This window comes from Cupressus sempervirens, chromosome 10 (assembly GCF_028749045.1).
Source record: "Cupressus sempervirens isolate cs-2001-9-10 chromosome 10, ASM2874904v1, whole genome shotgun sequence".
NCBI lineage: Eukaryota > Viridiplantae > Streptophyta > Pinopsida > Cupressales > Cupressaceae > Cupressus > Cupressus sempervirens.
The window spans coordinates 371,456,097-371,600,275 of record NC_143127.1 but is presented as its reverse complement, the minus strand read 5'-3'; the positions used below and the strand labels follow the sequence as shown (position 1 = coordinate 371,600,275).

At 33.7% G+C, this 144,179-nt stretch overlaps 1 pseudogene; it reads left to right on the top strand.

The window, feature by feature from the left end:
* Positions 1 to 61,303: 61,303 nt before the first annotated feature.
* Positions 61,304 to 112,326, top strand: LOC149534210 (glutamate--tRNA ligase, cytoplasmic-like; annotated as a pseudogene).
* The last annotated feature ends 31,853 nt before the right edge of the window (positions 112,327 to 144,179 follow it).

The following is a 144,179-nucleotide window of genomic DNA, read 5'->3' as shown; positions in this document are numbered from 1 at the left end:
ATACTCTGCATAACTATTCTGTAACTGCAAGCATGGGTAAAACTCATAACTCTTTACATCATCAGGAAAATTCTCTATTCTAGGAAGGCCCAGTATTAATTGTAGGGAAGCCAACATATATATCAAGAAATAAGACATATAAAATGAATTGTAGAACTTGGCTACACTTAGAGCTCTAGATAGATGCTCACTTACCTCATATGCCCAGTCAACATATTGTGTATCCAAGTAGATAATTTGCACTAAAAAGAAGTATTGTTGTACAAAATTGAGGGCTTCGACCTCACCTTTCAATCAATGCAAAAGAACTAGAATGTTCACAATCTCAAGCTTGAGATAAGTGTCAAAAAGGGTTTTAGGAACTTTACTTTTGGCTCCTCTTGGCTTTTGGAACCAAGAACTCATGATCTCCTTTCGCCACATCATCTTCTTCAGAGAGAATTTAGACATAGCTCCTCCAATTTTTAATTCAGAGAACTCCTCTCTTTCTAGAATTCACAGGCAATTGACTACTGCTTGCCTATCAATTGAGATTAACACCGTTTGATCAGGTAGCAAGATTTACTTCGTATCTGGGTTATAGTGATTAATACATTCAATAATCAACTTCAGGGCTTGCACTGCTACAAGAAATCTTGTTGCTTCTACCAGCCCACTTCTTTAGAGTTTCTTTGTTATGGGATGAACTGGTTTTTCCCTCAACCTTCTTTGGAAATCTTGCATGTCAAAGAAATAGAGTGAAGTGTCTATGATATTCTACCATGTGGACTTGATTCCACCCAATCCATCAAATCCAGCAAAGCTTGTTGCCATTTCAATTGAGGTAGAGATAATTGGAAATCTTAAAACTTGAAATGAGATAGAGAGTAGAACTTTGTAACTATGGGGATTTCAATAATCAATTTAACAGCATAATAATTCAAATGAGTAAGCAGTAGTTTGAAAATTCGTTATGTTCATCTCTATATAGAAACTCCAATCCACCCGTTAATCTTTAAAATTTGCACCACACAAATGACTTACATGATAAATCTATTACATTAGTAAATGTGGAGGTTACAACAAACTCTTTCTTATCTTTTCACTATTTTCATTGGCCCAACGGTTATTTTCCTTTATTACGGCTTACTTTCCCATTTTATACCAAGCTGCAGAGAAATAAGAATGGAGCACTCCATGAGTAAAATTCTGCTCAGTTAGAATTTGAACAAAATACTCCCTCAAAGTGATCAACATGCTTCCCTTACCTTTTTTAAGCTTCGTATAATCGATCATCAAATAACCATGCTTGCAAGAGTGATCTTCCACTGGATGCGAAAAACTGCCTTCAAGGGTAGAAACCACACAGAGGAGAAGTTGTTTATGAGTTTTTTGTCTATTCCCTTTGTTTTACCTTCTCTTCCCTAATCACTTTACTTTAATCCTTCAGAAAATATAAAACCAACTTCGCAAGTGAAAGGTGGGACCCACTAGCTCACTTTATTCTTTTACAAACACCTTTTCAAAAAATTGACTTCTTGTTTCAAAACCCGTTGAGGAGAAGTTATTTCTGAGTTTTTTGCCAATGGCCTTTTTAATCATCTTAGTGAGTTTTGAAAGGTTCCCATAGCAAAAACATGGCAACACTTGAATGATCCATCCATAAAATGATTTTCTTCTCTTCATTTAAGCTCAAGAATTGCATTTGGGAATCTCAGTGGAGTTTCACCTTCTAGGTGCGAAACATGCCAAGGAGAAGATGAAACTAGATTTTCCGCCAGTCCAACTTTCTATAAGTTTGGAACAAAATGACTTGTGAGTAAGTTCATCTAAAGTAAAATAATTTAAGAATATCTATTGAGCAATGTCCTAAACTACCCCAAAGACTCGTGATGATAAACAAAACCCACCCGGCCATACAATGTGAGAGAAGGGAAAGACGAAAACTCGATGGAGATACTTATTACTTGAGGAAGGAAAAGGGGCAACCAACTCGACTAAACTAAAAAAAATACAAGCTAATCTCTACTTTGAAAAATTGGTACATGGTGAAAAGTGAGGCAACAACTGGCTTTGATTAGGGACTTGGGTAGAGTATACCCAAGCAAGGGACTTAGGATCTCTAGTTTTGCAAAGGAGATAAGTCGAAAACACAACAAAAATAAGGTAGAAGAAATAAGGAGATGTAAGGGAAGGAAAACCTAACTAGGAAAACACACACAAGAACTAAACTTAACTATAATACAATACAGGGGTCACCTATTTTTAGTTTGCAATTTGATAGAGCTTGAGATCCTGACCATTATAAGTCAGGGGTAATACTTCATCATCTTCATATGTCAACTTGAAAGAATTATTTTCAAATGCCTGTTGAATTCTGAATGGACCCTTCCATAGAGCATCAAACTTTTTATGCATTCCTTTCGAGGCCTTTCTTTGCTACCCATGCATATGCATCTTTAAACATCCCAGGCCAGTAATAACACTACCTTAATATTTTAAATGTTGTGACTGAAGAAGAGAAATTTCCCCCACAAGCTTCATCATGGAATGTCCTCAACAACCTTACTTGTTGTTTTTAATCTACACATCTAAGGAAAGTACCATCAATAGCCCTTTTGTAAAATTCATCATCCCAAATGACATACTTAGCCACCTTTAGTTTTAGATCTCTTCTTTGCATTGCATTTAGGCCCTCTGGACATTCACCATACGTTAATAGGTAAGAGATGTTTTTAAACCATGGATCACAAAGACCTACAGCTAACACCAATTGTTTTTCACCCCATTTTTTCTAACCTTCTAGTAATTTTATTTTCTGCAATTGCCTTACATAAAGCATTCCCTCTTATCAACTTTGTAGGTTTAATCTCAATATCATATTCCTATATCTTTGCTACCCACGCTCCTCTGACATTGCAACCTACTTCCTATTGTGTTAGTATACTTTTTACTGCTACGTCTGGGACTAAGATGATAGATTGTGAATGTAAGATATAGAATCAGAAATTCTTAAGTGCTCTGACTACCGCATAAACATGCTTTTCAATTTGTGAATATTTTAGTTCATGATTTTTCAAAGGTATGCTCATAAAAGCTATAGGAGCCTATACCCCTTCATCGTTATCTTGCATTAATATTGCAAATAAATTATGCTCAAAAGCATAAAAATAAATAAAGAAATCTTGCTTATAATTTGGATGACTCAAAACTAGGGCATGGGCAATAGCGGTCTTTATATCTTGAAAAGCTTTCTTTCTCGCCTCATTCCATTTAAAATTTGAATTTCCTTTCATCATTTCTACTATATGTTTAGTAGTTTCTGCGAAATCAAGCACAAATCTTCTAAGAAAATTTACCTATCCAAAAAAGACTTAACCCCTATTTTCTTTGAAGGTAGACTTAATCTCTGAATAGCCTCTACTCTTTCAAGGTCAATTCTAATGCCTTCTTGGGACACTATATGACCCAAAAGTTTTCCTTCTATCACATAGAAAATTGACTTCTTTGGGTTAAGAGATATTCCATGCTCTTTGCACCTCTATAGTACTTTCCTTAAATCTTCCATATGATCTTTTCTTTTTCTCGAGAACACAGTGAGATCATCTAGATATATGACTATGATTCAGTCTTTCAAATCAGTGAATGTCTTACACATGCACCTTTGGAATGTAGCACCAACATTAATAAGCCCAAAAGGCATTATGTGATACACAAATGTACCCCAAGGGGTAGTGAATGCTATCTTATTTTGGTCCTTCTCCTCTACTTCAATCTGATTATAACCTGAGAAGCTGTCAAGCATAGACATCATTTCAGATCCTTCCATTGTTTGCAATAAATAGTCCATATTAGGAAGAGCAAAGTTGTCTTTCAGGGATGCCTGATTTAAGTTGTGGAAATCAACAAAGATTCTTATTTCTCCATTCTTTTTTCTAATGGGTACTATGTTGGCTATCCAGGTGGAATGATGAATGGGATAAATAATTCTTTCTTTTAGCATCTTATGTACTTCTCAGAAGATGGCATCAGCAACTTTAGGATTATAGTTCCTTTGTTTCTATCGGATAGGGGTTGTATCAGGCTTCAGTGGGATCTCATGTTTTACCTTCCCATTTTTATAACTTTTCAAATCTTCATAGCTCCAAGCGAAAAAATCTATGTATTCCATAAAGAGATTCTTTGTGGCCTCTTTCTCTTTAGGTGAACAACACTTCCCAATGTTAATCAACTTGGGATTATGAATGTTTCCAATGTTAACTCCTTCATATTCACCCATTGTTGGTCCCTTTTTTGCTCTCTTCTACTTTATGTAAGCATCATGTCTATTAAAATTTTTTCTAAAGCTACAAAATATGGAGGAATGCTATTACCTTTCAACTAAACTTCTCCATTTTGACCCTGTTTCTCAATTACATCAGAGTTTTCATGATCACCTCCACTAGACTCATGTTCAAAACTAGACTTGTCATTCTCTAAAAACATCTACAAACTCTTGTCATCACTAAAGACTTGCCAAGATTCTGTGTTATTTGGGATGGCAGATCGATATACAATTTTGATCTGGTACTTTTTGTGTTGGAAATCTGGATGAGGGAGCAATAAAGAGGCAAAAACTGCTAAGGAGTTAGCTTTGGTATTCATCTCCCTTGGAATTGCTTCAATAGAAAAAGCATCCAGACCTTCGATCTCATCCCAGACTCTATTCCTATAGTTTTTAAGCTTATGGTTTTTAATAGAATATTGCCCTTTTATTTTCTTTATAATAAGCTCGGAATCACCTTGACCTTTTAAAATCTTGATCCCTCTTTCCTTTGCTAACATTATTCCCAGTAATAAGGCCTCATATTATGTAGTATTATTAGTATTCCCAAATTCCAATTTGAAAGCCAAAAGTTCAGGTTCTCCTTCTAGGGATATCAATACTACACCTACTCTAGATCCTGAAGAGGCACAAGTTTTGTCAAATTCAAGCATCCATATACCTGGTACATCTTTTTTTTCATTTGGATTTTTAACACCTAGATTTTCATCTATTTGTTCATTCATACCTTCTTTAGTAAACAACATATAGTTGTCAAATTCCAGTTCTTGATATAGGATTTGAGCTTTAGGATCATCTAATTTCAAAATTGTGAACTTTTCTTTTTCTTTAGGTTCTAATTTGACCTTCTTATTCCCAATAGGTATCATTGCTTGAGACCAATCCATTTTTATTTCTCTTCCCAAGTCTCAACAAAAACTTCTACTTAATAGAAGTCCATAGCTTGCTGGAATATCAGCTACTAGGATAGTTGATAGGAGTTTCTTTTTTGAATGTGAAGCTAAGGCTACTTGAGCGTCTTTGACCTGTCCAAGTAGAGAGACTTGTTTGGCATCCATAGAATAACATCTCCCATGCACTTTAGTAAGATTTAGTCCCAAGGCTTTAGCTACAGAATATGGCATAACATTATCCAATGCACTTGAATCTATTATGCAATTACTAAGTTTACATCCATTGATGTACAATGAAATATAAAAAGGTTCAGGTTTTTGTCCAGGGAAGGTTGCTAAAATAGTAGAATCTTCCTGATTAAACAAGCTAGATGTTAAGGTTTCATCTTCAATTTCAATAGTCACGTTATGATTCAAGTCTGAGATACCTCCTTTACATCTATCCACTAATCTCTTTAACTCAGAAGGATGTGACTTTAAATAATCAATAGTGGAAATTTGAACTTTTGACTCTTCATAAAATTAAATGAAATCAAAAGATGTCTTGTCCTTACCCATCTGTGAAGTGGATGTTTCTTGATCAGTATGTACCTTACTCATAGAAGGACTGGAGTTGTCTCTATGAGTATGAATAGAGGCTTGATTCTTCATCCTTTGTCCATGGGTAAGTACTATGTATGAAGTTCCATCAATGGTTGCATAACACTCACCTTTTGATTCAGAATCTGATTCATATTCCAAAAATAAATTTCTAGAGTTGCCATTTGAACAAGAATCAGGTTCTAAAAATGGAGTTGCAATATTTAATTCATTAGTAGATAACAACTATATCATACGAACAATCTCTAGAAAATTCTCACTGTCATGATCTTGGTCAAATGAAAGACACACATATTTCCTTTTTTTGGTGCTACTTCAATTTGCAACCTAGGTTGTGAACTTGTAAGCTACAGAAATCTACTTTCATTGCTTCTTCCTGGTGAGTTTTGGTAATTTCATTGATAAGAGCTATTGAATCTAGGTAGTTTCTTTTTCATCGCTACTAGTTCATTAGATAACTTCTAAATCATCTCTTATGATGATGTGGTATTACTAGAACTCCCTTTAGTTTGAAGTTCTCATTTCCATTTTCCCACAAAAATTAAGTGATCCTCACATTCAATAGCTTTCTTCTATGCGTCAGCTAGATCAGTGGGGCGTACTCTTCTCAAATCATAATTGATATATGGAGGCATAGAACTAATAAAGAAAGTTTTTAGATTGAGAGGTTTGGGTCTATCAGAAGTAGGAATTTTTCTATTAATCTTATTGAAACTAACAACGAAATCCCTCATGCTCATAGTTGGTTGCTACTTAATTGAAGTCAACTGTGTTAGCAAGGCGTGTTCATCTTCTGCAATTTTGAATTTGGCTTCAAATTCAGTTCTCATCATGTCCCAATTAGTTATTGAACCATCAACTAAATGATAAAACCAGTCTGCTACAATATCTGTAAGGGTCTCTATGAACAATCTTATAGCAACATCTTCATGTCCCACCCCTAATATATGGGTAGCTACAAAGAAGGCTTTAATGTGTTCATCTGTAGTGACTTTCCCATCACCTGATAATTTAGGGAAATTCTTCTTTGAACTAGTTGGGAGTGGATGATAAGTATTTAGTGCTAATGGCCCTATTACCATAGCCCATGGAGCAGCCATGATTGTTCTAGCAGTATATGGCAGAAATTAACAACTGGAGGTGCAGTAACTCTGTGAAGTGCTAACACCTGAAAAGTGGAATGTGAAGTGTTGGCATCTTGATTTCTAACAAGGGAAGGGGTTCTACTCCAACTTTTACCTTAAACTTTTCACTTGGGAACTTCTCAAATATGAAAACCAAGCTCTGTTAGTTTATCAAAGGTGGAATCTTGCCCACCCTGTTCCTTGGTACTTTTGAGGAACCTAAATTGTTCCAAGATGCTAGGTGTAGTTTAACTCTAAGCTTACTATCTTAATTGTCTTTCTGCTCTCCAAATATCTCTCCTTTGAACAACTCTTTCAAAGGCTTCAGCTCTTCTTTCTTCTTCTTCTAATACCTGGATAGCATTTTGATAATGTTCAATGTTCCTTCTGTGCCTCCAAACAAATGTGTTAAGAGATGAAATTATGTCCTCTTGGTCATTTTGAAAACCAAGGTTAGGTTGGAGCACTGGGATTATGTTTTCATGAGGTAGTATTATTTTTCCTCATGACATAGGCTTTTTGGTCAAGCAACTATTCGTATTCCCCAGCAGAGTTGCCAAAAATCTATTGGTAAACAGATTTGTCCTTTCTTGTTTCTTGTGAAGATATGACTCGTAATGCCTGAATGATGAATAATATCTATTTACAACAGTTGAAAAGCCATTCTCTATTTATTGGCTTCTCTCTGAATTAGTAGGTATAGCTCCTTGTGTGAATGATGTTCAAGGAATTATGTTTTATTCCTAAAACTAATGTGGGGTATGCTCTTAACTCGAGAGCAGAAGAGGCAAACAAAATTAAGCCTAACTAGAACTTAATTTGGGCAAGAAAGACTTCTCAATACTGAAACAAATTCAAGTATCCACACATCTTATGAATTTGTAAATCTATTCGCATAAGACTAGAATAAGTTGAAATTCAAATCTAAACTATAACTAATAAACGAGGAATGTTAACAAAATCTTTAGCCAAATGAATCATAACACTACTTAGCACATTCATTAATGATCTTTAAAATAGGGGAAAGAAGCTATGTTCCTCCTTAATTCTCTGTAAAATAAAAAAGAAACATAGACTGAACACAATACCTACTAGAATAGAAAATGATTGACATAAAATACCATTTAATTGACTCTAAAACAAAAAGTACTTCACATCAAAAAAAAATTGACCTTTCATTAATCATTCAACTTCATACATATAGAGTTGAGAGATGACTGTTACAATAGGAATTTTAATCGGTTCATCTTCTGAGGATGACAAATGGAAAGATATCAGTTTGTTGTATTAAAAAATTTACAAAATTTGCAAAATTTACATCAGAGAACAAAAAGGGAGTGTCAAATGAATTACTTAGACTTCTTTCCCTTTTCATTTTTTGCCCTATATGTATTGGCAGCCACTATAATTGGGATCATTTCTTCGTGACTAGGCACATGTACATTAGTGAATCTTAAGAGCCACTTTGAATGTTCTCGAGCCAACTCCTTTACTACATTTAGCTAACTTGTCAATTCTCCAACCTCCACATGTATGTATCCACCAAGCGTCTGCAACTCTACCACTCTATTTTGACTGCTTGAAGTCATTCCAGATAGATTACTCAAGTATGTGGAGAATTTATTTTTCATTACTTCTACCCCAATGAGAGTTTTTCCTTGCCCACTATTTTGTGGGTCAGTATGTAATCCTCACATGAGTTCAAATGCTCTAGCTTGGATCTTCTTCACCTTTTCTGCGGCCAAAGTGGTGTAATTAGAAATGATATTATCCTTCTCAATTTCTAATCAAAGGATAACATTTCCAATTTGATCAATCAAAACAGCTCCATCTGCATTGAGTTTCTCAATCCATTCTTTTCTGAGCTAGCCAAAATGTCTATCCTTTTGAAGCTATGAGATGAAGGCTTTCACTTCTTTTGCAGTAGTGTTCTCAGTAGCAGGCACACTAGTAATGGTTTCCAATGGAACAACTAATTGCCTAATAATTTTTTTCAATTCTTCAATCTTGGCCTTCATTCTGATTTTTGACAATCTGAGGTTCTCCAATTGTTCTTCTATCACCTCATTACTTGATCTCCATAGGCCCACCTTTGTATCATGCCTAGCCTCCCCAAGATCAATCGAATGCAGAGTGAAATAATCAAGTTTCATGTCCTCAATTCTCCCTGCTTTATTTGGCTTTGCTACCTCCATTGTTAAGTGTCTTGTTTCTGGATCTTGCCCAAGTATTGATAAATTCTTCTACTTCTTAGCTTTCCCTACTGTAGATCTAGAATAGACTTCTTGAGACACAGTATCCTTTGTAGGGATACTCTCCTCTTTCTTCTTTCTCTTCCTTTACAGAGTATCTTCTAGCCATGATTCTGTACTGATTACTTTAGAAGCAGCCCCAAGTGATTCTATACTGAACATCTTCTTACTCACTGAAGTCACTAGCGCTGAAGTAGCAAAAAAATGATTCTTAGGATCTTGAAATAGAAGCCTAGAAGAACTCAGGACTTTCTCTTGCTCTTGATATTTTTTTGCAGCTTCATCAAATTTAGTGGATTCACTTCTCCTACTCTGTTCATCCCCGATCTCTACTATCTGAATGGGGGAACCTGTTGGCTTCAAAAGGGGAGCACTTGTAGATGGATTAAGGCTATGACAAGAAGATGGAGTAGCAACCACATGAGGAGGTGAAACTGGAGCAGCCACATGAGGAGGTGACATTGGAGTAGCCACATGAGGAGATGACACTGGAGAAGTAACACCATCTTTCGACTCTTCAGTCCTCTTTTTTTTGGTGTTGGCTTGGACTCCAATAACTAGTAGAGGACCACCTTGGCAAGTTGGAGCTATTGAAATTTTCTTCTCTTGGGGTTGGTCACCTCCTCCTGCAAATTGAGTAGGTCCTTGAGCAGCTAAAGTTGTAGCATTAGGTGTGGCACTTTGAGAAGAAGTGGGAGTAGCAGCAGCTGGTGAAGCTTGAGTAGTCTTGCTCCTACTCTGGCCCTTTTTTTCTGTCCAATCAACCCATTTCCTAGTTCTTTTGATAATCTAGGCCATCATAACATCAAGGTCTTCCTCCACATTGACATATGGCTCAAAACTGATTGGAGTACTTCTCAATTTGGTCAAATATGTATTACTATACATATTTTACCCATCATCCTCTAGCCCTTCCACCTCTAACTTAATGCCATATCTCTTTATTTGTTCTATGGTGAGTCTAGCAAAGGCAAAGTCTCAGCTCTCTAGCTCATCTCTGCAATCAGCCTAGTAATCTTCTATAGTAGTTACATGTTTAATGACGCTTCCAATTTGAAGCACATCTCTAGCATACCCATTTGGATCAAACATGGGCCTTATCACTTCATACTCCTCCAGTTTGTATTTTTTCTCGAATGCTTTGAGTATGTTCTCCACATCTGATCGAGACTCACAATTATATGCTCCAACTTTTATGGGAAATTCATATCCCTTTTTCTTCAAACTAGCACTCAGCACATTCACTTGGATTTCTTGTCTCATGATCTCAATGAACATGATCATGTCCTCTAGATATCTGGGCAGCTTCAGGGGAAATCCATCGAAAGCTACAAGATGCAAATATGAAAAAGATGAGAATTGGATGAAATAACTACCCAACTAACTAATGGTCGCCATCACTTTTGGGCTGAATCTCCTCTTCGGGCAGCCTTGGAGTTCCCTACAAAGCCTCATTGTAAATGCATCATTAACGCTGATATACTTTGCATAACTATTCTATAACTGCAAGCATGGGTAAAACTCATAACTCTTTACATCATCTAGAAAATTCTCTATTCTAGGAAGGCTTGGCCATAATTGTAGGGAAGCCAACATATATATCAAGAAAGAAGACATATAAAATGAATTGTAGAACTTGGCTACACTTAGAGCTCTAGACAGATGCTCACTTACCTCATACGCCCAGTCAACATATTGTGTATCCGATCAGATAATTTGCACTAAAAAGAAGTATTGTTCTACAAAATTAAGGGCTTCAACCTCACCTTTCAATTGATGCAAAAGAACTAGAATGTCCATGATCTCAGGCTTGAGATCAGTGCCAAAAAGGGTTTTAGGAACTTTATTTCTGGCTCCTCTTGGCTTTTGGAACCAAGAACTCATGATCTCCTTTCGCCACAACATCTTCTTTAGAGAGAATTCAAACATAGCTCCTCCAATTGTTAATTCAAAGAACTCCTCTCTTTTTGGAATTCATAAGCAATTGACTAGTGCTTACCTATCAATTAAGATTAACATCGTTTGATCAGGTAGCAAGATTTGCTTCGTATCTGGGTTATAGTGATTGATACATTCAATAATCAGCTTCGGGGCTTGCACTACTACGAGAAATCCTGTTGCTTCTTCCAGACCACTTCTTTAAAGTTTCTCCATTATGGGATGAACTAGTTCTACCCTCAACCTTCTTTTGAAATCTTGTATGTCAAATAAATGGAGTGAAGTGTTTGTGAAATTCTGTCATGTGGACTTGATTTCGCCCAATCCATCAAATCCAGCAAATCTTGTTGCCATTTCAATTGAGGTAGAGATAATTGGAAATCTTAAAACTCAAAATAAGAAAGCTAGTAGAAATTTGTAACTGTGGGGATTTCAATAATCAATTTAATAGCATAACAGTTCAAATGAGTAAGCAGTATTTTGAAAATCTGTTATGTTCATCTCTATATAGAAACTCCAATCCACCTGTTAATCTTTAAAATCTATGCCACACAAATGACTTACATGATAAATCTATTAGATTAGTAAATGTGGAGTTTACAACAGACTCTTTCTTGTCTTTTCACTATTTCCATTGGCCCAATGGTTATTTTCCTTTATTACAGCTTACTTTCTCATTTTACACCAAGCTGCAGAGAAATAAGAACGGAGTACTTCGTGAGTAAAATTCTACTCAGTCAAAATTTGAACATAATACCTCCCTCAAAGTGATCAATGTGCTTCCCTTACCTTTTTTAAGCTTCCTGTAATTGATTCATCAAATAACCATGCTTGCAAGAGTGATCTTCCACTGGATGCGAAAAACTGCCTTCAAGGGTAGAAACCCCGCAAAGGAGAATCTATTTCTAATTTGTCTATCAATGCCCTTTATTTTACCTTCTTTTCCCTAATCACTTTACTTTAAACCTTCAGAAAATATAAAACTGAGTTTGCAAATGAAAGGTGGGATCCACTGGCTCACTTTATTCTTTTACAAACACCTTTTCAAAAAATTGAGGAGAAGTTGTTTTTGAGTTTTTTTGTCAATGGCATTTTTAATCATCTTAGTGAGTTTTGAAAGGTTCTTGTAGCAAAAACATGGCAACACTTGAATGATCCATCCATAACATGATTTTCTTCTCTTCATTTAAGCTCGAGAATCCCATTCGGGAATCTCAGCGGAGTTTCACCTTCTGGGTGCAAAATCCACCAAGGAGAAGATGAAACTGGATTTTATGCTAGTCCAACTTTCTATAAGTTCAGAGCAAAATGACTTGTGAGTAAGTTCATCTAAAGTAAAATAATTTAAGAATCTCCATCAAGAAAGGTCCTAAACTACCCCAAAGACTCATGATGATAAACAAAATCCACCCGGCCATACAATGAGATAGAAGGGAAAGATGAAAACCTGATGGAGATACTTATTACTTGAGGAAGGAAAAGGGGTAACCAACTCGACTAAACTAAAAATAATAAAAGCTAATCTCCACTTTACGAAATTGGTACATGTTGAAAAGCAAGACAACAGATATTTAGCTGGGAAACCTAATGGAAAGACAGAATTAAACCCCTTACTAATTTGTGCTAATTTGCATTGTATATGTTTGAAGGTTGTTATGTAGTCTTAAAATTCTCCTAGCTTTTGATTGGTTTGTATTAAGTCTTTAAGGCCAAAAAATATTAAATTTAAGTACCCTAGGGGTAAGGGTATGGGTTGGGAGTAGTTTCCATGCCCCTAGCCTCTTTGGTTGACTATTAGGGTCACTCAAAAACCCTACTTTTGGTTGATTGCGAAAATTGATTTGTCTCCTTCATGAGTTGTTGACTCAAACTCCACCTTGGGGTTACCTAAAGTCTAGTTGAGTTAGGATCATATTTAGATGCATTTTGGAGAATTTTTGGGGTTGTTACCCAATCTCTAATTTTAGAAAGAAGTTTCAAGATTGAAGGAAAGTAAGGAAAAGCTCTTCTCAACTTGTCATTTTACCATAACTTTTTGTAAAGGTAGGGTTCTTCACTCTTTTGATCATGTTCTTCATATTGTTCATGCTTTGATTCATGCATAAGACATTGTGTTTTTCTTTGTATTTCTTGTATGTGTGTTGAGGTTGTTTGGGAGGGATCTTAACTTGTTCTTCAATGTCATTCTTATGCTTTTTTTTGAAATTTTGAGGGGATTTCATGGGGATTGTTTTGGCATTACTCACCCTTGGATAGGGAAGAAGTGGCCATGTATAGGGGAAGGGCCTTAGTTGGACCTCAATAGTGTAGAGTCTCCTCTCATGGTGAGAAGAGGGAAAGAGGGTAGGGTGTTATGGGCCCCTACTTGTCATCACATACCATGTTTGAAAATTTGAATTCTTGAAGAAGGGAAGGAATGAAAATCCTTGTTGTATTGGCCTAGAAAGTGCATTTGTAGAAGAATAGTAGTTCTTGAGTTTTAGCCCTAAAAGGGCTATGTTATGGTATGGTGATTGACATCTCCTATTGAGAAAATCCACCTCCCCCCTAGTCTGGTTCAATGTTGAACCTATTGTGCAAAACTGGGTTGGGGATGCATGCTTGAATTGTTCATCATATTATATTGTTTTACCTCCAGGTCAGTTCTCTTCTTTCCCATGATTCCCTTGATGCATTGAAGATATTGGAAAGGATCTCTTGTGAAAACCTAGAAGAGAATTCATTTGAATTGTAACATTATGCAAAATGTATTTAAATTTTGATGTATTGGCAAGGATGTTGGGTTTTCTTAATAATTCTTTCCCAATGGAGCCTTGAACCAGGTTAATTAATAGAGAGAAAAGATTGAGAAAACCTCCTTGCATTGTATCTAATGTTGTTCAATTTATGCATATGAGTGTGGGAAAATGGATTTAACAATGATGTTTTTGAATTATGCAATCTTCAGTTTGCAAATATGTTAAGGAAAGTAATTGGATATGTTGAAGTTTTTTTTCAATTCAATGTCATATGTATTAGGAGAAAGTAAATAATCCTACATTGAGGATAACAAAGTTATCACCTTCCTTGTTAAACTATGTTCAGGCTAATCAAATTAGACACAAAAGAAGTATACATCTCATTGTATTCAAAAGAATGATGCAAAAAAAAAGTTTATATATATATAATATCCTTGCATTATAATGCATGCATAGCAAAACAAGTCTTAAAACAAATAGAGTTTATGCAAGTTTAAAGGAAGTCAATCAAACATAATACCAACACTTAGAAAATGTAGGCCTTAAAATAAAAAATGTTCACCCCCAAGAGCAATTTTCTCTTTGGAGTTTGTATGGGGATACAAAATAAATTCCCATTGACAACAGAGCATATTCCCCTCATGATTCTCCTTTTAAAAATCTTTATTCAAACTCTTCGTATATAAAAATAAATAAATTTGGTTTTAAAGATAATATTTATACTTGAGAAATAGTTTCCTAAAAAATCCTTAAACTCACCTAAATAACTTTATACACTTATTACCCACCCTCTATCCTAAGTCCTTAACCCACACCCCCACTCATCAATTCCATGGCGTCGGTTTTCGACAGAGGGGCAGACCTGAGCTCATAAACCAAAGTCAATGAAATAAATGTTGACATGGCCTTATACCCCCCTAAGTTTTCACATAGACCACATGGGTGGATAGGGAAAGTGGTTGAGATGGACATTTAATTCCGTGCAAACACATACATTTTAAAGAAAAACTTTTAACTCCACGTTTTTAACACACGCCCCAACTCCTCCATCCCAAGCACTCACAATATGGAGGCTTAGCATGCACATTATGGGGGACAAGATCTACGCCAATGCAGACTTGGGGGCAGTGCCAGGGGTCTTGGGGTCCACCCAAGCACTTTGGGATAGGGTGGCAGAGGGGCCAAGTGGCCAAGTGGGTGGGTAGGTAGGTGGGTAGTTAGGTATAGGTAGTTCGTAGGTAGTGGTAAGATTGTTTTATAAATGTTATTTATTTTAAATTAAAGATTCTTTTTGTATAGATTAATTTAATTATTAGTTAATTTCAAAATTGCCTTTGTAATTAAGTTAATATGTCTTTTAAGATATTAGCATATGTTAGATTTTAGTGTTTCTTTTTGTGTATGTATTATCTTGTTTAAGTTAGTTAATATATGTTCTATGTTTTTTTTTTTAGTTGTAGTTTTTTTTTAATATAAATTAGTTTTAATTTATTGGTAGAATAATTAAATTTTAGATATTAGATTTTTGTCAATAATTATGTTTTGTTAGTAATGGTATTCATATTTAATCTAGTGTTATTATGGTAGTAGCATAAAGGTCAAGGTTATTTTGGTTTGTCTTTTGTATAATTGCATTAATTTGAACTGATATTTCTAGCACTACTAGAATTATATTTTCATTCCAATTAAATTTTAGTTTCAAAAAATAAATTTGAAAATGGAAATAAAGTTTAAACATGGATGTTATGCTATATTAATTTGAAGATCTTTTAATTCAATGTGCTCGAATATAATTAGTTAATACCATTTAAATGGGCACTCAAATCAAATTGTTATATTATAAACTTGATAATTGCTTAAGGGGTATTTTATTCATTAATGCTAACTTGGATTGTTTAGATAATTAAATCGATTAATCAATAAAAGTTTAAACTATCGTGTTAAGAGCAATTAAAGATTATCAAGAGCTAGACCATATAATTTATGGAATATAGTCATTTTAGTTAAATGATTTATCCATGAATGTTTAAGTCTATCGATATCAACCTACAAGATGTTTTCTTTTAAACTAAGTTGTATGCCTTAAGGTGTTGATAGGTAATTTTGTTTCCATCTTACAATGTACTTTCATCTTAACTGATCTTAACCTTTTTACCTTAACCTTATCATCTTAGTGAATTTAAGTTTAATTATTATTTTATTTATTTTAAAGTGTGTGTTTTGCCCCTAGATTTTGGGCATGATAGTGTCTTAATTATTCCTATCCTCAATTGGACTTGGTTGAGAGTATAAACAAAACTGATAATTGCTTCTCTCCATAATATATGAGAAACCTCCTTTTCAATCATTAATTTTCTTGCACAATCTATAATTGATCTATTACTCCTTTCAACAATCTCATTTTTTTGTGGTGTCGTTAGTGTAGACAATTATCTTTTAATACCATTCTTATCACAAAAGTTAGTGAATTCAATTGACATAAACTCACCACCTCTATCAAATCTTAAACATTTCAAATATTTTCTAGTTTCTCTCTCAACTCTAGCTTTGTACCATTTGAACATATAAAAATCATGTGATTTCACCTTCATGGACATGATAGTTGTCATTCTTGAATAGTTATCAATAAACAATATGAAATACTTGTCACCATAATAAATATCAACACTAATTGGACCACATAGATCATTATGAACCAATTCCAAAATACCATTTGAAGTGTGTGTCTTGCTAGAAAAGCTAGACTTTTTCATCTTACTGAGTTGGCAACTATCAACACTAATTGGACCACATAGATCATTATGAACCAATTCCAAAATACCATTTGAAGTGTGTGCCTTGCTAGAAAAGATAGACTTTTTCATCTTACTGAGTTGCCATTCTTTACACATATCATTCTCTGTGTAAGTATGCTTTCAACACCTGCATTTTAAACTTCCAAATCAACCCTATAAAATAAATGCTTAGTTGGTTTATTTTTACTAATGAGGATTTTGTAGACTATGACTTGCAAGAAGAAAATGTTTTTGTAATGTCCCCACTAATAGGGTTAGTTAGCAACAAGTAATACCTGCAAAATAAATGTTAGAATCACAATAATAATAAAACTAACTATATTATTCTACCCTCTAAGTTAACCACAATCTTAAGGACATTTCCAGATCAAGCTTCTTAGCTCATAGCTACCACGCTATCATCCTGGGAGTGCACCCCTTAAGATTCTTCTTGGACGAGCATCCTCTATCCAAGGCCAATGACATATGGATATGTTTGGCAACATCAAAATATTTTGGCACATTGATTATTGACCATGGTGGACAATGGAGATCTTAATATCCATGCTCCATGCTTCGATATTGATTCTCAGCCATGGGGGATAATGTAGATCTTAATATCTCACATGCTCCATGCTTCGAGTTCACATTGATTCTCAACCATGGTAGACAATGGAGATCTTAATCTCTCCATGCTCCATGCTTCGAGTCTCATTAATATCCATGGTTAACCCCATGAGCTAACACAATACTATCCACAAGTATGATTCATAAATATAAATAAATACATAAACATAATTAAACAAATATAATCCATAAACATACCTTTCTTACCTTCTTCTTTTTCAAGAGTCAAATACTTTCATAATAAAAATCCTTTGGAAAGTCAAAACAATTCATAGTTATAAACCTTTCGAAAAGTCACAACACTTCATAACTAAAATCCTTTGGAAAAATGCCAATACTTTATAATCACAATATTTTTGAAGAGTCACAACTATTCATAAGTATAACCCTTTCAAAGGTTCACATCCTTTCAATATTATTCATACCTTTTCAAAAAGTCACTTCCTTATTTTCTTCATGATATCGCTTCCTCTTCCATTTTTTCTTTTTGAACTCCTCTCTTCTCCTCTTCCTTTTTCCCCCTCTCTAAAATAAACTCTCCTCCCTTTTATATTTCAATTTTAAGGAGTCATGTCTATTTGTTAAATCTCTCTTGAATTTTTATTAGATTTAGTTAATTTATATTATTCTATGTTATATCATTTATTTACTTACTTATTTGTGTTTATTATTATTTATTATGAAATTTTGTTTAGAAAGTTAACATACTTTCTACAATATTGTCTCTTGTATTTAATTTTATTTCTTTATTTACTTTTTGAAAAAAAAAAAAATTTAAAATATCATACTAATTATTGTTTCATTAATAATATAGATTAAATAATTATTATTTCCTAGTTTTATAAATATAACTTTATTATCCTTCATTTAATGACATCATATTATCTAATTATGATTAAAATTCTATCTTAAAATGGGGATATTATAATTTTGAGGATATATTGAACCTAAACTTTGAACCTCAAAATTCAAAGTTCAATGTTTAGATACTCATGGTTCAACGTTCAAAGCTTAAAATGTAGTTCATATATGTAAGGCTCTTGTTGAGACTTCAAGGCTAGATTCAAGATTTGTCAGTTCAAATTGAGTTCAGGTTTAAAATAAAGTAAAGTTCAGATTCAAGATTCAGTTTCACAAGTTGATGAAGGGTGCTTCCCTTAATACCATAAGCCATAACAGAACCAAAGAAACAACAACAAATGTGAGAAAAAAATATACACTTCTTATTTCTGCCACAAATGCAAAATTGCAGAATTCACAAGTACAATATGTTAACACACATGGGTGGCTTCATTATAGTAATCTACAAGACAAGCTATGAACTATCACCTAGAGCTATCCTACACAATGTTCAGACCTTTCTTAAATAAGAAATTTTATGCTGCCCCAAAAGGTTCTAGATGCTCAAACTTAACACCTAGGGCCAATAGACCCTAACAATACATATAGTCTTGGCTAAATACATCTTTGACAAATTATTATTAAAAATTTAGAAGCCCAAGTTTGGAAGGCCATAACTCATGAACCGTTGCTCCAATTGTCTATTATAACCACTTTTTCAGAAATGCCACCTCCTAATCTATAGGCTTGAAATGGTGCAAGTGCCCTTTTGATGAGTTTTTGGACCTCATCTAGGCACTTTAAGGCCTCCAACAGTGAGCCTGAAAATTTTTCTACAAATTTTTCCACCAAAAATCTGCAATAACTTCTTTGATCTATAAGCTTGAAATTGTGGAAGCAAACTTTTGATGAGTTTTTGGACCTCATCTAGGCACTCTAAGGCCTCCAACAATAAGCTTGAAGATTTTTCTGCAATTTTTTCACTAAAAATCCGCAATAACTTCTTTGATCTACAGGCTCAAAATGGCGCAAGCACCCTTTTGATGAGTTTTTGGACCTCATCCAAACACTCTAAGACCTCCAATAGTAAGCCTGAAGATTTTTTTACAAAATTTTCCACCAAAAATCTGCAATAACTTCTCTAATCTATAGGCTTGAAATGGTGCAAGTGCCCTTCCAACAAGTTTTTGTACCTCATCTAGGCACTCTAAGGCCTCCAATGGTGAGCCTGAAGATTTTTTTGCAATTTTTTCCACTAAAAAACTTGATACCTAGGGCCAACAGACCCTAACAATACATATAGAGTCGGCTAAATACATCTTTGACAAATTATTTTAGAAATTTTGATAGCCCAACTTCAAAAGGCTATAACTCACAAACTGTTGCTCTGATTAGCTATAATAACCACTTTTCAAAAATGCTAGCTCTTGAACTATAAGCTCAAAATGGTGCAAGCACCCTTTCGACAAGTTTTTGGACCTCATCTAGGCACTCTAAGGCCTCCTATGATGAGCCTAAAAAAAAATTTGTAAATTTTTCCACCAAAAAACTTGATACCTAAGGCTGACAGACCCTAACAATACATATAGAGTAGGCTAAATACATCTTTGACAAATTATTTTAGAAATTTTGGTAGCCCTATTAGAATTCTTTAGAATAACTAAGAGGAGGGGTGAATCAGTTATCCAAGGTCCAATGATGTCCAATACAACTTTTTCTTCTAATCCTTGATGGTACATAACTAAAATTATTATGCATGCAATTGAACATTAAACAATCATGAAAAGTAAACATGCATCACACCATAACACTAAGGATTTTGATAACCCAAAAACCCTCTAGGAATAAGAAGGTAAAACTGGGGTTGGGATGATGCCCACTGAATAACTACGCAATTGATTTCAACCACTTTTGATGGTTTGCCCTATTAAAGGCTTGCCCTGTTAAAAGCTACAACACATTGTTAAATGTGACCTTTTTAAAGGATTTAAGAATATTAAACTTGGAATGTCACCCTGTTAAAGGATTTACATAGAGCTGTTAGGCTCACCCAAGTCCATGGGATTTACAGTCACCTTCTCAAAAGAATCTTTCATCCCTCTTTAAGGATCTCCTATCCTCCTCTTAAGGATCTCTTATCCTTCTCCTAAGGATCTCTTTATCCTTCTCCTGGGGATCTCTTTATCCTTTTCCTGAGGCTTATCCACCTAGCTGTTAAGCTAACCTAGCAATGTAGGGTTTCAATAAATAATACAATGGTAAGAAAGTATTAGAAGGGTTTTAACCTGATATAGATTACAAGCCTAATTGTGTAGATTTCATATCACTGTTCAGTTATCTTCTCTTTGCTTGGCTCTTCCTCCTTTGCAGTGCTGACAGCTTGTTCACCCTTCAAGATCTATCTCCTTGAGTTCTTTCACTCATTATGCCAATGCATTCTATGGTCACTTGATCAACTCAGAGTCTTGATGCTCTGTACTTTTCTCCTCTTGGCTTCTTCACATGATCACACCTTATGACCAATCCCCTCTTAGTTATTCTAAAGAATTCTAACAATCCCAACTTCGAAAGGCCATAATTCACAAACCGTTGCTTTGATTGGCTATTATAACCACTTTTTAGAAATGCTAGCTCCTGATCTAGAGGCTCAAAATGGTACCTGCGTCCTTCTGATGAATTTTTGGGCCTCATCTAGGCAATCTAAGGCCTCTAAAAATAAGCCTAAATATTTTTCTACAACTTTTTTCATTAAAAATCTACAATAACTTCTTTGATACTTAAGCTGGAGCAATGAGATTTTTATGGTAGGCTTATAACTCTAAAATGAACCTTCATGTAGAAAATGAGAACATTTCAAGCTCATATGAGAAACTTACTAAAAATAACAAGTTCTCATAAATAGTAACCACCCTATCTACTAGTCCTTATTAAAATAGAAAATACTAAAATGAGAATACTTTTTGGGTGATGCAAGATTGCTCTTACACCCAGGATGTTCCTGCATCAAAAACCCAAGGTAATTTAAGAAGTGACTTCATCACGTCTCAGGTGTTCAGAGGAAAACCAAGATGGTTAACCTCCTCCCTTGCTAAATATGATGAATCCTATACTGGCCTCCCTTTCTATTTGACCATGTATTCCTCATAAGTTATGTTCCTCGTACTTTTACCAACACGACTATCCAATATCTCCTCAATCTTTTTTGTAGCCAAACTAGCTATCAAAATACTCCACTGCACTTCTACAACTTCATCTCCATCACCTCCTTTATAATACTCTATCAAATCTAAAATATTAAATACTGGTGAAATACTCAATTCAATAGGTAACTCCACTTCATAGGCATTTCTAGAATCATGCCTTTTCACTATCTTGCATAGTCCAAACTTCCTCATCTTCAGCTTATTATATGTACCCACTAGAAAATGCTCCTTTCTCAAATGAAGCATGGCTTCTTCTCTAATTTGAAATTCCTTATACCTCTATTTCACATCTGCCTTAGCCTTATACTGTGTATTCATCTTTATAATGTGCTTTCTCACCTCCTTATGGATGTCCTTTAAATGTTCAACAAAATTTTCTACCTCGGCACTAATTATCTCTCCTTTGTTCAATTGCCTCAATTTAGAAGCATTTCTGGGACTAACCCCATATATAATCTGGAATATTGATTTACCAATACTCCTATTGATAGAATTATTATATGCAAATTTTTCTTGTGGTAAAATCATATCCCATCCTTTTGGTTTGTCTCCAACCAAGCATCTCAAGAAATTTTCTAAACTATGATTCACAACTTTTGTCTGTCCATTAGTCTATGGATGATGTGATGAACTAAACTTCAAATCTATCTTCAACTTCTTCTACTATGTACACCAAAAATACCCAACAAATTTTTTATCTCGATCTAAAACTATACTTTTTGGTAAACCATGTAGTCTCACCACTTCTCTAAAAAATAACACTGCCACATGAACAACATCACTAGTCTTCTTGCAAGGAATAAAATGTGCCATCTTTGAAAACCTATAAACCACCACAAAAATAGAATCATGCCCACACTGAGTCCTCGGTAATCCAAGAATAAAATCCATGTTGACCTCCTCCCACGGTTTCTCTAGTATAGGTAATGGTTGATACAACCCTGTATTCTTCTTTACCCCTTTCATCATCTAACATACTCTACAACTCTATAAAAAATTCTTCACATCTTGCGACAATTGTGGCTAGTAATAATTCTCAAAAATGAAAGCTACGGTTTTATCTCTGCCAAGATGTCCAATTAACCCTCCACTATGCCTCTCCTTGATGAGATTCCCTCTCATTGAATTTATGGGAATGCACAACTGGCTTTCTTTAAACAACATACTATCTTGGATCATGAAATCCAACCACTTTTTCCTATCAAGTGTAATAGGTTTTGAACAAGCCTTCCATAGTTCACTAAAATCAAGATCATCTGGATACAAAGTACTAAGTTCCTTGAACCCAACCACCTATATCTGCATTTTTGCCAATAAAATTTGTATTCTATTAAGAGCATCTACAAATTTGTTAGACTTCCCACTCTTGTGTTTCAAACAAATGTATAACTTTGCAAAAACTCGACCAACTTCAAATGCCTTTGGTTCAATTTTCCTTGACTATTCAAATATTGCAAAGCTTGATGATCAGTATACAAAACAAACTCCTTAGAAAGAAGATGGTGTCTCCACTTCTTCAATGCTTGAACTATAGCTTAAAATTCCTAATCATAAACAAAATATTTTCTTTTTGCATCATTCAACTTCTCACTAAAATAAGTAATAGGTCTACCTTCTTGGTTCATAACAGCTCCTATTGCAGTACCACTAGCATCACAGTCTACTTGAAACACCTTGTTAAATTTAGGAAGTGGTAAAACAAGCTACTCAATAACTTTCTCTATTGCAATCCTTGGAGTAGGCCATTAAATGATAGCCTTCACTTTCTCTAGGTCCATTTTTAGACCTTTTTCTCAGACTACAAATCCTAGGTACACCAACTCCTTCTTTACATAACTACACTTCTTCAATTTTATCAGCAACTTTTCTTCCCTCAACTTATCAAACACCTTACAAATATGGATCAAGTGCTCCTCCAATGTCTTACTAAAGATCAAAATATCATCTAGGTAAACAATCACAAACTTACCTAGAAACTCCTTTAGTACCTTATTCATGAGCCTCATGAAAGTGCTGGTACATTAGTTAGCCCAAAAGGCATGAATAACCACTTGTACAATCTTTCTTTTTTCGTGAAATTAGTCTTCCACTCATCACTTCTCTGATATGAATCTGATGGTATCCACTCTTCAGATATATCTTTGTGGAATACCCATCTCCACTTGAATAGTCCATAATATCATCCATCCTTGGCAATGGAAATTTGTACTTGATTGTGATATTGGTGATAGTGTGAGAATCTATGCACATCCTCCATTATCCATTCTTCTTTGGTTCTAATATGGTTGGTACAACACATGGAGTCAGACTCTCTCAAATCAACCCCTTTTACAATAACTCATGAACTTGTATGTTCAACTCTTCACTTTCTACTAGTGTCATTCTGTGCACTGCCTTGTTTGGAGAACTGGCTCCTAGAACCATATCCATCTGGTGACTGATCTTCCTCATTGGGGGCTATCCATCAAGTACATTATCTGATACAATATTAGAAAACTCTCCCAAGATATTTATAACTTCTACAAGTACCTCCTCTACTTCATCTTTACTATCTTTAGGAATTATGGAAAAACACATATGCTCATACTTCATACCTTTGAGAAACTCTTTTCCATCAACAAAACATATTATGGTAGCACTACATACCTTTTCTTCTTTCTTCTTCAATGGTTTCAACTTATTTTTTCACTCCATCCTTGGTCAAAGTGTAGGTATTTTCTCACCCATCATGTACAACATGCTTGTCAAACTACCATAGCCTACCCAAGAACATATGACACATATCCATAGGTATTATATCACATAATACCTCATCATAGTAGCCTCCAATCTTGAACTTCACTAAGCACTGCTCACTAACCATGACCTTGTGGTCATCTTGCACCCAAGCAATATGGTATGGACATGGGTGTTTCTATCTCTTTAGCTTCAACTTGTTGACAATCATTTATGACACTGAATTGTCAATACTTCCACCATCGATTATCACATCACAACACTTATCTTCACATCTTTACCTTGTGTGAAACAAACTCCTTCTTTGATCAGGTTCATTCTCACCACTCAGTACGACTCTTATGTTAACTAGGACTTCTCCTCTTTCAACATCTTCAGAATGTGAGGATCTAGCATCTTCATCAATATGTGTAACCCTGCCTTGGCCTTTTTTTCTTTGATCTATCCTTCCTTGGCATTGGGTAAATTCAAATTCTCAATGCCCTTCTTTTTCACAGTGAAAATATTTCCCACAGAAGCCTCCTCTTCCAGATCCTTCTCCTCTACCTCTTCCTCTCTAATTTTAATTATTCTAATCATGGAAATGATTAGAATTGTTTCTCCTCTAGTTGTAATTGCTACTCCCAACCTCATCCTTATTTTTCTAATCATCATTATGGCTACCATAATATTGTCCACAAAATCTTCCACCATGACCTCTTCCATTATTCTTGTTGTTAGCTCTTGCTTAGTTTTTCCTCAACTCTTAGGGAAAATTAGTATGCCTCCTCAATACTATTCATTCGAACCAAACTCAACTCATCTTGAATACTTGGCCTTAACCCATTAAGATAAGAGGTCACTTTCTCCTTATCAGCTTCTGCATGGCTAGTTCTAGTGAGAACTCCATAGAACTCTTCGATATACTCTTGAATAGATTTTCTTGATTGCTTTAATATTTTCATCTTCTTCAACAAATCAAGCTCATAATCCATGGGAATGAATTATCACTTCATCCACTCCCATCTCATGATTTTTTCCTTTCCCTTTCTATTTCGCTCTAAATAAACCTCCTACCACTAGATCTTAGCATGTCCCTTTAGTTTTTCCTTTGCAAACTTGACCTTATCAGGATCCTCAATATCTTCATACTCAAACTACTCCTCTAGTTCATTGATCCAATCAATTAGCTCCTCTAGGTTAAGATTTCCCAAAAATGTGGGATCTTCAAACTTAGGTCTTTTTCCAATCTTGGAGATGGCCTTAAAAAACCTTTCTTCCTCTAGGTTTAGAACTACCTCTGCTTCATCATTTTCTTCTACTTCGTCCTCATCCTCACTTTCATCTCTTACATGAAGATTTATTCCTCTATGCATTTATTCTTCCAATACTTACATTTTTCTTTGGAGGGCTCAGAAACACTCAAATGTAACACTTATAGCTCTTTCACCATGCTCTCTTCGTGGAGGCATTTTTGTGCTTCCACAGAAACCCCAGTGTAAAAAACCTCACAATCAGTGATCTATCTACACGCTCAACCCAAAACATGGTCTTGGTGTAAATTGCCTCACAATCAGTGATCTGTCCACACACTCAAGAACTCTAGCTCTAATACCACTTGATGAAGGGTGCTCCCCTTAATACCATAAACCATAACAGAAACAAAGAAACAATAGCAAATACAAGAATAAAATATGGACTTCTTATTTGCACCACAAATGTGGAATTATAGAATTCACAAGTAAAATATGCTAACCCACATGGGTACCTTCATTATAGTAATCTGCAAGACAAGCAGTGAACTATCACCCAGAGTTGTCCTAGACAATGTTTAGGCCTTTCTTAAATAGGCAATTTTATGCTACTCAGGAAGGTTCTAGAAGCTCAAACTTAATACCTAGGCCAACCAACACTAACAATACATATAGAGTTGGCTAAATACATCTTTGATAAATTATTTGGTAGCCCAACTTCAAAAGGCCATAACTCGTGAACCTTTGCTCCAATTGGCTATTATAACTACTTTTCAAAAATGTTGACTCCTAATCTATAGGCTCAGAATGGTGCAAGCACCCTTCTATCTAGTTTTTAGACCTCATCTAGGCACTCTAAGGCATCCAACAATGAGCCTGAAGATTTTTTTGCAAATTTTTCCACCAAAAATCCATAATAGCTTCTCTGTTACTTAAGCTGGAGCAATGAGATTTTTATGGTAGTCTTATAACTCTAAAATGAACCTTAATGTAGAAAATAAGAACATTCTGAGCTTGTCTAACAAACTTACTAAAAATAACAAGTTCCCATAAATAATAACCACCCTATCTACTAGTCCTTATTAAAATAGAAAAGATTGAACTGAAAATATTTTTTGGGTGATGAAAGATTGCTACCAAGGATGCTCTTGCATCACAAGTACAAGTTCAAAGTTGTCATCTCCTTGGTTCTAGTTCAATATTCAAAGTGTAGATTTTCAATTTGTAGATCCATAGTTCAAAATAAAGATAATTAAGGGTATTATGTTTAGAAGTCTAGGTTCAAGATACATGGTTCAAGTTCAAGAACACAATTATCAATGCAATTTCTTTGTCTAAATTCTGTTAGTTCAAGGGTATGGGTTCAAAATCAGAAATGTATTGTCTAGATTTGTGAAATATGCCTCAATGTGAAAAAAACCCATGCCAATACAATGGATTGTGAATATTTGATGTCCATAAGCTTTGTTATATGAATCCTCATCCCAAGTCTATATCTCTTCCAACATGTTTAGATTTCCAATTTATATAAGACTAGTTGCAATTATGAAAAGAGATTTATTTTGATAAATAAGGGGATTGTAATGTATTTAACAAAATACTTGTCTGGTCATAGCTTATTGCACAATATGGAAATAGAACAAAGTTGTGATTCATCATCATCAAAAAAGGAGCAAACTTGATTATTTTGAATCAAATCTTTTCACTTTATGAATTTATCATAAATCAAAGAAGGAGTCATCACTATCATGACCTATCATTGAGTCATGATTGTGAAGTTGAATAGGTAGAATGTGAATTTCCTAGGGAAAATGTTTACACAATCAAGCCACTTGGCCCCACATGTGAGAAGATATCATGTTTGCAGTTTCCAAGAGCCTAGAGCTTGTTTGAGAGCACAGACACAACTAAGAAATGTAAACACATGGAAATTTAATTGGGACATAACTCAAAAATCCCTCTCCCATATGTTGGAAACCTGACTAGTTATGAGATTGTGATAGCCATAAAACATGATAAGACACCTTGTTTCCTTCAATGAGTCCACATACTTTAGTGGGAGGATTAGTATTGTGCTATCACCAGATTTCATCTACACTCCATTGCCTAGATTGTGCAAAATGAATACATGGAAAGATTACTTTAGTTGTACATGAATCATTTGAAAAAATGTCAAATCCAATATACAATTTGACATGAGGAAGCTCATATAAAAGTAGCAAATTTTCTATTGAAGTACAAGTGAGGAACATGAATTATTGGATAGGATACCTTAGAGCTAAAGCATAGGTGCCTACACAAAATTTCAAAGTGATTACAATCCATCATCGAGCATATAAGATATTTGAACTTGGTGTTTGTATAAAGCTAAGTTGTTGAAGTACCACAAGTGTTTGATGAAATTATTGCCTCGTATACTGATGAACTTGAGGATTCAAGCCTATACAAAAGTATTTGATAGAATACCACAAGCACCTAATTTAAAGCATGGACAGATTGAGAAAGAATTTTTTTGCTCATGAAGGAGTTCAGTCAATTTTATAAGGAAAGTGTGTGGTCACTTGATAAGGCACTATCAAAAGGTTCCATCACAATCATTGTAATTAAAACTACTTCAAGATCCCATATTCCATGACCACAGAATGATTGTTGGACATTTCTTGCAGTATGATCCCTCTCAATTCTTGGACTTAGCATTTAATGGAGCTAGTATAATCTGAGATGACACCAAGTTCAAAGGATGTTACATGAAAATGTTTAAAATAGGGAGGTGGTTGTCTGACCATCTAAACATAGGTATCAACCATAGCATATGCCAGGGTGAACACTCCTCTTATCATGTTATAGAAACTCATTGACTTTGTGGGGTGAATATTATGTGACAAATATTTGGTGAAAGTTCACTCATTGTGAGGAAATAATATGTTGTCAATTGAATCAAACACATGGAAGTACAAATAGAGCATGGATGAAATTTTATGGTGAAAGGAAAAGGAAAGTGGATAGATGTGGATAAAAGAAAGAGAGATGTCAATTGGCCCTCACTACATACAATAATTTGGGGATAGGAGTGAGACAAGGCACATGTACCCCAAGTATAAACAACTATGATAGGTGTTGTCAATAGGAGGCATTGTTATATGCCAAGCATCTATGTGTGATTTCTATTAAAAGGTTATTTAATAATTCCCATAAGGAGAGTGTTATGAAGTTATCCTATAAAACTTTGAAAGGTATCAAGAACTAGTTAATATAACTAAAAATGATCATAGAAAAATTGGGGAGTTCAAATATGAAAAAAAACATCATGGCATTGGTTCTTCTTTTTCAATAGTCACATGACTATAGAGAAGGGAAATAGAGAAATTTGTGTTAATGTAATAGAGATTATGTGAAAATTGTGATGCTTCAATTGCTTTTCTTTGAGTATCTTGGTAGTGATGTAGAAGCATTATAATCATATGGTTATTACATTTTTGTATTTGGAATAATGAATAATAGATATCTATTCGATCCTAAGGTCTAGATATACTTTACTTGGGTTGTATTTGATCTTGTCATAATTTCTCTTCTATTTCAAGTGCTTTCTACATATGTTTACCATTTATATAAATCTATAGGTTTATGTACTTAGATTTTATAGATTGAAGCTCCCAAGTTTGTTCGATCTCTATATTATAAAGAGGAAGTGGTGAATGATCCTATGTTTTTTTCTAGCTCCCCCTTCATCATTCATATTCACTAATACATTCATTTTATATTGATGAAATGAATGTGAGCAACCCTCCATATCTTTAGGTTAAAGATGTGTTTAATTTATCACATTCATTGAATACCTATTATGAGTGAGTTGTACCTCTTAATTCATAGGAGTGTTATCAATCAATGATAACTCATATAACTGTTAGTACACTTTGTTCTTCTTTCTAGGCATATTGAGTCATTGTTTACATTTCTTTCCAAAGGACAAGTCTATTCACTAGCAGATTTTTGGCAACTTTGTTTGGGAGAGAAAGCAAAGTTATAGTGCTTTCCTTTCCTTGGATATCTGAAGGTGCCTCCCCAAGGATGGAGGTTGGTGACTCAGATCTTTTTGGTAAAATAATTCTAGTATAAACATGGCCTTGTCTGTGAATCAGTCATGGCAACCTCATTTTAGTCCTTTTGGTTTGCCTCATTTCAAAATCATGACCATTAAATCAAAAAGACACTTTCATGACTATGCTGAAGGAGATGATCAAGATCCTAATAGCCACATTCAAGCATTCAATATAGCTTGTGTAATTCTTGGTATTTTAGAGGAAGATGTGTATGTTCACCTATTTGTTAGATCCCTTGTTGGTGATGCTACTATTTTGTTTCCACTTTTGGAAGATGGGTGCATCACTGGTTGGAGTGTGCTGGAAAATAAATTCCTTGTGGGATTTAACCAGTAGTTGATATGGGCTACCTATTATGCCAACTCTTCAAGATTTAGAAATGAGAAAATGAAGAGATAAGAAAATTTGTGGATAGATTCAAGCAAACTTTGACAAAGATTCCACAAGACCAACCTAGCTAAGCTAACTTGTTGTCAATCTTTATTGCAACATTACATTCAGAGGTCAAATTTCATCTCAAAAGGAGTAAGGTATGTGAATTTGGAATTGCTAAGAAAGAAGCTATTAGAATTGAGGATGATTTTTTATTATCTAGTTGGTTTCAAAAAAATGATATCACAAAAGTTTCAAGTTTGGATTTGAAATCAAAAGATAATTTGATAGGTGATAACTTTAAGTCCTTAATGGATGGTTGTTATGAGATAGGAGGAGAGAGATTTTATAGCAAAGAACCTTATGTTCATGGTACACTGTTGGATGATGATATGATCATTAGTAGAGTAAAATGTGATAAACTTTTGCAGAAAGGAATTTTTTTCTATGAACAACAGTATCATCCAAAGGTAAAACATAAACTGAAAAGGCATGTCCTCAAAACAATGAAATCAGCATTCCCTATCCCTATTTGTCAAATTATGTTAGTTTTTAGTATAGAGGATTTACTAATCCCTCCTATGATTGAAGACAATACTCATGATGCGATTGGAGCATATCACCTATATGTTGAGTATGATGATGAGGGTTCTCAAAATGTCACACCTAAAGAAAATAACTCTTTTGATATGATAGGGTGTTGTTGTTCACACATTGAGAATAATAAGGAACATATTTCCTAATTAGATGATCTAATGAATTTTCCAAGTATGCCTCCTATAGAGGAAGATCTTGATGAAAATAGGTTGAATACAAGCTTACCAATGAATGCCTCTTAGCCAAAATTTGATCCTTTTTCTTTGAAAGCTCCTAATGCAGTTCCAATCATTGATGTTGATCAGAAAAGTATGGTTGATTAGCTTGCCAAAGGAAAGATTCATGGGGAAGAAATCAAAGGCATTCTTCAAGTTGACAAAGAAGTAGAATACGAAACCTTTTTATTTCATTACCCACCATCTCTAGAGAAATGATCACAACCTAAAATACTAGAGGAATAAGAGGACTTCTACACCCCTATGAGGTGCTTGAGAGGCTCAAATGCTGATTTTCAACCTAAAACTAGATCCTAGCTGGACAATCTTCTGAAATAAGAGGCAATCACACTCATTCATGACAAGAAGGATTTTTATAGGGAGAACCTCTCACATGCTCAAGTAAAGGAGACGTTCTCAAACCAAATTGATAGATTGGTGAGTGAAAGAGAAACAAAATTTGAAGGGTTGAAGGATAAGGTGACTCAGAGTGAGCTCATTCTATCATATCTACCAATAGTGTTTCATAAAGATGTCACTATTAGAGAAATCCCTCTTTTCCAAACACAAGAATCACCTTCAGGTTGGAAGGATTATTTATTCCTTATTGGAATAGAGAATGTTGAAACAAGTATACAATAGGAAGAGCTCCAAGTCTCCAAAGTAATACAATCTCAAGGATCATTGAAGGTTTCAGCAAAGATGTTGCCTCATGATGAAGAAGTTATATCCCACTTTCTCTCAACCAACAAAGAAGGAATTTCTCTTATGGAAACTCTAGGTATAAGCCCTTCACTCTATTTTAGAAAAAGAATTTTCAAACTTATTAGCAACAAAGGATGATGAATTTATGCTAGCCAAGATTAACTCTATTCTTGAAGAAGCTCACTCTATTTTGAGGGTGTTTTGAATTTTGCAAAACTTCTTACTTGTGTTAATCCCATGAGTATATATATTGAAAATGATATAATTCTCAGTTTGGAAATTTTTGAACAATTTTTGTTTCAGTGGGTTATTGGGAAGAGGCTTGAAAATTCTCAATAGAAGGCCTAGGAAAACTCAAAATTTCATGATGACATGTGGCTCTTTGGGTGTTAAGATTGGTTGATAAGATTCATGTGCATGATTAGTTTGAATTACCAAGATGGAGAGTTTTCCAAATGAAGGTGTTGTTAGGTTATGCCATACCGATGCAATTCATTTCTCTGAAAAGGATCTTTCTTCTTATAGCTAGTGAATGGCTTCGTGTAAGTTTTCTTCAACTCTAATTATGTGATGATTTCTTCTCACCTGTATATATTTGTAAATTTTGCTTCTCTTTGAGCTTTTAGTGGTGCTTAGTTTAGCTATTTGTTCTTCCTTGATAGTAGTTTAGGTATTTTTGGTTGTTCCCCTACTCTACCCCTCTTTGGAAGTGGTCCCTTTGATCTTTGTTGTATGTCAACTCTATTTCCCAATGGCTAGACACTGGTCTTTTACTAGAGATTGTTGGATTCTTCATGTCCCTTATGACCCACATCCCTAGTCAGAGCCAACTATAAGCATGCTTTCAACACCCCATTTTAAACTTCCAAATCAACCCCATAAAATGAATGTTTGGTTGGTTTGCTTTTGTTAATGAGGATTCTATAGACTATGACTTGGGAGAAGACAACATTTTGAGGATATACTAAACCTAAACTTTAAACCTCGAATTTCAGAGGTTCAAGTTCAAAGTTCAAATTTTAGATACTCATGGTTCAATTTTAAAATCTTGAAATGTAGTTTAGATATGTAAGGCTCATGTTTAAAGTTCAACACCAAATTCAAGATTTGTCAGTTCAAACTGAGTTTAGGTTTAAAATGCAAAGTAAATTTCAAATTTAAGATTTATTTTCACAAGTACAAGTTCAAATTTGTCATCTCCTTGGTTCCAGTTCAATATTCAAAGTGTAGCTTATGAGTTTGTAGATCCATAGTTCAAAATGCAGATAATTGAGCGTATTATGTTTCAAAGTCCAAGTTCAATATACATGGTTCAAGTTCAAGAGCATGATTATCAATGTAGTTTCATTGTTTAAATTATGTCAGATCAAGGGTATGGGTTCAAAATTAGAAATGTAATGTCTATATTTGTGAAATAGGTCTCAGTGTGAAAAACCCCATGTCAATACAAAGGACTGTGAATATTTGATGTCCATAAACTCTGTTATATGAATCCTCAACCTGAGTTTATCTCTCTACCAACATGTTTAGATTTCCAATTTATATAAGACTAGTCACAAGTATCAAAAGAGATGTATTTCAACAAATAAGGGGATTGTAATGTGTCTAACAAAATACTTATCTAGTCATAGCTTATTGCACAATATGGAAACAAACCAAAGTTGTGATTCATCATCACCAAAAAAGGAGCAAGCTCGAGTGTTTTATATCAGTCCTTTTCACTTTGTGAACTCATCATAAATTGAAGTAGTAGTCACCATTATCATGACTTCTCACCAAATGATGACTATAAAGTCAAATAGGTAACATCTAAATTTTCTAGAGAAAATGTTTTCACAATCAAGCCAGTTGGCCCCACATGTGAGAAGATATCATGTATACATTTTCCAAGAGCCAAGAGCTTGTTTGAGAGCACATACATAGCTAAGAAATTTGAATGCATGGAAATTTTATTACTACATAGCTCAAAAATCCCTCTCCCATATGTTGGAAATTTGACTAGTTATGAGGTTGTGATGGCCATAAAACATGATAAGACACCTTGTTTCCTTCAATGAGTTCATATATTTTAATGAGATGATTAGTATCATGTTGTCAACAAGCTTTCATCTACACTTCATTGCCTAGATTGTGAAAAATGAATACATGGGAAGGTTACTTCAATTACATGTGAATCATTTGAGAAAATGTCAAAGCCAATATTGAAGCACGGTTTGACATGAGGAATCTCGTATAAAAGTAGCAGACTTGTTGTTGAAGCACAAGTGAGGAATGTGAAATATTGGATATGATACCTTAGAGCTAAAGTGTAGGTTCCTACACAGAAGTTCAAAGTTATTACAAATCATCATCGGGCATATAAGATATTTGAACTTGGTGTTTGTATAAAGCTAAGTTGTAGAAGTACCGTGAGTGTTTGATGAAATGCTTGCCTTGTATATTGATGAACTTGAGGATTCAAGCCTGCACAAAATTATTTAACAGAATACCATAGGCACCCAATGCATAGCATAGATAGATTGAGAAATAAATCATTTACTTGTGAAGAAGTTTGGTCAATTTAATAATGAAAACATGTGGTCACTCAATAAGGTACTATCAAAAAGGTCCATCACCATAATTTTAATTAAAACTCCTTTGAGATCCATGTTGTTTAACAGTTTGTCCCTCTTTCTAACTTGGCTTTACCTTGACTCTAGATGCCTAGAATGTAAGGAAACAAAAGGATGTCACCAACAAATGGGTCAGTGTATGTGTTATATCACTACCCTCTAAGTTATAAGGTACAGCTCCCTTATATGAAAAATATACTTGGAATGATGTTTTTATGTGATCAAAAGGGTGACTATGGGTATGCTCTTAACCCAAGAGAAGAAAAGGCTAACCAAAATACTCATAGACATAATAAACCTAGGTGGGGTTTTAGGTCTAACATTAACTCTACTCCTAAATGCATCTAATACTATGGGATGTAAGGAGATGTGATGGAAGAAGAACATCCATGGCCCTAAGTGGCTCTCTCACCAATCAAGGTTACCTAGTGGTAAACTCCCAACACACTTTAATCATAACTTCACATCACAAATGCAGGATGTTATGCAACTATGGAAAAGAGAAAAATTACCTACGAAAGATAGCACTCTAATTACACATACTATTAACATTGTACTAACACTCTGATTAGCCCAAATACTAACAGATTCACAAGTACTTTTCCTATAGTTTCAAAAAGGCTAATCTACATGCATGTCAGGTCAACTGAAGGAGATAGTGAAAGACACCTAGGCATGCTAGTTCTAAGTGGAATTATAAAATCACATTACCTAGTTATAGACATCAATCCAGTCCTTCATTCTATACACCTCTTGATTCTCACTCAATAGTCTTTGCTACAGGGGAAGAAAATATGTGAAACTTGCTAATCTTTTATATTATCTTCTAAAATTACATATATAGGCCCATTTTTAGGGTTCATGGCCAATTATAGATTCATCAGTTACATGAACAAAGTGCTTGGATCACTCAGAAATCTAACACTCATCTGTTACAATTCCATACATTAGAGAAAGAAAAGAAGAAATAATTAGAAACTCTCAATATGGTTTATATTACTCTCTGATCTGTAATAGTCACCTTGGTGCCAAATCCATGTAATTCATATCTCAATGGTCACTGCAAGTTTGAATTCTCATTGTCGATCTTGAATCAATGATCATGATTAAAACATAACAATGCTCTTTTATTTTTTTCTCATGGCTGCTTATTATTCATACGATATCTTCTTCTGATGCAATGATGTAATTGATTGATTTACATTGTTTCACATTGTTAACTCAAGGTTTCATTTAAACCCTTGCAAATATGAAAATGCTTATTGTCACTCCTTCATATCTTTCACCCTAGGTTATGATTAACCCATTGCAATGATGTGATCATTATCTTGTTTTATTGTTCGTAACTTTGCCACTTAAACTCAAAATTAACTTTAACCCATTGTTGACCATGTGATAACTATCTTGGTTTACTATTCACAGCTTCACCACTTAAACTCAAAATTAACTTTAACTTGTTGCAACCATGCAATAACTATTTGGCTTAACTATTATGGTTTTGTTAGGTCACAACTTAAAATCGCAGGTTAATTTTAACCCTGCGACAATGCAGATACACACTTTCACTCTATCACTACCTAACTTAGGGTTACTTCCAACCACCTACAACCATGTGACTATTCAATATTTGAATGCCCTAGGTTACTTTTCATAGTTTCATAGCCTAAAACCTTTAACTACCTAACTACCTATGACAATGTGACTATTTGTTTTAAGGTTTAACTATTAACACTTTTGTCGAGTTGCAACTTAAAATGTATTGAATGCTTCTTATGACCTTGTGAAAACTATTCACCTTAACCACTACCATTTCTTGCACTTTTGCAACCTTAACTTTAGGTTACCCTTAACTTCTTGCGACCATGCAATCAATAATTTTTGCTACTTCACCACATTAACCTCAAGTCTTCTTTAACCACCCATGACCATGCAATTATTGGCTTTTTCTACTTTGTCATGCTAACTCTAGGTTTCATTTAACTCCCTGTGACCATGCGACGATTATTGATTAGAAGAATTTAACTCTTTGTTTTTCTCTATAGTATGGGTTCACCTATTCCATATTTCATGTTATTCTCTTTGTTGCACCTTCACAACTTGACTTTCTTTTGACTAGAACTTAGTCAAGATCATGTGATCATTAGTTTTGACTATAATTTCATGCTATTTGTACTATCACACCTTAGAATTCCTCAAGCCAGAAACAAGCCACAATTGAGTGATGATCATTAGACTGACTATCTCACACCTTTTCTATGGTCTAAGAGGTAACATTTCTTTCATCTATGATGTTGTGATATCCTTACACTTGACTGTCTAGCTCACCTTTGCAGCTTCACAACATTAAAATTAACTTCTCATTCAACTATGTGACATTGTGATGACTATTTTGATTGACTATTTATTTATTTTGCAGCTTCCCATTTAATGTCTTCAACTTTTACTGAAACCCTATAATCATGTAAAAACTATTTAAATCTTTGACTATGCATACTTGATTTTTCTCTTTCACAATGCTAACCTTAGGTTATGGCTAAATACTTACAACATTGTGAAAACACTCAAGTTTCTCTTCATCCAATGGCCAAGGATCCATTTTCTAAGAGAAATTGACTTTTCAACTCATGACATGGAGATTTAGATGCATTTTGTGCTATTGATTTGATTTCAATGCTGGTCTTCGCCACCTTTAACTGTGCTCTTCACAATTTATGCACCTTTCAATGTTCACTCTACATCAAATTCAACTAATCTTTCTTCTAGCTTGTTCTCATGATCTTCATATTATATTTAACCTAGGTCCTCATATTTCTTTGGTGCCATTTTCTCTAAATATGTATATGATCTCCTTCTTAAATACATCATGTCTTCACCATGAACACTTGATCAAATTATTAGGATTTCAAAACAACTTCCCTCTCATCTAGGAAATGCATAGACTTAGCCTCCCTTGCCTAATCACCTAATATGAATGAATGCATTAGATTTCTTTTGAATGCCCACCTAGGTGTACAAAAAGGAATATGTAAGAAGAGAAGTTCTTTAAAGGTAATCTACACACAAACATGACATTTCATTGAATCAATCCTAATCCTAGAAGTTTGAAAAATATAGGGGACTGAAATCATGGAAACAACTAGCTCTAAGTGGGGAACTAGGTATGTTAGTGCCTAGGCAAGAACCTAGCAATCTTTGGTTTCACAAAAAGTTGAACAAAAACACACAACAACAAGCTACCTACTTCCTTTATTATAGAAAACACCAAAAAGAAAAGATTAGTGCCTTAGTCCATTGGGTTGTAGAGTTGAAAGTAGCATAGGGAGATGCTATGCATTTGGGTGGTGGTGAATTAGGGTAGCCAACATGAAGAGAAAGCAAATATACAAAAAGAAAAAAAGAAAAGAAAGAACACTAAACTAAACATACACCTAACTAACATATTTACAAAGGTGAGATAAATTTCACTTTAGAAACCAGCAACACAAGATACTCAAGTGAATCCACTTATTGATTGACTGAAGTAGGATCCCTTCCTCCACAATTGATTTTTCTCTCTAAGTAGGATTCCTACTTGTAGAAGCAACAAAATCATGGTAACTCCAACTCTCCAAGTAGTATGCAGGATTTGATTGGAAACCCACTCAGATCCAAAAAAAACCACGCTTCATTATATATTACCTCATCCTCCTTAGGTCCTTTGATAGTCTCTTTCTAATAATCTTCTAGGAGAGGAAGATGGTCATGCATCTCCTTATTAGGAGAAAAGTGATTGGCACCAAGGACTTCAATTACCCTCTCACATAACTAGGCTTCATCAACCAAGGTAGAGAAAATTTTCTCCTGCACAAGTTCTATTATTGGATGGGTACTATTTCATTGCATTCAAGAACCAAATATCCCTCATCTATGTAGTGATCTCCATTCTCCCTATCCTCCATTGCATCTTCGTTATCTTCATGAATGAAATTAGTAGGAATAAACATAGGAGAAGGAGGAGAAAACTAAACCATTAATGACCTCTCTTCAATTTGATTTCATTTTTCACTTGAGCCATCACGTGATTGTTCTTTCCTTACATCTTCTAGTGTGTTAATAGTTTTCTCCATAACATGTTGACACTTTGGATTAACAATTTCTAGTTCATAAAGATGAGAAAGAACAACAAATAACTCATCTTCAAAAGCTAAATTTTCCATACCTGAGTTGTTGTGAGAGATTTCCATTATCCACTTCATTGCATCTTTAGAGAAGTTATGAATATTCAAAAAGCTCTCAAATAATACATCCACCCTTAAGCCTTCTTCAACAAGTCCTTTTTCATCACGGGAGCATTTATCAATAGGTGATGACCAAAATGGAATAATTTCTCTTTCTATGCCTTCTACTTTCTTTTTGTCATCTAGGACTTGTTCTTCATCATCAAAGGTAAGGTCATGGTGATCAAAGATTAAATTTACAAGGAAAGTGGTCTCATAAAAAGGCTCTTCCTCATCATTGCTAATTGGTATTCTATAAAGGATAGGGGTTGATTGAGGCATGAGGTAACTGAGGTTTTCTTCTTTAATCATTAGGCTTCCTATGCTATCTTTATAGGTATAATGAGAATATTTAACAACTTGAGGATTGGAATTCTTGATATCCTTTTGAGGGTGTTCAACAAAAGAATCTATAATTTCAATAGGATGAGATAGGCTTTAACACATTTCAAACTAAGACTCAACAGTTAAAACATCCCCATCATCAGTTTTCTTAGCATCTTCTATTCCTTTCATCAATCCTAATAAATTTAAGCTCTTTTCAATCCTAATAACTTCTTTTTTGGCGGTTTTGATATCACATACCTCAATCTCTTGTAGTTGATATCTTATCTCCAAAGGCATGGCTATGATGAATAATACAACTTGGTTGTATGAGCTGGGCATGTTGTCTTCAAGGATCTTGGGAAGTATTTGATCAAACTAGTCCATGAAATCTTAAATCCATTCATCATCATTCCTCTTGATCTTCAAAAGGTTGAGCATCAATGAAGTCACATCTTCTTCTTCTTTTGTAGGAAGTGCATGAATTTTTTCTTCTTCATACTAATAGGGATCTTTGCTCTCAGCATTTATTTCTTCAAATATTAGTTTCCTTCTAACTTGTTTCCTTGGTTAAACCTCTTGTTCATTCAAGACTAAAAAAATTATAAGAAAGAAATTCATGTGGAACTTCTAAAACTTCATCATCATTCACCTTCAATTCTTCACTTAAATGTAATACCCTTCTTTTGCAATGCTCCAACCACTTCATTTCACTTCTAGCTCTTTCATCTTATGATACCTAGCACAAACACTTCTCCATAATAGAGCTAGTGCTTGGTCTTCTTCAATGCTCAAATTTATTTTTATTCGTCAAATGACACTTTCTCTAAAAGCATCAAACATATCACACAATACCAAATCATGAGTTTGATGCAGTTCTATAAAGGAAGGATCAAACCTCTTTCATTTCACAATTTTAAAAGGCATGGTCCTTTTAATCAGAGTCACCAATCCTGAACATACATGATACTTTAAAACATGAGAGAATATTGATCTTTGAGATACCAAAAATTCTCCTCAGCAAAATTGTATGACCAAAAATTCATTTAGGTCTCCCTAGTAGAGTAGCCAAAAACTATTGGTTAATAGTTTGTCCCTCTTTCTAACTTGGCTTTACCTTGACTCTAGATGCCCAGAATCTGAGGAAACAAAAGGATGTCACCAACAAATGGGTTAGTGTATGTGTTATATCACTACCCTTTGAATTATAAGGTACAGCTCCCTTATATGCAAGATATACTTGGAATGATGTTTTAATGTGATCAAAAGGGTGACTATGGGTATGTTCTTAACCTAGGAGTAGAAGAGGCTAACCAAATTACTCATAGACATAAGAAACCTAGGCGAGGTTTTAGCTCTAACACTAACTCTACTCCTAAATGCATCTAAGACTATAGGATGCAAGGAGATGTAATGGAAGAAGAACATACATGACCCTAAGAGGCTCTCTCACTAGTCAAGGTTACCCAGTAGTAAACTCCAAGCACACTTCAATCCTAACTTGACATCACAATTGTAGGATGTTATGCAACTCTAGAAAAGAGTATAAACACCTATGAAAGATAGCACTCTGACTACCCATGCTATTAACATTGTACTAACACTCTGATTAGCCCAAATACTAATAGCTTCACAAGTACTTGTCCTATAGTTCCAAAAAGACTAGTCTACATACATGTTAGCTTAGCTAAAGGAGAAAATGAAAGACACCTAGGCATGCTAGTTCTAAGTGGAATTATAACATAACATTACATAGTTAAATACATCAATCTAATCCTTCATTCCATACACCTCTCATTTCTCACTCAATAGTCTCTTCTATAGGGGGAGAAAATGCATGAAACTTTCCAATATTTTCTATCAACTTCTAAAATCACATTCTTGGCCAGTTATAGATTCATAAGTTACATCAACGAAGTACTTGGATCACTTAGAAATCCAATAGTCATCAGTTATAATTCCATACATTAGAAAAATAAAATAAGAAATGATTAGAAACTCTCAATATGGTTTATATTCCTCTCTGATCTATAATAGTCATCTTGGCACCAAATCCATGTAATTTGTATCTCAATGGTCACTATAGGTTTGAATTCTCATCGTTGATCTTGAATCAATGATTATGATTAAAATATAACAATGCTCTTTTATTTTTTCCTCATGGCTTCTTGTTATTCATATGATATCTTCTTTAGATGTGACAATGCAATTGATTGATTTTCATTGTTTCACTGTGTTAACTCAAGGTTTCATTTAACCCCTTGTGAGTATGTGAATGCTTATTGTTGCTCCTTCACAAATTTCACCCTAGGTTATGATTAACTCATTGCAACTATGTAATCAATATCTTGGTTTACTATTAGTAGCTTTGCCACTTAAACTCAAAATTAACTTTAATTCCTTGTGACCATGTGATAACTATCTTGGTTTATTACTTGCAACTTTGCCACTTAAACTCAAAATTAACTTTAACTCCTCGCGACCATGTGATATCTGTTAGGCTTAACTATTATGGCTTCACTAGGTCACTACTTAAAATCTCAGGTCAATTTTAACCCTATGATGATCTGGATACACCCTTTCACTCTATCATTGCCATAACTCGAGATTACTTCTAACCACCTATGACAATGTGATTGTTCAATATTTGAATGCCCTAGGTTAATTTTCATAGTTTCATAGCCTAAAACCTTTAACTACCTAATTACTTGTGACAATATGACTATTTTTTTAAGGTTTAACTATTAACACTTTCATTGGGTCACAACTTAAAATGTATTGAATGCTTCTTAGCTAGCGACCTAGTGAAAACTATTCACCTTAACTACTACTATTTATTGCACTGTCACAACCTTAACTTTAGGTTACCCTTAACTTCCTATGACCATGTGGTCAATGATTTTTGCTGCTTTACCACATTAACCTCAGGTCATCTTTAACCACTTATGACCATGCAATCATTGGCTTTCACTTCTTTGCCCTACTAACTCTAGGTTTCAATTAACCCCTTGCAACCATGTGATGATGATTGATCTTTTAAATTGGATAGTTGAGAATAGAAGACTTTAACTCTTTGTTTTTCTCTATAGTGTGGGTTCACCCTTCACAACTTCACAACAATAAAATGAACTTCTTGTTCAACTATACAATATTGTGATGAATATTTTGATTGAAAACTTCTTTATTTTGTAGCTTTGCAGCTAAGGTCTTCAACTTTGACTAAAACTCTATAATCATGTGAAAATTGTTTTAAACTTTGACTATTTCCTTTCATCACAACTTTGCAGTTTAAACCCTTAATGCATTTCATAACCCTCTGAAGCTATGCATACTTTATTTCTCTCTTTTACAATGCTAACTTTAGTTTATGACTAACTACTTGCGACATTGCAAAAACACTTGATCTGCTCTTCATCCAATGGCTAAGGATCCATTTTCTAAGAGCAATTGACTTTTCAACTTGTGACATGGAGATTTAGATGCATTTTGCACCATTGATTTGATTTCAACTTTGGTCTTTTCCATCTTTGATTTTTCTCTTCACCATTTCTACATCATTCAATGTTCACTCTACATTGAATTCAACTAATCTTTCTTCTAGCTTGTTCTCACAATTTGCATATTATCTTTAACCTCGGTCCTCATATTTCATCGCTGCCATTTTCTTTGAATATGTATGTGATCTCCTTCTTAAATGCATTGTCTTTACCATAAACACTTGATCAAATTATTAGGATTTCAAAACAACTTCCCTCTCATCTAGGAAATGCATAGACTTACCCTCCCTTTCCTAATCACCTAATATCAATGAATGCATTAGATTGCTTTTGAATGCCCACCTAGGCATACAAAAAGGAATAGATGAGAAGATAAATTCCTTAAAGGAAATCTAGACATAGACATGACATCACATTGACTCAATCCTAATCCTAGAAGTTTGAAAAATATAGGGGACTAAAATCATGGCAATAATCCCATATTTCATGACCACGGTATGATAGTTGGATATTTCTTGCAGTCTAATCCATCTCAATGCTCATAGGTAGCATTTAATGGAGATAATATAATATGAGATGACAGTATAATATGAGATGACACCTAGGTCAAAGGATGTTACATGAAAACATTTGAACAGGGAACTCATCGTCTAACCATTTGAACATATGTATCAACCATAGTATATGCTAGGGTGAACACTCCTCTTATTAGGTCTTATTAGGTTATAGAAACTCATTGATTTTGTGGGGTGAATATTATGTGACAAATATTTTTTGAAAGTTCACTCATCATGATGAAATAATATGTTTTCAACTAAATCTAACATGTGGAAGCATAGACAAAGCTTGGATGAAATTTGATAGTGAAAGGAAAAGGAAAGTGGAAAAATGTGGATAAAAACAAGATAGATGTCAATTGGCCCTCACTACATACAATAATTTGGGTGTAGGAGTGAGACAAGGCACATGTGCCCCAAGTATAACCAACTATGATGGGTATTGTCAATAGGAGGCATTGTTAGATGTGAAGCATCTATATGTGCTTTCTATTAAAAGGTCATTTAATAAGTCCCATAAGGAAAGTGTTATGAAGTTATCCTATAAAATTTTGTAAGGTATCAAGAATCAGTTAATATAACTAAAAATGATCATTAGGAAATTGGGGAGTTCAAATATGCAAACAAACATCATGTTAGGGGCTCTTCTTTTTCAGTAGTCATATGGCTACAGATAGGGGAAACGGAGAAATATGTGAAATAAAGAAATCTATGTTAATGTAATAGAGAGTCTATAAAAATTGTGATGCTTCAACTACTTTTCTTTGAGTATCTTGGTAGTGATGCAAAAGCATTATAATCATATTGTTGTTATGTTTTTCTATTTGGAATAATGAATAATAGATATCTATTTGATCCTAAGGTCTAGATATAATTTACTTGGGTTGTAATTGATTTTGATCATTTCTCTTCTATTTCAAGTACTTTTTGCATATGTTTACTATTTATATAAATTTATAGGTTTAAGTACTCAAATTTTATAGATTGAAGCTCCCAAGTTTGTTCGATCTCTCTGTTATAAAGAGGAAGTGGTGAATGATCATGTGGTTATTTTTTGGCTCCCCTTCATCATTTATATTCACTAACACATTCATTTTATATTGATGAAATGAATGGCAGAAACCCTTCATGTATTCAACTTAAAGATATAATCAGTTTATCACGTTCATTGAATATCTTTTATGAGGGAGTTGTATCTCTTAATTTAGAGGAGAGTTATCAATCAATGATAACTCATCCAACTATTGGTAAAATTTGTCCTTCTTTTTGGGCATATTGAGTCATTGTTTACATTTTGTTTCAAAGGACAAGTATGTTCACTAATAGTGTAATTTTTTCAAATTTGATAATCCTCTTACTCTTTTCTGTGTACTAACTTTAACCATGTTCTTATAGTTCACATGACACAACATTGTATGCCATAACCACGCATCCTCAACTTCTAAAAATGAGATTATCTCAATAGTAATATCAAGATAGAATAAGTTACCTTTTGTTTGCATTCTTATTCCAATTAGATCACCTTCATCATCAACGATCTTGACTTTTCTACAATTGTTTCTTGTGAGTTGAGTTGTTCAACTAAGAAACACTCAAAATATTGTACTTTAATCCTTGAACCCAATATGCATCATCCCATCTAATATTATCATTCAACATTAGTGATCCTTTACCTTTTACTGGACATAGAACATCATTGCCTATCTTAATAGTTCCACCATCATCAATTTCTTCAAATTTATCAAACTTACTTAGATCGCCAGTCATGTGATGTGAGAAACCACTATCAATAATCCATGAGTCATTGTTGATAATGTGAAATAAGGGAAGTTTCACTTTCATACCTTTCTTCATTTAGATCTTCTTTGATTGTAACATATACCATCTCTACCATTTCCTTTTCTTCATCATAACTGGACTCGGTGTGCTCTTCTTGGGCAATGTAACATGATTTCTTCCCTTTGTCTTTGTAATTTCTATTCTTCCTGTATTGGAAATATTTCTTTTCATTTTTGTCATTCGTACTTTTGTTAGGACATTTTGTAGCAAAGTGACTAACTTCATTACATTTGAAATAAATCAAGGGTAGTTTAACTTTATATTTACCTTTACCTCTTGACAACCTTCTTGCAAGCAACACTTCAAGATCATCCAGATCATCCTTATATTTTGACTCACTTTATTCTTTACATTTATTCTCTTTCTTCTGATTCCCAATTGTTAGTGAAGATTTAAATGAATATCCAGTTGTAACCACACTATTTTCATAATTTCTCAATTCAAATGTACTCAATCCACCAACTAAACTATCAAGTGTGAATACATTACCAAGCATAGCTCTCACTTCTTGAATAGTAGAAACTTTGATAGCATAAATAGGTATAAGAGTGTTGAGAAATTTACTTGCAATTTTAGAGTCATTGATAACTCCTCCAGTAGCTTTAATTACACTCACAACTTCTTTAATTTGGTTTACAGACTAGGCATCATTCTCACCTTCTTTCATTCTCATGTCATCATATTTTCCTCTAAGACTTTCAGCTTTGGTTCTCCTCACCTTATCATCTCCTCCATGTACAAGTGTCAACTTATCCCACATCTATTTGGAAGTAGTGCAATTATTGATATCATCAAACTCGATATTATTGAGTGCAGATGCAATCTCAATCAATAGGATATTATTATTTCTCTTTTCATTCATTTTCTCCATAATTAGAGGACCAACATGGGTGGTATATTCATGTTCCAACCAATGTGTGACTTTATCTCCAATTCTAGATAGATGTAGCTTCATTCTATCTTTCCATGATGAGAAGTTCTTTTTAATCATTTTGGGAACCTCTCATACATCTTTGATCTTTAGCTCAAGTTCCTTTAAACTTATTTCTCCAAGCACATTCTCTGATACTAATTGTGAGATAACTAAGAGGGGGGGGAGAGGGGGGTGTAAATAGTTACCCATGGCCCCTTTTAACAATTTCAATACTAAGAAAACTTCAAAAACATCATTAGTAATCACTCATTGTATTCATTCATCATAATAGTTAACATATTAAATCACTTTATGTCAAACTTTCCATTCATTGTTCTATAACAACCGAATGATAGTAATATCACTTAGTTATAATCAACCATATACTTAGTTGTTATCGAGTTTTAGTAAAATAAAAATAACATAAAAAATAACTTGCAACATAACAAAATCAATATATTTGACACCAATATTTTAATGTGGAAATCTTATGAAGGGAAAAACCACCTAGCACTGATAACCTAAAAAAGTTCACTATTCTAAAGTGAGCTCTATTAGGAGCCAACCTTGTTAAAGGCTACAACACATTGTTAATTTGAGAGTGTTAGAGGATTTAATCAAAAGAGTATCTAGACCTTATCACTCCTTGATCTTGTCTAAAGGGTGGCCTACTCCAAATGACTTACATACACCACTAATTGATGTTACCATATAGGATTTCAAAAACTTGTTAAGTCCACTTGATCTATGAGATTTTTTGCTACAATAATTAGAAAGTAATAGTGTAAAAATGACCTATTTAGGTATAACACTACCTTTCTTTTCCACATCTTATTTTTTCTTGTCTCTATTTTCTCTATGTCTTCTAATATTCTTTCTTTGTTCACTTCACTAGTTGAATTACACCTCTTTCTCCTTCCTCTACTCTTCTTGGTTCTCCTAGTTTGACCCTCTTCTTTCTTATTCTTCAATAGTTTACATTCATAGAAACATAATGAGTAACATCAATTTCCAACCAAAAACCAAAAACTATCTTGAAGATCTTGTTAAATAGTCATTTTGATACTTCCAAATTCTTCCATCTATTGCCACTTAATTGCCATTGTCAATCTCAGATTTAGTGTACTTAACCTCATAGAAAATAGACATTTTCATAGAACTTTGTGTGCTTCCTTATCTCTCTTTGTGTGGTTTGTGTGCTTCCTTATTTTCATAGAACTTTGTATGCTTCCTTATCTACATCATCACATCCCTATTGAATTTTCCCAGTCATTGATCTTGTAACAAAATTTTACTTGTGCCTTTAAACATCTCAAACATTCTAAATTTCTATTAAAAAAAGAAGTCTTGGATTCCATTTCTTTGAACTTGTTCTTCCATCTATTACTCGTTGAACATAACATTTCACTTAGGTAAAATAGTACTCAGTTAATACTAAAATTTCTTAGGCAATATGAATTTCCCATTGGCTTTGTCATTTTCTCAGTGAACACTATAGTCTCTCAACAAAAACATTCTTCCTTAACCTTGTCACTCAGTTAAGCTTGCATAGATCAATATATTATAATATTGCATGATTGTAAACTAATTAAACAAACATTAAATTATCAAATTCCAACTTGTTCAAAGTGCTCATTGAATACCACAATTATCAAATTTATTTTCAACATACTTTCTTCAAATCCTCTTCATTAATCATAGTAATATATCTCTCTACTAAGTTAGCATGATATGTAGCCAACTAAGACTTTGACATTAATGAAAATAGAACAACTTATATGAGTTTTTTTTACATACATTCATAACATTAGAGCTATTAGATTTCCACAATCTATCAATGTTGTGCATTTGATTTTTGGATTTGATTGTGTGAATAGATTTTTTACATCAATGTTTCGGATCACACTCTGTGATCCATCATCAGGATGCATGCAAGAGAAGAGAAAGAGAAGAGAGATAGATAGTAGACATACTCCAAATAAAAGGAATGGAGGGGAGGGGAGAGGAGAAAGATAGCACATAGAATGAGGAAAACCACCCACCAAGGAGACACCTAAAAACAAAAATAGACAAAACATAAAAGACCAAGACTACAAAAGGAGAACCAAATCTGTTCACACAATCAAATCTAGAAATCAAATGCACAACATTCATAACATTACCAATTATATTATCAATTGTAGCTAATAGTATTTATGATTCATTTTAGGGAGGAGTAGCAAAGACTTGGGAAGGAATTCGAGGTAGATAATTTGTGAGCATAGCTAGTAGTTTTGGTTTAGGGAATAAGGAGATTACTTGGTGGCTTGCAAGTACAATTTTAGATCTTTCTTGAGGTTCTACTAGATTTTTGTTATGTTATAGAGCTTGACTAGATAGGCTTTTGGTTGGATCTTAAGGGATCTTTCATAACTATTAATTGATTTGTATTTGGTCATAATCAAGAAGGCCTTACAACCCAACACGTTGCATGTGATCAGTTATTTTATGAATAAAGAGTTGTATTTTGGTATCATGTCTTATTTCTTGTGTTGAATTTCTATTGTGTGGTTATTGTTGGTGCCTTGGACATCACCTTTGGGGTTTCTTTGGGCCTTGTACTACACTATTTACACAACTTTACAGTCTCAATTGAAAAACAAATTCACAAAAATATAAAACCCTAGCACAAAACAACTAAACCCTTATTTACCTAGCAACTTCAAATTAGGATACAGTACTTGAAATTATGCATAATGGACTTCACAATTTTGCCAATTCCATAATATTACTTTTGGAGAGTTCTAAGATGATGAATCAAATGTCATTATGATTTAAAACATAAATAAATCACTTTAAATCATCCTATGAAAACCTCATAAAAATGTGACGTATGTGAATTAATTTCAAAAGGTAAATTAAACAACTTATTAACTTTAAAACATCAACATAGTTTCCATATACCACATAATCAACTATTAGAATGCACTTTGACTATCATTGTGAGCACACTTAGCAACATGGTCCACTAAATTGATCATTCAAAAGTGGGAATAAAGCCTTTCAAAATTCAATGTAGATAGGGACAAGCATGTATACATGTCTCAATCTTACATAATCACAATGCATATCCTCTAAGCTCATTTCATTGCAAGTAAATAACAATAATCAATCTTTTTCATGGCTTATCCCTAGGCTCTCCTTCATGGCTTTTAAAACTTGATTACCTTTTCCTCTAGATTATAAGTTCACTCTTGAAATAATCACATGTAGAAATATGGTGTATTAAGTATCTTGGAACTTAACCTTCTATTTTTCTTTCCTCCTTATTAGACATGAAGACATGTGGTTGCATCTTACATGATTGCATAGTTAACATACCTTCAACTTTTCATTGAAAATATGTGATATCGATATAGGAATTCTTATATGTTAAAAGACAACCCAGTTTTGAGGCAAACATATGTGAACCATCAAATATTTAACCCACTATTAACATCTTTACTTAGAAATAATGCAAACACTTGGACACATGGCATAATCTTGTGGCCTTGCAAGCTTTAAAAATTGATAAAATTTCATTGAAATTAAGCAATGGCCATTAGATCTTGTAGGTCATTTATCAATGAATGAAGCACCATGGGCCCAAAGGATGAACAAGGGGAAACCTTTTTCTAAATTTCATGAGATGCATGCAACAAGAAAAACAATGCACGGATGCACCTAAATGATGTGTGGCTTATCAAATATGGACCCACTGAACAAATGATTAAACAAATATAAGTGTGGGGCCAAAAGATAAGTTTAATTAATTAAAAAGAAGACCAACAGGAATAAAAAATTTAGCCCTGTGCAAATAACATATGGCCCCACATGAGGAACACACAACCCATTGTTAAGTGATTGAAAAAAGTGACAAAAGATTATAAGGTCTAAAAGAGTTTAAAAGGGTTTGCAAAGGATTTTAATCACTTAGTCAATTTTCAAACCTTGAACACAATATTAAAACCCTAGGTCATGAAATTCAAGGATATTCAAATAGATTTTTCAAAAATTTGACTTAACCAATTTCAACACTACCAAAAGTGACACTTCAATGCCACGTGTTCAATTTGTGGAAATTATGAATATTTGGATATGCATTGAAGGATGAGAAAACAAAGAGGAAATTATGGACCCTAGAAGTCAACCAATATGACATGTTTCCATTTCCATAAGATTAGTCATCTTTCTAGAAACAATAGGCTAGAAAATCATCCATTCATCTCGTCAAATGATAAGAATGGTAATAAGATTGTTAATGTTGAGGAGGTTTTAAATGAAATTAAGAATATGTGGATGAAGAAAGAAGTCACTTAATAAGATGAAAAGTCATTAGAACAAAACATCATTATTTGGTATGGTGGATACATCATCAAGATAAGTCAATATTTGACTTAGGGGGGAAGACTTAAAGGAAAACCCCTCATCCATCCCATAAAGGTATGAGAGATCATAAAAATTTGCATATTAAGATGTAATTTGATGTTTTGAATAAAGTGAGTTGAATTTTCAAATATGTAATTTTTAGATGACAATAATAAAATCTTATGTTGTTGATCAAGAAAAAAGCATAACAATTAAATAGTGTTAATTGATAGAAAGGTATTATTTTACCATTGATTGGTGTAACACATACTTTAGATGGATAAATATAGGTGCAGTAAGTTCATTTATCACTTTATATTCTTATGATCCCTTGGGAACTCTGAATTTTTTTTTTAAAGAAACCAACTTGATAGCAATAGTGATTTGAGAGGGGAAATTGTGGAAAGTGCTTAAGAACACTAACTAAGTAAGAAAGAGGTATTATCTGTGATTGTGGTTGGATTTTTATAGAGTTTTGGTATTGAATCATGACACAAAAGATAGATAATCTAGTGTTGATCAATGTCATTGATGAGCCTTGACCCATCTTCAAGCTACATCGAGTGAAGGCAATTGTAAATGACAAGTTTGATTCCCTATTCTCCATTGTTCCAAAAAAAAATTTGATTGAATATGTCCAATCATACAATCATTTCAAACTTGAGAAACTGAAAGTGTAATTCATTAACTAGGTGTATGAAGAGCTATTGTATGAAGAAAACATTTTGAAGTGAGATCATGAACACTTGATGGAAAAAGGTCTAGCCTATGTTGTTGATATTCCAACAGTATTTCATATAGAGTAGATTCAGTATTTTCTTAGAAGACTTCACAATCAATTTTAATGGATGAATAGACCACATACTATTATGAAGGAAATTATCCATCATGTGATAGGGTTTTGTGTGACTAGTGAATTGCCAATTGTAAGGAAAATACATACTAATTTGGTTTCTCAATTAACCAAGTTAAAGAAATATTCTAGAGAAATGAACATCAATGACATAGTATACCTAGAGGTTCAATTTTTCACTATGGTCATTAAGTATAGAGTTTACCAATCTAGCAAAATTAGCAGTACTTAGTGGAATCATCCATGCAACATAATAAATAGTGAAGGAAGATGATACTTACAACCTTGTGAGATGTTGAGAAGCTAGTTCATGGTGAATATGGACAAGATAAAGAAGAACAAGAAACAAATATTTAAGTATAGATAATTTTTGGTATGCATGTTCTTTTATGTGCAAAATTTATTTCTTGGTAGAGGAGCGATTCAATGAGATAATGAAAAACCCCTACTAACACAAATAAGTGAATTTATTAATAAAAATAGGTGATAATTTCAATAATGTAATGTGGGGATACTTCAAATATTTCTAATCTATGATAAATAAGAGAGAAAGGATCTTTAAAAACATCATGAAACAACATAAGAATGATATATGTTTTCTTGTTGATATTGACACTTGTAAATTGGAAGTTGTGCAAACAAGGGTCTTTTAGCTACCTTATATGGGTTATGAATTGGATGAAAAAATTATCAAAATGTAAGAAAGTGTATTATTGGCTAAACCTATAGATGTGACCACACCTAGGTTTGGAACTTGTGAAGAAGCACATTCAAAGATCTAGATGGAGCTAAAGAAACTAGTAATCTAGAGAATGACTAGAAGGATAATCCAATCATTTATAGAAAAGTATAAAAGTGAAGAATCAAGCACATCCACACTAGTCCTAGAAGAACTTGAGAAAGAGACAGAAGAGATTCTTGTAGTCAAGAATATCTAAAATAAGAAATGAAAACCCCAAGAAAAGGGTAAGGTGAAGAAATTAGCTAAAAAAGAACCACCCAAGGAGAAGAGGGAAGTGAAAAGTAGAGGAAAGAAGAAAGGAAAAATAAAGCAAAAGGATGTCCAGGAAGATGAAAAAGAAAGAGCAAAATATGATAAGGAAGTCAAATAATTAAAGGATAGTGGTAAGAAGACAATACCTACAATAGATTTCAATGCTAAGGATATAATAGAGAGTGGTATAATGGGAACTACAACTAGAAGGTATGCATGATGAGGATGAGAAGAAACTAAAAGATGTAATTATATACATTATACACAAGTTTTTCAAAAAACCAAGTGAATTGTAAAACATCCTACTAAAGGAACTTTATCAATTAGGTTATGCAATATGAAGAGTTTCACTTATAATGAACAAATAAATCATAGAAATATCCCTTATAAAGATTATGGTGGAAGCTTATACAAAATACCTCAAAATCATAGGTAGACCATCAAGGGTATTTGTAGGTGATGCATAAAAAGTGCATGATGAAAGAATAGAGATGTGGAAGAAGATCATGCAAATCCAATAGGAAATAAAGAAAGAATCCATTGAACAATAGAGGAAAGGTGAACAAGTTTTTGTGTAGACAACTAACCCATTTGAGACAATTAGGAAAGGGCTAACTAAATTACCTAACTAGGTTCATGATATTAAACAACAAGATGTTGGTCAAACTTGTGTAGAAATAGTGATTGTAGAATATATACCTTATGAAGTGGTGGACCACATGCCTAAGGTTCAAGAAGAACAATTGGTACATGAGAAGAAGGAAGAAGAGGAAAAAATAGTAAAGGAACCTATAATAGTCAAGAGAAATCTGATTTTGGGACAAGTTGAATAAAGAGGAGAAAGTTCATTATTGAAGCTATCCTTATAGAAGAAGGAGGAAATGAATAAGAGGCTCCCAAAAGGACTACATAAATTGTAGTGATGAACCTTTAAGGATCTATTTATGCTATCATAAATATTGAAGATAAAGGAAGAAAAGGATAATATGAGTGAAAAAAAGAATAAATGAAGAGTGTTGAAGACTATAAGGGACATACTTGATGTGGTTTATAACCCTAGGGAAAACATCATTAACCAAGTAGATGTAATTATTAAGGAAATAAAATGACAAGTACCTAAGCTAGAGACTACAACTATATAGTGGCCTAAACATAATTATGAGAAGAAAAGAGCTACAAAGCTAATTGAGGCCACTACTAGAGACAAAAAGATACTTGGTGAATTAGAGGAGAAAATAAAGGAAACTTTGAAGGAAGTAGATCAACTATTGAAAAAAGTGTAAAAGGTTTCAAATTTTGTTGATGATTTGGTGAAGAAGGTTGAAGAAGAACAAATTAAATTAGATTCATTGGTTGAACAATTCAATCCCATTACCAGTTTTCAATAAGCTATAATGCCAAAGTGAAGATGATTACACTTAAAGTAAGGTAGTTCTAAGTTAAGTAGGAGAAGAGGGTAATTAAAGTACTAGATCTACAATCATATTTGACCCCTACAATTGAGGTGATGTAGTAGAATATTAAGAACATAAATGTCCTAATTGGACTATTAGACATGAGTACATAAGATTCCATAAAAATATTGATAGAAGATCTTTGTGGGAAAATTATTGTCATGAATCATCTAAAGAGATCATGGTAAATGTCTTTGGATTTATCCAAGACAAATTTCAAGGAAGTATTTGACATGATGCAAGAGTAAGAAAAGGGGGAGTATAACTAGACACCTTTATCCTTGTTGAAAAAAGGAGGAAAATAAGTTTGATGTACAAATTAAGGTGTAGTAGAGCATAAAAAAGGAAATCAAGTTAATTTGAATGGTGTACAATGTTAGGGAGTTTATATTCCTAATATATGGAGAATGGTGTTCATAGGTACCTTGCCTATTTTCACATGTCAAAATTTTCCATAAATGCCAAAGGGGGGTATTTTTGGCATTATGATGAATGATGATTATATTAGTGAAGTAGTTAGATTTAGTGGTGTTTTGGTTGTGATTAATGGATACTTAGTCATAGAAAGTGAATGAAGAAACCAATAAGCCATGCATATGATGAGTAAGGAGTGAACTTGATCGACAAAAGGGAAAGTAGAGAAGTCTAGTGACTAGTGGACACACATACTTAGATTACAAGGCTATTGTGGTAGTGATTGGTGTGTAGTAAGAATCCAATGGTGCAACAAAGGAAACACCATCTATGTGAATCAAAGGAACTGTGGTTAGTATCACAAATCAAAATAATGAAAATTAAGTAGTTCGATGAGATCAGATGATATTGTGACATGTTAAAATGGATGAGTGTATGTTGAGATGGTAGCTAGAAATTTAAATGTATATGTGAAGAAGATTCTACAAGAAGTTTGAAATTGTTCAAAAACATTTTGATTGTTCTTCAAGAAATTACATGTAAACCCTATTACATATCAAAGCAATCAAAGAAAATGTATTATGGTATCAAGATATGTAAAATGAGTGTGGTGAATGAATGAAAAGGATGAAGTTTGGATGAATGGTATCGATTAGGAGGAAGAAGTGGTGATACTATAAAGAAATTATCTAAATATTGTTGAAGGTAAGAAGTTAGACAATTTTTGGATGGATCCAATCAAGATATTGTGGTGTACTAGGGTTGAGATTAGAGTAGAGTGCAAAGAATAAAGAAAGAAAAAATTTATAGTGCATAGAATAGATTGAATCTAATAGGAAATGAGTGCTACATATAGATCACTTAACTTGTTGTTTCTTAATAGTTGTAGTAAGGGAAATCCCTTAAGTTAGTGGATCTTAACCAATCTATTTTTATAAACCCTTTTAGAATGGTGGAAAATCAAAAGGTTTTTTAAATCCTCTAACAAGGTAGACCTAAAAATTATAATTATACTCCTAGTAGTATAGAAGATCAATCCTAACAAGGTGAATCCTCAAAAAGGGTATTTGTAGCTCCTAACAGGGAAATCTTATTACATGTAGAAAAGGGTTTGTTGGTGTTATCCCCACCATGGTTTAATCCCTCTAGATGATGTTTCTATGTAGAAAAATCATTATGTTACATGTGATGATTTTGTGGATATTTGATGTTATTTACTTTTATTGCATTGCATTAATTATTTGTTTTATGTTTGGAAGTTATTGTTAAAGTTTATTGGATTTGTGGTTGAATTAGTAGGCTACTTGTTAGTACTAAGTCACCTCTCCTCTCAGTACTCCTAACTACCAACATCATATACCTCTTTTATAAGGGGGACATAATGCATGAGGTTCCATAGTATCAAGTTCAAGGTTTATTCTAAGTTTGTGGGCCTGTAAATGATACATTGAAGGCACACTATTTCTTAGATAAATTTCTTGAATTTATATATGTGCTATACCTATGGAAATGGTTCAATAAAATACACTAAAGGTTTTAGAAATCTAGGAAAAATAAGGTGTTTTTTGTATTTTCATGGTCTTACAAGTCAAATAAACTCATCCATTTATCAATAAAACACTAAAAAAATAATAAAAACTTCACAAATTTTCAATGATTAGGAAATGTATCATATTTGAAGAGACTTTAATCATAGTTGATTAGTTTTTTGTCATATATTACCAATTACCCATCACATTTGAGAAATATAGTATCATCGTTAACCAATTAGACATCACATTTTTAAAATATAGGGTCATGTATAAGTATTATTTCATTGCATTTTAACGCTCTGACTAAATTACTGAACTATTATCTACATTTATTCCATCGCATTTATAGTATCACTTTTAAAATTATGGGCATCTTCATACCATTTAAGAAAAGTTCAAAATTTGTTTTGGATACTCTCTTTTCAGTTGATTCATTGTTAATCAAAATAAACTTTTAATTCCATCAATAGCTAACCTATCAAACAAGTTGATCATTTCCCTTTGTTTTTCCCAAATAAAATCAATTTGCAATGTCATCAAACAACATTGATCTTCAATTTTGGAAGGTTCACTATTAATGATTTTAAGTCCTTGACCTAGAACCCAAGGAATAAAAGCCAATCTTGAGCCTTTATCATAGGAATAAATATTTTTCTATTATAATCCATCATTTTGGATAGACTTCTTATTGATCAATCACTGTTGGAACCCTCATCTATAGCTTGTTTGTAACTCACAATCATAATTCTAGACCTAATCGCTCCTTTCAAAGAGAATATTGACTTAAGAGTTAGTCTTGGAAATTTAGTTTCATGCCTATAAGGAGATAAAATTATCATTTTAAAATACCTTAATAATCTTAAAAGAAGGAAGTGATACAACAAGAAAAAGTCACCCTTTCAAAAGAAGAAACAACCTTGACAATAAGTTGATCAATTACAACCAACCATGGATGATAACAAAAAGACCATGTGTCATGCCCAAACTATGAGGGCAAAAACACACAAAAAAATTTTTTTGAGATAAATTAATAATTATTATAATACTCACGTTTGATAAGTTTTGCGATCACAGTTTAAGTATAGGTTCTCTACGTTACATCTTAAGTTCAAAATTCTGAGGAATAAAATATAAAATTTGCTAAGCATTTAAAATTTTTAATAATTACTAACTAAAATTAAGGAAAGACATATAAACTTATTTACTCAACCAAACTCTTAACTATAATAAAAAAAAAAACTTAACTAAATACACTTAATCAAATAAATAAACACTAACTAAATCTAACTTTACTTACCAACTAAATACATTCAAAATTTTAAAATCAAATCTAAATTAACAATTACATCCATAACATCTAAAATTGAATGAATCGAAATCAAACTAACTTTTATTATTTAAACTTTACTAACCTGAACTAAATCTACTAATTACATTTCAAAATTGGAAACCTTCCAAAACGAATATCAATTTAACTAGCATTAATCCTAAATTACATACTATCAACAATTTTAGTAATACCAACTTACCTCTATACTTTTTAAATTAAGACTAATAAAATTCTTATTGTAACCATTAACTTAACTAACACTATATTTACTACTAAACAAAATTAACTAACTAATTCATAAAACTATCTAACTACCCTTTAGATTTAAACTAAATAATATTAAAAGAAAACTAAAATAACATAATATAAAAACTACTACACTTATAATTTCAAAACTATATTAAATTAACAACTAACTAAAACTATTAATAAACACAATTAAAAATAACATAAATCAATCCTAACACTAATACTAACCAACTAATATAATTAAACAACTAACTACAATTAACTTAATTTAAACATTTAATAATCACAAATTAAAAATTAAAAAACAAAAACATACTAACTAAACTTACATTCTAACATAATACTAAACTAAAACTTAACTGAAATTTAAAACTAATAAATAAAACATACACAATCTACGCTAAGACCAAAGCTAACGTACTTACTAACCACACCCTATACTCACTCACACTTACAACCCTCAAAAACTAGCGCCTACTCATCTTGACCAAAGGGGGAATGATATGGTTTAATTTAACAAGACACCACATCCTACATTCCCCACTTGGCCACTTGCCAAGCTGACCTCACATCCCCCTTGGGTGCTCCCCAAGGCTAGGCGCTCTATTCAAGGAAACTGAGCGCTTTCCAAGCAAGGAGCCAAGACAAGGCTTTTGATAAGGAGGATCCCTAGTAAAGTTGCGTCAGCTCCAAGGGTCCCTTCAAACAGGTTTTGTCCCCCAAAAGCATTTGCCTCCAAGAAATATTAAAGTGAGCGCTCAATGAAAAAGAAGAGGGGGGAAAAGATAGTGGGGACAGGTGACGTCACCCCCAATGACTTTGCACATGAACTATAAAAAAAAACCCTTTAAAATCATAGCATTTGAGATGTGACGCCCAAGGTAAGATGGGTAAGCATTTAAGAGATAAAGGTTTTTTTGGTGAGAATAGATATTAGGATAGTTTAAAATGTTAAAAGTTTATTTTTATTTTTTTTTAATGGTTATATTATTATTGTTTTTAATTTTAAATGTAAATTTCAATAAAGCAAAAGGGATCATGAGGGAATCTTTTAGATTCTCTGTTACCAAAATGGTAACAATTCTTATCCCATACAAAAGACAGAGAGTTTTGACTTTCTTGAACACATTTTTTTTTTTGAAAATTTTTCTAAGTATAGAATTACAAGGCAATGCAAATATTTTGTTTTTTTTGGTCTAAATTTTCTAAGTATAAAATTTTTAGTTGATTAATAATCAAGGGGGAATTATTTTTTTCTTTTTAAAGAAAATCTATAAGGACTTGTTACAACTTAATATACCAAGAATATGAATTATCTGTTTTAAATCAATAATGCAAGAATTGTTTGATTCAAATAATCATGCAAACTGAATCTACATCCCTGATCATAATTTTCATTTTCAACATAAAAGAAAACCTGAAATTTTACCAAATTGAACATCATCAATTTCATCCTATTTTGATGTGCAACCATCTAAATTCAAATCACGATTAAATCACATGATAACCAATTATACTCAAACACCAATTTTATTAGCAAACCTGATTCAAAGGCTCAGCCGAGAAAGAACTAGGAAGAAAACCCAGCTTCGTTGCCATTACAAAAAAGTTTGAAATACAAATTACATACGATTTCAATCCTGAATTACAACAATTTAATTTAATTTTCCTTCATGACCCTCATTGGTGCAGAGCACCAAGGGCATACAAAGAAGATGACAAGGAGGCAAGGTCTCAATGAAACCTAGACACCATGGGTCATGGACCTATAAATGCTAATTGATCTTGTTTCCTTGTATAAATGGAAAGTAGATAGGTTGATTAGTCTTGGAATAATGTGCCCATATTGTAAAGGCACTTAGTACAATATGGTGTTCTATAAACCATGTGCCAAGTAGCCTAAAGGGCTAAATAGTACTTTAGAGGGCTAGATTAGGAAATAAGTTATGTTTTGTATCCACTTAGTGGAAAATGTCATTTCTCATGTTTTTTGAGTCATTTGAATAGTTTTGGGAAAGTTTCATAAGGTTTGAAGATCAAACAAACTAAATTGCAAAAAAGTTGCAAATGTTGTCAAGCAACTTTGAAAAAGTTGCTGAGCAGTTTTGAAGAAGTTGCTCGGACTGGTGTGGAACTGATTCCAACCATCCTCTGAGCATTTGATTGGTCTTATGGGCCTATTTAAACACTAAGTCATCTTCCCCTTCAGAACAGATGACATTGTATTCATTTTGCTTGAGAAATAATAAAGATCCAGTTGTTTTCTTGTCAATTTCTCTGTTGTTTGGGATCCACACGTACGGTACGGACACCAGATGAAGGCATAGTAACATTTTTGTAATCCTTGGTGACTTACCTCTCTTTTGCACTTGGTTTGGAGGCAAAAGGAGATCGGTGCTGAAAGTTGTCCTCATTTCTTCCTAAACAGCCTGCAAACCCTCACAAACCAGGGTTTGATCAAAGATGGATGTGTAGGTCGCGACTGCACCATTCAAATTGGATCAAACCCAATGAATCTGCTAGAAAACATAATTTCCTTTACCATTTTAGGAGTAGGAGTCATAGTTTCAACAAGGTGGATCAGAACATTCAAGCCCTAGGCCAAATCTAACCATTGATTTGGACCCGGAATTATAGGATTTGCAGATTTTGAGTGTATGGGATTATTAGGATCCTAGAAATTGGTGGAATTGTTGTTGTTTTATCAAGACAAGTCATCCTAAGACCAGATTTGGGGGGTGAGAACCCATCCCTAGCAAGTTTACCTTGAAATCCAAGCCTAAGGTGCACATTAGGCCTGTTGAACTTTGTGAATTTGCCATATGCTGGATTAACTCTAGAATCTAAGTCTTTGGGATTTGTTAGAACATCCAAAAGGGTATCTAAAAGTGGGATTTATTTGCAGATTTATTTAGAAGAATACAAAGTTATTGCTCTAAAACAGGTTTGGGAGACCTACAAGGATTTCTAGGTCCAAACCCACATTTGTCATTGTAGTGTTTTGGGAACCAAGCTAATAGGTTGGATTGTGTCATTTGGACATATTAAGGTGTTTTGAATACATTTTTGCAGTTGGATAAGTCATTATACCCTAGATTCCTATTTTGCCAAAATTCAAGGATTGTGTCCTTAAAGAAGGAAGTTGTCTTGAATTGATTTGTGTCTTGTGGTCATTTGATTGACTAGGAAATCATCATAACTCATTTGGGAAGGAGTTCATATAGTTGCTGAACCAAAACCAAGGTTGGTTTGTGAATTTGCCTTGATAGGAGTGCCTAGAGTGATTGGGCATCTTGTGAAGCGTTTCCACTGCCACCTCTGCATCAGGTGGTATCAGAGCAGGAAAGGCCTGGTGATTGGTGGTTGTAGACATGTCAGAGGGAGAAGGTGAGCAAGAGAGGACCATACCTCTTAGGATCACCAATGTGGAGCTTGCCAAGTTGGTGCAAGAACAAATGGCAGAGAGTAGAGCTGCTAGGGAGGAGAACCGTGCCATGAAGAGGGAATTGGAGAAACTGAAAGGAAAATTTAAGAAAGGAGATGGTTATGAGTCAGAGGCTGAAGAGGTGGAGAGATAAGACTATGAAGCCATAGTCCCACCAGACAAAAGATCCCTTTTGCAAGCATTGGAGAGGATGGGGGTTAAAGGAGGAGAAATCCCTACCTTCTATGGGAAGTTGAACCCAGATGAATGCATTGATTGGCTTGAAGCCTTAGATAATCACTTTGAATGTGATCATATCCCTCCTAGCCAAAAAGTGAAGATGGCAAAGGCCAAATTGAAAGGGCCTGCACTTAGTTGGTGGAACTTTGTGCAAAATGAAAGAGTTGAAGATGGAAAGGAGCCTATCACCACTTGGAGTAGGATGAAGGCTGAGATAAGGAGGCAATTTGTGCCAGAGGATTATGAGATCCTTGTGAATTAGAAGTTGCACAATCTAATAAAAAGGGATGCTGATGTAAGCACCTATACACAAGAATTTCACAACTTGACCCTTAGGGCCAAAGTTAATGAGACCAACAAGCAAAAATTGGCAAGGTATGTTAGTGGCCTGAAGTTTAGCATACAAGATGAGTTGGCATTGATCAATTTGGAATCAGTCCATCAATGCTTCAACCTTGCTTTGAAGATTGAGGAGAAACATAAAAGGAGAGGAGAGTCAAATAAAGGGAGAGGCAGCAACTTCAGAGGTAGAGGAGGAAGGTTCCAAGGAAGGAACTCTTTCTTCAAGGATGAAAACAAAAATCAGAGTGCAGAGTTAGAATCCAATCAGAGGGGAGCCTTTAGAGGAAGGGGAACCAATGGCAATAGAGGAAGAGGTGCTGGCAGAGGCAGAGGAGGCCAGGTCTTCACTGGCAGATTCTTTACTTGTAACCAGACAGGGCATCAATCCTTTAGATGTCCCCAAAAAGGAGGAGACAGCAGTAGATCCGGAGATAGAAGGGTCAATCTGTTACAAGAAGAAGAAGATGGTCAGAACACCACTACATACCAAACTGCCACTTCAAGACCTGCAGATGCAGAACAAGGTGAGTTCCTCATGATGCAAAGGACCCTACTCGAAGTGCCATCCCCTGCAGAACCACCTCAAAGAAAAGCCTTGTTTAGGACACATTGCAAAGTGAAGGGAAAGGTATGTAAGCTAATTGTAGATTCAGGATCAACTGATAATATAGCATCTAAAGAAATGGTGGACAAATTAAAGTTACCTAGGATACCACACCCATACCCTTATAAAGCTTCTTGGTTAACAAAAGACAAACAAACTCTGGTCAATGAACAAGTATGGGTAGATTTTACCTTAGGGGAATATTCTGACAGAGTTTTATGTGATGTAACCGAAATGGATGCATGCCACCTCTTATTAGGGAGGCCATGGCAGTTTGATGTCAAGTCTAAACATGATGGGGAAACAAACCTCTACACCATAACCAAGGGGGGTATTAACTACACCATGAAACCTTTACCGGATGATGACAAGTCTGATCATGTGGTTAGTAGTGTTGCATTGGTAGGGGAGAAAGAATTCTTGAAAACCTTGAAGGAGAAGGATACACCATGTTTTGCCATTGTTTTTAGACCCAAACAAGAGTCTAGAAACCTGATCAAAGGCAAGCCAAAGGCAGACCAAAGGAGAGAAGATATAGGGCCAAAAGAAGTCAGGGATTTGTTGCACAAGTACCATGGGATTGTGGCAGGTAGTGTCCCATCTACATTTCCACCTAAGAGGGAAGTAAGCCATTGCATTGACCTTATACCAGGGGCTACATTGCCAAACAAAGCTGCCTACAAGTTGACACCAGAGCAGAATGAAGAGATAGCAAAACAAATAGGTGAGTTGTTGTCTAAAGGCCTCATAAGGAAAAGTGTGAGCCCATGTGCAGTACCTACTGTACTTGCACCCAAAAAGGAAGGAACTTGGAGGCTTTGTACTAATTCAAGGGCCATAAACAAAATTACAATCTGGTATAGATTCCCCATGCCTAGAATGGAAGATCTGCTTGATTGCCTAGGGGGAGCCAAGGTGTATTCTAAAGTGGACCTAAAGAGTGGATATCACCAAATAAGGATCAAAGAGGGTGATGAGTGGAAGACAGCATTCAAAACCACTGAGGGTCTCTATGAATGGCTTGTGATGCACCTATCCTTAGGTTCCCTAATTTTAACAAAGTGTTTACAGTTGAGTGTGATGCAAGTATCAAAGCAATTGGGGGAGTGCCAAGTCAGGAGGGCAGACCAGTAGCATTTTTTAGTGAGAAACTCAATGATGCCAAGCAAAAATATTCAGTATATGACTTGGAACTATATGCCATGGTTCAATCCTTGAAAAGGTGGAGGCATTACTTGTTACCTAAGGAATTTATAGTGTTCACTAATAACCAAGCCTTGAGTTTCCTTAATAGACAAGACAAACTAAGTTAGAAACACATAAAATGGATGGAATTCATGCAAGCATACACATTTTCAATTAAGCACAAGAAAGGCATTGCAAATAAGGTTGCAGATGCATTGAGTAGGAGGAACTTAATGATACAAAAAATTGATCTTGAGAGTGTTGGAATAGATTCCATGAAGGACATGTATCCTCATGATGATGATTTCAAAGAAATATATAATGTTTGCCTTGAAATGAATGACAGGTATCATACTGATTATGCAGATTTTCTGATTCAGGAAGGATTGCTCTTCAAGGGTGGACAGTTATGTGTGCCTAAGGGTTCTTGTAGAGAGAACATAATCAAGGAAAAGCACTGTGGCAGCATGTCAGGTCATTTTGGACTGGATAAAACATTGGAACAAGTGAAGAGGTTCTATTATTGGCCAAAATTATAGGCAGATGTCAGAAGTTTTGTGGAGAGTTGTTGGATATGCCAAAAGGCCAAGGGCCATACATCTAATGCTGGGTTATATACTCCCTTTCCTATTCCTTGCAGACCATGGGATTCCATTAGTATGGACTTTGTGTTAGGCCTACCTAAGACAAAAATAGGTCATGATAGTGTGTTTGTAATCGTGGACAGATTTTCTAAAATGGCCCACATCATTCCTTGTAGGTCTACACACGATGCATCTCACATTGCAGGACTCTTCTTTAGGGAAGTAGTAAGACTCCATGGATTGCCTAGATCAATCATTTCTGATAGGGATCCCAAATTCCTTGGTCATTTTTGGAGGACACTATGGAAAAGGTTAGGTACAAACTTGAATTTCTCATCAGCATGCCATCCCCAATCTGATGGCCAAACTGAAGTCACAAATAGGTCATTAGGTAACTTACTAAGATGCCTATCACAACAACATGGAGGGTCATGGGATACCATACTATCTCAGGCAAAATATGCCTATAATGATTCAGTTAATAGGAGTACAGGCCTCACTCCATTTCAAATAGTTTATGGGGATCATCCTAGAGGTATTCTTGAACTGAGAGATGTCAATACAATTGAGAGGAAGAGTGCACAAGCAGAAGATTTTGCTAATGTGATGAAGGATGTACAGCAACAAGTGAAGGACAGGTTACAAAAGGCAGCAGATAAGTACAAAAACCATGCAGATAAAAAGAGGAGAGACTTGCAATTCAAAGTAGGTGACCTTGTGATGGTGCACCTTAAGAAGGAGAGATTGCCTAAAGGGCAATACACCAAGCTTATGATGAAGAAGGCAGGACCCTTCAAGATTCTGCAAAGATGTGGCAACAATGCATATAAGATTGAACTCCCACCAGAGATTGGTCTATCACCTATTTTTAATGTCTCTGATCTTTATGCTTATAAGGAATCTAACACATGTGATGCAGGGATAGATATACAAGACAAGGTGACAGAGACTCCATTGCCAAAGGTCATTCCACCAAAGATTGAATGCATTCTAGACAAGAAAGTCACTAGACAAACAAGGAAGCATACCTATTATACCTATTTGGTCAAGTGGGTTGGATGTCCTCATGAAGATGAAACTTGGATGACAAAGAAGGAAATTGAGAAGGCAGGTTTTGATTTTGACTCAATCCCAACTCAAGGGACTTGAGTTCTTTGAAGGTGGGTAGTATGGTGCAGAGCACCAAGGGCATACAAAGAAGATGACAAGGAGGCAAGGTCTCAATGAAACCTAGACACCATGGGTCATGGACCTATAAATGCTAATTGATCTTGTTTCCTTGTATAAATGGAAATTAGATAGGTTGATTAGTCTTGGAATAATGTGCCCATATTGTAAAGGCACTTGGTACAATATGGTGTTCTATAAACCATGTGCCAAGTAGCCTAAAGGGCTAAATAGTACTTTAGAGGGCTAGATTAGGAAATAAGTTATGTTTTGTATCCACTTAGTGGAAAATGTCATTTCTCATGTTTTTTGAGTCATTTGAATAGGTTTGGGCAAGTTTCATAAGGTTTGAAGATCAAACAAACTAAATTGCAAAAAAGTTGCAAATGTTGTCAAGCAACTTTGAAAAAGTTGCTGAGCAGTTTTGAAGAAGTTGCTCGGACTGGTGTGGAACTAATTCCAACCATCCTCTGAGCATTTGATCGATCTTATGGGCCTATTTAAACACTAAGTCATCTTCCCCTTCAGAACAGATGACATTGTATTCATTTTGCTTGAGAAATAATAAAGATCCAGTTGTTTTCTTGTCAATTTCTCTGCTGTTTGGGATCCACACATACGGTACGGACACCAGATGAAGGCATAGTAACATTTTTGTAATCCTTGGTGACTTACCTCTCTGTTGCACTTGGTTTGGAGGCAAAAGGAGATCGGTGCTGAAAGTTGTCCTCATTTCTTCCTAAACAACCTGCAAACCCTCACAAACCAGGGTTTGATCAAAGATGGATGTGTAGGTCGCGACTGCACCATTCAAATTGGATCAAACCCAATGAATCTGCTAGCAAACATAATTTCCTTTACCATTTTAGGAGTAGGAGTCATAGTTTCAACAAGGTGGATCAGAACATTCAAGCCCTAGGCCAAATCTAACCATTGATTTGGACCCGGAATTATAGGATTTGCAGATTTTGAGTGTATGGGATTATTAGGATCCTAGAAATTGGTGGAATTGTTGTTGTTTGATCAAGACAAGTCATCCTAAGACCAGATTTGGGGGGTGAGAACCCATCCCTAGCAAGTTTACCTTGAAATCCAAGCCTAAGGTGCACATTAGGCCTGTTGAACTTTGTGAATTTGCCATATGCTAGATTAACTCTAGAATCTGAGTCTTTGGGATTTGTTAGAACATCCAAAAGGGTATCTGAAAGTGGGATTTATTTGCAGAGTTATTCAGAAGAATACAAAGTTATTTCTCTAAAACAGGTTTGGGAGACCTACAAGGATTTCTAGGTCCAAACCCACATTTGTCATTGTAGTGTTTTGGGAACCAAGCTAATAGGTTGGATTGTGTCATTTGGACATATTAAGGTGTTTTGAATACATTTTTGCAGTTGGATAAGTCATTATACCCTAAATTCCTATTTTGCCAAAATTCAGGGATTGTGTCCTTAAAGAAGGAAGTTGTCTTGAATTGATTTGTGTCTTGTGGTCATTTGATTGACTAGGAAATCATCATAACTCATTTGGGAAGGAGTTCATATAGTTGTTGAACCAAAACCAAGGTTGGTTTGTGAATTTGCCTTGATAGGAGTGCCTAGAGTGATTGGGCATCTTGTGAAGCGTTTCCACTGCCACCTCTACATCACTCATCAAGGGTTCCATACCAAATTCTGCAACACATTTCTACGAACCATGGAGGAAAAATAATATGATCAGGTGACCACAAGCATGACCAAGAAACAATTCAAACATGCGTATTCATACAAGGTTTTCACAATAGGATTCACAATGAATCAAAACTAGGGAAAGGTGGATTTTTCCAGCAAGAGATGTCAGACACAACACCAAACTAGGTGCCCAATCGGGGCTATAAATCAAGAACTTCCATTCTTCCATTCTTACATGCCAAAACTCATACGTGGTTTGTGCTAACAAGTAGGGGCCCATAACACCCTACCCTCTCTACCTCTTCTCATCCTGAAAAGAGACTCTACAATGTTGGAGTCCAACTAAAATGCCCTTTCCTGAAATTGGCCACTTCTGCCCTCTCCAAGGGTGAGTAATGCCAAAACACCCATGCAAGAACATCTCAAAACTTCATACAAAAACATGAAAGGAAATCATTCAAAATAACATGGTTTTCAAAGCTTCCCAACATACCCACAAACATACAAACATTCAAACAACAACAAGGTAGCATAAGCATGAAACAAACATGAAAATATGAACAAGGGAGATAAGAATTCCTACCTGCACAAAGAGGTAATGGAAAATGAACAAGTTTGAGTAGAGCTTTTCCCTTCCTTGCTTCAATCTTCCAAAACTCCTCTCTAAATGTAGAGATTGGGTAACAACCTCTACTAGACCAAGAAGGGCCTCTAAATAAGCCTCAAACTCAACCACCAAAAGGATCAATAACTTCTCCCACCCACTTACAATTTTAGAAACTCCTAACTCAACCCACGCTATGGTTAAACACTAAGTGGGGGTGGGGTAATGAAACTCATGGTAGCCATAGTCAATTTTCGCACAAAAGCAAAAAGAGACTTTTTGAGTGGCCTCAAAAGTCAATAAAAGGGGCTTAGATGTTGGAAAAGACCCCCAACTTATACCCATACCCCTTGGGTATAAATATTCCATGTTTTAAAGCCTTAGGAATAGGTTTAGAGCCAAACAAAAGCTAGGAATTAAATAGGACCATCTAAGAACTCTAACAATATAGATTAAGCACTAATCCGAATTAGGGGTGACTAAACTTGATTAAGAACCAAATTAGCAAACTGACACTGACTAAATCCAACCTAGGTCCAAAGGTTACACAGGTAACCCTAATCAGCACACTAAAGAGCACAAACAATTCACGAGTGTCAAGCGACACTAAAAGAGCATAGTTACGAACATTAACAATTACTGATCACATAAGGATACATACATACATCTCAATTTAAAATACTTGAACTACGAACAACAAGGTTTCCAAAATTAGCACATAGAGATCAGTTATATTCCTCCATTGGTTTTCTCGGCTAAAATATCTACACACTCATTGCACACATCAGTAGTCCCAAAAATCACATGTACATATGTATGTATACGTATCATAAATTCACATAAATTGAAACATACATCAATCAGGGTTTCTTGCATCCTACTTATATCCTTAACCATAAATATTCCAAAATCAATGTGTTAATCCTACATTTTACTTAATTCATCAACATACATATACCTAAAACCTTAAATGACGAACATCAAATATCTGAAAATAACATCACACAACATGAAATAATATGATATGTTCAAGTATCTGATAATGTCTCGACATCTCGAGTCGTGAGTATCAAAATGATAAAGTAACAACTAAGGCTACGAAGGGTCGGGGCAAGGCCTCACACCATGTCTAAGTATAACAATAATAATAGTCATGATGATGAATATATTATGGAAGGAAATGTGAGAGAGGCTCAACAAGACCTTTATTTCAAAAACTTGTGGCAAGGGTTCTTAAATTGGAAAAAGAAAGGTATTTTATGACCCTAACACAACTAGGAGTCAAGTTACCTCATGACTTTGATATTTCAAATTTTAAACAAGATGAAGTTGACGTTAATCTTATAGACTTCTTGAATAAATAAATCAAGCCTTTACAATAAAAAAATCACAATATTCAAATGAGTGTTAATGAAAAGATATGTTTTGGAAGATATTTGTCTTTTCTCCTTTAAATAAAATTTGAACATGGTACCCTTCTCACAAAAAGTAGATATTCCTAAGTATGAAAAGTACATGGGTACCTTAGATCCCCAAGAATACAATAGAAAATACTTCACTCTAAGTATGGAGTTTATACATGAGAAAATATACCTTGTGAGGTTATTTCCAAGGAGTTTGGGAGGGAAAACCATGGAGTGGTTTTCAAATTTATCACTAACATAAACACATCCCAAAAATTACTTAAAAATTTACCAACAAATAATCCTATAACACATAACACAAGATTACTATGTTAAACCTTTATAAAATCATGTAATGAAATGGAGAATCATTTTTGAAATTTTTAAAAAGATGGACAAGAATATTTGTAAAATATGTAGAAGTGTATAGAAACAAGAGAAAATGGATGTTTTTATCAATAATTTGACTAGTGATATGAACATTTGTCTCCAACTACAATGTCCTCCTTCATTCTAGAAGATTATAGAGGATGCCCTAGTAAGGAAGGTGAATTAAAGTTATATAAGGACACTAAGGGATTTTCAAAAAACAACTCTAATTAAAATAATTGTAACAACAATAATTCTCTAACCATTAACAAAAACAATAACAATAACAAACCCCAATTTTGTTTGAGTGAAAATAAATACATAGTGAATGATGGAATGATGAATGATGGAATGATGAATGCTAATAATCTCAAACCTAAACTATTATTTCTCTCTAATAATCAATAAAAATACCAACTAATCAAATAACATCCAATCTAATAATAGTCAAGATACCAACCAACCTAGAAATTAACAATATCCACCAAAAGAAGTTTACACACTTGGTGGAACCTCTTGAATTTTATTTGAAGACACTATTGGAAAATGAGATAATTATGTTACCTGAATTAAGAGAGAATGAAACCAAAGCACAAACCTCTTTGCAGAACAGCTCATAATATTAATTTCTATAAGAATAAGGGTAAAATACCCAATGATTGTATGAGGTTAAAGTATATTGTTCAAGATTTTATTTTCAATGGAAAAATGGTTGTAAACATGAATAGTGATGATCACACAGTATCTAAAACTCCTTCATCAAGTGATGAAAAAGGATAATCATCAAATAAAACATAAACCAAAAAGAATGGAGATAAGGTGAGATTTCCTCATACCTAGATAACACTATCAATACCTTATCAGCTCTTGACAATGTTATTATTGTTATTATTATCAAGGATAAACAAGAGAAGAAACCTATATATGTCATCACAAGAAACTAATCCAAAATGACATTATAGGAGAAAAATAGGAAGCCATATTCAAATGACATTCCATCCACTTCAATAAAATATAATTTGGTAAATCAACTTCAAAAGATACCCACCCAAATCTCAATGTGAGAGATTTTGAAGATTTCACTACCTCATAAAGATATATTGGAAAATATCCCTTGTTGATATAATGGTTCCCAATTATTTGGATGTGGATCAATTCCAAATAATGGAGTGTAATCTTGTTTTACTCATTTTCTTATCATTCTATGAAGAAAATAACATTTCATTAAATCATCCCAAAAATTATACCATTACATATCAAAGTTCTCATTCATTAAATATTGATTTATGAAGGAGTAAACTAGATACTAAGAGGGGGGATGAATCAAAATCTATAACAATTTATACCTTTTCACAGATTCATCCACATCCAATAATAACTTATGGATACAAATCTATAAATGTAAACTTGTTTTAACAAGGACATCAATTCAATTACATGCATGAAAGTAATAACACATAACACAATATTTGTTACCCAAAAACCCTCCAAGATGAAGGTAAAACTGGGGTGCAGATGACACCCACAAATATTCATTATTGTGCTAATAAAGTTAACAAGTTAAGGTTACAATGTTTGACCATAACATATAATCTACTCCGTGAGGAGTCTGTCATATTAAAGACTTAAGAAATTGTTAGGTTTCACCTTGTTAGAGGATTTGACACTTACAACTAAGTAAGGACTCTATTAGGATATTTACAAAGATCTATTAACACCACTCTATTAAGATATTTACCTTGATTCAAGTATGTTAAAATTTACTCAATACTTGATTCTTAGTTTTCTCTGCAAGCTTATTTTGAGTCTTCTCCTTTATAATTGATCCTCTCCTCTGATCTAATACTCTTGTCTTTCCCTTCCACTTTCACTGCTTATGAATAGGTCACTTTTTCTGTTAGATGATAACAAAACCCTTGAATGACTTCTAAACTTCTCCTCTTTGATCTTCACACACATGCACACAATCACTTCTACACTTGATCTAGGTTAAGATCATCACTATATAAAGATTCTGTGAAGAGTTTCTAAATGGTTCAATGCTTTGCCTCTTCATCCTAATCATTGAATATAAACATGGGGATATGTGATCCATGCCATGTAAATTTTTTGTAATAACCTTTTCAAAACTTAAATCATTCTTCCAAGTTGGCTTGATAATCATTTTACCTAAAACTCTGTTCTATTCCTAACTTTTATGTAGACTCTTCATTTCTTGGCATTAGTGTTTCTCAAACTTGATTAATCTTCTTATGCTTGGCATATATTGTGCTCAGCATATACTATGCTCGACACATACTATATCACTCGATACTTGTATACTTTGAATTTTACTCGATCATTGATGACTTGCATGGTCGCTAAATGAGCTCAATCCATATAGAAAATTTATCTATGACCATACTTTCTTGGATTCTATAGAATTACTTGATACATATTATCTTATGTATATGCCTTCAGCCTATGTAGAGTATCTTGGTCACAATGATGACTGCCTGACTCTGCCTTGTATATGACTAAGTGATTTAACACTAATAGACAATAGTGATTAGAGATACCAACAATATCACCCTTTGACATTAGTGAAAAAAACACTTTGTCATATCAATACAAAAATGAGCTCTCCCCCTAAGTCTTATGACATGTGAAAAATGAATACAAAAATTCATTACAACCTTTATTCATTACTTGTACATGATATACCTATAAACATGTTGCCAAGTTTTAGTCCTACCCTTGTAAAACTTAAAATCATTCATATTTAAGTGAGTTTTTGTTCAAGTGTGATTTCTAAGTATCATTTATGTTACTTACTTCTCATCTTTCTTGAGTACCTAGCTTTCTATATTATCCAAGTACCCTTGCATTACCTTTACCCATCATTCTATGTGAGTTTTCTATTTTTTTGATGTGCATGGGGTAGGTGATCTAGGTATGGTTGGGATGTGTTTGGGAATTTTCCCAATGAGAAATAGTTTTTCCATGATTAACTATATGTTATCTTGCCTCAACATCCTTTTCCTATGGATTCTAAGAAATTAGGCTAATTTTCCCCTACATTGAACTTAATCAAGTGTGTATCAAAAGAATGAAGCTATGGTAGTGATTAGCAAGTTGTGCTTATGATTATGTCATTATAAAAAGACCCACAAAGCTACATATTGAAGTTAGGAAGAAGCCCATTCATGTTGTAGAGGTAAACTCTACTTTCATAAGAAAAAGAAGGTCTATGAGTTTTTTGCTACACAATAATGGAAGTGAAGGTGTTTTGTTCTTCTTCCAAAGCTACAATGATTTATATGAAATCCAAGCCTTTACATACAAGAAGTAAAACTATGATATTGATGAACTATTTTGAGCTCTTAATTAGTGAGGCATGCTCGAGATTTAGTGTTAAGAGCATCAGACTGAGATAAAGGTAGAAGTGTTTTTAGCTTTACTTTGTTTTGGAAAATGTTACTCATAGAAGGCTTTTCCATTCCTAGGTAATGAAAAAGGCCACTTGTCTGAAAGCTTTGAAATTAGAAAGTGCAAATGTTGTTCGGAGATGCTCAAAAGACACTTTCAAAAAAGTTAGTGGTGAGAATGTGACCCCGATATAAAGGAAAGGAAGTGTTAAATGCTTAAGATAGAAAGTGAAAGAATGAAATGCAGAAGCAAAAAAAGGATCACTTCCCACACTATGATTCCAAATAGAAGGAAACTAGGTTTGCAAAAAAGCTAAGTTTCTCTCTCTCCCTCGCATATGTTGATATTATCAAGTATTTCTACATTCCAAATTTTGAAGTGAAATAAGGCAATCCCCACAGAACTTAAGCACTTGTTTTGTTAAGTTTATTTTTGTAATATCACTTTACTCTAAGTAAAGTAATATAGCTTCTAGAGATAACATTTTTTATGTGCAAGTGAATGAAAAGTTTAAATAGTTGGATACTCACCACTTGTGGCCCCTCCTTCCTAGCATCTAGAATTATGACAAGTGCACATAGGTATATGAGTTCTACCCATATCTGTAGCTACAAAGAAATTTTGAGGAGTATCTAGTGGTAAATGATGCCTTCACAATGAGGCTATGTCAGGAATTGCAAGGATGCCCTAAAATGAGATTCTCATAATAAGAAATCTTGGATATTATCTAATTTGGATTCTCATTCATCCAATATTTGAGCTTCTCATATCTACGGATAGGTGTCTTTGATGGTTTTCCCAAGAGGTTTTCCAAGTACCCAAAGGACAAGGTGGTTCTAGTCGAGTTATGTCAACAAATTCTTGAAGTAAACACCTTATTTTCAAATGTGAAAAAAATAGTTGGGAATCCCTTCCCCATAATAGCTAGAGCCTATTCATATGCTTTTAGATTTGATGCTTAGAATTTGGTGAAGAGCTTTGAGAACAAAATCAAGTTGGTGGACTATGAGGTATTCAAGGCTCAATATGATCCAGTTAATTTTGTAAAGGAACACTTAAAGTTGGGATATGCCTTCAGGCATGTTCTAGCTATTAAAGATTAGTAGGCAAGGTGTCTCAAAGAATACTAGACCTAGTAAAAAAAATTGGTCATGGCTAACAATTGATGAGATTAAGTTATATAATGATTATATTGATGTTTGTGACCTTGCAAATGATGGAGCCTACATACACCTTACATTATATGAGAAGATAAAAGGCACCCCGATTTTTTCTACCCCACCTATAGGTCCTCATACATCAAATAATTAAAAGAACAAATAAGTGGGTAGAGTGGACCCGAGCATGGAAGAAGAGGAATAGGCTACTTATTCAACAATGGAATACCTTCTGGAGTTTCCCAGTCAACTGAAATAGCCACCACCATAGCTACTACTTCAACATCTACAAGCTCATCATAGTCTATTGGTCAAGGTGGAGACTAGCCTCTAGATAAGAATCTACCAATCACTCTTACTTGTAGAGGTGGCTCTCTTTCAGACACTAGAAAATTTGGGGAGAAGGCAGGAGAAAAGGACAAGGAGAAAGAATAAGAGAAATTAGTGGCCAAGCCTACCTCCCTTAAACCAATCATCAGTTTGGATGGTGACACCAAACCCATGGATGGCTAAGAAAAAGATGCATCTTAGCAAGGGAATACCTTGGCCCTCTCAATGACTAAGGCCATTACATTCCCTATTGCTTCCTAGAGCAAGAAAACTCCCTTGATACTAAGGAAGCTATTCAATCCTACTCCCTTCCATTCAGCTATCAATGTGCTCTTTACTAAGTCATGGCTCAAAGAGACCATTTATAGGAAGAAGTGGAGATATGAAGAAGTGGCTCCATCAAAAGACTTTCTCACACAAGCCACCTCATCTCAGTCATCCAAGAAAACAAAAAAGTAGAAAAAAAATGCTACATTGGCCACTGATTCAACTACTAGCCACATACTGGTAGAGGTTGTCGAGCCACAAAAGGAAGGTAAATTCCATGAGATTTCCAAAGATGACTTCTAGATCAGAATGATGGACCTTGGTATCCCTGTTTATGATTCCATGGTGAACATATGGAAGTCCACCAATGAGAAGATTAAAGATAAGTTGGAAGAGAATAGAGTAGAAAATAAGGTCTTGAAGGTCTCAAGTAGACAATTGATGGGAGCACTTCATCAAGACAATTTGACCCGAATACAAATGAGAACAAAAATCTACTCCTAAAGATGCAACAAGAGAGGCAATTTGGAAAGTTGGCCAAACATGGGTAGACCAGATGAAGGCTAAGGGTCCCCCATTAATTGAAAATTTGGGAAGTCTAGTGTTAGATTCTCACAAGCTAAGGGAAGTAGCTTCCAATCATCAGATCACTGTACAAAAGGTAACAAACAAACTAATAGAGCATTTGGCCCTATTGCAAGAAGTTATTGACATGAAGACCAATGTTATCATTACCAATGGGATCTCCAAGATAGGAAATGAGTCATTGTTTCACTAGAAATAATCCTTTGATTTTATTATAGAGAGCTCTATGAGATTTTCAAATGAGATCAAGGATGTACATGACCTAGTGCAGAAGGTTGTTGAGAATTGTTTGAATATCTGAAGATATTGCACACAAAGTCCTATGTGTCTACAAATGGTAAGCTTGTGGATGTTGAGAGAATGAAATCAAAATTCTTGGCATTTTTTGATGAAGCTATTGATCCACTCAACTTCCAAATGTCAAAGATCCAAGAACTCTTAGTAGAAGACTCAATCATGCGAAGAGAATTAGAGAAGTTCCAATCAAGGGTCACCAAAATTGAATAATTTACTGAGATGCACGACTATTGGATGATTCAAGCTAACAAATAACCATTCCAAATGTTGAGGAACTAGACAAAGTAACTAATCCTATGAAATCTTACAAAGCTAAAGTAGTTACTCCTAAGAAGGCATGATGTTTTGATGCTTTTCTAGACATTTCTTTCTCTTTCTTCTTTCTTTTTGTATCCATTCATGGCATTTTTTCATTCTTTTTAATGGAAAATGATTCAAGCTTGTCTTATTTTTAGCTTATTCTTTTTAGAGATGCTCTATAATGCAATCATCTATTATAATTGGCCATTTTGAGAAGGCTTATATATGTAACTTTTTGAGAAGTTAATAAGATTGGAAAAATTACTTTTGGGCTAACCCTTGTAGCTGGGACTACTATGTGTGACTCTAAGTCCAATTTTAATTATGTTGTTCATTTAGATATAGTGTAGTATTTGGAATGAACTGGCTTTTGTTGAAAATTGAATGAATGTTAATGAACTAGGTTTTATTTCCTCCATTCAATAGATTGTATGCCTTACTTTCTTTAGCATAAGCTTCCCTTTGTTCTTTTTTCTATACACCATAGTTCATGTATTTAGTGTAACTCATTGCATAAGGAGGTCAAAAATTGGTTGATGGAGTGGCTAAGAGATAGAAAATCTAGGTATTTTCATAATATCATTTAACTTTGTAATCTGGGAATTACCCATTTTGTCATCTTTTCTTTTTCTCCTACTATTGTAGTTGGTTATGCATGTTACATTTCTTGCATTAAAGTCAGAATAGATTGCATGTTGTGAGTTAGTCCCCATTTTCACTTACCTAAGTTGTTTAAAGTGTTGAGAAATTTGGTATTTTCATCTTCTTCTCTCTAGTTAAGAGTTACCTCAAAACTCAAAAAACAAAATTCACTGCAAATATTTCATTTAAAAGGGAGTTGTACCTTTCAATTTAGGGGTCTTTGATAGATTACTACACTAACCCATTTTGTTGTTAACTTCTTTATCCTCCATAAGCCATTCGGTAGTTTAAGGATCAAGGTATAAACCAAAAAGATAAGGGAGACAAACTATTAACCAACAATTTTTGGCAACTCTACTAGGGAGAGAACTCATATATCCTAAGCTTTCTGAGTAAGTCTCTTTGTGGCTTTACTAAGTAACTTAGGGTGTATCTTTGTGGCACTCAATTCATTGATCCATGCATAACAACTCATAAGGAGAAATGGTGTTGCCTCATGAGGGACAATTCCTAGTAGTGCAACCTAGTCTTTGCTTCCAAGATGAGCAAGAGGACATAATAAATCAGTTGCATACCCTCACCTAGAAAAGATAGAATTCCCTTGACCAACATAGAAGGGTAGGCTTTTTCCTCAAAAGAGAAGAGGCTAATGTTGAATATTGGGTGGGAGTTTTATGGGAAAGAATACTAAGAGAAGTGTGCCCATTGTGAACTAAGATAGTTCACCCTAGATCCTAAATATACCCACAGCATTCATGGTAAAGAGAAATTCAATCCTATGTTTGAAGAATTGTAGAAAATTGATTTCCCTCTATTAGAAGATCCTCTAAGAAGAGGGAGAGGCCACTCATGAGATATAGTGTTTTAGGGTATCTATTGAGCTCATTTTCTACCACTACATCCTATTTCTTGAATACATAGTCATTCCTCTTCTCCTCCTATTTTTCACACTCAGCTTGCATCATTGTGTAACACCCTCACTACTGTCACTTTGTAGACCATACCAGTAATCCTTCATGCCTCAATGGTTGTTCCTTTGGGTAATTCTATTGGCCCTCTGTGGCTTGCTGCCAATAATGACCTACCTAGAGCTTCTCAAAAAAAAATTGCCAAATTCAATGGTGATGGGAAGGTCTTTGCTGACGAGCACATGGAAGCTTTCCTTGTCACATTCAATATTGTTTGTCCTTAGTATGAAGATGTAGAAGTGAGGATGTTTCTGGAAACTCTAGTTGAGAATGTAGTTGATTGGTTTTAACATCTCTTGGTGGGATGCATTATGACCTGGGATGACATGTAGAATCAATTTGAAGCATGCTACAAGAGTATAGAAGACGAACACACTTTATTGACTCAACTTACCCAGATAAAGAAGGAACCCAGTGTTCCTATGAGAGACTTCATTGTAAAGTTTAATAAGTTGGTCACTAGGATCCCTACTACAAGTAGACCTACTGCAAACAACTAGAAAATGTTTTTCATTAGCTCCACACTCCTTGACATAAGTGTTCAAATCAAATGTAAAGATGTAGCTAATCTCTAGGATGCTCAGACCCCAGCAATAGAGTTGGAGGACAATCTCATAGCAACTGGGAAATGGAAAAGAGAGATTCAAAGTGGATACCCAACAAGATCTTCCACTAGTAAAACTCATAACATTGAGGTGATGCTCCAGAAGTTATCTAACAAAATTATTTCCATGAAAAGACAAATGAGGAAGCTTATTTCCTTATTCTAGCAACCATTCAAGACATTCCCCAAAGGCCACATGAAGACAAACCACTACAATTACCATCTTCTTAGCAAAAGATTTCCATTGAGGCACCTCCCAAGAAGCCAAATATTTGTATATTTCACCTAAGAGAAGATCATGATGGTGATTCCTACTCATAAATGAACAAATATAAGTAACTCACTACTAGTAATGAGCTAGCCATTGAGTACCTTGAAAGTGAAGATGATTCTACTACCCATAGTGACTCTAGAATATTCTTTTTAGAGTATGAATCATATTTGGAAGTAGGGGGAAACTACTTCATCACCTGGGATGGAATACAGATGATCAAGGTGACAAGAAGCCAGAGAGAAAAGAATCAGGTGAACTTTGTTCCCTCCTAGAATATAATGACTAGCTCTTCCCCAGCTATAGTTGGAGCATCCACTTCCTCATCCTAGAGGAAAGAGCATTCAAAATTTGAGCCAAATGGTAAGTCTCACTCCTCATTTAACATAATACACTATTATAAAGATGCTCCTATCCAAGTGTCTCCCCTTGATTATCTAAAAACCCATCCTATTGAATTACAAAAGTTAGTAGATTATTCTAAAGGTGGTGCTAATGCTAAAACTCAATCTAATGTCAATTTTACTGTTAGAAATGGTCAATATCAATTGGATAGTGGCCCACTAGCTAATGAAGGTCTTTCTTGCCTTCGCTCTTCAAAGAGGAAGAAGCATCAGTCTTGGCTACCTCCCCTAGTCAGAAACCAAATCCATTTTATGTGTCCTTATACATAAATGGAGGAAATCAAAATGATTGGTCTCATGCCATAATCCATGTGGGTAATAAGAAGATCAAGTTGGAACCTGAGGAAAAGGAAAAATTCATGGTCTTTATGTTTGATGATCCTAAGGCATAGATCTTATATCAAGAGATGGAGTTTGGGAACTACATGATGTTCTCTGACTTTAGTCATTCAGAAGAACAATCAAAACCTTCTATTAACCTGGAGATTTGGACCCTAGATTTTGATGGTAGTTGTGCTACTACTAGGTCTGGAGCTGGTGTGGTGCTTGTATCCTCAAATGGAGATGTAACTCAACTTACATAGAAGCTATAATTCAAAAACACCAACAACCCAATAGAGTATGAGGCTTCATTGTCAGGTATTACTGGTGTAAAATAGAGAGGAGTGAAAGTCTTAAGAGCTTAAGGAGATGCAAAGCTTATAGTAAAACAAGTTCAAGCTTAGTATACTATAAAGAATACAAGGCTCAAGAATTACAAAAATAGGATCTAGGATGAGATTGAAGACATGGACGCCTTCTTGATACAAGTTGTTCCAAGGAAATAGAATGCAAGGATAGATTTATTAGCTTGCTTATCCTCACTTTTACTTCTGCACCTAGATTTTACAAATAATCAGTATAAAGTTGAAGTCTTATTTAGGCCCAATGTTCTTGACAATGTTGAGACATGGAAGGTCTTCAATGATGACAAATAGATCCAATCTTTCCTAGAAGGCTCTGAACCTTTCAGTGATCAATACTTTGAAGGAAGTGAAAATACCTGCAAAGATTTCTCCCCTAACACAAGGAAAGAGCTAGATCTTGGAGTTGAGCAACTCAAAGGTAATAAGATTCATAGCCATATAATTTTCCTTGAAAAATTATCTGATAGGAATGATGCATTTATCCCCTCAAATCTGAAGTTACTCCCTTTAGATAGAAGTAGTGTAATTACGACCCTATGGTCTTAGACACCATCTTTAGAGAAGTTCATAAGATGTTGGAAGCAAGAATCATCTTCCCTATACACCATTCAACATGGATAGCCAATATTGTCCCTATTTGGAAGAAGAATGGGGAGATTAAAATTTTTGTAGATTTCAAAAATTTGAATCAAGCATCTCTAAAGGACAACTACACCTTGTCCAACATGGATCATTTACTGCAAATAATGGTTGGCTCCAAAATAATGTCCATGTTAGATAGATTTTTAAGTTTCAACCAATTGAGGTAGATCCTGAAGATTAGTTTAAGACAACATTCACCACCCCTTGGGGAATGTTTGCATATACTAAGATGCCCTTTGGGCTCATCAATATTGGAGCAACCTTTCAAAGGGCCATGAACTCCTCCTTTGTTGATCTCAAGGACAAAATCATCATCATATACCTAGACAATCTAACAACCTTCTCCAAGAAAAGAGAAAATCACCTAAGGGACCTAGAGAAAGTACTAAGAAGATGCAGGGAGCATGGGATTTCACTCAATCCAAAGAATTCAATCTTTTGTTTTACCAAAGGAAAATTTTTAGGTCATATAGTCTCCCAAGAAGGCATCAAGATTGATTAGAATGGGTTAGAGCTATCCAGTAGCTAAATTCACTAGGAATAAAATCTAGAGTCAAATCTTTCTTTGGACAGGTGAACTTTCTAAGACACTTCATCCTTGATTTTTCTGAAATCACTAAATGCATAGTTGATATGATGAAGGGAAGTCAAAGCTTCAAATGTAATGATTCTAGAAGAAGGTGTTTCAATCAAATCAAAGATGCCATAGCCAAAGCACCTGTTCTAGTCCACCCAGACTACACTAAGGAGTTCATACTATAGTGTTATTCCTCAAGACACATGTTATCTACAAAACTCATGCAGGAAAATAAGGAAGGTATCCAAGAGCCAATCACTTTCATGAGTGCTCCTCTTAAAGAGCATGAGTTAAGATACTCTCAAATGGAAAAGCACACCTTTTCACTAGTAAGAGTGCTCAAGAACTTTAGATTCTATGTATTACACTTACATATTGTGGTTTATTTACTTGACTCAGTTGTTAAAATCATATTAACCTAGCAAGAGATAGGTTATAATACTAGGGGCAAGTGGATAGAAAAAGTACAAGAATATGAAATTGAGCTGAAACTAACAAAGTTGGTGCACAGGAATGGCTTTTGCAAGATAATTGCAAAAAATTGGGATTCAAGTCTAGATGATGAATCTTTAAGAGCACTAATGGTCAGTCTCCAAGACCTTTGGTTCTCAAACATTTTCTATTTTATCACTTATGGGGATTGCATGGATGGACTAAAATATAAATATAAAGGAGACCTCAAGATTAAATCAACTAAGTATGTCATATACAATAACCAACTCTACAAGAGAGAAATAGATGGAACCTTCTTGAGATGTGTGGACAAGACCCAACAAGAAAGATTACTTCAAAATTTTCACAATGAGGCCTATGGTGGGCATTTCTCATCTATAGTCATAGTATATTTTGAGGCAATGTTACTATTATCCTGGCATGTTCAAAGATGCATATGAATGGGTGGCCAAATGTGACAAATGTAGGATATTCTCCGACAAACCTAAATTAGTTTCTCTGCCTCTAAAACTAGTTGTAATAGAAGGACCCTTTTAGTAGTGGGGAATTAACTTTATTGGACCAATCAATTCTCCCTCTTCTACTGGTCATTTGTATATCATCATTGCTACAAACTACTTCACCAAATGGGTAGAAGCCAAGCCTATGAATAAAACTACTTCTGAAGTCATCTGTGAGTTCATCAAATACAATATTTTGGTAAGGTTTGGGGTGCCATTGAAGCTTGTAATGGAAAATTCTACTTAATTTTCTTCTATGGAGATCATTGAGTTCTACTATGACAATAGTGTATACCTCAATCATTTATCAAATTACTTCCCTCAAGGGAATGGTCAAGTATAGTCCAGTTATAAGAACTTGATCAATATCATGAAAAAGTTGGTTTTTGAGAACCAGAAGGATTGGCACAAGAGATTGCATTAAGCTCTCTAGGTAGATAGAGTGACACCCAAGAAGGCAATCAAGATTTCTCCATTCAAGATGGTATACAAAGTTGAAGCTAATCTTCCACTCCCATTAGAGCTATCCATATGTAAACTACAGTAAGTGATCGAGGATCTAGTTTTCCAAAATGGTTTGGAGAAGCACATTATGTACCTAACTAAGCTAGAGGAGGAGCACAAAAAGTTGGTTGATCATATTATGGAGCATCAAAAGCATGTGAAGATATTCTTTGACAAGAAGGCCAAACAAAGGAAATTCATGGAGGGTGATTTGGTCATGTTGTGGGATAAGAGGCACAAACCCAAAGGTATGCATCACAAATTTGACTCCCTTTGGAAGGGCCCTTTCAAGATTATACAAGTAAACTAGAATAATTCTTTCATTCTAGAAAATCCCTCTGGAGAGATTCTGCCATTTTCCTATAATGTTCAAGATCTAAAGTTGTATCAAGCTCATAATTGACAGCAGGTAGCACCTGTTGTTAGTACTAATCTAGGTAGGTTTACTTTTTGTCTTTCCTTTATTTATTTTCCTACTTTCCTAGGTTAGTTTTTATTTCTATTGTGTATGTAGTTTAGTTTCCCACTATAGTTTTCCATTCTAGCTATGCAAAACTAGAGATTTCTGGGGACCTTCTCAAGAATTTGCAATGCTTAAGTCTCCAGTCAAAGCCATTTATTGCCAAGTTTTAGTCCTACCATTGTAGAATTTAAAGTCATTGGTATTTACGTGAGTTTGTGTTGAAGTGTGATTTCTAAGTATCCTTTGGGTTACTTACTTCTCATCTTTCCTAATTAACTCACTTTCTATATTATCCAAGTATCCTTGCATTATCTTTACCCATCATTCTATGTGGGTTTTTTTTTAACGATGTGCATGGTGTCTAGGTGATCAAGGTATGGTTGGGATGTGTTTAGGCATTTTCTTGATGAGAAGTAGGTTTTTTATGTTTAACTATCTTCTCTCTTTCCTAAGCATCCTATTCCTATGGATTCTAAGCAATCGAGCTAATTTTCCCCTTCGACAAACTTAATGAAGTGTCTATCTAAAGAATGATGTTATGGTAGTGATTAGCAAGTCATTCTTATGATTATGTCATGATAGAAAGGCTCATGAAGCTGTAGATTGAAGTTAGGAAGAAGCCCATTCATGTTCTAGAGGTAAACTCTTCTTTCACAAGAAAAAGCTAATCTATGAGTTTTTTGTTGTGCAATAATCGAAGTAAAGTTATTTTTTTATGTTTCCAAAGCTACAATGATTTATGTGAAATGAAAGCCTTTACATATAAGTAGTAAAAGCATGATGTTGAATGAACTATTTTGAGCTCTTAATTAGTGAGGTATGCTTGAGATCTAGCCTTAAGACTATCAGATTGAGATAAAGGGAGAAGTACTATTAGTTTTACTTCATTCTGAAAAATGTTGCTCAGAGAGGAGGTTTCTATCCCCGGGTAATGAAAAAGGTCACTTCTCCAAAAGTTTTGAAAATAGAAAGACAAGCCACCTTAAAGTGTGAATATTCTTTGGAGATGCTCAAAAGATACTTTTAGAAAAGTCAATAGTGAGAATGTGACCCTGATATAAAGGAAAGGAAGTGTTAAATGATTAAGGTAGAAAGTGAAAGAATGAAATGCACAAGCATAAAAAGGATCACTCCTCACACTGTGATTTTGAATAGAAGGAAACTTGGTTTGTGGAAAAGCTATGTTTCTCTCTCTCCCTCGCATATGTTGATATTATCAAGTATTTCTACATCTCTAATTCTGAAGTGAAACAAGGCACTCCCCACAAAATTTAAGCACTTGTTTTGTTAAGTAATTTTTAGTAATATCACTTTACTCTAAGTAAAGTAATAAAGCTTCTAGAAATAAGATTTTTTATGTGCAAGTGACCGAAAAGTTTAAATAGTTGTTGATCATGGAATTAAATGAAAATCCTATTGCTATAATCATTAGCTGAACTTAATTTCATGTGTGTGGTACCAACATTCAAATTCCTATACCTATTTCATAATAAATTCTTGAAATTGATTTCTTCAAGTATTTTAAAATGGCTATTTATTGAGAATTACATCATGTGCAATCATAGCAAATAGAAAACATAGTTTTTGGTTATGATAATTTAATAGGCCTAGAGAGTGAGTTGAAGGAGTTAATAGATACATCATTTTAACTTTATGATTTAAGTGATCTCCATAGGAGACTCAATTCTCAACCTATTCACCCAAGCACTCAAAATTTTAACACTACTACATTTGAGCCTGAATTGTGATGACACATCATCATAATTACAACGGTAACCTATTGCCCAACTGACATTAGTCAAAATTGGCTTCTGTCGAATGGGTGTTGAAATTTTTCTATCACAATTTGCGATGGCAAGGGTTACCGTTGCAATTGTGATGGCCACAGGTGTCGTAAATTGAGCTATCATTCTAGCAAACTGCTCATTTTCACTGTAACAATTGCGATGGAAATTTGTCAAAGACACCGTCATAATTGTGACATCTATTTGATAGAAATGTTATGGGCCCCACAAAAAGCCATCACAATGCCCATCACAATTGGGATGAGCATGTAGTAGGAATATTGAGGGATCAACAACCAGCCATCATAATTGTGATGAAGTGCTATATTAATAAAATTAAAAATTGGCAGCAAACATTGAATAGCTATGATGAAATCATAGGTTAATATTGAGCTTCACTTGGTTAATAGTTTAATATTCTATACTAATCAAGGTCAACCATGTGAAGGTGGAAGCTCGTTTGGCCCCAACCACCCCCCCCCCCCCCCCCCCACCAACATCTAAATTCCTCGTTAACATCTAAAATCTTTAAGAAATGATCAATGTTTAAAGTACAAAAAAAGGTTCCAAACCTACAAAAGTGACATCATTTTCCCATCTTCTATTGCATGTCATTTTTCTATCACATCCAAAATAAGATTTTTCCACTCTAAATTGAGAATGCATGTACAGTTACATTATGTATGCATGGACAATAGGAGCTGAAAAAATCTAGCATGTTTACATTTATTTAATAGGTCTATGCAAACCTCTAACAAAAATGCAAACTTGTTGGGTTTTTTAGCTCCACCTAATGTTGTATGCATATGAATTGAGATTGCATATTGAACTATGGCATCCTTCTACATTGCTTGAAACCAATAGATTTACACAAATAGTTGTCATATAATCATAGGTTAATGTTGAAATTCACTTAGTTTTGAGAATAGTTTAATATTCTCTACTAAGAAGGGCCAAGCACGTGAAGGTGGAAGCTCATTTGGCCCCAACCCCACCCCTCCCCCCCCCCCCCGCCAACATCTAAATTCCCCATTAACATCTAAAATATTGAAGAAAGGATCAATCTTTAAAGTACAAAAAAAGGTTCCAAACCTACAAAAGTGACATCATTTTCCCATCTTTTGGTGCATATCATTTTTCCACTACATCCAAAATAATATTTGCCACTCTGAATTGAGAATGCATGTGCAGCTGCATTCAAATGCATGGATAGTAGGTGGAGCTGATAAAACATAACATGATTACATTTATTTAATAGGTCTATTAAGTTTTTAAAATTATAGACCATCATCATGAACAATTTTCATGATGGTCTATAACTTAAAATAACTAATTAAAGACCTCTAACAAAAATGCAAACTTCTTGTGGTTTTCAGCTTCCCTTGATGTCGTATGCATATGAGTTGGCATTGCATATTGAACTATGGTGTCCTTCTATATTACCTAAAACTAAGAGATTCACACAATTAGTTATCATACAATTATAGGTTTTTTTTTAGCTTCACTTGGTTTCGAGAATAGTTTAATATTCTCTACTAATTACGGTCAACCACATGAACGTGAAACTTCATTCCCCCCCCCACATCTAAATTCCCCATTAACATCTAAAATCTTTAAGAAAGGATCAATATTTAAAGTACCTAGAATGTCCTCACAGCCTCTTTCTACTCTTAGGGGGAGTCCATCTTCATTTCTCATGAATGTCCTTATTGCCTCCTACATAAAATGAATCTAATATTAGAAAATTCCCCCAAAGAAATAATAGATCAAGTGAAATTAACATATGAAAAATGAGAGAAAAAAAGAGGAATCCACTTACCAATAGGTGTTGTCATTGCATCTGTAACCATGCTACCTATTGAGTGAGTTTTATTTTTTTATGTTGTGCCAAGATCTCTTTGTTTATATACATACATACATACATATACACATATCACAAGGGCATGACAACAAGATGCAAAGATTACAAGAGCACAACAATGAAATGTAGTGATCATAAAGGCACATACATACATACATACATCCATAGACACATACATACATACATACATACATATATACATGTGTACATAAAGATACATGCATACATGTATGTATGTATTTATATTAGAGAGATCTTTTTTAAGGTGCTAAGTGATTTACCTCAAGATCCTCCACAAAAATAATGCAAACTAGAAAAAATGGGTAGAGTTCACAAGTAATTTTACAAAAAACATATGCTTATATTTAACTAGGTTATGGCTTCTGCAAGGGAATGAGCCTCATGAGTATGGCATTTACACAGAAGCAAAACTTACTTCTTCAACTCCTTACACTCAACTCTTCACTAAAGTTGTTCTTCTAGTAGTGAGAATAGTTGCTACAAATTAGTGGGAGCCAAGGGACCTTGAACCGATGCTAAATTTTCTAGAGACATGGGAGAAGTTATTATTGGCTTTAGTAATTCATAACATTTTGGATCATATAGCGATGCCCAAATTAACAACAGTAATAGATAGTTGGGATCCAAAGATCACAAGGGCATGACAAAAAATTCATATAGTACTACCATCATATTAGGTACAATAAAATGAATGAGATGCAGAGATCAAAATGGCATGACAATGAGATGCAGAGATCACAAGGGCACAATAAAAAAATGTAGCAATCACAAGGGCATGACAATGAAACCCTAGATCTCCACATGATATATACATGCATACATACATACATACATGTATATGTATTTATGTATGTATGTATGTACATATGTATGTATGTATGTACATATGTATGTATCTATGCATGTATGTATGTATGTACATATATACATACATGCATACATACATACATGCATACATACATACATGTATTTATGTATATAGAGAGATCTTTTTTACAATGCTTATTACATCTTAGCACAATAGAAAAATTGATGTAGTTGCATACATATTCTAGAATCCAAATAATTAAACAATAAAACTCACTCAACCCATACTAAGTGGCTTAGCTAAAGATCTTGCACAAAAATAATGTTGATTGTTCCTTTTATTGTACCTAATCTAATGACAATTCTATAGGAATTTTTAATCAACCCAACTAATCAGAAACTAGACCCATTTAACTGGGTTGTGACTTGTATATATACATATATTTAACTAGGTTATGACTTCTAAAGGGAATGAGCCTCGTGATTATGGCATTTACATAGAAACAAAACTTACATTTTCAACTCCTTACACTCAAATCTTAATTGAAGTTACTCTTCTAGCGAGGATAGCTGCTACAAATTCCTAGGAGCCAAGGGACCCTAAACCTATGCTACATTTTTTGGAGACATAGGAAAAGTTACTACTGGCTTCAGTACTTCATTAAATTTTGGATCATATAGTGATGCCCAAATTAACAATGATAGTAGATACTTGGGATCCTTATAGGGAGAGTGTGCCAATACATGCATGGTTACATCCTTGGCTTCCATTGTTGGCCCAATGTATAGAGCCTATATATCCAACCATTCTTTATAAATTGGGGAATGTGCTTCATGCCTGGCATTCAAGTGATGCATATGCATATGAAATTTTATCACCTTAGAAAATTGTATTTGATCCTGCTAGCTAGGAACAACTGATTGTTCATTTTATTGTACCTAATTTGATGACAGTTCTATAGGAATTTATAATTAACCCAGGTAATCAACAACTAAACCAATTTAACTAGGTTATGGCTTAGGAATGTTTTATTCCCATTTATCATATGGTTACAATGTTGGAGGAAACATAGTTTATTTATACAGGATATGGAGGAAGAGCAATGGTGTTGGCAAACATGAAAATTTAATAATGTGAAGTCACCTTCAGGAACTTGTGTATGCTCTTAGCAAACATGTCATCAAAAATGTTCATCATGACCTTTTTTCTTCTACATGTTTTTGCAAGGAGCCTTCACACACCTAGTGCTCATAAATGTCTACTTAAGAGTGTATGTGAACCTACAATGCACTACTATGTGGTGGAATATGTAGAAAATCATATAATCCTTCATCACACAAGGTCTTTTGTTTGATGTGCTCATTTATTAAGTTAAGCACCCAATTTTGCATTTCAAATCATGATTTATCTATTTTGGACTTAAGAACTAGTACAACATCCTAGAAAGAATACCTAAGAAGAGATGGATCTCACGTTCATTCATTAATAAAATATAGCATTTATTCATTATCACATAAAATAAAAACAATTATGAGCATCCATAAAATAATCTCATAATGTCCAAAGCTAACATTTAACATTAGTTCATCCTTTAATATTCATTAATAGTAGCACATAAACACATAACATTCAATAACATGTGAAATAAGGTATTTAAACATGCCTCAACCAATTATGATTTAATTTGGATCACCTACCTGATTAGTTTGGAATTTTGTTCTCACCAAAAATCATAGAATGTAAGAACAACTTACCAAAAAGAGCATTAAAAGATGATTATTATGCACCAATCATGTTTTTTAGATATTTTGGCACAATCATTCTTACAAATTTTTGGCTCAATTTCCAATTGGTCAATATGTGTTTTGAAAAATTATTGTTGGACTATGAGTTGGGAATAAGAGAAATATCAAACTTGAAAAAGATGTACATAAATGTAATTATTTTTTTAACTTCAATTTTATAAACTTACAATGAGAACCATATAATTATAAGAAACTATTGTGGTTTGTACTAGTTGAAAGTTATAGTTATAAGTGATAAAGTTATATACCTTTGATTCAGAGAGAGCAAATAATAGAAATGAAGTATTGTAGAAGGTGCAAGCTTGACTGCCCCCTCCCCCCCATGTGGATGGCATTGTTAAGTAGAGAATAGTTACATACATACATATATGCATACATTCATTCATACATACATACATACAACATGGTTAAGTGCTACCTAACTATATCCAAGGCATATGCACACTGGAGGCATACTTCGCCTACCGGGCTGCCTACATACCCATATCCATGGGATCAAGACCCTTGAACTACTCACTCTAATGAATATGTAGTTCTAGTTTCTAATTGTTTTGAAGTAGTTGTATTCCAATTCCAAGACTACCTAACTATGTCCAAGGCATATGCACATTGGAGGCATACTCTGCCTACCGCGTTGCCTACATACCCATATCCATGGGATCAAGACCCTTAAACTACTCACTCTAACTAATATGTATTTATAGTTTCTAATTGTTTTGATTTAGTTGTATTCAAATTCCAAGACTACCTAACTATGTCCAAGGCATATGCACATTGGAGGCATACTCCACCTACCGGGCTGCCTACATACCTGTATCCATGGGATCAAGACCCTTGAACTACTTACTCTAATGAATATGTAGTTCTAGTTTCTAATTTTTTTGATGTAGTTGTATTCCAATAACCACTAGTGATATTTACTCACCTAATATAGCTCTTCGACATCATACGTGCACTCGAGCAAATTAGGCAATTTTCTATAATTAAAATACTAGAATACCCATGTGAAACCTTTGTGTTGTAGTTTATAGTTAATTTAAGGTTAACCTATATACGTCCTAACTCACTCCTTATATAGTTATGTTTAAAATATTGTGACAATAATCACTAGATCTAAATAGACCAGTCAAGTTAATGTTGAAACGCAGAGTTTAGTCTTCTATTTTCAAAAGCTAGGTACACTAGGTACATATAATGTCTTAAAATATAAGCCTCATGAGTTAACATGTAATTTCTTAAAATAGTTAAGTACTACCTAACTATATCCAAGACTTTTGCACATTAGAGGCATACTCTGCCTACTAGACTGCCTACATACTCATATCCATGGGATGAAGACCCTTGAACTACTCATCCTAAAAAATATGTAGTTTTTTTTTTTCTAATTGTTTTGATGTATTTGTATTCCTATAACCACTGGTGACCTTTACTCACCTAATAGAACTCTTTTCCATCTACACCCGCTTGGGAAAATTAGTGTCATGCCCAAAATTCTACAAGGCAAAAACACAACTAATTTTTTTCAAAATATGTAGAAACTGAAGGTAAGATACACATTCTATCCTTAGACTAGGAGGTGATGAAGTTAGAAGATGGAACGAAGTTTGTTCTACTCAGAATCTGGATTTCAAGTTTCGTATGTGGCGGTCACTTGGTTGCTAGTTACTAAAAACAAAACTACATTAAGATGTTATGGTTACAAGCCCTCAATCATCTGCACCCAAATTGAGACACTCTGATGTGCAAGTGAGATTCAAATTTGTGTTAATGTAGTGGTAAAAGTTCTAGGATTGCAACAAGAAGATGTTTTATTAATTAATCATTTTATTTCTACTAATATTAAGATTATTATAATTATCTTCAACCAATTTGATGTCTTTGACTAGGCCTTTCATTCTATCAAAAAATATTTGTCTCAAGTTCTTATTAGTTGTTACTCTCAGATAACCCTGATAATTTGTTTCACACATACTTAAAATTTCATCGTATAATATACATATTATAACAATCTTCCTCATGTATCATATTAACATAATATATTATTATTAATATATTTATTATTGCTATTATTTACTTATTCTTATTATTATTACTTAATAATCACCTATGCCTACCATTCTTTTTTTTTTTTAAGAGGGGTAAACGCTTTCACCTGGAGCTATGAACCAGTGAGGCCACAAATGGGGGACCTCATCCCCATTAGATTTGAACCTTGATGGTAAGGATAACTACTCAACAACTTAACCATCACAACATGCCACTATTGGCAAAAACCTATGCTTACCATTCTTAATATACATCTTTTACTCTAATTATTAACATTATTATTATTTAATATTAAATTAAAATTGTTATATTTGTTAATAATGTTCAATCAATTATAGGATAAAACTACCATCTAATTCTATGCTACATTTTCAACATAACATCCTATCTTACATACATGTACATATTTACATTCTACTATATTATCCTATAACAATACTCCCCTCTAACAATTTTATTAAAAAAAAAACCAACTCACCATTCTATATATCTTGACTTAGATTAGTTTTCTAAACTCTCTCCCCCCCCGCAAATTATAAGCATTACCTAAACACATAAAACAAGGGGGGGTCCCATCACTCACGATTATAAAGCTTAAGGCTGACATAGCACATAATTTATTGCCAACCACCCTCCCCTTACTTCCAAGCGCATGATCTCCTAGGCGATTTAGATTGGGAGATTTTCTTGTTTAGTACAAAACACAAATAAACAATTTAATTGCCACCTTTGTTGACTCCTCCCAAAATTATGCCTTGGATAAAGGGAATTAGGTGGAAAGGGAGAGGGGGAAGGATATGGTACTCCCCAAGGTACCCTCCATATTAAATGCCCCTGCCCCGCCCCCTCGCCCCCCCTCCCCCCCCATCCACTATAGGTAAGGCCACCAGCTTAGTCGTGGGACAAGTATGTCGTTCTAATTCCTCCCCCCCCCCCATAAATTTGTAGTGAAACTTTTTTTTAGGTTTAACAAACATCTTGTCATATTAAATATACAAGTCACCTCCTTGTTGGAAATTCAATATACTTTATTATTTTTATTATTTTTATTTGTTAATTTAGGCCATTGATTTTTTAGGGGGTGTGACAATGTACGAGTTCTTGTTAAAACAATATTAATAGGATGGTGACTTTTTTTTATTTGATTTGGTATTGGAAGGAATATGTTATTTTATTCTAATATTTATATTTTATTGACTATATTTTTTGAAGAGAGACTCTTATGAAATGCCATACATTTTCCAGCAAGTTATTATGCACTTATAGGCCTTACTTATATAGTTGAGCTTATTGTCTAGCTTTCTTCATAATTTATTAGGATTGTTACAAAGTGAATTGATGATATTTGGTAATTGTACATTCCAATCTAATGCATAATCTATGGATTAAGCCTAATTATTGTGTTCATAACAATAATCTTATTACTATCAAACTAAATTTAAGATAATTCTATATGATCACAACTAAAAATCTTTTGCATGCAACTTTAGGACAACTAATATTCAAATTTCATAATGATTTCCATTTCATGATTTAAAACTAAATATGAATTCATTATCTACCAAATGCATATTTCTACAGCCATGTATGAATCAAGATTGATCACCAATGCATCTAATTATCCTATGAACATGGAGAATAATAGAATAACAATGGATAGACTTATTTACATCATACTAATGCCTACAATGAAGCTTAACTCTTCTCTTCAATACATTCATTTCCAAGATTATGAACCAGCAATATCACTACAATAAATCTTTCTTTCATGATTCCCACAAGCTTTCATTCCACATTTATCAAGCATGCACATAAGGTGGTGGAAACACCATATCAAGATATACAATGAATGGACCTTTTTACAATACATAGATGATTCACAAACTCTCTAATGACAAACAAATGAGATTAATATCAACACACTTACAATAAAAACTAATTCACATAACAATATGGAGTGTATTTCTCCATTTCAATCACAATGCAATAGAGTCTTCTTATCCTATGAAATGAATAGGTTACATGAAATCCAAGTTTCCAAGTTCATCAAGAAAACCTGCAAAATAGAAACAAAAATGGGGAACCATGGAGGCTCACCTCCCAACCTAGGCCTCAATGAGATGACCCATAAAGCTTGGGAAAACAAGGCAAAAATAGTTGCACACCTTCACATTCACATACCATGCAAACTATAACAACACAAAGATAACACTTCACAATACATCCCATACCAAGGCTTGTATATAGATCCTTTCATAGAATCAAGATATAGGGTGAAGGCAAGCTCTCTCCATAAGGAGAATTTCAAATCCATGAATCACATATATTCACATATTCTCATAATTCACATGCCCATTCAAGGCTTAACAATGTCTTCCTTCTTCATACACCTCCTTATACATCCCAAGAATGCAAATAATCATGAAGACCATACTCCATTGAAACACATCAAAATCATCTCCACACATGGGAGAGTTTTCTCAACTACATGGGCGAGCCCAATTAACCCCTTCACTCAAGCATCTCTTCCCTCCCAAGGATGAGTGATGATTCACACCCATTTTACACAAACAAAAAACATGAAAAAACAAGATTCAAGAAATAAATTTCATAAACTTCTCACATCCGACACACATACAACAAGATTCTTCACAAAACCACATCTACTCCATAACAAAGCTACAAGCAATGAAAGAACACAATATCAAATCTATGATGAAATGAAGAGACACCATGGATCATGGATACCAACCTTACTCCAATCAATGGTAATGAAAGTTGTAGTAGAGCTCCTTATCCTCTTCCTTCAAACCCTAAATGTCTCTAAAGTTAAAGAGTGGGCAAGTGGGTTCCTAGTTTGGCCATGCCTCTATATATTACTCCCATTTTCGAAGTCAATATAAAATGCATTCTTTTTGGGTTATCCTAGGTCTTTTAGGCACCCTATTGGTCACTATTAGCCCCCTAACTTATAGTATTATCATGGGTAGGGTTTATTTTCATCACAAATTCACCTTAGAGATACTTTTTGGCCCTCACAATGCTAGGTAAAGTCAAATTTAAAGTTCCTATGATGGTAACCTTTGTCTCCCTTGTTTAATCAAGGTAATTAAGTCTATTTCTTAATTAAGGAATTTAACTTTAGATAAGGTGGCTACATGATCTATCTTATGAGAACATGTCATTTTCACACAATGAGTACAAGTGTCAAGTGACACACACAAAATTCACTATACATCACACATGACATGTTTTGAATCTACTCATGAAATACATACTACCCACATACATCTCATGTTTAAAAAATAAACATATCACAACAAGGTTTATGAATCTTCTAAAGATTCACCTTGGCAGTGTCATATTAACATGTGTTTATACCTTATTTCTCCGTTATGTTTTCTGTAATTCCTTCCCTGCACACTAAACTTGAGCATCAGTAATCCAATGAATAGTCCCATATAAAATACATATGAAAGAAAGATAAATCATAATTTTTTTAATTCTACATTCACATATAACACATTTCATAATTAACTTCCTATTCTCCATCATTTTGTTACATACATTTAATCATTAAACCTCAAATTCGGAATATTACTGACTTTCCTAAAAAAATCAACTGAAGCATTTTGAATCACAATATAATTCCATTTTCTATCATAATGGAAAATCACAAGGTAAATATCATCAGATAAGTAGAAAAATATATTGTCCATCAAGTATCAAAATGTATGTTGAGAAATCCAATCCTAAATAACAACATGGAAATACAGTATCTATGTTATGATGGGTGAGGGTGAGGCTTCACATCCTCCCCCCCTAAGCTTAAACTTCCTCCTAGATTTCATCAAAAAGATAGGGATAATGTGCTCTCATCTATGCTTCATCCTTTCATGACATTGTGACCTTGTCATAATAGTCCCACTAGACTCTAACCTAGTCCAGCTCTCTCCCTCAAAGTGAGAGGGTTTGCCGAGCCAATATGTGAATGGACTCCAAGGCTATCTATTCATCTAACTCTACCTACAAGGAATCCCAATAAATGAGGTGAGACTCATCATTAATATACTTCTGCAATATAGAAATATGAAATACATCATGGATACGCGACAAGCTAGGTGGCAGGGCTAGATGATAGGTAATTGGTCCTATCCATTCCAAAATCTCAAAGGGTCCAACAAAATGAGGTGCTAGCTTAGAGCCCTTTCCATAACATATTGGACTCTTATGAGGTCATACCCTCAAGAATAATCTATCACCCACCATGTACTCTCTATCTGCCCTCTTGGCATCTGCATACTTCTTTTGTCTATCTTGGGTCTCTCTAAGTCGTTGCCTAATCTGTGTCACTTGTTGTTCCATGTCCTTGACCAACTGTGGTCCAATAGATACTCTATCCTCAATCCTATCCCAACTCAAGGGTGTCTTGCAAGGTTTGTTGTACAAGGCTCAGTAGGGTGGTATACCTATGGAGGAATGATGCCCATTATTGTAGGCAAACTCAGCAAGATGCAAGTATTCCTCCCACTTAACTTGGTTATCCATCACATACATCCATAACATATACTCTAAAATCTGATTAACCCTCTCTGTTTGTCCATCTTTCTAAGGATGATAAGCAATACTAAAATTGAGCTTGGTGCCTATATGCTACCTATAATGCACTCCAAAAGGATGATGTGAACAAGGAATCTCTATCTAAGATGACCTTACAAGGAATGCCATAAAGTTTGACAATGTCTCACAAGAACAACTGTGCAACTACAAGGGCGATGAAGCTAGTCTTAACCAGTGAAAAATGGGAAACTTTATCCAAGGTGTCAACTATCACCATGATGGCATTGTGACGACAAGAAGACATCGAAAGACCAACAATGAAATCTATGGAGATAGTGTCCCACTTCCACTCCAATATCTCATGGGGCTACAAGAGTCCACCTGGATGTCCATGTTTTTCCTTAACCTTCTAACACTCAAGACATCTAGCCACAATATCAGCAATCTGCATCCTCATACTCAGCCAATGATATAGTTATCTTAAGTTGGCATGGAGTTTCTTAACTCTGAGATGTGCTGCATAAAGTAATCGATGAGCTTCTAGAATAATAAACTCACACAAGTCTCTTGTAGAGGGTACATAGATGTTCCCTTTATGTCATAATAATCCCTTAGAATCCAGTGAATAATCAAAAAATTTACCCTCCAGAGGTCTCTAAGAGTGGACCATCTAGAAAAAATCTACATAGAATTCATCCTCTGGTAGGTGGTGCATAATACGCTCCCTCAAATTTGTGCCTATAACCATGGAAGCAAGCTCATGATGTCATCTACTCAAGGCATCCACCACTACATTCTCCTTACCCTTAATGTAATGCACATAAAAATCATACTCGCATAGGAACTTCATCCATCTCCTTTGCCTAGCATTGAGGTTTTGATGTGTGAAAATATACTGCAAGCTCTAATGATCTGAATGAAGTTCAAAGCGTCACCCTAGAAGGAAATGATGCCATCATGCCAATGCATGGACCACTACCATGAGCTTGAGATCATGAGTAGGATAATTGAGCTCATGAGCCTTGAGTTTCCTAGACTCATAAGTTATGGCTCGACCCTCTTGCATAAGAATAGGTCCAATTCCATCCAAGGAAGCATCTATGCATACTAAAAAGTCCAATGAGGGGTCAGGTACTACTAAAATGGGTGCACTAGTGAGTGCCCTCTTGAGCTTCTAAAAGGCCTCCTCACACTTTTTTGTCCACTCAAACTTCTTTCCCTTTCTCTGAAGAGAGGTAATAGGGTGATCTAGCTTAGAGAAACCTGCCACAAACCACCTATACTATCTTGCCAATCCCATAAAACTTCTAACCTCTTTGATGCTAGTAGGTTTTGGCCTACTAAGATCCCATCCTCTAATATCACATGACCCAAATAAGGCACTTCTTGTCTAAAAAAGGCACACTTTGACAAGCTACCATAAAGCTAATTCTCCCTTAACTACTGCAATACCTGTTGTAGGTGCTCTTTGTGTTCCTTATCATCATGTGAATAGACCAATATATCATCTAGGGACACTACTACAAGATTATCTAGGAACGTGTGGAATACCCCATTCATGAGGCTCATAAATATGGTTGGGACATTCGTGAGACCAAAAGGTACCACCATGAACTCGTAGTGACCATATCTTGTATGGAATGCAATCTTGTGGATGTCACTTTCCATGATGTACAACTGATGATACCCTTACTTCAAATCTACTTTGGAGAATACTAAGGCACCCTATAACTAATCAAATAGGTCATCAATCCTAGATAGTGGATATTAGTTCCTAATAGTTACCTTATTCAACTCCCATTAATCAATGCATAATTTGAGTGACCCATCCTTCTTAACAAATATCACCGGTGCTCCCCAAGGTGACCCTTCTCCAAAAGTTCCTCTAGCTGAATCTTAAGGTCATTAAGCTCATGGATGGTCATCCTGTAGGGTACTCTAGATACAGGTTTAGCTCTTGGCATGAGATCAATATGGAAATCAACTACCCTCAATGATGGCATACCAGGAAGCTCTGATGGAAACACATTTGCAAACTCTTGTAATATTGAATAGTCATTAAGGGAAGGTTCATCCCCTATATCCTCCTCTCCATCACTAATCATGATGGAAAAAAATTGACACCCCTTCTGCATGAACTGCTTAAGCTACATGGCAGAAATCATACAGAGGGATATTGGCCTCTAAACTCCTAAAATCACCCTAGATGTACCATAATCATCTACACACTCAACTCTCTTCTGTCTACAATCCATCTTGGCGATGTGGGTGCAAAGCTAATCAATGCCAAGGACTACATCACAAGAACCCAAGGGATTAATACGTAAGTCTATTGTGGTAAACATGTCTCCAATCTAAATTGAATATTTACAGATCAAGGAATCAATTGACACCCTAGCCCCTAATGCTAACTCAACCTCCCAGTCAACATCTTGTCTAGCTACCACTAGCTTGCATTGTTCCACTACAAATGGGGATATAAAAGAGTCTATAGCTCTAGATTCAAATAGTATAGTAACCTCATATCCTCTAATCATACATGTAGCCTTAATCACTGTGGCTTGGTGCTCAGCCTAGCAGTTATCAATTGCTACAAACACCTTGTGGAATCTACCTATATCACCTACTGTAGGCTCAGAGGTGGCTCCTTGTTGACTGCCTATTGTGGGACCCTATGGATACTCCCTCATAATATAACCCATACCACCACAAGCATAACATGGTCCATGGGTTTGAATCTATAGTCCCTATGGCCTAGACTGCTGCTGACCTCTAATCTTCCTAGATCCACTAAAGCCTCCCCTAAAGGACTATTGAGTGGTGGCTAGCTATGTATACTAGGTCTGTGGCCTCTAATCATGTATGGGGCCCTATGTCTGCCATTTTTTGGGCTTACAACCATGATAACCCTGAGATGACCTCTGTCTAGTGTCCTATTATCCTTTTTGCTATGTCTGTGGGGCCTTTGAGGACCCTACTGAATGACTCTAATTACCCTTCCAAGAGGGTTTCTACTGTGCTGACTACTAGGAGGGGTTTCTATTATGGGACCTATCCTGAGATTCCTATCTAGTACAAATGTCTTTGGCAACCAATGCCATCTCAACTGCCTCTCTAAAAGTGGTAGGAAATGCCACTCACATTGATCCCTAGAGAGATAAGTTAAGGCCCTTAATAAATTGATGGATGCATAGCTTCTCATCTCTCATGTATTCCACATAATAAAGTAGCTCCAAAAACTCGCTCTCATATTAGGCCATCATGAGACCTCTCTGCTAAATATCGTGGAACTCCTCAACCTACCTCTGTCTAAAGTGCTCTGACAAATATCTATCTCTGAAATGGTCCACAAAGGACTCCCATGTGAGTGTCTCTATGTCTACTCTCCCTATGATCTTCTCTTGCTACCACTAGTTGGAGGCATCCTCTCATAATAGGTGTATGGCCAGTCATGCCTTTAGATTGTTCCCATGGGTATGTAGTCCAAAGCACCTCTATAAACTCTATAGTCATGCCTCCACACATGTGCAAGTGGCTTGAGTCATTGTAATTGACTAATCTCATCCCCAATATCTTGGGATGCTCTCACTAATGCTCACTCTAATGCAGGGGTGGCTCTATCTGGTGTATTGATGCTTCCCCTTGACCCTCTATAAGTCTAGGTGGGGGACTCCTACTTTTCTGCCTGATATCAGCCCCATGCCCCTCAACACCTTGATGTCTTGGTTGTGGAATGACAAGTGGTAATCTTTGCTGCACTACCCCAATAAGATTATTGATAGCATTCAAAACCTTATCAAGATTTGGAGGTTTCCCCTATGGGAGTCCTCCCACATCTTATCTTGCCTCCTCTTGGCCTATTGTGTTTTCTCTAGGACCCTTTCCCCTTTGATGACCATTGGGGGTTACTGCAGGCATCCTACACAAAGTTGCAGTTTATAGGTTAGATGTAATGAGTTAGGCTCCTAGTGTTGTAACCTAAAGCTCTAACACCAGAATGTCATACCCAAAATTCTACAAGGAAAAAACAAAACTAATTTTTTAAAAAATATGTAGAAACTAAAGGTAAGATACACATTCTATCCTTAAACTTGGAGGTGATGAAGTTAGAAGATGTAATGAAGTTTGTTCTACTCAAAGTCTGGATTACAAGTTCCATCTGTGGCAGTCACCTAGTTGCTAGTTACTAAAAGAAAAACTACGATAAGGTGTTATGGTTACAAGCCCTTAATCATCTACACCCAAATTGAGATAATCTGATGTGCAAGTGAGATTCAAATTTGTGTTAATGTAGTAGTAAAAGTTCTAGGATTGCAACAAGAAGATGTTTTATTAATTAATCATTTTATTAGTACTAATATTAATATTATTATAATTATCTTCAACCAATTTGATGTCTTTGACTAGGCCTTTCGATCTATTGAAAAATATTTATGTCTCAAGTTCTTATTAGGTGTTACTCTTGGATAACCCTGATAATTTGTTTTACACGTACTTAAAATTTCATCGTATAATATACATATTAAAAAAATCTTCTGCATGTCCCATCTTAACATAATACATTATTATTAATATATTTATTATTGTTATTATTTAATTATTCTTATTCTTATTACTTAATAATCACCTATGCCTACCATTCTTAATATACATCTTTTACTCTAATTATTAACATTATTATTTAATATTAAATTAAAATTGCTATATTTGTTAATAATGTTCAATCAATTATAGGATAAAACTACCATCTAATTCTATACTACCTTTTCAACATAACATCCTATCTTACACATGTAGATATTTACATTCTACTATATTATCCTATAACAATACTCCCCTCTAACAATTTAAAAAAAATACCAACCCACCATTCTATATATCTTGACTTAGATTAGTTTTTTGAACCCCCCCCCCCCCCCCCCCCCCCCCCTTTCACCTAATATTACCACTAACCATACTTACTTCCACCCATGCTAAAGTATTAATTATATTAAAATTAAAAATAGACTTTTTTTTTTTATACTCTATCTCACCCCCCCCCCCCCCCCACCAACAAATTATAATCATTACCTAAACACATAAAACAAGGGGGGGTCCCATCACCCATGGTTATAAATCTTAAGACTGACATAGCACATACTATAATGCCAACCACCCCTCCCCTTACTTCCAAGCACATGATCTCCTAGGTGATTTGGATTGGGAGATTTTGCTTCTTTGGTACAAAGCACAAATAAACAATTTAATTGCCACCTTTGTTGACTCCTCCCAAATTAATGCCTGGGATGGAGGGAGGTAGGTGGAAAGGGAGAGGGGGAAGGATACATACTCCCCAAGGTACCCTCCATATTAAATGCCCCCCCTTCTCCCCCCCACTATAGGTAAGGCCGCCAAGTTGGTCATGGGACAAGGATGTCCTTCTAATTTTGTTTCCCCCCATAAATTTGCAATGAAACTTTTTTTTTGGTTTAACAAACATCTTGTCATATTACTAGTTGGAAATTCAATATACTTTATTATTTTATTTGTTAATTTAGGCCATTGATTTATTAGGGGGTCTAACAATGTACTAGTCTTGAAATATCCTCTTGTAAAAACAATATTAATAGGATGGTGACATTTTTTTCTTTGATTTGGTATTGAAATGAATATGTTATTTTATTCTAATATTAATATTTTATTGACTGTATTTTTTGAAGAGAGACTCTTATGAAATGCCATACATTTTGTAGTGAGTTATTATGCACTTCTAGGCCATATTTATATAGTTGAACTTATTTTCTATTTTTCTTCATAATTTCTTAGGATTGTTACAAAGTGAATTGATGATATTTGGTCATTGTACATTTTGATATAATGCATAATCTATGGAGCAAACCTAATGATTGTGTTCATAACAATTATCTTATTGCTATCAAAATAAATTCAAGATACTTCCATATGATCATAATTGAAAATCTTTTGCATGCAACTTTAGGAAAACTAGTATTCAAATTTCATTATGATTTCCATTTCATGATTTAAAACTAAATACGAATTCATTATCTACTAAATGCATATTTCTACAACCATGTATGAATCAAGATTGATCATCAATGCATCTAATTATCCTATGAACATGGAGAATAATAGAATAACAATGGATAGACTTATTTACATCATACTAATGCCTACAATGAAGCTTAACTCTTCTCTTCAATACATTCATTTCCAAGGCTATGAACCAGAAATATCACTACAATAAATCTTTCTTTCATGATTCCCACAAGCTTTCATTCCACATCTATCAAGCATGCACATAAGGTGGTCGAAACAACATATCAAGATATACAATGAAGGGACCTTTTTACAATACATAGATGATTCATAATCTCTCTAATGATAAACAAATGAGATTAATATCAACACACTTACAATAAAAACTAATTCACATAACAAGATAGAGTGTATTTCTCCATTTCCATCACAATGCAATAGAGTCTTCTTCTCCTATGAAATGAATAGGTTACATGAAATCCAAGTTTCCAAGTTCATCAAGTAAACTTGCAAAATAAAAACAAAAATGGGGAACCATGGAGGCTCACCTCCCACCCTAGGCCTAATGAGACCACCCACCAAGCTTGGGGAAACAAGGCACAAATAGTTGCACACCTTCACATTCACATGTTATGCAAACTATAACAACACAAAGATAACACTTCACAATACACCCCATACAAAAGCTTGCACATAGATTATTTCATAGAATCAAGATATAGGGTGAAGGTGGGCTCTCTCCATGAGGAGAATTTCAAATCTATGAATCACATATATTCACATATTCTCATAAGTCACATGCCCTTTCAAGGCTTGACAATGTTTTCCTTATTCATACACCTCCTTATACCTCCCAAGAATGCAAGTAATCATGAAGACCATACTCCATTGAAACACATCAAAATCATCTCCACACATGGGAGAGTTTTCTCAACTACATGGGTGAGCCCAACTAATCCCTTCACCCAAGCATCTCTTCCCTCCCAAGGGTGAGTGATTCTTCACACCCATTTTACACAAACAACCAACATGAACAAAACAAGATTCAAGAAAGAAATTTCATAAACTTCTCACATTCAACACACATACAGCAAGATTCTTCACAAAACCACATCTACTCCATAACAAAGCTACAAGCGATGAAAGAACACCATATCAAATCTATGATGAAATAAATAGACACCATGGATCATGGATACCAACCTTACTCCAAGCAATGGCAATGAAATTTGTAGTAGAGCTCCTTATCCTCTTCCACCAAACCCTAAATGTCTCTAAAGTTAGAGAGTGGGCAAGTGGGTTCCTTTTTTGGCCATGCCTCTATATATGACTCCCATTTTTAGATTCAATATAAAATGTATTCTTTTTAGGGCCTCCTAGGTCTTTTGGGCACCCTAGTGGTCACTATTAGCCCCTTAACTTATAGAATTATCATGGGTAGTGTTTATTTTCATCACGAATTCACCTTACACTTAGTACATTTGACCTCATTTTTTGACCAATATTGGTCAAAATTTTGACCCAAGGTGGTCTAAATTTTGGCCAACCAGTTGGTTGAAGTTTTTCTCATCAAAATTTTGACCAGCTTTTTGGTTGGTCAAAATTTTGACCAATATGTTGGTCAAAAACTTTTAGAATATTGGCTGCTATTTCTACCAAGAATTGGTCAAAATTTTGACCAATGTCTTGTAGAAAACTGCCACACATTGGTCAAAATTTTGACCAATACATTGGTCAAAACTTCTAAAGGGTTGGTCAAAATTTCAACCAATGCAAGGTAGAAAACTTTCTGGCATTGGTTGAAAGTTCGACCAATGCTGGTCGAAAACTTTCTAGCATTGGTCAAAATTTTGACCAATGCTAGTACAAAACTTTTTGGCATTGGTCAAAATTTCAACCAATGCCTAGGTGTAAATTTTTTTTAGGCATTCTATAAAATAGTTCACATGTGTTGCGTATGATTTGATATTTTCAATGCATCCTACACTCTCTCATCTGGCTAATAATGGATTATAGAGAGTGATTTGAAATGATGATGCTAAAAAACAAACACAATCAAATCCAAAATGAACTTGCATTACAAATGATTACAAAAATTTGATATTGTTAATTTTGCATGCATGTCTATAGGGCAATCACAACTTAAACATACATAAATCTCTATTTATGTATGTTTAAGTTGTGATTGTCCTAGTAGACATGCATGCAAAATTAACAATATCAAATTTTTGAAATCCTTTTGTAATGCAAGTTCATTTTGGATTTGATTGTGTGTGTTTTTTAGCATCATCATTTTAGATCACTCTCTATAATCCATCATCAGCCAGATGAGAGAGTGCAGGATGCATGAAAAATGTCAAATCATATGCAATGCATGTGAACTATTTTATAGAATGGCTAAAAGAAGCTAAGAATATTGAAATGAAAGTATAACAAATCAAGCATTAAATATGGCTTTCCTCTTCATAGATTTTAGATCATCACTATCTGCAGAACTTTTAGCCAATGCATCACTATAATCAGCCTCAAAAAACTAAAACAATTATATTCAACATTGAAAATAGAAGAACATCTGAACAAAATTTATATGTTAACCTTTGCTATGTGTATAACGGTGACTATAGCCTCCCATTTTCATATTTTCCACATGCATCTTAACCTTTCCTGGTTCAAGCTTCTAAGTTCCACCTTTTACCTTTTGCTTTCAAGATTTAGGGTTCATGCATGTGCATTTCTAAATAACCACAAGGAAAAGTTGGATTTTTCAAAGATATGAGAGCAACAATTCAATTTTCTTAAAAACTTGGAAAATTTCCAACTCAGTCAGAATCCTACCATGAGCTAGAAATTGAATTCCAGCTCAAGGTCAGAATCTAACCATGAGTTGAAATTCAATTTCCAAATAGTCACCAATTCGCACCCTAGTTTGGAGGCATGCCAAGGTGTTAGAAGATGAAGTTGGGCTTTAAATGAATAAGAAAACTAGTGTGAGTGGAGACGGAGGTGAATAAACTAAGTTTTTATGGATGATAATCAGATTTCAAAATTAAAAAACACACTTTGGTCATGCTTGGTCAATGCTTCCTTCACTTCCTTGTCTGAAAGATCTAGTTTAACCTTTCTCAAGGATTGTTCCCTAATATCCCTAGCATCTACTACAACATTATTCCATTGAGGTACAACTTCCTTAATTATAGCATCTAGAACTTAGTTTTTCAATTCACTTGAAGCATATTTCCATTTAGAAATTTTTTATTTATGAGGTTTTTTTGGCAATGAACACTTTCTGATGATATTTCTATGGAAGTTTAACAAAAAAAAGTTATCTCTACTAGAGTTTAAGGACCTAGTACGATCAATGTATTGTTGGAAAGCAATGCAAATGAAATTCCTAGAGGATATTTGAATAAAAAGTTTCAAAACTCTTCACCGCTTTTAGTACATTGGCCTATCTCAGAATAGAGCTATGAGTGGTAGTTGGAAGCCTGGATAAAGTCCTGTAGAAACTTATTGAGAAAAAAGAATAACTTTGTTGTGTAAATAATTTCACAGAATGAGAGCTAAGGTAAACTTCCAATGAGGATCTAACAAGTGAGCAACCATATCAGTTCATATATTTCTAGATCATGAAGACCATGGTTTGTTATTATTTTTGTATTAATTATTTTTTACTACTATAAACCAGTGAGGCCAGAAATGGAGGAACTAAACTAGCAGCCTAGCAGGATTTGAATCTTAATGGAAAGAACAACACCACTATTTAACCATCACAACATGCCAATGTGGGATTTTTTTTTAAGGTTTCGTCTAGGATTGATAAGGCCAAGTTTTTGTGTACAAAATTGGCATACTATGGTTTGAATTTTAGCTCTTAATTTTCTATTTATTAATGTATTATCAATCCTACACACAAATTAGGTTGACAAATAAGGTAATTTTTACATTACACTGTAGTAGGATTCAGCTGCATAGTTTTTTGAATCAAAGTTGTTGACCCATAATTCATCAAATGCAGATTGTGGAAAACCATCCTGTGGGCATGAATGGTCCACCTATCACTTTTCAATTCAGGCAATGCTATGAGGGGTAAGCATCAAGACTTCCCAAGAGGTGACTTATCTTGGAACTACTCCAACTAAGAATCATTAGTCTTGTACAAGGATCGGTGACCTTGTGATATATCATGATGTTTCACCCTTGTAAGCATCACCTAGATGCAATAGATGGTAGGTTGACCATTCATGCCCATAAGAACACAACTGACAAAATATGGATCAATAAGTTTGACTTGAAAGATACATAGTTTAATCCTAATAGAATACCATAAAAATCAGTCCTCTAAAATATGTATATATGATATCATTTGTTTGTATTGTATGTGTCTTCTTCGACACCATTCTATTGCTTTGTACATATGATGTTATTTGTGTGTATTGTATTTATCTTCCTCCACAACCATAGTAAATACCATATTGCAACATAAGACCTTTATATGAATGTCATACATAGAAACCCATAGAAATGCAAGAACAATTTTCCAGTTGCGAAAAAAAAGTTGTACAAATATAATCTTCAGAATCTTAAATAGTGAAGAAAAGATATATTGAGACTAAGCCATGTGAAAGCCTCATATACAATTAGTTGATGAGTAGGATATGTCAATTGATCTACAATATTATATCTATAAGCATGCTTAAATAGGAAGATGCCCTTATAAAAACTTAGCCTTGCTAAGGATGCAGTTTCTTTATTGTCAAACAAGATTTCAACTTGATGTAATTTAATGATATTAAATATGCTCTATCACAAATCATGCAACACAGGAAGCAATTTGAATTGCACAAAACCTTACAACAATTAGGAAGGTCCTAAAATCAATCAAAATAATTATTCATATGCTTGCAATAATTAGTCTCAAAAGAGCATTCAAATGCTAATGAAAACTATTCAAAGTGTTGTATAACAAGAATGGCATATTGAGCATAATAGTAAATTTAACAGTTGGGAAGTGACATAATATAAATGTACCTCTTCAAATATAAGCATTTTGGTAATTCTTTATGTCTTGTTAGATAAATATGTAATCATGTTTAGCAAATAGAAATCCAAAACTAGTAACATACATTACAAAAATCAAAAATTTCCCAACATGATGGGAATAAAAGGATCACTAATTTTAGTATCCCAACGTTTTTGAGTTCCATTCCATTAGAAGTGAGCTATTTGTGCACAATAAATAACTTTTCCCTGCCTCAAAGAATTCTTTCAATATTATGATACATGTAAACACTATATCCATTGTGACACATATTTGAGGGAAATGAGAAAAATTTAAGATGCAATATAGATAAACATTCATTACCCAAACTCTATATTAAATTGATTTTATACCAGAAACCATGTTGTTAATTCACTCCCTAATATGTCCAGTTGTTGTACCCAGCAAAGGAGCTAGCTATTAGCACATCACAAATTGTAGTTTCCCAATCATGTGTAAAAAGAATGAGATGATTAGAGGTATGAGAATAAGATGATACCATTGCAATGCAATTTTAATAGGTGTTGTGAGACATGAAGTGAAGATATCAACTAGAATTTGAGCACTCTAAGGAAGAATCTCATCTGCTCCACAAGTTGCAAGTAATATACAATCCTTCATTGCGACTACAAAAGAAATACCAGAACCCCAATCTTGATGCTACAAGTCAACCAAAGACATTTTCAAGAAATATATTATATATACTCAAACAAAAATTAACTTATAAAGGGGCATATGTATCTATTTGGATTAATCATAGAAGATTTCATGCGCTTCACAATTTATTGAGTAAAACTTACCTCTAGAAAAGCATTCACAATCATACCAGCAACAAAACAATCAAACACATAAATTGAGGGTGTCCCAAGCCATGATTCTAATTCATAAACTGATAGGGTAATGTATTGTGTGTAATCTTGCACTCAAAAAAAAAAGCCTTCAGCCACCTAACAAGATTATAAGAGAATTAAGAATTAATTGCATAGATTTCAGACCTTTTGCAATGGCATATCTTTTTTAATCAATCTCCTCAATAAAAACTTTGATGTCTTCTTTTTTATTTAATGCTAATTTCAAAATTAATTGACTGGCACTTTTCACTATATAAGAAGAAGAAAATTACATTAACAACTAAAACAAGTGAACCCTAAATATAAAGTAAACATATTGCAGCAAAAACTTGAAGAAAAGAAAATACAAGTGTACTAACAAAAAAATTAAAAATTGAAACAAGTGAACCTTGACTATAAAAACAAGTAAAAAATCATTTAGTTGTGAAAATAAAAGTCATGTTGTTTATGGCTTATGTAAAAACAACTCAAGAGATGAAAACTATTTTCTTCATTGGAACTCATGTGGACTATTAAAACTCTCTTAAGTAAAAGCTCAGAAAAGGATGAACTGGACCAAAATGTTTCAGGAAGTATATACTAACCTAGCGAAAATGGATTAAGACAAGGATTTTTAAGTCCACGTGAACTATAAATTCAACAATTATAAATTAAAACACATAGATGATAGGGAACTCTAGAAATTTTTAAGGAGCAAGATTTTGATGTGGAGAAGATGGATAAGATGGAGGACGAAGTATACAGCATTTGCAAAACTTTGAAGCCAATAAATTGAGCTACAAAATAAGGATTATGGGGAAACAATGCCAGTGAGGATGTACAATGCTCCTGAGTCCTTATATTTATAAAAATGGATTGTGAATATGAATCCTCTCATCTGAAACTAGGAAGCTGGCACCAAGTCATTGACAATACTAATTTGTAGCACCAGTTGCACTCACATGCAAATCTATGAGATGTATTTTAGGAGAAAAATGAAAAGAGATGCTTCATGGTTCTCAAAGCACCTTCATGGATAATCTTTGCACATTTTGTCCAAAGCTCTTAGAAAAGACACATGGACATAAACATCAAAGCTACTTCCCACCACCATCTATCAAAAAAAGGTTGGGATAATAAATAGTATATAAATAAGATCCCAAAAAATATATACCATTGAACATCATTTCAATGAAAAGAAATATCTTCATAAAGCCCTCAAAAATGGCAATCAAGTTTGACAAATTTAAGAAAGAAGCAAGAATAGGTAGAAGAGGTAGAAGGAAGCTAAGGCCCAATAACAATATGGCTATAAAGATTGGGAAATTTAAGAAAGCTACAAGAAAATCAAGAATAGATAGAAGGGAACCAAGCCCCAATAATAAAAATTCATCATTGGTTCTAATATACACATTTTACAAGCTGTTATTTCAAGTTTACCAATGTTAACATCATTGAGTTTGAGTGTTCCGTCCAAATATTAGAATAAAGAGTGTGCATGCAGAAATCAAAAATAGGTTAAGCAATAGAACACAAAGCTATTACATCTGAATCATGAACAAACAATAAAATTGAATTTCTATACATACCAATCAAAACATATTTCTAATAATTTGAAAAAAAATGTAAAACAAAATATCACATAATAATTTTAGATTCCTAAGGTGTTCATTTTCCAAATTCATCTTAATGGTTAACTAGCATGTCACATGACACATCATCTAATAACCAAATTTTCATTTCATAAAATCTAAATATAGTCAACAACTTTATTGATAAATCAATTTCACATGAACCATAACAAATTTACCAAATAACTAACTTCACATAAGTTTTTCCAATGGCTAGAAGATTATTTAATATAGCAAAAATTGGGATGTAACAACTAGCCATTGACTGCGGTAACTTAGAAGCCCTTCTAAAAACCCAATTAATAAAATCACCTAGGTGGACAAATAATTTGAGCTGTAAATTAGCATCTACAGGAGCACCAATGGTAATGCAAATGTAAAGCCAAGTGAGCAGATTGTAAAGGCTCGACTTCCTTATCCCTTTGCACACATATACAGAAGAAGTCATCAAATAGGAGTGGAGGTGGTGGGGGGGAAGGTAAAAATTTAAAATGAAGAAACAACGATAATTTACTAAGGAATCTGACAACAGATGGGTCACAGGAATACACTATAGCAATTGAGCTATGGATACAATAAGAAATGATAATCCAATTAGTGGCTCATCCCATTAGCATATAAATTGCCTTATAGTCAACGAACAAGGATCATTGTATGAAATGGAGTAGTATATAACTAATGGAGACAATAGGTGAATTATTTTTCATTCATGAAAAATTGGGTGTTGATCAGTCAGGAGAGATCCTTTCTAGTCCCTGTATCTATGAAGACAACTATCATGTCATATTGTGCACTCTACAATCAATTGTTGACTCTATCTTTAGTGGCTATCAGAACTCAAGAAAGACAAGACATTCACATATACAGGCTTTTCCATCATCTAATGATTGAAATCATATCCTTGATTGTAGTTGATAGATGCATACTTTGGAGGTTGAACATGATTCATGATCTACAAACTTCTTAATTCACCCATTGCAATCAAAACATACAGAAGACCTTATGATCATACACATATACAGAGTGTGCATTTGCTATGTACCCAGGCACACAAATTAATACCCGCTAGCAAGCATATCACATATATAATTAAGAATTTTAAGAATGGTATTCATTGGCACTATGCTTCACATTGATTGCAGACCCAGTCTACATATAGTTCCTTGTTACAATTTTGATCCTATAAAGGTTCAATCACTAGGAAATAGAGAATAAATATGTAGTGACATACCTATCATCACTACTTTGTAGATATTATACATGAATGTTGTAGTGACAGACCTGTCATAACTGGTTTGTATTTCTATCCCTTATATTTTAATTGTTTGTGTATTGTTTCAGCATGTATAGATAGCTCATTATTTTTTATTATGGTCATGATTTGTGGGAGTAAAAGATCTATATAAAATTTTGGAAATGGATCTTTATTAAAAAATTGTAAATTTGTAGATTGATGAATGGCTAGAATATGCCCCCATCTTTTCCTCTGGAGCTGACTTTGAAAAAGCATGCACTAACGTGGATAGCTATCTCTCACTGCACACATTCTTGGTTGGATATAATCTATCTGTAGTTGATATAGCAGTTTGGTCTAGTCTTGCAGGTATAGTTGTTTTATTAATTGTTAAGGCTTTTTATAATTGTAATCCTCTTTTCCTATAGTCAATACCAATTGAATCATGTTTTAGCCTATTATTTGTTATCTTCAAAAAATGTAGCCTGTATATTATTAAAATATTTTTTTATAACTTGCATATAACTTTTCTTTTTTTTGGTCCAAGGATGGGGCAAAGATGGGAAGGTATCTGCAAATCAAAGAAGTGTCAAATTTTAGCTAGATGGTTTAACTCAATATTGTCAAAGTATCTAGTACTCAGTCAAGTAGCTGATAAATATGTTGGTAGAAGAAGAATTGGTAAGATAAAGCCAATAAGTCTAAAAGGAAGTGAGCCTAATGGTATCAAAAGTGAAAGCAATGAGAAAGCAAAGAAGGAAGGTTCTTTTGACATTGATCTGCTGGATGCAGAAATTGGGAAAGTTTGTACTCAATTTCCTCCTAAGTTGAGTGGATATCTTCATATTGGACATGCAAAAGCTACTTTTTTAAACCAATACTTTGCTCAGAGGTATAAAGGGCACTTTATTGTATGCTTTGATGATACAAACCCTGCTAAAGAAAGCAACAAGTTTTTAGAGAACATATTGAATGACCTTGATATGCTAGGCATTAAAGGAGAAGGGCCTACATACACTTTAGATTATTTTCTGCAGTTAGTAGAGATGGTTAAGAAATTGATATTTGAGGGGAAGGCATATATGGATGACACACCATGAGAGCATATGCAAAAAGAGAGAATGGACAGAATTAAGTCCATCAATAGGAATAACTCTGTGGAGCAAAATATTTGTTTGTGGAAAGAAATGATTGTTGCTACTAAGAGGGGGATGCAATGTTGTCTAAGAGGTAAGCTGGATATGCAAGATGTTAACAAAACATTGCGGGATCCTATTTATTATAGATGCAATCTTATCCTCCATCACCATGTTGGATCTAAATACAAGATATATCCAACATATGATTTTGCATGCCCATATGTGGATAGCATTGAAGGTGTGACACATGCTCTTTGGTCAAGTGAGTACCATGATCATAATGAACAATATTACATGGTCTTAGAAGACATGGGTTTGTGGAAAGTACATGTGTGGGATTTTAGCCGTTTAAATTTTATTTATACTCTCCTAAGCAAATGAAAACTATAGTGGTTTGTAGATAATGGAAAAGTGGAGGGTTTGGATGATCCTTGCTTGCCACCAGTGCAAGGAACATTGTGGTGGAGATTGACAGTAGAGGCCTTAAAGAAATTTATTCTGTCACAAGTAAGTTTAAATGTTGGACTTTTTCTTTGGAACATTTTTTTCACTTAATTTTCTATAGTTTTCCATATAGATTCCTATAACCTATACCGATTAAAATTTTAAATCTAAGTTTTCTTTGGCACTTTTGTTTCTGGGAGCATCAAAAAATCTAAATCCAATAGAGTAGGACAAAATTTGGACAATGAATAAAAAAATCATTGACCTTGTCTATCCTAGACACACTGCTCTTTTTGAAAATCATGTTCTTCTATGCTTAACAAATGGGCCTTTTGTCAAAATTTGGGCTAGGTATAAAAAGTATGAAGGTGCTGGCAAGAAAGCAACTACTTACACAAAACACATTTAGTTGGAGAGTGTTGATGTTTCTCTTGTCTCAAAAGGTGAAGAGGTAACATTGATGGATTGGGGCAATGCCATAATAAAAAAATATTGAGAAGGAATCAAACAGTATTATTGTATGGCTTCATGGCATGCTCCATCTTGAAGGATCAGTTAAAAAAACAAAGCTAAAGTTGACTTGGCTACCAGAGATTCTAGAGCTTGTCAACTTGTCACTTGTTGAAGTTGACCATTTGATTACTAAAAAGAAGGTATATTTTTCACTGACTCAAAGCCTTTATGGTCAATAATGGATGAATTTATCTATGTTTCTATACATTGTGTTGGTATTTTACATTGATGTCCAAATATGACTCATTGCAAGCTATTGATATAGCTTTCAACAGTCTATTCGAACAAATATGTCCAATTTGGCTCTATATCACATACACACTAGCAGGGGAGCTCTCATAACTATCATTTGGTGTTAGTAAATGATCAAGCTGATTTAAACTTGTAGAATAGAATAACAATCTTAAGGGGTGAGGGATTAGTATTGTGCTTGAAAACTTGTACCAATTTATCTTTTCTGTTATAACTTTTTTTTTTAAATATCTCATTGCACAAAATATAATGTGGAAACCCAACTAGGGAAAAACCACAAACACAAAGGTTGCTAGGATCTATTGTCCTAATCCAGCTGTCTCAATGAACTTCACTTACAATTTTAAGGGCTCCAACCCTTAGGAACAACAATCCCCTTCTCAAAGCAACAACTCTGTCAATCTATGTATTATTTCAACCAAACTGAACCACAATTCAAAAATTCACTAGATAATTAATTTACAATCACAAATTTGAATGTCATTGATATGTTTCTATACTAATTTTCATTCAAAATTGATAATTCATAATCTGTATTTCTGAATAGTATAAACTGATAAATATATCATTGCCTTGCAAACTAATTGTGTACATAGAGCCTACAAATTCTTTTAGACTAAAATTAACTTACTAGAACAATGTTTTAGCATTCCTTTCTATTCTCTATATCTTCAAAATCAAATATCACTAAGCATTATACCTGTATTATTTTATAGAAATTCAATACCATAAAGTGATCCTTGTCAGTCTGTCTCTATGCTCCAGTAACTTCTAGACTTTGAGATTTCAATCACATTCTAATTCTCCAATTGTATCTTGCGATTTATTTTGGGTGTTTTGACTCTTACAATGAAAAGACGAGGTTTACATTGTACCCTAACTAAGATTAATGATATGGATACAATCAAGCCTCAATACTAAATCAAATGAGTTTTATTATTTGGGTATCTATTAAATGGATGAAGTTGATATTGTGTCTTAAGATTTGCTTGGAGTGTAGTGATGTTGTGTAGTGAAAGGACACAATTTAGATCATACCCTTACTAAAATTAATATTATAGACTCAATCAACCCTTACACTAACCAATGAATTTTGATTATTATTAAGTGGATGGGGTTGAAATTGCACCTTGAAAGAATTTGTAGTCCAAAGGCCTATCGATCCTTGATAATAAGTTGAAGAAGACCAATTATTTAAGTTTTTTTTTAATGAATTAGACATGGCCCAACATGGAAGCTATTCTATCCTTGACACAATATTTAAGAGGGTTGGTTATTTGTGGCCCTATAAAAGAGATGAAGGCAATGTCATAGAAAAGTTTAGATCAAGACAATGTTTAAAACAAATTTGATTGCATGAATACCCCTCAGTCCTTCATATTAGGTGTAAGGGGTTTTTATTATTTGTTTACTTATAAAAGGGAAAGGTCGAGATGGGGTAGACATTTGATATCCATCAATTACTAAAGAAATGGGGCTAGGATTGTGTATTAGTATAATTATTCAAGACCTTGTTAGAGAGATGATGTTGGGATCATCTAAAAAGAATTGATTATTTGTGCACTGGTCAAGATTATACCTCTAAGAAAATTAGTGGTATGGACACCCTTCATTTATTGGACCTAATTCAAAGAAGTTTGTTTGTTCATGCAACCATTAGAGGGACAGGGTATGATCTTTAGTGGCTTGGAGACCATAAGTTCCTCACACTAAGCCAAAGAAGTTTGATTATTCTTGTACTTGCTAAAAAGACAAGATTGAGATATACCCTAAAAGGAATTTGAAAATAAAGATGCTCATTGTTCCTTGACAATAAGTGGGGGATGTTGAGATAGCATCTTATTTGTGCTCTTGTAAAAGGAAGATGTTGAGATTGAACCTTGAGAGAATTTGGTGGTGTGAAGGCCTTTAGACATTGACACGAGTTGAAGAAGTTTGATTTTGTTCACATACCCATTAAGGGGATGAGAATGAAAGATACCTAAAAAGAGTTCAATGTTTGTTGCAGATCTCCGCTTTAATGCTCCTTCACCTACTTCTGCAAGTCTTGTACATAGCTAATGGCATCTCCAAAAATCAATGCCTTGTCTATCTACACAAGCAAAAATAGAACCCCCTTTAAGAACAAACAAATAGAGAACTTCACACAGAATCTTCAATAAATAGAAGAAAAAGAAACTAGAAAAGCAAATAAAACCCTAATTTGGAATACTACCTTGGTGATTTTGGGAACAAGAGCGCACAAAGCATAAAGCCTCTCATTCAGCTGGCCACAAGTGAAGTGATTCTACATTGCTCTTTAGATGTTGATTTGATGTCTCGGATTGAAAGAAGACCTCCTGGAAGAAGACCTCAATGCATGCCACAAGTTCTATAGAGTTTGTTTAATGCCACAAAGTGGTGCAAATGAGTCAAATTTGCAATGCTTACCACACTTGAAGGTTTGAGGGTTAAGTGGGAGATTAAGCATTCAACAGACCAAAGATGAAGCCCATGTTCGACATAACAATGAGTGTGCATAACAATGAAATAGGGAACAACCTTTTTCATTTTCAAAACAATTTTGAAATAGGGCACAAGAAATCTAAAACGTTTTAATAGATGGTCAAAAATTTTGGTCTAAAAATGGGGTCAAATGTACTAGTATTAGAGCTACTTTTTGGCCCTCACAATGCTAGGTAAAGTCAAATTTCAAGTTCCTATGATGGTAACCTTTGTCTTCCTTTCTTAATCAAGGTAATTAAGTCTCTTTCTTAATTAAGGAATTTAACTTAAGATAAGGTGGCTACATGATCCATCTTCCTATAACATGTCATTTTCACACAATGAGTACAAGTGTCAAGTGACGCACACAAAATTCACTATACATCACACATGACATGTTCTGAATCTACTCATGAAATACATACTACCCACATACATCTTGGATTTATAAAATAAACACATCACAACTAGGTTTACTAATCTTCTAAAGATTCATTTTGGCAGTGTCATATTAACATGTGTGTATACCTCGTTTCCTCGTTATGTTTTCCATGGTTCCTTCCCTACACACTAAACTCTAAATAATCCCATATAAAATACATATGAAAGTAAAGATACATGATAAATTTCATTATTCTCACATATAAAACATTTCATAATTGACTTCCTATTCTCCATCATTTGCTTACATACATTTAATCATTAAACCTCAAATTTTGAATATTACTAACTTTCCTAACAAAATCAATTTAAGAATTTTGAATCACAATATAATTCCATTTTCTATCATAGTAGTGAAGTACTAAACAAGTATCCATTAATTCATTGCTTATGCCAAATTAAGTCCTAATATAGATCATAATGGAAAATCACAAGGTAAATATCATCAAATAAGTAGCAAAATATATTGTCCATCAAGTATCAAAATATATGTCAAGATATCCAGTCCTAAATAACAACATAGAAATATAGTATCTATTCTATGATGGGTAGGGGTGAGGCCTCACAATTAGGTAGTTTTCTATAATTATGATATTGTAATACCCTAGTGCAACCTTTGTGTTATAGTTTATAGTTAATGTAAGGTTAACCTATATGCATCCTAACTCACTCCTTATATAGTTATGTTTAAAATCTTGTGACAATACTGGTGGCCATGCTACCTGTTGAATGAGTTTTATTTTTTTGTTGTTGTGCCAAGATCTCTCTATTTATATATATACATACATATACACACATAAATAAATATACATATGTATATATGTATATACATACATACATACCTATGTACATACATATACAGAGATCACAAGGGCACAACAACAAGATGCAAAGATCACAAAGGCATGACAATGAAATATTGTGATCACAAGGGCATGGCAACAAAATCCTAGATCTCTACTAATCTCCACAATCCACAAGATCTCTCTATATATATACATACATAAATATACATACATACATACATATATATATATATACCTACCTATATATACACATACATACGCACATACATCTATATATGCAATTTTATCACCTTGGAAAGTTGTATTTGATCCTACTAGTTGGGAATAGTTGATTGTTCATTTGATTGTACCTAATTTGATGATAGTTCTATAGGATTTTGTAATCAACCCAATTAATAAGAAACTAGACCAATTTAACTAGGTTATGGCTTGTTTCATTTTAAAAATATCTACTATGATATGTCTTTCTAAAATTTCTTTCCCATTTTTTGTGGTCTACAGTACTTTTGTGTAGGATCTTGAGCTAAGTTAGTTAGCATGGGTTGCATGAGTTTTATTGTTTTATTATTTGGATTCTAGAATATGGGCTTTTTTTTATCATTGGATTTGTTCAAATCCTTATTTTAATGAAGTAACAAAGTGGTTTTTAGGGTGGAAAGGACTATATAATGAAGAGGAAACTTGAAAACTTGAATGTTGAAATGCTGAAATCAAAGCTATCAAGGATCAAACACCTATGGAAAAGTTACAACACAATGTGAAGCTGATTTTAAATATAAACACACACAAAAAAATGTGACATATCATTCCTCTTTTTTTTAATTGTGGAGAGTTGTGTGCAAAAGAGGGTGAAGAGCTATGAACATTGGTGGAGATTTCATTGTCTTTCCCTTATGATCATTGCATTTTATTTCCATGCCCTTATGATCTCTACATTTTTTTGTTGTACCCTTATGATCTCTATGCCCTTGCTCTGTGATTTTGTTGTTATGGTGTACCCTTGTGATCTTTGTGCCCTTTGGAGCACTACAACATTTGGGGTCAAATTACGACAACAACTCGCAATGGTAGTGTAGTTTGTGGTGTTCAGGCCCAAATGTAGTAATGTTTGCTCTACAATTTTCTTCAAGGGGAGAAGAGGTACTTATGTAAATGTTCTTTTCTTTTCCTTCTAAACATGTATCTCTTTATATTTCCCCTAGTAGGTGATTCAAGAAGCTTCTCTTTATGTATATCTATGTGTATATATGCATACATACATACACACACATATGTGTGTATCTATGTATGTATGAGAAGCTTCTCTTTATGTATATGCTTATGTATATATACATAGATCTCTTTGTTTATATACATGCATACATACATAGACACACATATGTGTGTGTATGTTTATATACACATATATATACATATACATATGTATATGCATACATACAAATATTACATATACAAAGATCACAAGAGCATGACAACGAGATGTAGAGATACATATACATACATACATACTTCTTCATATGTAATTTTATCACTTTGGAAAATTGTATTTGATCTTTACTCAATCACCAAGAGATGATATAATTTGTAAGTACAAATTCTACATACTTAGTTTAGTATGAATAGTTTTGATTGAATTTGTCTGAGGAGTGTGAGTCTACTCATGATAATAATGGCTCCATGTATTGGGTCTTTAGAGGAGAGAGAATTATAAAAGACTAGATGTTGTTTATGGATATGGGATGTTTCATTTGTTTGAATGGATGATCGGGAAAGTTGCAAAAAATAAGGGTGTCAATTGCAAGAAGTTTCATTAATTTGATAAGGGAATCATCTTAAGTAGGATAATCAAAATTTCCATGTCCATCCTTATGATAGATGTCTCTATCTCATAATTGAAAATTACCTCAAATGACAAGTGACAAATTATTATATATATATATAATTAGAAGAGCATTCACCTATAATATTTTTAAAGGACAAAAATATAATTTGGTGGAAAAAGCCATGAACTATGTGGCTCCACATTGTGACTACTCCACTGCCCAGTAGTGGAAACTCTTCACGTTACATATGAAGATCTTGAAATTAAAGAAGATAACTATCAAAGATCTATATTTATATTTTAGTGATAACAAATATACAGTCTAATTTTAAGAAAAATAATAGCCTTAAATAGATATGATTAAATAAAATAAACAAGAGTACTAGTTGTAGCTGTATAATTCTAGTATTATTGATTATGTTAAACAAAACGTTCAATAAATAGTTATGAAGTAACATAAATAAATCATCTGCTCGATCCTATTATGACTTAATGTGAATACATATGATCATTACCTAGACAATATTATGCACGAGATCTTTACTCAATCACCAAGAGATAATATAATCTGTAAGTACATATTTTTGCATACTTAGTTTGGTATGAATAAATTCAATTGAATACAAGGATAATTTCTTGTGTGAATTCAAGACATGAATGATTAATTTAATTTAGCACAAGTACTATGCAAGTGGGTATGTGTGCATGTAAAGTAGTTCACATAGTGAACTGATTTACATACATACAAGCACATATGCATACAATCATCATAATTAGTTATCCTTGAATTTGACCAAAGCTATTATCTATGAACAAGAGATACATGTTTAGAAGGAAAAGAAATGAAAAATTACATAGGAGCCTCTTCTCCCCTTGAAGAAAATCATAGAGCAAGGGCATGGAGATCACAAGGGAACAACAACAAAATCCTAGATATCCACTAATCTCCACCAACGTTCAGTTCTCTCCACCCTCAGTAGGAGCTTTCCACCCTCTTTCATGTGCAACTCTCCACAATAAATCAAAACAAATGGGAAATGATTAATATCATGTTTTCTTTTCTTTTCTTTTTTGTTTATAATCCACTATCCAGAAGATACACACACACACACACACACACACACACACACACACACACACACACACACACACACACATACATGCATGCATGCATATATACATACATACATGAAAATCTTTCACAAACTTTGTTCTTATGCATCTTATTCATATAGAAATGAACTTTTAGCACACATTTATGTAAGGAACTATTGTATGATGTATCATTTAAGAATACAGTTCCATACATACCTCTTTTGCTTAGTTACATATGACATGATCACCTTCTCCATTAGATTGGGTGACCTCAACTCCATTAACTCCACTATTTTCATCTTCTAGTTTTTTTTTCCCATTTCTTATTCATTTCATTCCTCACTTGCTCAATATCCACTTTGCATTTTCCTTTGTCCTTTGTCAGATTGTTTGAATATAGTTGAGTCCCATAATTCTTGCTTTGATGTCCAAACTTATGACATTTGGAACATGCATTGTTAGGTAATAATTCTTCTTTCTCTAGTTTTTCCAATAGGGTCTTTGATTTGCATTCAAATGCTCTATGCGCATATTTTTGACAATTGTAGTAGTATCCTTCAAATCTAGGTGTAGTAGGTGCATTTCTCAATTTTAACCTACACTCATGTATTTGATGTCCTTGTTTCTTGTAATAAAAATAGTAACAAATAAACTTAGGTTTAGCATTTTGCATACCATGTTTTCTTTGATAGAAATTTGCAGTATGACCAATTTTTCCATAGTGATAGCAAGTTGGCTTGTCTTTTGGCTTTGCATTTCACATTTCTCCATTCCTTGATGATTCTCCTTTCTTAGTGCATGAATTTCCTAACCCTTTAGAACAACTTGATAACTTCACAAGTTCTTCAAAATATTTCATTTCTTTCTTTGGTTTGTTGAATTTCTCCATAGATTCCTTCTCATTCTTTAGTTCATTCTTCAATATCTCATTGTGAGATTTCAGACTTGCAATATCTATATCCTTGTGATTTAGTATCTAATTTGCAGTCATTCATTGATTCATCAAATCCATTTGTGTATTTGTGAGCTTGTACACATCTAATATCCTTTCTTCTAGTCTATTATCCATTACCCTCTTGTCATCTTCTGACATAGTTATGTCTTCTTCAACTTTCTTTCTTTCTTTAATCAATTCACATAGTCTCACTGATTGGATTTTATGTTCTCTTTTTAGTGCCCTTATCTCTTCATTGAGGATTTGGTTCCTTTCAAGTATTTCAGTAGATGCTTTGTCATTAGGATTGATTGGTACAAATAGTCCTTCAGTTTCAACTTCTTCATAAGAGAATTACTTTATCTGGAGGGCAATTTCCTTTCTCCTTTTTAGGGAATCCTTCAAATCTTTTGTTGGGTGCTCTAGTTTCTGCAATGTGAATTGGATTTTGATCACATGATTCTCAATACACTTGTCTAGTTTGAAAGCCTCCATCTTTCAAGACCTAATCTCCAAGCCTTTAAGCTTCTTTGAGAGAATTAGAGCTCTAATACCAATTGTTGATTTATGGAGGAGTAAATTAGATGTTGAGATGGGGTTGAATTAGAATCTATAACAATTTATACCTTTTCACAGATTCATCCACATCCAATAATAACTTATGCATGCAAATCTATAAGTGTATACTTGTTGTAACATGTAAATCAATTCAATCGCATGCATGAAAGTAATAACACATAACACAATAGTTGTTACCCAGAAACCCTCCAAGGTGAAGGTAAAACTAGGGTGGGGATGACACCGACAAATCTTCACTACTATAATAATAAAGTTAACTGGTTAAGGTCACAATGTTTGACCATAACATATGATCTAGTCTGTGAGGAGTCTATCCTGTTAAACACTTAAGAAATTGTTAGGTTTCACCTTATTAGAGGATTTGACACTTATAACTAAGTAAGGACTCTGTTAGGAGATTTACAAAGATCTTTTAAGACCACTTTGTTAAGAGTTTTACCCTAATTCAAATATGTTTAAAATACTTAAGTACCTAACTCTCAGTTTTCTCTACAAGTTGATTTTGAGTCTTCTCCTTTCTAACTAATCCTCTCCTTTGATTTGATGCTCTTGTCTTTCCCTTCCACTTTCATTGCTTATGAATTGGTCACTTTTTATGTTAGATGATAATAAAAACACTTGAATGACTTCTAATATTCTCCTCTATGATCTCCACACACACACACATGATCACTTCCAAACTTGATCTAGGTTAAGATCATCACTATCTAAAGATTCCATGAAGAGTCTTCTAGACAGTTCCATGTTTTGCCTCTTCATCCTGATTGTTGAACATACACATGGGGATATGTGATCTACACCATGTAAAATTTCTATAACTACCTCTTCAAAACATAAATAATCCTTCCAAGTCATCCTGAAAATTATTTTTCCTAAAACCATGTTCCATTCATGACTTTTATGTAGACTCTGCATTGCTCGACCTCTACTATTACTGGTGCTCGACATTTTTGTTTCTTGACCTTGATTAATCTTTTGATGCTCAGCATATACTATGCTTGGCACATACTAAATCACTTAGTACTTATATAATTGGAATTTCACTTGGTCGTTGAATGAGCTTGGTCCATATAGAAAAATGCTATTTGACCATACTTACTTAGCTTCTATAAAATTACTTAGTAAATACTATCTTATGTACTTGACTTCAGCCTATGTAGAGTAGCTCAGTCACAATGATGATTGTATGACTTTTCCTTGTAAATGACTAAGTGATTGACACTAATAGACAACAGTGGTTAGAGATACTAACATAAACATGGAGCCAAATAAGTCTTGATAGACGAAGGAGCTAGCTTAAATATTTGTAAGTTGAATTTGGTTTTTGCTCTAGGATATTTAGAAAATATAATGGACCCAAAGATAAAAGTTACAATAAAATCTTATCATGATGAAGAAAAATATTCCAAATATTTTGTTGTTTAATCAATAAAAGTGGGACAGATTCAAAAGAAAATACTATGTCAAGTCCCATATTTGAACATGTCCTACAATATATTATTAGTGAGACCATGGATCCATGAAATAAAAGTATTTACCTCAACTTATGATAAATGTTTAAAAAAATTCTTATTGTAGTCAATAGATAACCATTAGTGATGATCTTAATCCCTTCCAAATTAAAGCAATATCAAACTAGTAATGGAATCCTTGGTACCACATAATAGGGAAGTCTCTCTAATGACACGTCAAATAGAATAGAAAAAGAAGAAGCTTCTAATTTAAAAATCAATATCAAACGGAAGGAAAAAAGAACCCAGTTCCTCTACATCACCTAAGGATAAAAAGAAATAACCTAGTTCTTCCACATCAAAAAAGGGAAAAGGTAAGTCAAGCTCTTCAACATCCAAGAAAGGGAAAGAAAATTAGGATTCACATTGTTTCAAAATTGATAGCCTAATGAAGGATTTTGAGAATAAATGATAGAAAAATAGGATTTAAATTGTTTGGAGATGATTATCCTAATCAAGGATTTTTTAAATAAATTATAAATCAATGAAAATGGATTAGGAGACTATTCCATATCAATGAAAAGACTACCTCTTTCTACTAGATCTTATGGAAGACCATCTGCATAAATAGAACCTAAACCTCCCCAAATTTATAATGAAGATTTTGTGAGAGCTAGCACATAATAAAAAAATGAAGATAATGAAATCTTAAAGTGGTTGTATACAAATAAGGAGGAATATAATGAAAGACTCCAACATTTAAGCATTCCCACACATCAATATGAGATATAATTCCAAATAATGAAAAAGATGGGATATCAAGGATAAGGTCCTATTGAGAAGATAAATGAAGGAATTGTAAAACCCATCCAAGTTACTTTTAGATCTAGAAAAGATAAAATAGGAGTTGGCTATCTTGAAAAATAATATACCAATAAATGCTTACCTCATATCTATAAATAAATTATAAAAGTACAATCCTATAGTAATGACGGCTCCACAAAATGTGAGTGAGATTCATTATCACAAGAGTAATGTCATGATAAGGACATTGATGTTGTTCATTCCTATACGTCTACATGTTTTGAGCAAAAAAGATCCAATCAATTGTTGATAGAGAATAAAATACAACCATATATACCTTTATTCTTAGAGGGACACAATTTAGGGTATACAAGAAAATGTATTAAAATAATTAAAGTAATACTTTACTGAGGATGGATTGATTCCAATCTCTAGGGATCATCTTGAAGAGATTGCAACCAAATGGTGATTCTATTGCTATTTCCTTGCTAGTTGCTAGGGAGTTTTTAGTGGGAGTCCCAAGGGTGGATATTGCACAAATTGTGTCTTTTTTTTCCTATGATAAGGCTATTATTTGTAGAAATTGGTATCTCTCTTCCTATTATTTGGATTGTCTCTCAGGTTGTTATTTGTTCTTCCCCTGCATCTTTGCAAGGTGTTGATTGACCTATCTCTTAGGTCCCTTCTCCTAAGTGTGTTAGATCTACACTATTGTATTATTTACATTAGGAGGAATATGTTGTAATGATAGAATAGGGCTGGACTACAGTTAAAAGTAAAAAATCAAAATCCTCCTTTTCTTCTTTCAATATGACCCTTCACTCCCACAAGAAGTATCCCAAGGGAAAATACCAAATTCTTTATGGGTAGTGGGGCTAGTATTCTCTTTGGTCCCTTATAAATTTAAAAAAATTCTATACATGGTTTCATTTGTGCATCTATATTATTAGGTTGAGGGAGTCTAATGGTGTTCTCTTCTCTTTGTTTTGATCTAATTTATGGTGTTTTCTTTCAAGGAATACCATTTATTTTCTTTTTTTAGGAATTTAGGATCCCTTCAAAACATGTTTTGGCATTAATAAAAAATAACACACCATAGACCTTAATTACACACTGTATGACATTTATCATAAGATGATTATTACCTTAAACCTAGTTGACTTGAATCAAGCCCATGATCCTTTACCCTTTCTACATCCTAAGTTCATAGATTGGGATGAAACTAAACTTGTTGACATAGAGTATTTTTTCATTGACTAGTCTATAGATCTTTACCTTTACACTATTGAACTAGTAAACATCAATGAATATTATTAGGATGCAATGAACCAAGAAAGTATCAAGTCTCTTAGTTTGAAAAATAAAAATAGAATCAAAGACCTAATGGTGCAAACCACAATGTGGTTGTACTACATCTCAAAAAAAATAAAAATAAAAGCATATATCTGAAGGTGAAAACCTTATAGAGGCACTTAAGGATGAGAGAATTGAAACACTTCTTGAGCACTGTTTGGAGAGGTCATAAATTTAATTGAGCCATCAAAGAAAGTCAACATTGGAATAGAAGAAGCATGCAATGCCACACTAGGGAACCCATGCAAAACTAACCCAACTTTACACCAAGTTGATGTAATATTTTTATATAACAAACATAAATAAGAAATAAAAATATAGAAGCTAGTAAAAACTTGACTTAAGCTACCAACATTAACATAAGATAATACAATACATCAATGTTCCTAAAACTAGTTAAATATCCCAAGGGTAATAAAGTGTAGTTACTTTTAACTACATTAACTAAACTATAAATATAAACGATAAAAAATTAACATGATATATCTTAAATTCCTTTAGAAACCCAAACTAAAATGTGAACTATCTCTTTACTTAATTATAATGAAAATAATACATATCAATAAAGTACTAACATATACATTACAATCTAAATCATAAGATACAATCATTATAGCAATGTAAGAAAAGGTATAATCGAAAATGTACAATGATATATCATGGCATACATAATAATGCATCTCTCACTCCACATTTCAGAGAGATTAAAAAATGAATCAAGTCATAATACAATAATAGAATGTAATACATACTTCAACAGATGTCACAAATCACTACACCATAGAATACAAGATATACTTCTCATGGTGACAATATGAAATATCCAATAAATGAACAAGAAGATAGAAGCAAAAAGAATATAATACAAGCACATGATACAAAAATGTAAAACCTCAATAGAAATGTGAATCACTCATACCCGACCACTTGGAACCTAGAGTTCCACCCCACCATACTAAGGAGATAACACCAGCTCTCACTCCAAGAAACAATCAAGGAAGTAAGACTCATGAAAAGGTGCACATGTAAATATAAAATAAATGGTTATAAGGTTTAAATGATCAAGAAAAAAATCAAGTGTACCAAATGCAATATAGGAACCTAAGATATATATACATATACACACATATATACATATATATACATATACATATACATATATATACATATATATATATATACATATACATATATATACATATATATATATATATACATATACATATATATATACATATACATATATATATACATATATATATGTATATGTATATGTATATATATGTATATATATATATACACACACACACACACACACACACACACAGATATATATATATATATATATATATATATGGGGAATTATCATCACATATGTCAACTTCTAAGCTATCTTGACAGTCTCTCTTTAGACCCCAATGTTGAAGTGACCATATGTAGTATAAGTAATCCTTTTGTAGAGACAAATAAAACCAACTATGTCACACCTGAAAAAATCATGTTATCTCACTTGTATCCTCACATACATAGTATTACTCAAGGTATGGATGAGAGACACAATTAAATTATTAATGTTACTCTATAGATAAATTTATCAAGTTATCACTTTATTAAGTTACTTACAATGATTTATTCTAGAAACCACTCAAGCGCCTCAATTGCCCATTGTAAACTACTTCCCATCTATGCTTAGATGACCTACCCTAATGCTCCAACCAAAATAACCCAAGAGAAGATAAAACCAAAACTATAATATATTTCTCATAAATCAACTCATGAAAAACACTAAAGTAAATGTTAGAGCATAATAAAAAAATACCAAATCCTATACAAGGATCTAAACTGTCTACCCTATAATATACATTTGAATAAATCAAATAACAATGTTCATACCTCATCATATCACAAGATTAACGATCATCAAAATGAGTTTATCAATAGAATCTATCTCCAAACATAGAGAAACACAATTCAAAAGGTCATTGTAGAAATCATAGAACAATCCCAATAGAAGAAATAGGATAACCAAGTAAATTAATTCTCAACACAATAATTATTGTCACCTTTTTAGTTTCAATTGAAAATAATGATTGGGACTCAATAGAACACATACATAACTCATGTTAGAACTCAAAATATAGTAGCCAAATGTAACATAAAAATGATAGTGAATTTTATAAAGTATGATACCAAGAGAATAACATAAAATTGTGAAAGAACACAATCCTTTTTGGAAATGAGAAGGAGAAATTGAGAGGGGAGGGGTGAATTAGTTACTATAAAAACAAATCCAAGTCCCTTAATATGTCAACAAAACTGATTTAATACTATCACTCAGTTAGCATAGAGATAATTAGATCTTAAGATATTTAATGTTCTTTAACCATAAATAACTTAGTTGTAGAAGCATAAAGGAAATAACATGAACATAAGAGACACCAAGATTTAACATGGAAACCTAATTTGGGAAAACCACTAATTACAACTAGTTACTATTTTTCACTCTTATGAACTGAGCCCTGTTAGGAACCAACCCTATTAAAGGTTACAAAACACATTGTTAGGTGTGACCCTATTAGAGGATTTAAGTCACCTTGTTAAGAGTGGCCTTGTTAGAGGTCTTTAGACACTTCAATCTAGAAATGCCACCTTGATAGAGGATTTGCTAAATAGCTGTTAGGCCAACTTTGTTAGGAGATTTGATTCACTGCTACAATTATTAGAGAGTAACAATGATTGAATTTATTGCTGATGCAACTAAATTTTCTAATTTAGATCTTAGTTCTAGCTTGATAACTTGATCCTCCTTGATCAGAATGTTCTTTGCAGCTCTGTCAACTCGGATACTTTTTCCTCTTGCAGATATCCTTCCAAATTCACTTCCTTAATTCATCTTCTTTTATTCCATATTTCAAACCTCAACTTGACCTTTCATTTATATGATTCACCTTGTCAAGTCAAATTGAATACTCTTTTAATCTAATAATTATCATCCCTTCAGTCAACTTTTATTAGCAATAAATTTATTAGACTAAATATGCGGACAATCGGCTAATAAAAAATTGAGTACTCTGTAAACACAAAATATCTAATGTTAACTTACTCAACTTGGTCAATATAGACTTCATGGTGACTTTCCTTTGATAACCAATTAAGCTTGGTCAATGCAGACTTTGCTTCATTAACCAACTAAGCTCGGTCAATACTATCTCTGAACTTGGTTAAAATTGAATGCTCGGCATATACAAGAAACTATCTTCGATGCCTGAGTGAGCTCGGCTATCACTGACTACTTGGTAAAGGCTAGAAATTTTGTGTAACATTAAAGACAACATACAATTGAATTATTTTTTTCAACTATCCCCACCTAGGGCATTACTCTATATGTGTTTGACATATGGACACAAATGAATAAAAACCCCATTATATAACATTTATACATACACTCTCATTTGATTTCAAATGTAAATTAAAAACTAGATTATAAATTAAGCAAATTATTTATAATTAAGTTATAATTAATTTCCTATATACTAATTGGTGTAGGATTGCCCATGAAGGATTTGAAGAAAAATACCAAGTGGAGGAATTATGAAGAGATGATTCAAATATGACAAGAATGTAATAGAAGAGATGATTGAATCAATATGACCCATATTGTATGGCCATTGCATTGATTACATGTTTATAACCCATCATGGGAAAATGGTCATAGGGGTCCAAATAGATATAAGAAAGAGACTATAGATAGTCTAGGAATAATTTGATACCCATTTGGAATAATTTTCAAATTTGGGAAAGTCATAAAAGGTGGATAGACAAAATGTTGTAAAATTTCCAAGAACTATTGCAAAATATTGTCAACAACTTGAAAACTTTTTGCACAATTATGCAAATCCTCTCCTAAAGGTCATTGGGTTTGAAATTTTGTTGGATTACATTTGGAATGATGTAGAAACACTCTTTCAATTGAATATAAGGTCATGTGGATGTTTTTGTAAGAATTTTGGCATTGGAGCAATAAAAGACCATTGAATTTACCGCAAATTTTTTATAAGATTGCTTATAACTCTAAATCTTGGTATCATGAATCTATGAATCTTATTGGGTCATTAGATTTTGTGTTTTAACTCTACTTTGATCTTGGTTAAAGTATTTGTTCATTTTACATTGGAAGATTGTAAATTTTATGACTAAAGGTCTAAAACCCTAGCATGACAAGGGTTTTGTCAAAAACCATGCCAAAACTAGCATTTCACCTTTCAAAAGATGTTATTTTGGTCATTTCTCCAAGGTATTCAAAATGATATATGCAAAAAAATTTAAAACACTAGGAAAAAATTTTGAGATCTATGCAAGCATCTCTATGTGACTACCTGTGAATTGAGAGAAAAAGGAGTTATAAATGAGTTTTAGGGTGGAATATGGCCTCCAAGTTAGAGACATGAGGGTTTGAATAGTCTCTTGATTTTTTGGAATGGTCATCTTTTTTAAATTCAAAGGTATTCAAGATCATTTTTCTCTTAACACTGACTTATTTTGCTTAATTAGGTTTATCATAATAACACATGTTGGAAGTATTTTGTTGGTGATCAAGACCTAGGACTTTGGGATCTTGTGTAAGTCCCAAAAGGGTACTCTAAACTTTCATTAAGTGGAGAAAACCTTCTGGGAAGGGCTTCTAGGAAAACTAGGCCTTGAAGAAGGAAGTACCATCAAATTTCTTAAGAGAGCCAAAGTAATTCTTGGAAAATAAATATTTAACCCATTTAGATAGGAAAGAAAAGGTTTCACCCCATTACAAATTTTGGGAGGTCAAGCATATGATGTCACCATTATGTCTTTAGGAGCAAGGGTGAGTAGGAGAGTTTTGAATGGATCTTGTCACACAAATTTGACTAAGATCTTCAAGATATGTAAGTGGAGATAAACATAAGAAAGAAGACATTTTGGTTAGTTGTTGATAGGAGTGGAAGGATAAATCCATCAAGATTCAATTGTGACTTTATATCATATTAGTATTAGATTATAGATGATCCATATAGGAAGAAGAAATTATTGAATATAATTATTTAATAGTATATTGTCTTTGATGTTACACAAATTTCAAGCCTTTACTGAGCAATCAATGTCAGTTAAACTCACTCAAGCGTTGAAGGAAGTTGCCTATGTATGCCAAGCATTCCAAGAAAGTTTGCAAATAAATAGTGTTAACTGAGTTCATTCAGTTATGAAAGGAATGTTGGCATGGAACCATTGTTAACTGAGCTCACTCAGTTACCAAAGGAAGTCTAAAGGAAAGTCTTTCTTGAGTTAGTGTTGACCGAGTTGGGTCGGCTAATGAAAGATTTTTCTGTGTCAACAAATTGGATCTAACAATTTTGTTGATTAGTTCTAGCTGACTCAAGGGATGAATATTATTTGTTTGAAAATGTATTCAAGCCAACTTGACAAGGTAAATCATATAAATGTAAGGTCAAATTGAGGATTGAATTGTAAGAAGCATGGGATTGAAAAAGAAAAATTAAGGAAGTGAATTGGATGGATATCAAAGTATCCAAGTTGACCAAGCTGCAAAGAACATTCTGACCAAGGAGGATCAAATATTTAACCCAAAAAAGAGATCTAAAATTAGAAAAGATAGTTTCATCAACAATCAGTTCAATTCATTGTTATTCTTTAATAATTGTAATAGTGAATCATATTCCTAATAGAGTTAGCCTAACAGCTATTTTCCAAATCCTTTAACAAGGTGGCATTTCTAGATTGAAGTTTCTAAACACATCTAACAAGGCCACTCCTAATAGGATGTGAATTAAATCCTTTAATAGGATCACACCTAACAGTGTGATTTGTAACCTTTAGCATGGTTGGCTCCTAACAGGGCTTACTTCAGAAGAGTGAAAAATAGTAACTAGTTGTAATTGGTGGTTTTCCCAAATTGGGTTTCTATTTTAAATCTTGATGTCTCTTATGTTCATGTTATTTGATTTATTTTTTTGCAACTAAGTTAATTAAGGTTAAACACACTAAACATCTTAAGAAGTGATTATTTCAATGATTACTAAGTGATAGTAATTCTTAGTGTAAATCGAGTGTTCTTATGTTAACCGAGGTACAATAGTATTTTAGTTTTAGCAGAGTTTTGGTTTTGTATTTTTTTGACATCTTAAGGGATCTTGGATTTTTTAATGATAATTGATTCACCCCTCCCCTCTTATTTACTCCTCTTATATTTCCAACAATTGGTATCAGATCTTTTGGTGCTTGCAAAGAAAGTTTCAAGAACCTAAGCTAAAGATCAAGATGTCTTACAGAAGGCAGATTCCTAAGCTAAACAGAGATAAAATAATTTGAAATATCAATGTTTGGAGAGATAAAATTACGTGCTAGCTTGAAAATTCAATCGATGAAGAATGGTATCTACATTACTCAATCAAAATACATCAAGGAGCTATTGAAGAAATTTGGAATGAAAGATTCTAGATCAATTGGAATACTTATGTCTATTGGACATAAGCTTTCCAAAAATGATAATTCCAAGGAGGTGGACCAAACTACATATAGATCAATGATTGGAAAACTTTAGTATGTAGTGAACACAAGACCTAGTATTGCATTAGTAGTTGGTATGGTGGCAAGATTCTCTACTAATCCTAAAGAAAATCATATGATGACAATAAAAAGAATCATAAGATATTTGAAAGTTACTGAAGATTATGGTTTGTGGTATAAGAAAGGAGGCAACTTTGAATTGAAAGCATTCACTAATGTTGATTGGGTAGGAAGTGTTGATGATAGAAAGAGAACTAGTGGTGGAGCATTCTAAATTGGAAGAGGCTAGTATCTTGGACAAGCAAGAAGCGGAATTGTATCTCTCAATCTATAGCAAAAGTAGAATATGTTGCAGTAGCAGTCAATTGTTACAACATTGTTTAGTTCAAAAAATTGTTGTCAAGTATGAAGAAGGAGATCAATGACCCAATTTTTATCTTCTATGATAACACTGGTGTAATCAACATATCCAAGAATCCAGTGATGCATACCAAGACCAAGAACATTGCAATAAAATAACATTTCTTGAGAGAATTGGTGCAAGACAAGGAGGTGAGATTAGAATATGTAAATAAAAAAGAATAGATTGTAGACATATTCACCAAGCCATTACTGAAGGATGAATTTTTGTATCTAAGAGGTAAGCTAGGGGCCATTCCCTTATCTGAAGCTCACTAAATAATATTTAGTGATGCATCAACAAAGAATTTTCAAGATCAATCAAGTTGATGCAGTACTGACAGAGAAGATTTCATATGAATTAGTACATCAAGTAAATGGAAAACACATTGATTATTGTCTTTGGCATAAGATATCAAAGAGGGAGAGTTTTTTATATTAGAAATCAAAAATTTGAGTCAAATGTCAAAGAGGAGACTTTTCTTTTAGAAGGAAGAATTGTAGTCAGAGCAATCAGAGAAAATAGAGAGATCGATGTTAGAGGGAGTTCACACTGATAGAAGGAGTTCTCATTGATGAGAATCAAAATGAAACTAAGGATATTATCCTTACTTCTATTTTTTCTCTAAATTTTTCTTTATATCATGACACGTTGTGTTGCTATCAATGCCAAAGAGGGAAATTTTTTAATACAATTATTTAATTATATATTATCCTTGATGTTACAAAAATATCAAGCCTTTATTGAGAAATTAGTGTTAGTTGAGCTCACTCAAGTGTTGAAGGATATTTCTTGTGTATGTTGAGTGTTCCAAGAAAGTTTGCAAATAAATAGTGTTAACCGAGTTCACTCAGTTACCAAAGGAAAGTTGGCATGGAACCACTATTAACTGAGCTCACTCAGTTACCAAAAGAAGTCTAAAGGAAAAAAAATTTCTAATTTAGTGTTGACCAACTTGGGTTGGCTAATCAAGGATTTTCCTATATCAACATATTAGATTTGATAGTTTTGTTGATTAGTTGTAGCCAACTAAAGGGATGAATATTATTTGTTTGAAAGTGTATTCAAGCAAACTTGACAAGGTAAATCATATAGATATAAGGTCAAGTTGAGGATTGAATTATAAGAAGCATGGGATTGAAAAGGATAAATTAAGGAATTGAATTGGAAGGATATCAAAGTATCTAAGTTGACCAAGCTACAAAGAACATTTTGATCAAGGAGGATCAAGTATTCAAGCCAAAACATAGATCTGAAATCAACAAATATTATTACATCAGCAATCAGGTCAAGTCACTTTTACTCTCTAATAATTGTAGCAGTGAATCAAATCTCCTAATAGAGTTATCATAACAACTATTTGCCAAATTCTCTAACAAGCTGGCATTTCTAAATTGAAGTGTCTAAAGACCTCTAACAAGGCCACTCCTAATAGGGTGAATTAAATCTTTTAATAGGATCACACCTAACAATGTTTTTTGTAACCTTTAATAGGGTTGGCTCCTAACAATGCTCACTTTAGAAGAGTGAAAAATAGTAACAAGTTGCAATTGGTAGTTTTTCCAAATTGGATTTCCATGTTAAATCTTGTTGTCTCTTGTGGTCATGTTATTTGATTTATGTTTATGTAACTAAGTTAATTAAGGTTAAACACACTAAACATCTTAAGAAGTGATTATTTTAGTGATTACTAAGTGACAATAATTCTTAGTGTAAACTGAGTGTTCCTATGTTAATGGAGTTACAAGAGTATTTCAGTTTCAACCGAGTTTTGGTTTTTTATTTTTTGACATCTTAAGGGATCTTGGATTTTTTTTTTGTGGTAATTGATTTACCCCTCCCCTCTTAGTTACTCCTCTTATATTTCCAACTGAAATGAGGGTTTTTGTGTTAGTAGAAGAATTTGAGGGTGGATCTTCAATCATACCTCACAAGGTAACAAATGATGAAATTGCAAAAATAACGCAAGAGCAATAAGTAGATAATGAGTGGTTGAGAGAAGAGTTAGAGAAGTTAAGGATAAGGTGAAGGAAGTGGATAATTACTCTAAGAGAGAAGAAGAAGAGAGGGATGATGATGAGATCCTTGGGTAGGAAAAACAAGTTCTTTCAGATCAAATGCCCCTCTTAAATACTCTTAAATATATGGGAGGAAGTGCCATGGAAAGTAAGTCAAAGATACCCATCATTTTTGGAAAAATGGATGCTGACATTTTGATGGAATGAATAGAGTCCCTCAACATTTACTTTGAATGTGAGGAAACACTAGAGAAACAAAAGGCAAGGATGACTAAGTCCAAGTTAACAGGGGCAACCCTTACTTGGTAGAATTTTTTGAAGGAAAAATTAGTGGAACAAGGAAGAATTATAATTAGTTGTTGGAGCAAGATGGTCTCTAAAATGAAGGAGACATCATACTTGGGGATAATGAAGTCCAATTGTATAGGAGACGATAGAACATTGGGAAAGAAGAAATGGATGCTAATACTTACACTAAAGAATTCCAAAGATTGTGTATCAAATCAAAGCAAAGTGAAGATGAGAGTGTGAAATTGGCTAGATATCTAAATGGATTGATGATAATAAGACAAGAAGAGTTAAACTTGTTGTGCCAAAAACTATTCACAAATGTTACCAATTGGTATGAAAGGCGGAAGACATGATTAGAAGGAGATAAGAACATAATAGTATAGATACCTAAAATTTTCCTTTCTATCTGATATTAATTTTTATTAATATTGACCCTTAACATTATAGTTAATTTTAATAATTAATTGTATTATTATATTCTTCTTTTTATTTAGTTAAATTTTTTTTAGTTAAATTTCTTTTAATTAAATCAATTCATTACTGTTTTTCATTTAAATTTTATTTCAATACTATTCTCCCAATATATCAACTTTACTTTAATATATGGTTCCTCCATCTCCATTATTTAAATAAATTAGATTTATTTAAATTCCCCCACTTGGATAATATTCTTCTAAACCATTTTAAATTAAATTTATTTTAATTAAAATTTTGTCCTATTTACTAATTATTGTCTACTTCTTAATCTTGATTAAAGTGCATTTAATCTTGTTTGATCCTTAATCATGTGCACAATCACCTTTTCCAAGGTGGGTATATTTGATTATTCACTAATTCTTTTTTCCACTTTAATCTTCTTCTTAATCTTAGTTAAAGTGAATTTAATCTTGTCTTATCTCTAATAATGTGCACAATCACCTTTTCCAAGGTTGTCACCTCTCCTCTCTCTTTTTTTCTTACTCCGGTCATTTTTCATTTCATTTCTCTGTGAAAGAGGAATCTCTAAATTTTGAATATTTTTGCCTCTTCTTCCTATCCACTCATTATGTTTTGCCTCTTAATCTTATCCCTCCATTCTTTTGTCTCTTAGTCTTAGCTCATGTTCTATTTGTAAGCTAATAGTGAATCAATAGGTGACTAACATTTTCATACTAGAGAACTTGAGCACTTAACATCTTATCATTTTAATTTCATAGCATAGTTATTTCACTTTCATTCTTATCTTAGATTTCAATTCTTGAATGGTAGCTTAGATTTGGTTTCATGGCTTGATTTTAATTTTGCATATTTAATTTTAGTTTAGTTTTTCATTCCATCTATATTTCAAAAATCTAAAATATTTCATTCAATCTTGCATTATAAATTATCTTTTCCATAGATCTTGCATCTTGTCATCTTTGCATTCATTTTCACATCATTGTATTGGGAGAGCATACTTACAAAAATTCCAAAAGGAGAAAATCAACAAGGTTTTGGGTGCCCTTGTTCAAGCTCATTGAGTTTGTAGAAAGAATTACTTATTTTGTTTCATTTTGGAAATTGATAACATCTAATTATAATGATAAGCCTAAATTTTGGTCTAAGAACAAAGGTGTTGTTATAGATGGAGTCAGAATTGCTAAACATGTGCAAAACATCCAAGTTCTCAACTATCAAAATAATCGAGGAAATCAAAATAGTAACAACCACACTCAAGGGAATAATTCAAATAAATCTAATAAAAATACCAATAATTAATCATAAAAAATAATTTGGGGTACAATTATTCCATGAAGATACCTTAATCAACATCAACGCAATTATACTCCTTTACTTAACCCTGTTGTTGTCATATTTCAAAAATTAAATGTGCAAAACCTAATAAATTTTTCAAATACACACCCATTTCAAAATGATCAACCCAAACCCATTTAGTTTAGATAAAATGAATATTTTCAATACCATCACATCAAGGGTCGTGATACTAATAGGTGCCAAAATTTAAAATATTTTATATAGGACCTTATTGACAAAGATGACATTGAAATTGAACATCACAATTCTTCCATCACATCACCCTCCTAAGCCCAAACATGTCATGACCTTGTTCAAAAGTATGCTACCATGGATTCCTCTCCTCCTATCTAGGCATTCATTCATCCCATGTTATCCTTATATCTCAAGATCCAGTTATCCCTCTAAATCCACCACATGGTCCCACTCGTAATTAAGATCAAGAAATGCTTTGTCCTTCATCCCATGATCCCCTTATATCAGGATAAAGTTATCCATCTAAATCTACCTCATGATCCCCTTCCTAATAAAGACAAATACATCCCTTATCCTCCATTTATTAATGAACCCCTTCCATATCAAGACTCAATATCCATTCACCCACCACTTCTTGAAGATACTCTTTTTATCCCATTCATTGATTCCCCTTCATGTCAAGATCAAATAAATTTGTCTCATGATTTTATTCCCTCCATTTCATTACAAGATCCCATTCCATCTCCACCACATAATCCTCTCCAAAGTCAAGATCAAAGTACCCCTTTATCTCCATGTCATGACATCATTCCATCTAAAGATTTAACCCCCCTTCCAGTCCATTACATAGTCAAGATCAAGATACCCTTCCACCTCCGCATCATGATTCCAATACATCTCAAGATCATATTGTTCCTCCATGTGATCCTAATCCTCCCCAAGGTCTATTACACTTTTCCAATCCATCCATGAACCCCTTTCACATGAACTCGCATGTTTTTAACAAAATAATAAGAATTGTGTTGGAAAAAGAATAACTCAAGGTGTTGGTGAAAAAATCACCCCTTCCAAATCCAAAACACATCCATATAAAGGTAAAATCAACTATACCCCATATTCCAAATCTATTTTGGGTCCTTATCCACATCCTTCTTACCTTCTATCTATTTTGGGCCCTTATCCTCATCCTTATTCCTTTTCAACCATCTTGGGTTCCTATCCTTAACCCCTTCCATCTATTTTGGCTCCTTATGTATATTTACCCATCATATCTACATACAAAACCTCATTACATTTAATCCCTCCTAAATATAAATAAAGGAACACATCCTTTCATTCATTCCAACATTCATTGTCTATGATTTCACCCATAAGCTATCCATACTATCCATCCTAATGCAGTTATACTATGGCTAATAGAAGAACATGGGATGCCAAAGATAAATTTCATAAATTTGAAAATCCACAAAAATCAAAGGATGAACATGTCTTAGCTAAAAGTCATGTTCAAGAAAACAAATATATTATCTAAAATAAAGGAAAAATCAAAAGGTCTTCAATGAAACAATAAAACATTATGTGGTTTCCTAAGCTACTCGTTGAAGAAATACATCTCAAAGAAAAATATAAATTGGCATCCAACCTTGCTAAAAAAAAGTCCTCTTCCATTCATAAGTCCTCTAATTCTCCATCTTCCCAATCCATTTGTAGTCCTTATGTTCCACAATAATTATTTTTTCCTCCATCTCCTTCAAAATATCCTATCTCGCTATTCTAAAAACCTTTAAGATGTGTGCCAATGATAATATTTTAAACTCCCTCGTCCATTTATCCACAATTATTCCAAACTACCATCCATTATCCATCCTTCCTTCCACATTCAACTACATCTTTAATCCAATCCTTTGTATAAATCTTTATCTATCACCCTCATACATTCTACTTTCATTTCCTCTCATCCTACCAAGATTTATGAGCATAGGTATTGAATATATCAAAGGATACCATCCATGGAAATAAATTCTTGAGCTATCCTCACATATCTCCATTATTGTTCCCTCCATAAAGATTTTTTTATTAAAATAAAAAATAAAAAATCATCCAATGGTGAAAACTTGGTAAACAAGTGTTAGGATTTATAACCATAGATAGAAACAACAATTACATGCAACTATAACCAATATTAGAAAATAATAAATTGCATAGAAGAGAACATTAGAAAAGATTTAACGTGGTTCACCCAATCCCTAGGCTATGTCCACCAATAGTAAGTCCAATATTATTATTATCCAGTGATTACAATCTACACTCCCTTACAACTCAGTACTACTACAAGAAGCTACAAATATCACCATCCATTATGAAATCCCCAACCCTAAGCCATTTTATACAAGATTTTTCCACTTACAAAATTAGGCCTAGAATAACTCATCCAATAGAAAAGTAATAGCCAACACTTTTTACAATAGTGAGTTATTTTTGGCTTTAGGGGTGTTGGCCCCAAAAACCCCCATAGGGACATTGCCCCTCGACCCCACCTTGTTTTTTGATAGGGAGCACACCTAGGGCACTACCCCAGGACCCCGTCTTGGGGATGTTTCCCACACACCCCCATAGAAATAATCTAGGGGAAACTATGCTATATAAATCTCTAAGTCCGATTAGGCTCCACATCACAACAACAAGTGCCTTGGAAAAGTACCATGATGAAAACCTATCAAGCAGACATCATGTGTAATCCTTCCATCTACATTCTCATCATACTTGGGGATATACACTTCTAGCTAGTGATTCACTACCTGCCATACCTATCATATCTTTCCATTCTCTTATCCTCTTCCCCTTTCACTTTTCACTTGGGGGAAAGATCTGTCCATACTATATTTAATTGTATATTTTCCATATTCTTGATCGACTAAGCTTTATCCCATCCAAGCTCCTTTATCTTCCTTTTTCCTATCTTTGATCTTGGCTATCATATTCATTCCATTCCATCCATATGCACTAGTCATATATCTTGTCACTTATTCATTACCTATCCATAATACTATACATTTCCATCCACTTTTCCTATGTTTTATCTTGGCATCCTATCCATATCATCCACCTCATATTCCTTATGTTATGCATCCACTATCCATGATCTATTTTCCATAATCCTAAGTTAGTCCATAATCCTTTCCCATGTCTTGTCTTGATCTTGATTATCCTATACATCTCTATCCCACACATTACCTACTCTATCCATATCTTCCATCTCATTATCCTATATCCTTTTCATACCTTCCATATCATATCATTATCTAAAAACCTTCTACTTTTCTTTGATTCAAAAACTAGAGGCACTAAATGTTAAAGATACCTATGCATGATTTGAACAATATAAACCTTCATTTCCTCTATAAACATCCATTGTACACCATTAATCCATCCTTCTACCATTTATCCACCATAATTTTATCCTCCATTTTCCTACCTCTAGAATGGGGCATCTTACTCCTTTTCAATATGGTCCTTGGATCCTCATCCACATATCCCCCATCTTTTAATCCCCCATATCTTATCCCCATCCATTTCATCCGGCTACCAAACATCTCTCCATCATTCCATCCTCAATCCTTCTTTAGTTATTCCTTGTTATTGGTCCCAATTCACTTGTCCTCTCTTCTATCCCATCCCTTTATTGTCCTTTCATTCAAACCATCTTGTTTATCAAATCTTTTTCCATTCTAATCCACTCTATTTACTCCCCTTCTATAGTTTTGACAGTCATCTTATCCAATCATCATCTCTTCCATTCTATCCAATCCATAAATCTAAAAAATCAACACATCCTTACAATCCAAATGATCCCAAACCACCAATCCATGCAATCTAGCACATTAATCATTCATCAAGCCATTATCTAAAACCAAATCAATTGATAATTGATTGATTGATTTCAAAACCAATCATCATTGTGAGATGTATCCTTCCCAATCCTTGAGGCCTTTCCATGCCAATCAATCAATTGAATTTCAGCATGACTCAAGGAAATATGTTATCTTTCTTTTAATTTTATTTTCATTATTTCTTATTGATTGTATGTATTAGTATATTGTAACATCTATAGCATTGTCTTTGCATCCTATTGTCACAGAGCATATGGTTGTATTTGACCTTTTTTATCATGTACCTAACACATAGTCATCTTGGTTCCTCATACCTTGGTGCATGAAATCAAGTACAATATCAAAATAGGATATGCTCTCCCGTGTTAACACAATGATCAATTCTATTCTAGATTAATTTGCATTTAGTTAGTTTCATTTTGCAATTTACATTGAGGCTCCTTTTTATTTCCTCTCCCTACCATCTTTGTTCACTTCCTTTTCATTTTTTGGCAACACTAACATTTTTTGGACCCACTTGTCCTCTTGAGGGGGCATACCTCTACCTCCTCATCATCCTTCCTCTTCCTTCCCTGATCAAGGCATCTCATTTTCTTTTTCTTTTTTGACACAAAGTCAAGTTCAACGTCATAGTAAAGAGGAGGAAAATGTAGATGCCGAAAATTGTTCTTTCTAATTAATATTAATTTTTATTAATATTTTCCTTTAACATTATGGTTAATTTTAATAATTAACTTTATTTTTATATTATTTTATTTATTTAATTAATTAAATTTATGTATCCTTTTGTACTATTTTTCCAATATGTTAAATTTATTTTAGTATATGGTTCCTCCATCTCCTTTTTAAAATAAATTTTTAAACCCCTAATTTGGATAATATTCTTCTAAACACTTTTGGATTAATTTTTTTTTAATTAAAATTTTGTCCTATTCACCGATTCTTGTCTACTTTTTAATCTTGATTAAAGTGCATTTAATCTTGTCTTATCCTTAATCATGTGCACAATGACCTTTTCCAAGGTGGACCTATTTGAATTAAGTTTATTTTAATTCAAATTTTATCTAATTCACTAATTCTTGTCTCTACCTTAATCTTCTTCTTAATCTTAGTTAAATTTAATGTTGTCTTATCTATAATCATGTGTGCAATCACCTTTTCCAAGGTTCCCACTTCTCCTTTTTTCCCTCCACGCATTTCAAATTTTTCTCATTTTTCTATGAAAGATGAATCTTTTACTATTGCATATTTTTTTCTCTTAACCCTATCCACTCATTCTTTTTCACCTCTTAATCTTAGCCCTTCCTTTTTCCCCTTGATTTTATCCCTCCATTCTTTTGTCTCTTAATCTCATCCATTCATTTCTTTTCATGTTCTATAAAAGAATGCATCTCCTTCATTTGTAGGCTAATAATCAATCTATAGGTCACTGGAATTTCATTATAAAGCACTTGGAGTACTCAAGAACTCACTTGAACACTTAACATCTTAGCATTTTAATTTCATAGCAGAGTTGTTGCACTTTCATTCTTAGCTTACATTTCAATTCTTGCATGGTAGTTTAGATTTGATTTTATAGCTCAATTTGAATATTGCATATTTCATTTTAGGTTTTTTTAGCATTTCACCTCTATTTCAAAAGTCTAAAATGTTTAATTCAATCTTGCATTGTGCATTATATTTTTCATAGATCTTGCACTTTTATTCATTATTGTGAAATTTGGGGCAAGTTCCTCATACTTGTTCTAAAATCCCTTAGACTTTTCATCTTGTAGTCTTTGAATTGGTTTGCATATCATTGTGTTGAGACAACATACCCACAAAATGTCCAAAAGGAGAAATTCAACAAGGTTTTGGGTGCCCTTATTCAAGCTCATTGAGGTTTTAGTAGGAATTACTTCTTTTATTGTATTTTGTAAATGGATAACATCTAATATGATTTTGTTTGATGTGCTATTTTTTTTGTTTGAAAAAAATAGGTGCATATTTTTACTACATACAAATAGTAGAGGCAAGGAAACAAATGATAGAGGAAGAGGAAACTGCCAAGGTAGAGCTCAATATTTAAAACCTCAAAGAAACAAATCAAGAGAACCTTCATGGAGAGAGTATTTTTAGAGGAAGAAGGGAAAATAGTAGAGGAATGTTTGGGGGAATAAATTTGATATCTTCTAAATTTTTTAGTTGCAACTAGAAAGGTCGCATTGCACCTAACTATCTAGAGGGAGCAGGCTGAAGTACCCAACGAGAAAGGAGAGAAAACTTGACCCAAGATCTTGATTATAAAAGTGTGAACTCACCTATTGCATATGGGTTACCAGAAAGGGAGAAGCATTTATGATGAGGAGGACTTACTTAAAGTCCCTACCATGTTGGAACCACTACAAAGAAAAACCTTTTTTTAGAACCGCTTGCAAATCTAAAGGCAATGTAAGTAATTTTGTTATAGATTTAGGTTCCACTAAAAAAATTAGTTTCATTAGAGATGGTGGAAAGGTTGTTGTTAAGAATAATCCCTCTTCCTTTTCCCTATAATTTTTTATGGTTAACTAAAAGTCAACAGGCTATATTAGTGGAGTAGTAATTGGTTGAATTTTAGATTGGTACATATAAAGATAGGATTTTGTGTGATATTGTTAACATGTATGCATGTCACCTTCTCTTTGGAAGACCATGGTAGTATGAATTGAAGGCTCAATATTATGGGTAAAAAAACTTGTTCGATCATCGTAGATGGTAAGGTTACTGAGTTGTCTCCACTGCCTGATGAATGTGAAGAGCAAAGACTAAAGGGTGCCAAAATTATGATAATGGAAGGGAATGATTTTATCAAAATAGTTTATGAAGAAGGGAGACCTTGTTTCACAATAATTCCTATACCAATTCAAAAGGAAGAACATGTTATTAAAGGGGGAAAAAAGGAAGAAGGTAGTAGTTCCAAGTGAAGTAAAGGAGGTCCTTTCTAAATACAAGGATATAGTTGCAGATGGTATGCCAAAATATTTGCCTCCCATCAGAGATATTGGCCATTTCATTGACCTTATTCTAGAGGCAACATTACCAAGAAATATTGCCTACAAAATCACTCCACAAAAAAATAAAGAGGTAGAAAAATAAGTTAAGAAACTTCTTGATACAAGTCTAATTGGGAAAATCCTAAGTCTTTCTATAGTCCTTGTTGTCTTGGCACAAAAGAAAGAAAGGACATGGATGTTGCGCATTGATTCAAGGGCCATCAATAAGAACAATAAAGTTTAGGCTTAACATGCCTAGAATTGAACTTTTTCTTGATTTCTAAGGAGGGGTTGGATATTTCTAAAAAAATGATTTCAAAAGTGGTTACTACCATATTAGGATAAGGGTAAGGGATGAATGGAAAATTTATTTTAAGACTAATAAAGCCATATATGAGTGGAAAGTAATTCCTTGTAGCTTTTCAAATTCCACTAGCACATTCATGAGACTAATGAATGATGTCCTCAAAGATTTTATTGGGGAATTTTTAATTGTGTACCTTGATAAAATTGTAACATTCAATAGAACTAAAGAAGAACATTTAAGGCATTTGGATATGGTTTTGAAAAAGTTGTATGAACTTAGACAAGTGTGTATTTATGGAAAGAACTAACATATCTTGGTTTTGTGGTCTCTAAAGATAATTTGAAGATGGATCCTAACAAGGTGAGTGCTATTATTTCTTGGCCAACTCTTAAAACAATTGGGGTTGTTTGAAGCTTTCATGGTCTTTAAAATTTCTATAGAAAATTCATTAGGATTTTTAGTTAGATTTGTGCTCCTATGCTTAAAAAGATAGAGGAGGGAAAATGTTATTTTGCATGGACCCAAGCAGCAGATGAGGCTTTTGAAACACTCAAACAAAAGGTTTCCCAACAAACAATCCTAACCCTACCTAATTTAAATAAAATCCTCTAAATAGAGTGTGGTGCAAGTCATGTAGCTACTAGAGCAGTACTTAGCCAAGAAGGGAAACTAGTTCCTTATTTAATGAAAAATTGAATGATGCTTAGAAAAGGTACTCATCCTATGATCTTAAATGTATGCATTAGTTCAAGCCATAAATAAATGGAGACGCTATTTACTTATGATAGATTTTGTGGTATATATAGATAATCGGGTCCTGAGAGTCCTAAATAATGAAGATAAATTGAGTCATAGACACATGAAGTGGGTTGAATCACTTCAATCATATACCTTCACAATCAAGCATAAAATAGGTGTCTCAAACAAGGTAGCCAATGCACTCAGTAGAAGAGACTTAACAATCTCTGAGATATAGTTAGAAAGTGTAAGAATAAAAGCATTGAAAGATATGTATGCTAAAGATGTAGAATTCAAGGAGATATCTAAGGCATGCTCTAGTTTTTATTATAAATATAACTTAGAATACTATAATTTTCTAATCCAAGAAGGACTTATTTTTAAAGGATGGAAACTATGTATTATTAAATGTTATATGAGTAGGAATATCAAAAAATAAAAATATAGTAGTTGTATGGGGGGATATTTTTGTTCTCAACAAAATGCTTGAATTAGTGAAAAGACATTATTTTTTACCCAAAATCCAAATAGATGTTAGAAATTATGCAAACTCTTGTATGGTCTATCAAAAATATAAAGGGATAACTATTTAGGGGGAAAAGGGGATACTTTAATAGGACTATACATCTCTGCTTTTCTAGGCCACTAAGCCATTCAAATATGTATGTAAGGGAAAGAGGGATATTTCCAAATATGATTCCTCTTATAATCCAAATTAGGTTAGTAAGAACCCAAAGGTAGAAGGGTGTCAACACTAAATTTGAATTATAAAGAGGAATGCAATACAAGGAAATGCACACTTTGGCCCTTATAGGATAATGTGTATGCCAAATTGAACTAATTGCCTAAATAATGGAGATCTAGATACTAAGTGTATACAATCACCAAAATTAAGATGTAGATTTAAGATATGGATATGAATAGAAATTAAATATCAAATACTCACCTTAAGATATGTAGAGGATGATTTATTTTATCTCTGAAAGTCATAGACTCGATCATGTTTATGAATATTTGATTGTGGATCTTGGAATGAAATAATGAAAGGGAGAAAACCTAGAAATCATTTGTTTGGGAAAGAAAAAAGGACTAGGTTTGTTGGTGTTTTGAAACAAAGAAGGTTCTAAATTATCCTAATGAGAACAAGATACATCTAGGGGTAGCTAATTCCCATCTTTAACATACCCTTTTAGACACCAGGCCAACTATAAGGCTAGGCTCTTCTTCTACTTCAGGCTCTGCAAGACCTAGGCAGGTGGACCTCAGATTCAATTTATATGGTACTAGTGCTAAACATATTCTTGAATTTATTAACAACATATTTAACCCTTATTTCTCCTAATGACTCATGCAATAACATAGATCTACAATAGCTAAATGCAAGACAATGCAATTCATAAGTTGAGTGAGGGCAGCACTTTTAGCTCTTCAACATAAAAAGGAAATACAATTGATTAATGATGATGAATTCAGCAAAAACCCCAAAAATGTAGCAATAAGAACAAGTGATCCTATAGCTAATTAGTGCCTTGTCTATTGGGCAATTCATAAATCTCTCTCATGCATTTTGGATATCTAAGACACATATCTTATGCCAAGACTCTCGATCTATCCATTTACCTTGTTAATTGGATATCAATGTTCAATCTAAATCTCATTCTTACCTGATATCCTCCTCAATAAACTTACAACTCTATTGATTTCCCTAAAGCATTTACATAATTCCTTGAATTATAAGCAACAATGAAACAACATGCAACCTTAAGGGACTACAACTATGATCTAAGCTCTTTGTTCAAAGTTTCATAGCCAAAATTTATAGGGCAAAACACAACCACACTATTTTTTAAAAAATTTCTTTAAAAAAAAATTATTAATATTGTTATTGTAAAATTTATTTATTCAAGATTCATCTTCTCATGGTCATATCAGTTTAATATTTTGGAATAACGTAACACACTTAATTTCAAAAGGTTTAGACCATAATGGGTAACGTCATATCAAGTAGTCAACCTAACACAAGCTTGATTTGTCACAATGTTGTAGGCTCTAGCATTTCCAGTATTACATTCTTGATCAGACCCTATTCCAAAAATAAATGTTACTCCAAGGGTGTCCATACTCTAGTCAAGTTCAATTTAGGGCCCCCTCAACTGAGTTGAAATGATATAGCAAATTCATTTTGATTCAATAATGGTGATCACTCCTATGACTTGTTGAAATGTAGAGGTTGTTCCCATAAAGGTATGAGTTCCTTGTAATAGTCTAAGTAGGACCCAACTATTGCTATTCTGACCATATAGGTGAGATAATAGATGGCCTACTAAAACAAGCCTCACA